This window comes from Brachionichthys hirsutus, chromosome 23, assembly GCF_040956055.1.
Source record: "Brachionichthys hirsutus isolate HB-005 chromosome 23, CSIRO-AGI_Bhir_v1, whole genome shotgun sequence".
NCBI classification, from domain to species: Eukaryota; Metazoa; Chordata; class Actinopteri; order Lophiiformes; family Brachionichthyidae; genus Brachionichthys; species Brachionichthys hirsutus.
The window spans coordinates 3,819,820-3,958,716 of NC_090919.1; the positions used below are offsets into that span (position 1 = coordinate 3,819,820).

General features: G+C 44.9%; 10 protein-coding genes across 10 annotated transcripts in view; 5 read left to right on the forward strand and 5 right to left on the reverse strand.

The window, feature by feature from the left end:
* The first annotated feature begins 14,000 nt into the window (after positions 1-14,000).
* On the forward strand, positions 14,001-42,875 carry col4a6 (collagen, type IV, alpha 6). The gene is made up of 45 exons (XM_068756116.1): positions 14,001-14,021; positions 16,946-17,023; positions 25,548-25,682; positions 25,852-25,896; positions 26,028-26,150; positions 26,246-26,308; positions 26,839-26,901; positions 27,170-27,205; positions 27,311-27,352; positions 28,085-28,180; positions 28,309-28,362; positions 28,509-28,571; positions 28,747-28,791; positions 28,890-28,943; positions 29,284-29,353; positions 29,461-29,559; positions 29,661-29,807; positions 31,246-31,341; positions 31,595-31,749; positions 31,861-32,043; positions 32,121-32,304; positions 33,455-33,499; positions 34,980-35,051; positions 35,371-35,478; positions 35,586-35,804; positions 35,914-36,072; positions 37,571-37,741; positions 37,816-37,959; positions 38,060-38,182; positions 38,284-38,465; positions 38,548-38,611; positions 38,719-38,793; positions 38,870-38,977; positions 39,097-39,204; positions 39,282-39,353; positions 39,676-39,795; positions 39,883-39,999; positions 40,087-40,248; positions 40,336-40,434; positions 40,543-40,695; positions 40,777-40,893; positions 40,962-41,153; positions 41,242-41,413; positions 41,485-41,599; positions 42,161-42,875. Exons 1-45 carry the CDS (start codon positions 14,001-14,003, stop codon positions 42,419-42,421), a joined length of 5,010 nt encoding a protein of 1,669 aa, XP_068612217.1. The 3' UTR covers positions 42,422-42,875.
* A 2,764-nt stretch (positions 42,876-45,639) lies between these two features.
* On the forward strand, positions 45,640-47,509 carry ankrd46b (ankyrin repeat domain 46b). Its single transcript, XM_068755910.1, has 3 exons — positions 45,640-45,950; positions 46,119-46,277; positions 46,470-47,509. Exons 1-3 carry the CDS (start codon positions 45,640-45,642, stop codon positions 46,684-46,686), a joined length of 687 nt encoding a protein of 228 aa, XP_068612011.1. The 3' UTR covers positions 46,687-47,509.
* Positions 47,510-47,992: 483 nt separating this feature from the next.
* Positions 47,993-52,183, forward strand: tmem185 (transmembrane protein 185). The gene is made up of 7 exons (XM_068755666.1): positions 47,993-48,095; positions 48,680-48,856; positions 48,953-49,160; positions 49,241-49,324; positions 50,384-50,560; positions 50,687-50,810; positions 50,902-52,183. The coding sequence occupies exons 1-7, from the start codon at positions 48,058-48,060 to the stop codon at positions 51,150-51,152; spliced, it is 1,059 nt and encodes a 352-aa protein (XP_068611767.1). The 5' UTR covers positions 47,993-48,057; the 3' UTR covers positions 51,153-52,183.
* Positions 52,184-52,301: 118 nt separating this feature from the next.
* mus81 (MUS81 structure-specific endonuclease subunit) lies at positions 52,302-56,710 on the reverse strand. Its single transcript, XM_068755664.1, has 17 exons — positions 56,663-56,710; positions 56,251-56,393; positions 55,863-55,992; positions 55,574-55,659; positions 55,339-55,467; positions 55,163-55,243; positions 55,003-55,091; positions 54,714-54,887; positions 54,498-54,638; positions 54,289-54,416; positions 54,067-54,179; positions 53,869-53,988; positions 53,544-53,639; positions 53,201-53,317; positions 53,016-53,119; positions 52,857-52,940; positions 52,302-52,780 (listed from the first exon to the last, which is right to left on the reverse strand). Exons 2-17 carry the CDS (start codon positions 56,389-56,391, stop codon positions 52,714-52,716), a joined length of 1,800 nt encoding a protein of 599 aa, XP_068611765.1. The 5' UTR covers positions 56,392-56,393; positions 56,663-56,710; the 3' UTR covers positions 52,302-52,713.
* A 2,824-nt stretch (positions 56,711-59,534) lies between these two features.
* Positions 59,535-67,530, reverse strand: ovol1a (ovo-like zinc finger 1a). Its single transcript, XM_068755952.1, has 5 exons — positions 67,400-67,530; positions 61,436-61,674; positions 61,120-61,314; positions 60,241-60,385; positions 59,535-60,146 (listed from the first exon to the last, which is right to left on the reverse strand). The coding sequence occupies exons 1-5, from the start codon at positions 67,497-67,499 to the stop codon at positions 59,812-59,814; spliced, it is 1,014 nt and encodes a 337-aa protein (XP_068612053.1). The 5' UTR covers positions 67,500-67,530; the 3' UTR covers positions 59,535-59,811.
* Positions 67,531-72,481: 4,951 nt separating this feature from the next.
* cmasa (cytidine monophosphate N-acetylneuraminic acid synthetase a) lies at positions 72,482-76,537 on the forward strand. The gene is made up of 8 exons (XM_068755817.1): positions 72,482-72,720; positions 73,050-73,192; positions 73,291-73,446; positions 73,906-74,042; positions 74,176-74,270; positions 74,453-74,624; positions 74,723-74,888; positions 75,444-76,537. The coding sequence occupies exons 1-8, from the start codon at positions 72,494-72,496 to the stop codon at positions 75,644-75,646; spliced, it is 1,299 nt and encodes a 432-aa protein (XP_068611918.1). The 5' UTR covers positions 72,482-72,493; the 3' UTR covers positions 75,647-76,537.
* A 712-nt stretch (positions 76,538-77,249) lies between these two features.
* LOC137911320 (E3 ubiquitin-protein ligase TRIM68) lies at positions 77,250-83,053 on the reverse strand. Its single transcript, XM_068755678.1, has 14 exons — positions 82,913-83,053; positions 81,834-82,080; positions 81,464-81,699; positions 81,225-81,329; positions 80,573-80,668; positions 80,166-80,399; positions 79,940-80,087; positions 79,696-79,743; positions 79,533-79,559; positions 79,375-79,439; positions 79,174-79,284; positions 78,968-79,086; positions 78,244-78,340; positions 77,250-78,175 (listed from the first exon to the last, which is right to left on the reverse strand). Exons 1-14 carry the CDS (start codon positions 83,051-83,053, stop codon positions 78,023-78,025), a joined length of 1,827 nt encoding a protein of 608 aa, XP_068611779.1. The 3' UTR covers positions 77,250-78,022.
* Positions 83,054-86,345: 3,292 nt separating this feature from the next.
* Positions 86,346-92,296, reverse strand: si:dkey-9k7.3 (circularly permutated Ras protein 1). Its single transcript, XM_068755679.1, has 18 exons — positions 92,245-92,296; positions 91,779-91,811; positions 90,653-90,760; positions 90,479-90,565; positions 90,298-90,377; positions 89,936-90,157; positions 89,793-89,837; positions 89,638-89,727; positions 88,930-89,081; positions 88,723-88,804; positions 88,490-88,614; positions 88,285-88,369; positions 87,944-88,050; positions 87,625-87,737; positions 87,289-87,400; positions 87,024-87,164; positions 86,724-86,817; positions 86,346-86,564 (listed from the first exon to the last, which is right to left on the reverse strand). Exons 1-18 carry the CDS (start codon positions 92,294-92,296, stop codon positions 86,451-86,453), a joined length of 1,842 nt encoding a protein of 613 aa, XP_068611780.1. The 3' UTR covers positions 86,346-86,450.
* A 1,339-nt stretch (positions 92,297-93,635) lies between these two features.
* Positions 93,636-97,978, reverse strand: tkfc (triokinase/FMN cyclase). The gene is made up of 17 exons (XM_068755592.1): positions 97,925-97,978; positions 97,472-97,661; positions 97,283-97,387; positions 96,936-97,123; positions 96,713-96,791; positions 96,533-96,622; positions 96,418-96,452; positions 96,260-96,344; positions 96,070-96,159; positions 95,810-95,926; positions 95,347-95,466; positions 95,118-95,255; positions 94,832-94,938; positions 94,637-94,743; positions 94,304-94,337; positions 94,105-94,197; positions 93,636-94,012 (listed from the first exon to the last, which is right to left on the reverse strand). Exons 1-17 carry the CDS (start codon positions 97,928-97,930, stop codon positions 93,854-93,856), a joined length of 1,743 nt encoding a protein of 580 aa, XP_068611693.1. The 5' UTR covers positions 97,931-97,978; the 3' UTR covers positions 93,636-93,853.
* A 496-nt stretch (positions 97,979-98,474) lies between these two features.
* exoc6b (exocyst complex component 6B) overlaps positions 98,475-138,897 on the forward strand; it is a 58,279-nt gene continuing 17,856 nt past the window's right edge. Inside the window, exons 1-20 of the mRNA XM_068755591.1 lie at positions 98,475-98,563; positions 101,903-102,068; positions 102,157-102,204; positions 102,403-102,493; positions 102,608-102,653; positions 103,638-103,842; positions 110,864-111,052; positions 112,542-112,610; positions 115,940-116,023; positions 116,338-116,384; positions 118,312-118,432; positions 118,520-118,591; positions 119,223-119,320; positions 120,075-120,180; positions 120,382-120,491; positions 126,116-126,227; positions 126,793-126,927; positions 127,045-127,233; positions 133,390-133,531; positions 136,864-136,937. Of these exons, the coding sequence (XP_068611692.1) occupies positions 98,475-98,563; positions 101,903-102,068; positions 102,157-102,204; positions 102,403-102,493; positions 102,608-102,653; positions 103,638-103,842; positions 110,864-111,052; positions 112,542-112,610; positions 115,940-116,023; positions 116,338-116,384; positions 118,312-118,432; positions 118,520-118,591; positions 119,223-119,320; positions 120,075-120,180; positions 120,382-120,491; positions 126,116-126,227; positions 126,793-126,927; positions 127,045-127,233; positions 133,390-133,531; positions 136,864-136,937 (2,193 nt within the window). The remainder of the gene's footprint in view (positions 98,564-101,902; positions 102,069-102,156; positions 102,205-102,402; positions 102,494-102,607; positions 102,654-103,637; positions 103,843-110,863; positions 111,053-112,541; positions 112,611-115,939; positions 116,024-116,337; positions 116,385-118,311; positions 118,433-118,519; positions 118,592-119,222; positions 119,321-120,074; positions 120,181-120,381; positions 120,492-126,115; positions 126,228-126,792; positions 126,928-127,044; positions 127,234-133,389; positions 133,532-136,863; positions 136,938-138,897) is intronic.

The following is a 138,897-nucleotide window of genomic DNA, read 5'->3' on the forward strand; positions in this document are numbered from 1 at the left end:
GATTTTGCCTCATTTTGCTAATTGTGCGATTTGAGCATTGATCTGCACCTCCTCATATAGTCATTCATCCTCTGCGCCGCGCTAACACACACAGTTTATGACGACGCCCATCGCGAGCGCGTAAACACAGACGTGCATCGGTCATCGGCAGCCGGCTGATGTTGGTGGTCCCGTCTCCGGTGCGTGTCTTTTAGTCTCTTAATGTCGCCGCCGAGGAGCTTTGCAGGCAAACATCTGCCACGATGGCAGATTTAAAGAGCGAGGCGAGCGTGGAGGGGAGGCTGAGGGGTTTGAAGGAGTTTGTATAAACTGCAAGTCTACCTGAGGTTCTGCTCTCGTGTCCGTGGAATGCCATAAAGTACACGGCGACAGACTGCTGTGTAAACAGCGGTAAACAAATAAAGTTGGATTGAAGCCAGTCGGAGGGGCGAGTCTTCAAAAGCAACATGAAATTCATTTTTCGGCACGGTTCCTTGAGAATATAAAGCAAAGAAATTTGGACTTTTATCCTCATTTCTCCCCCCCCCCCCCCCTTCTATTTTTTATTTAACCCATTTCATTGTCTTGTCTTTGCATCTTGTCCTTTTCCTTTTGTCCGTCTGCGTCCCTCATTTCACGTCCCGCGAAATTAAGGCCCGACTTTGTCAGAGCAGCGTGACGCTGGGCAGCGGTGGAGGATGAGGAGGAGCTGGAGGAGGAGAAGTAGATGGGAGGTGTTGCTGCTTTCTGCCCTGCTCCGCCTTGGGCCGCCGTCCACCTGACAGCCGTGCCTGGGTCGTGATGGGGAGGAATGTGAGGAGGACAAAAGGAAAATGAGAGAGAGAGAGAGAGAGAGAGCCTTAGAAAGGGCCTACATGCGGGCCGGGGTACGGGTGGAGAAGCGAAGTAAACGTTCACAGCATTCTTCCTATACCCTATTCCTATATTTTCTTGCGCATTATTAATCGTTTTCCCCTCCTTCTTTTTTCTTTCTGTCCTCTTCTGTCAATCTTTTTACTCTTCCTCATCCCTCCATCCTTTGCAGCTTGTTCATTTGTGTGGATTGACGTGCCCTAGTGACTACAAACACACTGGACACATTCCTCAGCTTTGAGCACGCACGCACACACACACACACACACGCACACACACACGCACACAGGCTCCTCCATGTCCTAACCTGGCGTTTGTCAGTAGACGTTCCCTCGAGCGTGGCCATACCTTTTTTTTTTACCGATTAATGAATTTCACCCCTTCGTTTCGGTGGTAAACACCCGGCTTTTACAGTTCCTTGTAGCTGCACGCCACGGCGGCAAACGATCCGAGACAGGCATTCCTCGGGAGAAGCATCGTCAGGAGGAGGAGGAAGGGTGACGAAGAAGGGCAAAGGGTAAATGAAGAGAAATAGGATCTGAAGACTGGCGAGGAGGGAAGGAAGAGGAAGAGCTGAGGATAGATGTAGAAATGGAGGATCATAATTTAGCCTCTCTCTGCTCACCCGTCACCGCTACTTTGACCTTTGACCCCTGTCTGATTTTAGACCTCCTTTGTTGACACACACACACATTCATGTGGCTGGAGCACACTTCCCCGAGTGTTTGGTAATAACGAGCCCCCCCACAGGGAGAGGGGGGTCTTCCTGGCTGCGACCCCGACTCATGAAACCATATTTTGATCATCTCGTCATGCAGGAGCTCGTGCAGAACGCCCGTCTCACGACTCTGCTGCACTTTAAAGAAGCAAACCTCTATTTCTCAAGGTGCATCATTCAGAGTTGAAATACAACACGTTTCTGTCTGAAAACCCGAGGCCCCCTTCCTCCACGCTGCGTGCCCGGATGACTCAGACAGAGAATCCGACACTCCTCTGTCCCCCCCGGGGGGGTGGGGGGGGTGCAACCATCGCTCCATCTCAGAGTTATTTTAAACCAAGTGCAATGAGCGCAGGGTCGTCACCGCCGTTAAAATAGTGCTTCTTGACTCTGTGCGTGTGTTTATCGGATTTATCTCATCTGCCCCCCCCCCCCTCGCCACCCTGCATGGTAAGATAGCAGCATGGCGTTAAACTGCAAAGACCTGTGTTTTAGATTTTGGTCTAAGTTATGAGGCTAAAATGATCCACTTTCATCTTTGAAAGCAGCCAATGAGATCGCAGCGTCAAAGAAGGGTGGATTGAACAGTCGGATCCATGATCGGATGCGAGGCTACAGATGGTTTAAAGCTAAGAGATGCTAATGCTTTGTGCAGAATGCATTTTGTTGTGCAACAGCAACAGGAAATCCAAAAAAACATTGAGATTCCATTTGATTAAAAACGCTTTTTAAAGACACGGAAACGAGTTCCATAACTCTCGTCTCCGTTTGATGGAGGTCTTGCTTGACCGTTGCTTCCGCCCACGTTGCTCAGCGATTGGCTGCGAGGCGGCGATGATCCGAGGCTTCACAAAGTCTTTAGCGAGGTAATTAAGAAGAAGAAAATATCCCTTTTGGTGACACATAACTCAAATATCACAAATCTGATTAAAGGTGGTAATTATTGTCATGGTGATCAGATACGATTGATTAAGAATCCATTCCTGAATAACTAGTGAAATTAGGAAATGCTACACAGCAGGATTTTAAAGCGTTGCCTGCTCAGAACTTGCTGGTGGGCTCTGAATCAACAGATGGGTCTGGGGCGGGGGGGGGGGGGGTTGCTGACGGGACACAGCTTGGACTTTTTTATGTTGTGCGCTCTTTGATGCCGTTCCTCCCGTAATGTCAAATAAAGCAAACTAAGCCAAGCTGTGGGTGGCGACGCTGAACGTAAACACGGAGGATTTGGTTGACTTTAAATGGAAAAGAAGTGGCGGGGGGGGGGGGAATAAAGACCTCTCAGGTTCAACGTCTTCAAAGCGGCGCAATGATTACATTTTGCATCCACATGCAGGGGTTGAGGTCAGTCGTTGCTTTCTTGACCTGCCTGCCACGCTTGACATGCAACCAACAAGAACAAAAAATCCACAGACAGTATCTGCTTGTATGCGCATGTGTGTAAACATCTTCCCCGTGCGTCTCTGTGCGTGTGTTTGTGTCTCAGCTCGTCTCCCTCGGCCAGCTGTGCAGATTACATTTTGTGTGTTTGGGGAAAAGCACTGGAGGGGATTGTGCGGTTCACATGCCTGACAAACGAAGGAGGAGAAGGCCTCACGTTGCCTTCGGTTTGGGCTGAAGTTGCTCCCCTGTTTTCTCTAGAATGGACAGATAAGACGGCGTCAACCTGCTTTCGCCTGCATCAGTTTGGATTTTGTATCCGGTGACCTTGAGCTGAGATGACAAGGCAATGAGTTTCATTTGGAAAACGGTGTGATTGAATTAAAGAGAACTAAAATTTTGCTATGAAATCCCCCAAAAATTGAGAAAATGAAGTTGCTGTTTCTTCCCAAGGCTATGTAAGTTCAGAGTATTTTTTTTTCATTTCTTTTTTAATCAATTTGATAAATCTTGTGCTAAATGTGCTAATTTAAGCAACTCACATTTAGCATTTGAGAGGAGTTTGGTCCATCGGTAAGATTATGCTAGAAACAACTGAATGACTGTTGCTGTTTTACCACAGTTGATGCCAGAGTAGTGATTCTTCTCTCTCGTATGGGTGACGTTTTGATAAAACACTTATTGGCCTTGGGTCCTTTAACAAGTCCGCCCACACTGCCTGAAGAAAACCGGATCCTCAGTACCGTGTGAATTTACTGCATGAACTACGGCAACTACAGAGGGTCAGATTTGACAGAATTAAACTCCTCATCTATTGCTCATAATTCTTACATCCATGCAGTGAATTCACCTTTTCTCCATTTCTTATCTGTTTCTCCTCTGTCTTCCCTTTGCTCCGATGTTCTTTTTTTCCAGCCTCCTCACCCTGATTACGTTCCCAAACGGAAACCCAAACTTGTGACGATAAGCCGCTCCGGCTTCTTCTCTGATAAGGTTTTAAGCCTCCAGATTCACAAGGACCAATCAAAATGTAATTTCTTTTACATCCCATAACCAACACTTTGGACATGTGAAGCCCAAAACAAACAAACGTGTAGATTTTCCATACATCTCACTCAGCAGAGCCCCCATGTACTGCCTACCACAGGTTTATACAAGCCCAACATCATTGCAGCAAAGGAAACGAGACATTTATCTCCTTTTTTTCCTCCTTTTTTTTAACTTATTCTTCACATCCAGTTATTTTGTCATGCATTATTACCACGAGCATGTCTTTGACCATAAAAGCTTCCAAGGATGTATTACTACCAGACTCCCCAGACATGCAGCAGAGCTTCCTTACACAAAGAGAGAGACGTAGGAATGGGTGAGATATTAAATCAGCGTGCTGCAGCAGGTCGGCCTCGGTGTGATTCCCCCCCCCCCCCCCCCCCAACCTTACATTCAATCAATTACGTGTCCTCTTTAATTCAGGGTTATCACTATTTTTTATTTTTTTAGACTCCCCCTTGAAAACGCTTTGTACACTCTGTGCACCACCACCGCACGCTTTGTGTGTGAACATGTTCTGGTATGCTTTGAGGGGAAGCACCGGGTCTTGTTGCGTCTCGTCATGCCAGACCTCGACCTTTTCTGATAGGCATTGATGCCGCAGTTTTGCACATAGAAATGCAGTTTGCTTGCCTTCAGAATTTACTTTTATTGTGGCTGGTTCTGCATAAATCTCCTTGCCAATTGGTTGGATTTCTTGTCAGCAGGAGGAAAACCACTTACCAGAGCCCACTTCGGACATTTTTAAATCCTATTGCAACTTAGTGAAGATATGAAACGGAGAAACTCTTCATCTGAAAAAGCTAATAACTCTCCCAAAAACGTGTAACTCTGATTTCTAGGCTTGATGCATGTTCACGCCTTTCTGAGACAGTTAGTCCCGCCGCTCCAGCCGTCTTGGAGTCTAAAGTCTGGATTGTTAGGAATAAAAGCATCACAGCCACAGGCGGCGTTTATCATTCTGTTCAGTAGTTTTGTTGTTGTTGTTGTTCCTCTTGATTAACTTGAAGATTCCAGGTAGAATTTCCTATAGGAAGACATCCTCTTTATTCCTGGGTGACCCCTGCCCATTCCCTATCCAGCCCGGAAGCTTTAGCACGCAGGCGTATTCCCATCGATGCGTCCGCTCAAGCAACCGACTTCATCCCTGTGAACGTTCAGGCACGCTCAGCCACAACCAAATGCACGGGCATCAGTCAATGCCCAAACAGAAATAATACTCTGTGCCCTAGTTTGAGTTGTTTTTAAACAATTAATTTCAGTTTGCTGTTACTTCTTGACCTTCAGATGAAATAAAATGTGCTCTTGCCTTTGTACTGAACAGGAATGTGACCCCGATGACCCGGTTAGTCTGCTGCATGAAAATCTTCTTTTTGAAATGTTCTCACAGAGCTCTTTGACTGGAGACTAGATTAAAACAAGTCAGGATTTAAAGTAACTTGACACCTACAAGGTCATAGATAGCACACTTCCTCTTCTTCTTCTATTGACGTTCCACTGCATTCACTCGACCCCGTCTTGTCTGTACGTCGGGTATCAGATAACACAACTGTACGACTTCCCCCAGTGTCGGTTGTCAGTATTATCTTTAAAAAACAAACAAACATGGACGAAAGAAGGAGTCGTGTTCTCGATCTCCAGCCTCCAGCAAATCTCTCGACCGACAAATTGGATCAGGTTGGAACTCTTCCCCAGGGACCCCTTAAGCCCCTCATGTGGAGCAAAGTGGTGTCTGGGGACTGTTCTGTTTGAAACCTCAACGAGCTACACAAGACAATGTGTGTGTGTGTGTGTGTGTGGCCTGCACCAGGTTACAATCCATCTCACTTTGTTTGCGTCGACATGCCACTGCTCCTTCAGCGAGAAACCCATCTGTCCTTTTTGTGAATGCTCATGACCCCCCCCATGGAGAGGGCTGTGGGTAAGGAAGATGAGCGGGACATTGTGATGTTGGTGTTTTACCGCAGCTAAGGAGAGAAAGGCATTACCATTCCAAAGGCCTTCTGCCACGGTTGGGTGGGGGGGGGGGTTAACGGGGCTTAACAGGTTCTCTGCTCCTGCGCCGTGAGCTGATTTTTAGACAGCGATTTTACAGCGCATGATGCCATTAAGTTGAAAAAATTTGCATTGCGAAATCAGAGGAAAGTTATTGCCTTCGTCCCCGAGGTAACAAAAGAAGCTAAAGTGACACGAGTCAGACTCGGCAAAGGATCGGCAAGCGGGAAGAAACCAGGAAAGGAAACAGACTGAAAGGATGAGCTGTTGTGGCTGCTGAAACACAAAAGATATAAAGTGGAGGTCGTATATTTGCCGGCGTTGTGCCAGTGTCTTTATATGGAAAGGTCATGGACTGACGCACACACACACACACACTGAACTTAAAGTGCTGAAAAACTTCTTCAAATTGAAGTCAAAACTGTTACGTCTGAGTTTCCATATAAAGACGCAACGCAGGCAGACCCTCACTCACTTTTCACCAACTTCCATCCATCCAGATGGAGAGCTGGGGTACACCCTGGACGCGTCGCCAGCGCATCGCGGGGGGGGGGGGGGGGGGGGGGGTGACGAGCACTAGGAATCAAATCAGTCTGATAAAATAAAGCATTCACTCAATGAATACACAAGTTTGGATGCGCCTCACGCAGAACTGTCAGTGGAGCGATGTGAAGGTGATGGAGTACACACACACAGAGTACACAGAGTACACACAGCTAACCAGCTGCTCGGCCCGATGGGGGCATGCCCATGCAGCGCTCCCTCTGTGATGATTAGCGATCAGGTACAGCGATTTTCAAATATTGACTGGCGTTTGTTTTAACCTGTCTGGGGTTCCAGGTAGTCGCGGTGCCGAGTGCCAGCTGGGTCGTCAATCACACACTTTGAGGTGACTTGTCTTTGGCTGCGGATTGCTTTCTGGTTCTCCTTGACTCAAGGCACCCAGACAAATACCAGGGGGTGTGCTCATATGCAACAAAAGGTGCACCTACACACGTTATAGGGCTCATGCAGACAGGAAATTTTGAAGGCATTCCTGCTTTGATGCATAAAAAAAAAACGCAATACGTGCAGACAGGAAATTTACTGTGTGTTTTCAAACTCTACTTTTACAAAGTTCAGAGCTAAACAAACATTCAGGTGTTCCTGCATGAAGACGGAGAAGTCGGCATGCATCGGGGGGGGGTTGAACCCTTTAGTGTCCAGTTTGTCCGCCAGTCGGCCGTTCAATCAGCCGGTTGGTTGGCCGTCATGGGTCAGGTTGTTGATCGATTGGTCAGTCGGTCAATTGATTAGTTGGGCGGGCGGTTGGTTGGCTGGTTAGTCTATCTCTTTACTGGTCAGTTGATTGGTGAAGGAGGGAGTCCTCATACATCTCCATTTCATCTCTATGGAAAGAAGCAACAGGGAGCTGCTCACCGAAGACATGAAGTCCTCCTTATAAACAAATAACCCTTTTCAAAACGCCTCCTCCCAGGAATCCTCAGATCTTCTGAGCTCTCATCAGATAAGCAAACTTCAAACAGTCCTCCTACTATCCAATAAAATTCCTCAAATTCCCACATTTGGAAATACTGAGTCGCTATATGAGGATGTTCCAGACCATTAAGCCCAGTGATTCCGACCCCATGCAGCCAACAACACGACATTCCTGCCCTCCTCGGTCCAGTCTGATGGACTCCACGTAGACCCGCTACCTCTCCACTTTCATTCCTCCTCCCCTTTCTCCATCCTCCTGTCCTCCAGAGGTCCAGCCTTCGTTTTAGGTCAGGGATTTGGAGGGAAGTGGAAGCAGTTGGAGGGAGCATTGTGGAACAAGACTGGAATATTTGGTCACTGGATTTTCAATTTTCACATATCATCACACTTTTTTTTTTTTTTTTACTAACCTTTAGAAGGGCTGGGGATTTGTTCAAAGCATGAACGATAAGATAAGAAGCAATAAAAGCAAACAAAATGTTTAAAAAATGCTCAAACAAGTAGCAAAAAAATCTTAATGATTTTAGAGTTGCCAAAAAGTTTTTACTCCTGAATTCCTTTGGCTTTCTCCCACCACCTGATTTATTATTCTCATTTTATTCACACAACGCTCAGATTTTTTTTACCGCAGTGACCTCTGGATTGATAGTTGGTACACGGGCCAGGAAAGAACTAATTGAATCTTGTACATTTTTTGAAGTTGAAGTTGAAAGAGCGTCACCAGCATTACGCAAAAACGTTAAAAAAAGGCTATTTGAAAGTTTCTTTGCAAAATCTAAGGCAGAATTAATTCAGCTTTCAGTAAATGCAGTTAACTTTGCTCCTCTCAGCCTTCAATGAGCTTAAATCAAATGTGTGACAGCCCGAGAATGTCCCAAAAGGACGTGTTTCAGCACCAAAAGAGACCGCCCATTCATGCACTCGTTCCCTGTCAAGTCGGACATGTTTCCTTTGGATGGTTGCCGGGGCAACGTGTCTTGTTCCCGTGTTTGTTTGGGAAACCGTATCCCGCTGTTCTTCTTGCGTTCCACATTCTAAAATGATGGTAAATGAACCATCTATTTTATTTATGGAACATGGATTTCCATGACCAGCTTGTAATGGGAGTGGAATAATAATATCCATGAGGGTTTTATCGCTGTATCAACTGCTGCCCAGTTTAGGCCACTTCCGTGATATCATTTAATTAAGTTACGTTTTCTCCGTCGATTCATACAGTTCAATGCTAAATATCGGTGAAAACATCTTTAAAAAAGAAAAAAATCATAATACAGTAACGACATTCAAATATCTGAACAACAGCGGCGTAAAAAATAGAGGTAATTATTTCTACCTAGAAGATTGTATTTATTTTTAAAGCAGCTAGTAAAAAAAAAAAAGTCCTCTTTGGGCATAGAAAACGTTATTTTAAAATCTTTATCCCTCAGCGTTGACTCGCAGGAATAAGGCTAGAATCCCCCCCCCCCCTCACATTGCGTGCAAAGGATTTCTTTGTTTTTGTCTGTCTTTACGATTCAATAATGTCAAAACCTCATTTTTGCTTCAACATGCCAAAACTCCAAAACCTTTCCGAGATGAAAAAGCAGCCCCATAAGTCCAAACGCTGCTGCGAGTCCCATTATAGCGAGCATCACTGCAGGCGAGCCGTTGGTATCCAGATTGATGTGTTTTTTTTTAATAACAGAAGTATGCCAACACAGCCTGCAGCTATTGCAGGTATTTGTTCCTCTCCTATCTCCTGTCTGCACCAGGCTGCTGGGGTTTCTCCGGCTCTGTTGCAGCATGCTAAGATATGCGCTCAGACTGTGGTCTACATTGTATGTATTTCCCGGTTTTGCATCACTTTGATTGCCGAATTTTATTTTAATATTTTTGCTGTTGTTTGAACTCCTCCAGCAGACAAGACAGAAATGTGAACCACGACCACAAGCAGTTGCTCTAATAAGAAAGGAGCCATTCATCCTCTCCTGCTTGGGAATTAAGCTTTTTATGCTGATGGTGCAAAAAAATATATATATATAGTTTCTCGCCTTCCTTTAATTCCGAAGCTAAAAGAAAATGTGCTAATAAAATGCAATGCAAAATTTGCGAAACACATTTCCCTTAAGCAACGAGCAGAATCGCATGCAGAACGTCCAGGATTCTTCAAGAGGTTTCTTTTCAGAATTAGGTCAGACAGATGGCCGTCAACATGAGTAGCCGGTGGGGGATCAATAATGGTATTCGTTGCATTTAAGAGGGGTCATTAATTCAATATATTCCCATCGCCGCTGCACTATGCGATGATGCTTGAGAGAGACTGATTTTGGGTGTGAGAGGTATTGCGTTGTGACACTGGATTTTGGTTCATGGGTTAATGTGGCTGCCAGTTGGGATGTGTGTTTCTCGTTCACTCGATTCATGTCACTGTGTGGTAAGAAATAGTGATGTTGAGATGAAGCGTCATGAGCAGGGGTCCCCTAACTACGGCCCGCCTTTGGTTATTATTTATTTCCTGACCTTTTTTTTTTGTGACAAAAGGGTTATTTGGTTATGTGTGGCTGTCTGGAAAATAATAAATGTTCAGGCACCCCTGCGATCGTCACAGGAAAAAGAGTTTGGGGACCCCTGCTCTTGTGGGTCAAGTTGGGTTCTGTCTTTCCCTGCTACTCCTGTAAAGAGTGTTGAGATGATGAAGAGAACTTTGATGATGATGAATATATTTATTAGATAGAATGTTGGAGTACAAGTACAGTCACACAGTAGCATGTATTACAGTACAAATACAGTCAAACATCCTGTCTAAGAGGAGCATTTCAAAAAAGCCCTTGCGGTCATGTTTCCGTTGAAAGTCCTTAGTACATAAATCATCGACATTTAACAATAAAAATAAAACCAATATTAAATTACTCAATTGATGCAAAATAACAATAAAATAAAAAGAATTACACCACAGATGCAAAATAACAATAAATTGTGATTTGTCGCTATAGAAATAAAATTGAATTAGATGCCTTTATTAGAACAATTCATCTTCAAAATAAGACGAGCGTCCCCCAACCATCCGCCTCAACTTGCCTTTTTCATGGAGCCATGAATCCGTGATGACAAATGTTCAGACACAAACAGTCCTGTGATTATTTTACATAACTTCCTGTCCCATTGTGGGCCCCGCCACCTTAAAGCGAATGTCTGTCAGTCGGCCACAGGAAATGGTTTGCATCAATTAAACACCCAGTGTCGGTTTAACTTTCATCATTGTTAACCGCAGCAGCGGCTTCATCCCAGATTCGTGTGGAGTAGCCGATGCCCCGCCTGAGGACCCCCAGCATTATGAAAAGCCCTTCATACGACGCCTCGCTTGTTATTTCCGCTGTGCTCGCGCGTGCCCGTGTCTCCGCTCTGGGTGGGCTGTCTCTGACAGCTTTACGATTTCGTAGAGACCTTCAAGGTGGACGTAGAAAGCTCGTCTCCAGCTCCCCCCTCTGGAGCGTCTGACCTGCAAGCGGATCTCCCACTGCCGCCCCGTCTGTCTTAGGTCGACCCGCCAGCATATCCGATTTCTCTCATTTTTCATTTTCTTCTGAGCTCCAGCCTGAGGATAAACTTCATAGTATATCTGCAAATGCATGAGGGGGGGGGGGTCGTAAAGAAAAAAAGTTTACCACATGACGCAGATTTGTCTCTCTCCAGTTGTATGAACAGGGATCGCAGAAGTCGGATGATGATGATGATGATTGCCTGGATGCTTGGGAAAAAAAGAAATCACGTTTATTAAAATTAAGTTCTTTCTGTAGCGTCTCGCTTAATAAACTTCCATCATGGTGTCGGTTCTTCCTCGTATAACAGCTCCCTCTCTTTTTTTTCCGCTTGCCCTTGAGCGTTATCCTCCTTTCTGCTTCTCCCATTCACAGCTTCAGGCTGTATTTTTTACTGGTTCCCATCAAAGTCTAATGGTCTGTATGTAACTCTGTTTGTTCTCTGGCCTTTCTCTCTGCCCCCCCCCCCCCTTGCATTCACATTCACATTCACACCGCCTGGGAGGAAGAAAGAGGTGGCCGGATCACTTCACAAACAGAAGTGTCATGGCGATATTTTAACCTCGCCGTGCTGCTTTAAGAGCTGATTGACTGGAGCGGGCGAGGTCAGGGCATCTCTGCTTTAGTATACCTGGAGTATAAATACTGCCTGCAGGCGCGTGCATGCAGACATGCTGAAGCAGCCGAGCTACGCGGCGCCTCATTGGCTCATTCACAGCCCGCGAAGGCGCAGAAAAAACTATTTCAAAGTAGCTTCAAGTGCATCGCGTGAGTGGCGGCTTTCTAGCAATGATCTGGTAACAGCCAGGCCTCGGTTTTATTTATTTAAAAAGAAGAAATAAAAATTCCCACTGTCATTGCTCAAAATAATAAATGCTGCTACCAAAGAAAAAAAAAAGAATCATTGGAGTAAAAAAATAAAATAAAGAGGTTTCCTTGAAAGTGCTGGACAAGTAGCAGCTGCGCTCATTTTGTTTTTGGGAGCCCTCACCATTTATGGGCTTTGCTGCGTGGTCGGATACTGTTTTAAAGTAGGTAATCTGTTTTATACAATTTTTTTCGAAAAAGTTAAGAGACTTCAGCTTCCGGAACACTGCGTGTGTCTTTGCCATTTTAGGGCATCGGGCTGTCTTCCCAGCCTGCGTCAACATTACAAGGTCATTACAAGGTCATCGTGTCGGAGGATTCTCTGGATCCAGCAGCCGGAGTTTGGAAGACAGAAGTCCAAATGTGTAGAAATGTGTGGGAAAGGGAAAAAGAAAAAGGATTTGGCCAGAAATGGAAAATATTTTGTGTTTATGTGGAAAGAAATTTATTTTATGTGTTTAACGGATTTAAAAAAGGTGACAATGAAGAAGGATTCCGCCCCCTGTGGTCGTAAAAAGGGGAACTGAAAGGTGCTGGTCATCCAAGAGAGATAAAGGCACGCCCCCCCCCCAGCGATGAGTCACAGCTCCGTATTTAAATCAGTGTTCAGTCCTTAACCACAACCAAAGGTTAATCACGCTTCTAATTTGTGCTTTTTTCTTTCTTTTTTTCAAGCAGTAACCAAAAATTTAATATTTATAGTTTAGCTGAAATATTTGTTTCAATTTTCATCACCAAACATTTAATAGAGGATTTTGTTGTGAAATTTACCAAGAAAATCTATTTGAAATTGAACTATTTCTTCAAATAATTTCTTTTTGGCCTAAACACAGTCTGAAACACTTTGAAAGAAAAAAGCGACAGACTGACAGAACGTGTGTGTGTGCCCCCCCCCCCCCCCACACACACACACACGGGACTAGCCCTACACTGCAGAAGTCTCGTCCATGACACCTGATTTGCGTCAGGCTTTTTAAGTACAGTAGATACACACACACACACACACACACACACACACACACTTCCAGATGACACGTGTGTGTGTCCAGATTACCGCTGCTGCTCTATTCACACCACCTCGACAAGGGGAAAGAAGCAGAGGAGTGCTGTGGGACCGCTTGTCAGTGGGCCTTCTGGTTGGTGCTAAAAATAGGTCCCTGTTGGCAGCAGTGGCTGGCAGTGCAAGGCGTTGTTTGGAGCGGCGGCGGGATACGGCGAGGTAACCTGAGGTGCGTGCCGGCTCAGCGATCCCGCAGCTTGTTTGGATCCCTTAGATAACCTGGAAATATAACGGCAGCCGCCTTTCAGCTGGTCTGGAACTAGTGGAGAGAGAAATCTGCTTTATTTTATTATTATTATTTGAATCTGTACTCTATTTGTTAGAGTTTAGTGAAACCCTTTCTTTAAACCAATCTGATAAATGTCAGGGCAGATTTTTGGGAGCATAAAAAAATAGTCCCAACCCAGAAAGTCCCGTCCTTACAGGGGTGAAAGCAAGAACGTAATCTTTACCACGCTATCATCCGGGTTCAATGCCTGAACTTACAGCCACACGCACACACGCACACGCACACACACACACACGCACACACACACGGCAGTGTTAGAGGAAGTTGATCTTTTCCTGCTCGACTGCAGGGACCGCACCGATCGGTTTACACCTTGGTGAAACCTCAAACCTTCGGCGCTGAAAGCAGGATGGAACCGTGTGACAAGTTTCTTTTGCTCCTCGAGGGTGCATATTCGGCTTGTGACGTTCAGACAAACACTCGAGCGCACACATTTGTGCAGATCCCCCTCGCCCCAAGGAACAGTTCGAGTAATTTAAGTAACTCTGCCATCCCTCTTCAAACGTCGGCGTCCTGTTTTTTTTTTAATCACTTGGAGCGTCACTAATTTCCGCTGTCTCTGCTAAGCTATAGATGAGCTACCTCCAGCGGACGGAAACACTTGCGAGCTTGTGTACAAGTATACACAAAAGCATGTACAGGCTGTTGTTGTGTTGGAGCACACACACCAAAGAGCGTGGAATAAACAGACGCAAACTGGAGCGCCGGAGACCCAAACACAGCTGGCGAGTCTCCTGCGGTGCGCTCAGGGTCACGGATGGACCAGAGGGGAGAAGGTGATGAGGGAGAGATATGGGGAATGGGATAGCAATGGTGAGGAAGAAAAGGGAGGATGACTAGAAGACCAAACAAGGCTGTTAGATAAAGTAAACTCTTATCTCCCGCTCCTCTTGTTTCTCCCCTTGAACCCGTTCCTCAAGGTCAGCTTCAGGTGAAGGTGAAATGTAATTCCCTTCTCCTCACGCAAACTCCGTAGACCACTTTGGGTTTGGGCAAATTATTTATGGATCTTTCCAGGCGAACTTTGGCTGCGTTTTAACTGGAGGTTCATTGAAGTTCTTTTATTAGCTTGTGATTGGTGGAATAACTCTTTTCCTGTAACGGTAGTTTAACTTTTAGATTCTAGGTTTGATCCGGAATTTGGCTCTTGCCTGGAAAAACATCTCTGAAACTGGCTTTGGTCATAAGAATCTCTTAAAGAAAGATCTTTATTTCCAACATATTCAGCAATAACTTTGAATAACTTGTAGTTTCAAGTTAATTAAAACATCGAATCCAGTCATTTATTTGTGTTCCGACACATTCACATTCATGTTCGTTACCCGGCAACGACCCGGCAACCCCATCACGCTAAATGTGAGGAATTCCACAACAAGCGAAGCGTTTAAAGCTTTATCGCACTTCTTCTTTGAAAACAAACCAGCCAACGAGTCACATCACGCTGTCGGGCTATAATTACGCAAAAAATATGTATCGTACTTTAGGTTGCTTTTAGACCCAACCTTCATCCGGATAACATCGGGAGGCCGTTTAGGAATGAGCAGGCAAGTCCAGACGCCGCCGCCGTGAGCTGCCGATCCGATGAAGAGCAAAGGGGGGGGGGAGGGGGTTTAAACAGACAGGTATTACAGATGGTGCGTACAGGAAAGTGTTTGGACAGTCAAGTGTGAGCAAACAGAAGAGTGAAGGATTTGGGAACGTTCGCTCTGGGCAACGCCGGGATGTCAGGGCGGGACACGGCGTGAAAACAGCATTGGATTCGGGAATGTGCCTGTTCCGTCACGTCGTGTCGGCTAATGATGCAAATTACGAGCGTCGTGCTGTTGTGTGTTTTTTCTCTTCTTCTCCGGTGTAGCCGTATCTGAAAGCGACACATGCCTAATCCTGTAGCGGGCTTTACATTCCTTTAACCTAATCCGGGCCTGGCCTGAACTTAAAAAGGGTCAGTTCAGCCAAATTACAAAGTGTCAGGCGGTCGCATCTTAAAGCAATGTGGCGATTTGGATGAAAAGCAGGCGTCTGTTCATGAGACACAGCCCTCTAGTGGCCAGAATGATGAGGTAACCAGGTAACACCTTATTATCCACGATGCAGTCATTTGTTGAAGCACTTATTGATCTTTACCTGATATTAAAAGGTCGATCGACTCGAATTTGCTTCGATTTTTATCTTCTTCTTCAGCCTCTTTGCCAACTTTCACTTGAGCTCCTCTCTCGCTCCTTTCTTTCCCATCCTCTTCCTGCCTTCTCTTTTCCCTCCATTAGCCCAAATGTTGCCTCTCTCTCTCTCTCTCTCGCTTGCCCTCCTTCTGTCATTGTGATAAGAGGAGTTGAGGAGATCAGAGGGAAGAAAGTTGGGACCAGCACCACTGACCTTTACCCTCCTCTCTCTCTCTCTCTCTCTCTCGTCTGTGCCAAGCACAATCTCTCCTCTTTCTCTTTTCCTTCTGCACCACATTCTCTCTGTCCGTTGCTCGCCGATCCTGCCTTCTCCTCAAACCGGCGGAAGATGGAGATACATTCAGTCCCTTCCTTATTTCCTCGGTCTGTCAAGCACACGAGGTTACGTTTTTACACGTCACACACTGATGGGTTGACCTTGACTCGTTTCCCCCCCAAACCGTGGACTCACATGGGACGGTTGCTCCCGTGTTCATGGAGGTGATAATTAGCTTGTTTATGCTAAACTCTGAGAAATGGAGAGATGAATAGCAAGACACTGCGTGATGACCGTCACCCCCCACCTAGACACCGAAGAAGTGGATAGACACCATGTCGTGTTTTGAAACTTTGAGTCACTCAAATGCCGGCTTATTAAAAGCTCCCCCTCTGCCTTTGACTCTAAAAGCACGGCGTGATGCTTGTTAGAGATCTTAGGAATGCCACCCGGCGCTCCCAAAGGGTTAATCTGGAGTTCACTCTGAGTTTATGAGCAACCAAATGTGCAACGATGCTGCGTTTGCGTTCGCCGAGCCCTCGGACAGGTTTCAATAGATACGAAATATAAACGTCGGGTTATTCTGAACATTTCTGAGTGTTGAACTAAATATATCACGTTAATATCGATGGCTCCCCTGGTGCCTTAATGTATTTCTGTACCCTCATTTTTCCTTATAAGGAGTCTGGAGCCTCTCACTGATGGTTGTCCTGGCAAAAAAAACAGGTTGTGAGTTACAGAACTTACTTTTTTTTTTTTGTCAGGGATTTCTGAAAAGGCCCTTTGGTTGAAAAGGTTTATCGCCACCGTCTGCTGCTGCAGTCGGCCCCACGGGGGTTAGATCCTGTAACTAAATAACAAGCTGAGGAAAGGAGACAGGTGTGAACGGTGGCGCAGGCACAAACTCACCTGTCCCCCCCCCCCCCCCCCCCCAAAACCACGGAAAAGAAGAGACTTTGAACATGTCGGATCAGCACAAACGGGACCAGGGTTCATTACCTACCGACCACGAGAGGACATGTTGTTGTTGTTTTTGTTGTAGATGCTGATCTTCAATCAACACCGAGAATCAGCTCTGATTCTCCTGTTCTAATTATTGATATTCTTTTTACTCATGAAGGGTTTCCGCTTTGAACCAAAGACACTCTTTGACGATTATTCTTTAGACTCGCCGACTACAGGCAAAATGGGACTGCAAATTCCAAAAAAATGTCTGCTCTGGGACATCAGCTCATATGTGACCTCTTACATGTCAAGAACGTCGTTGGTAATCTAGTGCTTTGTTTTTTTTTATTCTGCAGGGCACCGATCCTAATCAGCCGTGTGCAGGGCGGGACTGCAGCAGAGGATGCAAGTGCAACCCGGAGAAAGGCAGCAGGGTGAGTCGTGTCCCGTCAGCATGACGCCATCGGGATCGATTCTGTCCCTGCGTCGAACATGAAAGCAGCTTTAAGCACAGCTTGAGTTTTAAAAATTATTTCTTTTGATCACACGGATATGATCTCTATTCGACATGTGGCGTTTCAGACGTGCTTCAGCAGCCCCGTGTGTATAGATTGCTTAGTGATTCCTTCAGGGAGTGAATAAAGGCACGCACAAAAAAAGAAAAGAGAAACGGCGTCTTTAGGCGAGGAACTAATTTTCTTGTCAGCGCACCTAAAGAATTTAACATCATCCGTCATTTCTTACCGATGATTAAATAGTGTTGACAGGCTTGGAGATGATTTGCTTGTCAAAGAGGGATTGTATTGTAAATTGGGGGGCATCATTTGGTTTATGAATATTTTTATGAGCATTCGCTCAGACACCAACCAAGTTAAAAGTCTTAACTTCAAAATCTTACTGACGTACCGTACATAGCAAGTGGAGATAATTAGCTTCATTTACCAACAGGATCAAAAGATGAATTACTGCTGATGTTGTCTGGATGACTATTATTATGATTATATTTAGGTTTGTTTTAGAGCTGTATTCCATAATTGGCTCTAACCACAACAATTACAGCGCAAACGTGGTTATCAATTTTACTTTGTGGGATCAAAATGCGCAAAATTAATATTATCGTGTCTCGAAGGAGTCTTGAGTCCACCTGTTGAGGTAATAAATTATAACTTAGTTGGCTCATTTTCTCATAAACTTAATCTGACAGACTGTATTTCTTTTCGCCCCCTGCTGGTCTCCAGATAAACCGCAGGTTGGAGGCACGTTTAAGGTTCTCTTTCTTCTGTAGATTTGAGACTTGGTGATGTCTTGGTCTCATCATACATATAGTAGTAGTAGTAGTAGTATTAGTAATCGTTTTAAATGATAATACTCCTTCATACATGCTTTCTTCCTGTCGGCTGGCCATGATTTAGAGCTGACGGATGGGGGCTGTCCCGTTCTCTGATTTATCACTTAAAGGGATGGTTTAGTGGAAAGTTTCGAGGTGCTTCATATGTCAGTGTATACCCGCAGCATTCATAAACATTCCTACATTTAACTAGCACCCATAAATGCTTCATCTTCATCAGGATCAGAGCCGTTGAGGCTGTAAATAATAGTTTTTTTTTTATCTACTTTTTTTTTAAATAAAATGACAGCCTTTATGTGAAAGCGTCTTCAGGTGGAGACCTTTGTGTGTTCACCTCTGGCTAAAACCAGACGACCAGCAGCTCGGTCTCTTTCAGCCGGTAAGCCAACCCACAATTACTGTCTGACACAAGAAGCCTACACTTACATGCCTGCACAGTGACGACCGCCACATTACACCTGTGTGTACCTGAGGGTAAAATGATATAGCTCGGGTAATGTCCCGACCTCAGCAACCTCAATCTATAGGTAGATCACCTCCTTTACCTGTTTCTGTTGAGAGATATTTAAATATTTACTTATTTGTCTATTTTCAGTTTTAGTTTTGTACTCACGGGGTCGGAGACGGGTGAGGTACATTCATGGAAAAATGTATCTTAGTTTCAGAGCAGGAGGGACAATTATTTGTCGTGCTCTTTATATTTTAGCTTCTACATAAAATTTATAATTCATCGTCTCAGAAGGAGAAATTACTCTGAGATGCTCTGAAAACAAGAAACCGCTTCCATGGCAACCAATGGTCTTATTTGTAATAATAATTCTCTACATCCAATATTAAAAATTAAAGATATATTTAGATGATTCCAAACTCTATTCTTTCTGAATTCAGTGAAAGTTTCGGCCATCTTGCTCCTGCAAGAACTGCTGTAGCGTGTAATTTGCAGTCACAAACAGACCCCATAACGCCCGACATCAGATAAAGACCAGATGAGGCAACCCTTCACGGAGATAAAATATTCTCCTTTAATTCTTCCTCCAGGTGGTTTTGTTTGCTTTGGACCAGAATCAATCACCTCGCTCAGTTTCTCCTGTGCAATCCAAGAATATGGACAGAAATGACTTTTCACGCATGCCTTTTGGAATCTTTTGCGTAAAAAAAAAAAAAGATAACGAGCTGAATCAGACGCAGCATGTTACACAGAATGTCAGTTTAAAGGCGGCCTTATATGATTTTGGCAATGCTTTGTTGACGCCTGGGGGGGGTAAACCTTTTTTATTCTGCCAGTGCTTGTCGGGATAGGATAGGGTTGATCAAAAGTTTATCTCGTAAACGGATCAATCAGGGGCAATGATATCCACAGATAGAGATGGAGCGATTTGTTTCTGTTCAGATGTTTTATTCACGGAGGAAAACTGCAAGTAGTCAAGTTTGTAGAACAAAAAGTCGCATATTTACAGTTACAGAAAATTACAGATTCTTGTAAAAGTCTCGTCGAGACGATCGATACCAGACTGGAAACAGCTATTCTGGCTGTAAACTGTTCGAAAGCATCAGCGGGCGTAATAAAAAGAAAAGAAAGACGTGTGTCTTTCATTATTAATAGCCCAAGGGCTTCAGATTTTCAGCCCACGTGTTTTCACTTTCCTGACTTTATTATCTGTGTCATATTGGACCCATTAAGCCCAATAACATCCGCTCAACAAGGTAGCCCCCCCTCCCCGGGGTCAAAGGCCAGCTTTTCAAGTTAAAAACCGGTCAGGATGGACGTGTCTCATTCAATTTGACCCGATCTGTGTCAATCAGAGACAGAGAGCAGAGGCGGGGCTGCCTAATTCAAGGCTTATATTGTTATGTATAATAAAGAGACCAATCAGTATCATTAGTTGTTTTAGTTTAAACGCTGTTTAATCATGACGCTTCCGTATCTTAACATGTCATAAATAGTTTTCTTTTTTTTACTTTCGCATGCAATTAAGGAATTTAGATCATATTTCTGCGAATCCGAGAGATTCTTCCACCAGTATTTATAAAAACATTTATAAAAAAATACAAATAACAGATGAGAATGAGGCGCTCTCTCTCTCTCTCTCTCTTGCTTACTCCCAGACAACAAAGGAGGGGCAGAAATAAAGGATGAATAGAGAGAGAAAGAGAGACAGTGCGGCAGCCGGCCCTTTTAAAATACGATGGGGGGGTAATGTGATAGTGGTTGCGTGTCCCAGTGGGATGAGAAGATAAGGAAACGGAGATGAATCCCCTCGGAGGGGCCTCCTGATGAAAGACTGCATCTCTCTGAATGCCATTACTTTAATCCTGAGGCAGGTAGAGAGAGAGAGAGAGAGAGAGAGAGAGAGAGAGAGAGATTGGCAGAGTGCCTTTATGTCAAAACAGAAGAGGGAGAACGACAAAGACGAGCGAGATCGTGCAGAGCGAGCAAAGTTATTACTGCAGAAACTTCAGTCATCCGAAACGCGATTCAGTTTCTGCACACTACTGCCCTCACATGGCGAGTTGTGGAACCGTTATCAAGTTGTTCTTCACTGTCGTGCCAAAATAAAAGCACATTAATGCTGCATTAATGTGTAAAAATATATATATATATATATATATTTGTAATCAGCTGTAAAGGTAACGTTTTTTTCTTTTAGCAGAGCAGTTGAAAAGTTTACAAAATAAATAATGATAGTTCTTATGATTACTTTATATCAGTTTGTAATAAAATAATGTAATATGAAATTTTAGATACTTTCATTTTGAATATAAAGCTGAATTTTACTGGATATTTTATAGGCGTCAGCTCTCTGCAGGAATCAGTTCTCTTCTGGGTGATCTCATCGCTCGCGCTCTCTCTCACACACTCACACACACACACACACACACACTTAAACTGCAGGAATGCACATAACTGGTTATTATGATATTATAGGCTCTCATTATTTGATGCTATGATGTCGGCACAGTTATTTATGGCATTTCCCTGACACACACACACACACACACACACACACACACACACACACACACACCCATCGCTGAGACTAATACACACACTATAATTTATTGCTTTTTTCCCTTTGTCTGCTCATAATAGAAACTCTGTTATGAACTGTTAAACGTGCAGATGCTCAGCACCTTTAGGTCAAGCATTCTTTGGGATTAGCAATTATTTCTGTCTTTGTGTGTGTGTGTGTGTGTGGTGGGGGGGGGGGTATAATTCTTCCACACATACACCCCATATGTGCATTTTGTTTAAAGATAAATACACCTGAATGTGTGAATTGACAACTTGGAGATGAGACTCAACAACCAGTTATCTTTCTCCATCACTACTTGGGGGGGGGGGGGGAAGTCATCACATATGAGACGTCACTCACGCCTTTGATGTAGGCCCTCATTACACAGCCGGTGGGGGCCTCGACCTGCAGGTTGGGTGGGCGTCAGATCGTATCGGGAGGGAGTACAGCTTCCTGTGAGGGAAGAAAACCCGCTGTGTGTGCGGACTTTTGTTTTGAAGGACCAGAGGGAATGGAGGAGAGGAGTCCCACACTGCTGATGCAGACTCACACACTGATAGCGAAAGCAAGCACATCAGTAGATCAGGAATCTGAATCCCGGCTAACTAAACACAGCTGGGTCCAGCTTGTCTTCCACTCGGGTTGGTTTTTTTGGGGGGGCGTCTCGTCCTGTGTTGAAACAGAGAGAGGTGACTCTGACTCCAGATATTTGAGGTCGCTAATAAATGCAACTCACTTTTTGTAAACAAGACTTGCTGGTGGAAACACGGTGAGTCAGGATTAGTGCGTGAAGCCACAAACCCATCAAATGATGATGATGATGATGACCCATTAACCCATTAAAGCTCAAAATGTTTCACATTCAAATGACCAAACAAAAAAAAAAGCCAAAAAAGTTAACCGTTGCTCTTTTGAGTTTCTCCAGCTGTCCTACAGCTGATAAAACGCTGCAGCTTTATGACATCATCACCGTGGGACGGCGCGGCTAATGGGGCTTTTTTTTTATTGCAGGGGGGGGGGGGGGGGGGGGCTGGATGAAAGGAGAGAGCGGGCTGTGTAACAGCGGCCATCAAAGCAGAGAGGAGGGCTGGGAATCAGGACTTGTGTCTTCAGTTTTCTGAAGACACAAGTCCTGAGCTTCAGGCAGGTGAAAGGCATCAGCGTCAGAAGCCATTTTTTTTTTTTGTATCCATGGATGTGATTTATCCGAACGTTCCTGAGAAAGTCCACCTTGACATGCCTGCATGTGTTTCCGTCTCCTTCCGCCCCTCGCCTTCGATTGCGCTCCGAGATAAACGAAGGTGTTTGGGTTTGCGGTCTGACCGCTGGAGGAAATAGGAGGGGGGGGGGGGGATAAAGGCCAAACATTCCCATCTAGAGCGGCCGTTGCTCTGGTCCGTCTGTGTTGATGCTGGTGGAGCTGCAGGATCTCTGCTTAGTGTTTTCACTCATTTCATCTCGTTTCATCATCTTATTCTTTGATACCCTTTTATGTCGGGGGGGGGGGGCTTTGTGATCTGCCGAGTCAAATGTGTGTCTCCACGTGGATTGAGCTGTAATTGGGTTATCACACTGCCCCGCTGATTAAACTTGCACCCAAAGACCTAACAGTTGCACCCCCCCCCCCCCCCCACTCCTTCATCAGAGTCGTCCACTGAGTATGTGGTGTGACAGCTAAAATCTTCCCCCCTCGCATACTAGTTACTCAAAACAATACAGCCCGATAAATCCCCAGAGTGTGTGTGTGTGTGTGTGTTCGTGTTTGCTTGCAGATCAGACACACACACACACACACACACTGGTTTTCACGTGTCGCTAGAATCTGTCTGTCCAAGCACTCTCCACTGTCAGGAAGTGCGGTAGGCCGATGGGCGCAGAGAGTCCAGGGAGCTTAGCGTCCCAGAATAGGCCCCCATTGTGCCCTTTGTGCTGGGGGGGATTTGGGCCTACAATCTGACCAGTCTGCTGGAAGGTGATGAGGACGGAAGGTCTGGAGGACCCGACAGGCAGGCGTGCAAACACAGAGAGATGCCAACTGGCGAGGATGTCGGGCGACCCTGGTAGAGGAATAGTTTGATCGCTGACGGCTGCCCAACGACATAAATTTGCAGAATGTGACTATAAACCCTCCTCGGGAACCTCAGCGCTCACAGACAAAACCATAAATGAATTAAGCATATATTTTTTTTAGCAGAGTCATTTCGGACGGGCTTTCACGGCTACAGTTCCGATTTGAGATTTAAAAAGGGAGGGGATAAGTGCCTTCTCAGATCGGTTTGGGTTCTCTGGGATACCTGGATGATTCCACATGAACTGTATCTGGAGACACGTCTGTTCTGCTCATCGCCAATGAGAATATAAATGACTGATTTATACAAGAAGGGCTTTTTTTGAAAGACCTTTCGGGATTTGGCGAATTTTAACATCAAGTGCTTTTCAACAATTGTTATTTATTTTTTAAAGGCACTTGTGGTAAAATCACCAATTTATGTTGCAACAAAAATCATTTTATTCTTGGTGTCTTTAAACATTGCACTGATGACTTGTAAATTAGTCTTCTTGATAAACCTGTATAGACACTCAGGTCCACGAAGGCTGCTGACCTGCGTGTGGATCGCCACCTAGTGGGCATTTTGCAAATAGTCTCTTGTCCCAGTAAAACCTTGCTATTTCTTTTTTGACTTTATTCCTATTTCCACCATTTCATTCCTTTTCTTTTATCTCCACTCAGCTCTCTGATCTTCTCTGCAATTCCATGCCGTATTATCTAGGTGTCAAACCTGTCCGGTGGAGGGCCGAGACACTCCGGGTTTTCTTTCCAACCATCTCTCCAGCAGCTGATCTTACTAATGAGTTCCTTCTCTCAAATTGGAGCAGGTGTTGATAATTAAAATCACCTGCTTTAGTAACCGGCTGGAAGGAAAACCTGCAGCGTCTCGGCCCTCCACCGGACAGGTTCGACACTTTTAAAGCTTCAAAAACTCCCTTATCGTCTTCAAATACTCAAACATTAGTCGCTGAAGGCCGTTGCACTTAGTTGGTGTGAAGATGTGAAAAGAGAAACGTTTGAAAAGAGAGAGGGGAAGACCCCGCCGCCCCCTCAGGTGAAACCAGGTGTGAGCGAGCCAGACAGCTCCGGCAGGCGGCCTCTGCCTTGTTATCATCGCCCGCCTCGAGGCCACATGTGTGCTGGGAGCGGAGCTGAAGCCTGCAGGGAGACGGGTGGGGTCAAGGTCAATCCAGGATCCTTGTCCTGGTAAAGAAACGGGAACCACATGCATGTCTCAGTAACATTAGTCATTCCAAGTCACGGCTGATTTAAGATTAGTAGGATTATTATTAAACTGGGGTCAGAATGCAGGAGTTGTAAAATCCGTACATGTCATGCATTTGTTTAAATGTGTCCGATTTTCAACCCCCCCTCTCTGGTCCCAAATGTCCACATGCTATAAGAAAATAATGCTATAATCCCACATTATATATATTATTATATTAACCCTAACCCAGAATGCTCCATTTGATGCCCCCCCCCCCCCCCCGAAACACCTGTTAAACATTGTCTTTAACTGGTGTTTAAAGCCTTCTCACCCACGTGCCCCGATTCTAAATCAGTTGCTTTACAAGCTGAATGGGTTTGTGTCTGCAGGCAGAACCTCTATAGATGAATAGGTCCAGGTGTGAAGGGGAAAAGTACCTTTCTTTTTGTGTGTGTGTGTGTGTGTGTGTGCAACTAATAGAGGGGTTTGGAAACCTTTGCCTTGAGTGTAATGAAGGGTGTGCAACCTCTCTGTATATACATGTGTGTGCGCGTGTGTGTGTGTGTGCGTGTGTGTGTGCGTGTGCGTGTGTGTGTGTGTGCCATATAGTCTGCCACCTGTGAATGGGATCATGTTTGCAAACTCCTTGGGAAGTTTGCATTGTTTAAGGACAAAGTTAAGGGGATAGTTTAAGGTAAGGATGTTACGTGCAGGCATTTATATCTATAAGCACATCCATAAACACCTTTTATAAGTGTTGTGCAGCACCGGTTTACTCGTTATTTTCTGTGTCTGATGGTGTTTATGAGCTTGTGGGATAATGAAACAATATTTCTTACTATTTAAATTTGAGCAAAAGCAAAGAAATCAGGCTATTCAGTCCAACCTCGGCGAATCTAAAACCTCAAAATCTGACTTTCCTTTGCCACAAATGTCGACATCGGTCTGTGTCTCCTCCCCGCCGTCTGTATCTTCTCTCCCTACCCTGTGATGTTGCTTCAGGTACAAGTTAATGGAAGGTTTTCAGCAGTCGAATCATTCAATGCGAATGTGTGGTTTTCTTCACCTGCAGCTGTAAACCAGAGCAAACACATCTGCTGCTGTCATGTGGTTGAAAATAGTAGTGCATTTGTAATATTTAGAATAAAGACAGATTGGCTTCCAAAGGACTCTTGAATGACCTAATCTATATTTCGTTCTTCCGAGACTCGATTCAATCCATGGAGATCAGAGATGATCACTTTGATTTCGTTTGGAAAGTCCTCGCAGTGGGCGGCACGCTGTATCCTCGTCTGTCCTGCTTTGAAAAGTCACCGCTGTCTCTTGCCTCCACGCTCAGGGCCGTCCGGGGCCTCTCGGCGAAGTTGGTAGGGGTGGAGCGGAGGGGCAACGTGGGGTCCTGGGACACGCAGGCCCGAAGGGAGAGAAGGGCCACCTTGGACTGAAAGGACCGTCTGGCCCCAAAGGAGACAAGGTGGGGCTTTACGGATCCGAACGGATGCTCGGATCCTTCGAATACGTCAATACTAACTTGAAATGTGTCTCATGCTAAGCTAAAAAGCTCAAATTTGAGTCCATTCCCTGTAAACTGATCCAAGACCAGCTGTTTAAGATGAACGCTATGGGTTGTCTGTTTTACACAGGGACCTATGGGAGTCCCAGGGTTCCAAGGAAATGATGGCGTACCTGTAAGTGCAACCCCACCCCCCCCCCACCCCCCACACACACACACACACTCACACACACACAATGTGTGTATTTTTGGTGTTTTGAAGCTATTACATTAAAAGTCATCACCCTCCTCGCCTCCTCTTTGCAGGGTCACCCCGGTCTCGATGGTGGCAGAGGACCGCCAGGACTGGACGGTTGTAACGGGACCAGAGGAGATCCTGGACCGCCTGGATACGGCACATCAGGCTTACCCGGAGTACCCGGACCTCCTGTAAGCACTAACTCGTCAGTCGAGCGGTTCGAACCCCATCAATTAGAGAAAGCAGACGGATAGAAAGGTCCTGATTGTGTCGTTTCCCTCGACAGGGACCATTCGGGCCAAAAGGTCAGAAAGGAGATCCGCGATACATCTTTGAAGGCGGCACCACGGTGAGGCGTCGCACGAAGGGAGTCGGTGCATTTTACAAGGCCTGCTTCCCTCCTCTCGCAGTTTGAAGAACTGGCTGCAGTTTCCGCTTCTCATATTAGAAGACAAAAGAATTTTTATTCCAAGTTCTTGAATAATGTCCACAATGATTGTACAAAAGTGAGTCAGTGACATCACCAGAACATCCAGTACCCATCAGAGTCCGATCTGGATCCAGCTTGTAGTTCCTGGTTCTGATTCTGTTTGGTAATATTTGGCCAGCAGGTGGAGATGCAGTTAATTCAATGGCTCTTTTTTTATTTTAAATGTTGTGCATCAGTCTGTTTTTCTTCTTCTTCTTTGTTTATTCAGAGTTCACCAGGATTCCCAGGACCTGACGGTTACCCTGTAAGCTTTTCACTTTTTTCACCTTCAGATTTACCAACTTTGTGACAAATTAACTTTAAAGATTATGAACTGCATGCCCCCCCCCCCCCAATAATTACACTTGTGTGTAAATAACAGCATCGGTGGTTTTCCTTTTCCTCTGCAGGGCATCAGAGGTCCTGATGGTCCACCGGGTTCTGCAGGGCCGACAGGCCCCGAAGGATTTCCAGTATGTAAACCAGTTTATCCGTTTCTCTTCCGGTGACTGCAGCTTGTTATTTAATAGATGAGCGATGCTGTAAAAGCTTACGTTCGCAAATCAGCAAATAATATTGATTTTTTTTTGGATTTTTTTTTCTCAGTTTTAACAAACTGTAAAAATAGTCAATAGAGACAAATTCTGATGACAGATTATGATTAATTCAAAAGACTTTTATCTGTTTTGCTGTTTCCGACTTATCTCTGAAATTCATTCTGACTTTGTGATCTACGTTTAGGGCCAGCCCGGTCCTCCCGGTCCACCGGGGCAAATGGTAAGTATAGCAATATTTATTTAACCCTATTACGAGACAATAAATTGTGGTCGTGCAAGTTTATGCAGAAGCTTCACAATCTCTCACCCTGAGCGTTGTTTTCAGGGGAGTCGCAGCGATGGCTATCGAGGAGAACGAGGAGACAAGGTACGCCGTGCGGTTCTCATTTGTCTCATCTTGCACGAGAATTCTAGTCTGGCTCGTATCTGATGTCCCGCGGGCCATTGAGTCCCACCTGATAAACAACATGCAGTCAGATGCGATGGAACATGCAGAAGGAGAAGAAGATGTGTCTCTGTGTCAGATTGCCCCTGAGCGAGACGGCGGCTATTAAATATTTGTGTTTTTTTTTTTATCTCGGGCGCTGATTTGAGAGGAGCTCAGATACTTTGTGAAATCCCCAACAACAAGCCTCAAAGGATGAAACCAAACATGCGATGGTGTGAAATGTGTTTTAGTGTAGCATAACACAAAATTCAAATTGTGGAATCTGTTGACAGTTTTTAAAATTTTGTCTCCTGAGATTAAAATTTCTGCAGGATTGGCTGTTGGGTGTCTGATTTTGCAGAATCGTGAGTTTAAAACCGAAGAAAACGGATCCCTGAGCTCTCTCTTCTCCTTTTCTCCATCGCTTTGTAAAAAACTTCTTTACTCAGGCTGACTTTTCCGTTTCGGTAGTTTTTTTTTTTTTTTTTTATCATCATCCTCTTTCATCTCAGTTACTTCTTTTACCATCACCCCCATTACGAAGCTCAAAGGTCACCTTCAGGTTTGAGTGTAGGCCGATGAAACCGGATTCTTTACCTCTCTCTTCCTTCCTCTTTCTACCCCCCCCCCCACCCACCCCCCACGGTGTGTTATATGTCTTTCAAACTCCAGGGCGACGTCGGTCTTCCCGGACCAAGTGGTACTCCGGCTCCGGGCGACGGGTCACTGACCAGTGAACAAACCCTCACCATCTACAAAGGAGATAAGGTAACACCACACAACACACACACGGTGGTGGTTGTGATGGGGCTTCGGTATAAGAAGTCAAGGTCATCCAAAATCATCTGTGTTTCCTAAACAGAATGATGCGTCTCACCTTTTCTTCTTTCCCAAAGGGTGATTATGGACCAAAGGGGCTCAGAGGATTCCCTGGCATTGCTGGACGGCCTGTAGGATTCTATTTTGTGTTCCAGAGCATTACATTTTCAATAACATTTTTTGCACAATAGCGTCTTATTATTTGTTATGCAAGGTCATTCTACTACTCTTAAACCCAAAACTCAAGGTTTTTTTTTTTTTTTTTTTTTATGTCCAGGGACCTTTTGGCTTTCCTGGTGAATATGGAGAGAAAGGAATTCTTGGATATCCGGGGGCAAGAGTAAGAGCTGACAGATGGCTGTATTATTATAATTTAATGAAGCAAAGAGGAGGCAGGAAGGAGAGATGATGTCGATGGTGTTTTATTTCCTGTCTTCCTCTTTGGTCAAACATGTCACTCGTTTTTTTTTTTCTGTTCTTCTTCTGTGGCTATTGTCTCTGAATTCACCAATCAGGGTGCGCCTGGTTTTAATGGGCCTCCCGGATCTCCGGGGCAACAGGTACACTGACTAGATACATTTGATTTACTGTGAGCGTCCAGACTTTAGTCGTGATACCACAATGTAAAAATACATTATCCCTGGTTTTTATTGCACAGGGATACAGAGGCAACCCAGGATTCCCCGGCCAACCTGGATACATTGGACCCAAGGTAAGATTCAGATAATGCTAAATATGAAGGTGTCATTAGCTTAGCCTGTTCTTGGAAACTACATTAAAAACAATAATTAACTCAGTTAACTCAGTTTGGGAATTTACAATCTCTGAAAAAAACAAAACGTGTTCACAAAATCAGCTGTAGGTGACTTTTTATTTTTTAAACCTTTGGACATTACCTCTCTGTTTCCTGTCTTTATGATAAGCTAACAATATGCTAAGCATAACCTGGCCCTACCTTTTATTTACATGCAGCCATGAGACGTTGCATCACGGCCTCAGTAGTTTCACTGCTTTTTCTTTCTTATGTAATATTTTGTCCTGGGTCCTCACAGGGAGACCAGGGCGATTCAGGACCACCAGGACCTCCGACATTCGTGAGTGACTTGGGCACTACTGTTCAAGGTAATTCCGACAGAATCCAACCCTATAATTCAATTAATGGACGAATCACATGCTGGACTGGATTTAGTGTGGAGAAGGTATGAGTGTCTTTTCTGATTGGCTTGCAGGACCACCAGGTGAGCCAGGTTACAACGGCTTGCCTGGTGCCCGCGGCGACCAGGGACCTCCGGGATTCCCAGGAGTGCCAGGCCAACCAGGAATTGGTGGTTATGGTACAGGTAATATACACCGACAGAAGATGTGTGTGTGTTTTCTATGCAAATGCTTGATAATCCTATAATCTTCTCTGCTCTTCTGTCACATGCAGGTCCCGGATCCAATGGTTTTCCTGGGACCCCTGGCCCAAAAGGAGAGAAGGGTAATGCAGGCATTCCGGGCTTCGGCTCTGAGGGACTCCCCGGTTCCCCTGGATTACCTGGACCCTCTGGCCTTACTGGTCCTCCCGGCCCTTCTAGTACGTTCACACTGTATGTCTGACTAGCACCTTATCCCTGACAGGCAGTCATGAAGGCTGATGAGGCTTATTTAAGGTCTTGATAGTTGATAAATTTAACTGTGTGTGTTTGCCAGTTAGTTGAATTTGGCAAAGCACTTTGGGTTCCTTGTACAAATATACAAACCTCCCAAAAAAAATGAAATGTTAAAATTCTAAACCTCTTGGTGCAGCGTCTTCATCGACTCGACACGAGCGGTTTGAATGAGAGAATTTGCAAATTCGGAAAAATAATATCATGTATTATTTATCAGTTTTAAAAGTCGCTTAAAAATAGCAAGAAATCTTTAAAACATTCTTTCGTCATTCATCATTTAACTGTCCTCCAAGGCTTTGTCGAAGGCCCCTGCGTCATCCATCCCGAGTGGGTCTCCGTTCCCAAAGGCAGGTATACTGAAGGTGGCCATATTGCTATGAGCGCCATGGCAATATTCAGCCTACCAAAAAGAAATTCAAAGCAACAAACACAACTTTCAGCAGGCAGTGTCTACTCGCCCAAATGCTTTATGTACGCTATATCCTGTGGCGGGTGTGCTGAGAAGAGCGGAGGCTAATAGAGGCTTCAGACTTGGATGGGACCGTCTCCCTACTCCAAGCTGCTTTTCTCCTCTTTGGCCACAAGGTGTCGCCTGCTGTTCAACGCGATTCAACGATTTTACTTTGACGTAATGCATGGCAGCAGTGGATTATTATTTCTTTTTGTTTTGTTTTTTAGTTCTATTCAGTTGGCTCAGAGGCATTTAATGAAGCAGAAGTGTGGGAAGAAAACAATTGCAATGAGACTGATAATAATCATAAAACATTTGACATTCTTTCAATTTGCCAGTTACCTGTGTAAAAGATTTAATCGTGGCATGTTTGAAGTTGTTTAGACTTCAACATAAAATACAAAGTGTCTGCCGATGAACTCAAGGGTTGACTGACTTTATGCTTAAACTAAAGCAGAGGTTATTATTATTATTATTATATAATATATGAAAAATAACAGATCTATCTTCACTTCTGTTATGAATCGGCTGTAAATTGACCTTTGACCTTGGATTTGCCACATCAGTCATATCCAGGCAACATCCATTCGCAGATGATGCGTTTGCATCCCCCCCCTGGATACAAAATGTGTATTATTAGCAGTCTGCTTCCATGTTTGTGTCGAGGCCAAACGGCCCCCCCACGTGCTGCTTGTAGCTCTCAGCCATTACTGATGATGTAAAATCTCTGAATCGGTTCGCGCTAGGCCTCGTTCTGGTTTATGATTTTCATTTGAGGCAAACCCCGTTGCAGGTGAGCCTCTGTCGTCTTGCAACAGCATCTGGAACGCTTTTACTCATATTACTTTTAATTATAATTTTACTCTATCCGATCTAACTTTATGTTTGTTTGTTTGTTTGCATGCTTACAGGTTCGAGCACAGATGGTGCATCTCGCATACCTGGGACGCCGGGGGCAACTGGACCGAGAGGTCGGCCGGGCAACGCAGGATACAAGGGCTACAGAGGTACACACACACACACACACACACACACACATTCATCGGTTATCAGTATATTCACTAATTATTTTGACGTTTGTTAGACAAACGGGACATTGAATGATCAAAACGCTCCTTCGCCAATGGTTATGAATTTTTCACTTTTACCAAGATTCAAGGTTGCTTTTACTTTGCGTCCCTTCTCTTTGCATTACGCTCTTTCATTCATCACTTTCTTTAATCCCCCCCCCCCACACACACACACACACACACACTGCAGGCGATCCTGGCGACTGTGCCTGTGCAGGAGGATCCCCAAGTGGGCCTGGCCTGCCTGGAATCCCTGGTCGTGACGGCAACCCCGGCTTCCCTGGACGAAAGGGAGAGGGCGGCGACCACGGCTCGCCCGGCTTCAACGGCGTTCCGGGAGCTCCCGTCAGTAGAATTGGTTCTGCTGCGCTGACATTTAGACGTCTGGCCGTTTTAACGAACCAAATGTTGCAGAATTATTTCATGGCGTTTCACAGAGGTCTTCCTATCCTGCAGGGTCGTGCTGGTGAAAGGGGATTTTTTGGCCGCAAAGGCGAGAAAGGGGCATCCTACTACCCCTCCTATGGTGTCGGGGTCAAAGGAGAGCTCGGAGCTCCTGGACCCAGAGGACCGACGGGTGACACTGGAAAACCCGGCAGAGACGGACAGCCTGGCTTCCCCGGATCCCCTGGACCTCCGGCGAGTGTTCAGACACGGTATTCGTGTTGGGAAGACGCGGAAGACGGATTTAAAATCAACCTTTGTTTCCTCTCTAGGCTGACGGCGGCTTTGTGTCGTACGCAGAGAAAGGATTCTCAGGATTCCCGGGGTCAAAGGGTCGACCCGGCGGCCCCGGTGAGCCCGGCGCCGGCTACATCGGAACGCCCGGCTTTCGAGGAGAGCCCGGCGATCCTGGTATATCTGGGCTCCCAGGAACACCAGGTTTGCCCGGACCAAGAGGTAAGTGAAGCTGCAGGGGGAACAACAGCTGAGGTAAAAAAAAAGAAGCGTGAAGGAACGCTGGCGACGGCCAGAGAGAATAAGTGAGTCGGAGGGTGTGTGTGTGTGTGTTTGAACGACACGCTCTATTCCCCCCCCCTCACAGAGTGAAACTCCCGATCATACATCCAATCCCATCCGATCACCGTCCGTCCTCGTTTGTGATTCACTTCACCCAAACAGCTTCCTGCTTCCTCATTCCTCGGCTGCAGCAGCAAAGCCGTTAACGACATGATTAATGGTCTCCATTAATGTGCTTACACTCTTCTCCTGCAGACGACGATCGTCGACCGGCGGCTTTGTTCCCCGATCGATCGGCGCGCCATGACGCCGATGCTAATAGCTGCTGTGCTTGTTTTGTCTCAGAGGATTCGATGCGTTTGAAAAGGACCACCATGCCCTGTTTAAGGCATCGTTTATATCTCGTCCTCCTCTAATTTTAGAATCTCAATGAATTATTCGGGCAAAGGAAAATACAAAATGAGGCAAATTTCGGTCAAATTGCTCATCTTGACTTGAAATTGGGCCAAAACAGCTCAACATTGAATTATATTTGCTGACCGATAATCGGAATAACAGCATTATTCACCTTTTACAATCACTAATCTGTATGATCTGTAGCACAAGACTACAAATGAAAGAGATTAAAGCGTTTCAACGAGCTGCCATTCTTCTTCACTGAGACTAAATGGCACAGAGTCTTCCTCAGCAGCAGCAGCAGCAGCAGCTGGCCACTCATCTTCAGTATGCGTGCCGCGGCGCTAACGCTGAGCCTCTGATCCACTTTGCTCTTAATATGAAGGTTATTGTCGCTCACACGAGCTGAGAGGTTGGACTCCTGCAACGCTTCTCCTCTCCTTGAGTGAAATTACCTGTTTTTCAGGCGCTTTTACACTGAAGCGAGGATATTTTTATATGCTTTTTTTTTTTTTGTATGTAACAGATTTTCTGATTTTCTGATATCTGTTCCAAATGAAAATACATTTAATTGCTTAACTGGCGCATGCAAAATGACTGGCTTTGTATTCTGCCTCTCTCTCTCTTCTCTCTCTCCATCCGTCATCCATCCATCCATCTCTCTAACTTTCCCTGTGCATGTGTATCTGTCCAGGTGAAAACGGCTGTGAAGGGGTTAATGACGCCGCAGAGGGAACGGGTGGGTAACTGACTTTTTAATCCGCCAGCCAGAGTAAACGAGGCTGGGAAAGAATCGTTCGCACCTTTTTTACTTTTCAATTGGCCCAGCAACTGGTGGATTCAGGGAGCATCTCTCCTTTCTAGCAACGAGTAGGGCAGGAAACAATCCGAGCAGAGCAGCGGGTGAAAGTAAACTGGGCGGATCGCAACGCTTTCGAGAGGAAGCTGAAGTCAGAGATGATTTTAAAAGATGACATTTCTACTGTGTGATTCCAGTAAATGTTCTTCCAGTGACTCTTGGAGCCGCTGTTTAGTCCTCTCAGGAAAGAAAGACTGGTAGGGGGGCAGCTCGGGTGGAATCTAATAATGACCTAATAATGAATCACTAGTAACTCTAGGAATCGGAGACACGCCCCCCCCCCCCCCCCCTTTTTTTTTTTAAACGTCCAATCAAAGGACGGCCTCGGTCAGCCGCACATGTCCTCTTCCTCCAATCAAAGCTGCTGAATCCTGGCGCATGTTTTCCGGCCCTCTCGCCTCTGCTAAGCGCTTTTAACCAAGGGAGGGATGGTGCTGGAGGGGAAGCAATAAAAGAACTGATACCCCAAACACAAAGTATAGTTGTCGTAATATTCTTAATCGCCCTCCTCATTGTGATGAATTTGCTACTAACAATCGAGCTTGCGAGTAAATTCTCACGATTAAACTCCCAAATGAAGGTTTAATTTGAGAGGAGTCCCGGCATGAATGGAGGCGACAGTCAATATGGTGTAAGACACTTTACAAGGCCGATTGTTTGAAAAGGGTTAATTAAAAGTGTTACTACTGACATATAACTTGTATCGAGTGTTATTGTATTAGTTCTCGGTGGCCTAGAAGAGCTCAGACGTAGTTTTCTTCTGTTGTTTTTTTATTTACTGTGACCCAGACCTGGTTCAGATATTCATTTTCAGACATGTGATTGGTCGCCTTTGTATCAATGGGTGCAATTCAACTAAGAAAAAAAAAAAACTTATTGTAGAAAAATTACAATTCACTGATTGGGGTTTTCTTTTGAACTTTTTAAGATAATCTTGCTTCGAAAGGAATCATATTAATTCAGTTCAGTCTGAATCACGATTATTTGTCATCTCACGGGACTGAATTCTGTGCAAATCCTTCAGATTTAAACTTTTACAGGATGACAAATGGATCCCCAGATCTGGAATATCACTTGGATCCAGATCAGACCCTGATCTGTGTGTGTGTGTGTGTGTGTGTGTGTCAAATCTAATGGTGATGTGCACTTTAGACATTTACCAGGAAATCAAATGCGAATAATGAAATTGTAATGGTCCCAAATCCTCAGTGATTAAGTGTTTTAAAGGTTTGAAAGTTTATTTGGATCAGGTTTGGTAGACCTGTGTAAGAACTTAGACAGTACAGAGCGAGTTAGACCTAAGACCTGTCTGTTAAACCTGAGTAAAGTGTGATGCTAACTTGTATGTGACTGCTACCAGGACAAGTGCTACCTTGCACCATTCCTGGTGAGCTTGGAAACCCCGGTGTTCCCGGCATACCTGGATTAACAGGTAATTTATTCATTTTTTATATAAAATTGGGTGCTTCTTACATGTGTTTTTCCTTTAAAAGCTGCATCATTGTCAATTGAGATTCTTTTTCTGCTAATGTGCGATTCAGGTGTATTTATTTTTCTGAATTGAAGCAGGTTATTTTTGTAGCAGGACTAGAAAAGAGATGACGAAGTATTACATACAGTTCCTATTATATTTGTTGTTTTAAAAACAAAAGCATCACAAGAAACAAATTCACTGGAGGAGCCTTTAAGGATTTTATGCACTAGAGCCCACTTCTCATACAACTGAAGTAGTGCCTGTTTGTGCTTGTTAGGGCCTAAAGGTCAGCCAGGCTTCCCAGGAGGCGCTGGTCGTCCAGGGTTAGATGGAAGGCCAGGAGAGAAAGGAGACCCCGGGTTCGGAGGCCAGCCCGGACCCCAAGGTGAACCAGCATGCTGCTTTCTTTCTGTACTGTTTCATTTATTTATTTATTTTAACAGAATACAATAAGTGGCTGTAGAGTTAAAGGCCTGTTTGATCCATGCGCAGGTTTCCCTGGACCCAGAGGGGACTCTGGAATTCCAGGTGCTCCAGGATATGGATTTGATGGAGGCAGGGGGAAGGATGGGGCTCCAGGGCGGCCTGGAGCCAAAGGTCAGCCCGGAGAGGTACTAGGAGCCACGCCTGGATCTCCGGGGCAGAACGGTTTACCCGGAGCCCCCGGAGACAAGGGTCAGCCCGGGACACCGGGAGGGCCTGCCGGGCCAGGTGGGTTTTCCGACAGACAAAAGCCATTTCATATAATGGATAGATGCTCCTAATAAAGCGTGAATAAAGATCTATGTAGGAACCGCTGTAACGGACATTTTTCTTCCAGGCGAGGATGGACGTATCGGCGTTCCCGGAACAAAAGGAGCGCGTGGACTTGATGGCCTTCCTGGTTTTCCTGGCTCACCTGGGCTTCCAGGGGAACCAACCGGTGGCATTCCGGGTCCACGTGGCGCTCCTGGCAACCGAGGACTGAGCGGATCACCAGGTGAGAGGAGATCCTGCTACCCTGCCCAGACTTCTGTCTGATCGTGTAGGAATTAGAGATTCCACTCTGCATATTTGGGAGAGCTCTTGTGTTCCTCGTAGCTTTACAGTAAAATTATTTTTATTTTTTTTACACTTCTCATCCCATCACTCTTTGTTCCGTTGCTGTTCCCATCACAATCCTGCATTTGTAAATCGGACAGCACAGTTTTGTTCTTGTTGTTTATTTAAACTCTGCACCCAAAAGAATGTCTTCTTCTCCTCCTTGTTTTCTATCTCTCTTTTGTCTTTCCTCCTTTCCTCCCTTCTTCATACGTGCCTCCACCATTATCTCTCTCCATTCTCTCATCCCTCCAACCTTTTCTTGGTGTTGGGTCATTCGCTATAGGCTGCCCAGGTGAGACACTCTCCCCATCCATCCATCCTTTCATTGCTTCCACACCTCCGCCCTCCTGCAATTCATGCATTAATCCAAAAGCTTTAGCCGCAGTCTTCCGTGAAGTGTCTGCTCTCCTTTTCTCACTTTCACAGCAATAAAATGTCTGTCCGGTGTTTTTTTTAACTCTTTATATATTTAATCTTGTACGTGTGGAGCCGGGAACTCCAACGGATGACCGAAGTAAACTAACAAGCTCATTGGTGGTCAGAGAGAGGGTTCGGACGGACATTTTAGCTGTGAAAAATTCAAAAGCTGACAGTTCTCTCAATGAATATGTCTGACGATGATTGGTTTTATCTGCAATAACCCTCAAAGCTCAACTACGTTACAAAGAGTAAGCCGTCACGATTGCAGTAGCTTTGTTTTTAAGTACGACTGTAGATGCAATTTCCGTGCTTAAAAAGGAAAAAGAAATTCCAGCTCATTCCTGAATTCTTCAATGCAAGTTCTAAAAAAAAAAAGAAAAAGTGATTTTTGCTGCAGGGATGAGTTGAAAATGTGTTTTCTTTTTAAGGATTAAAAAAACTCTAGCAGTAGTCTGCTGTAACCTCGCTAATGCCTTCTTGGAATTGCACTTAAAGGGCTATTACAACACGATTAATAATTGAAAATAGCCTCGCAAATGTTTGCACATTGAAAATGTCTGCACGCGTATTTGTCGATTCGACACACGCCCCTATCAAAGTGCAATTGCAGCCTTAACAAAGCGATAAAACAATGTAACGAAACACGGGTGTTTCCATTGTTTTTACCTTTTTGCTACGTTGTGTGTGTGTGTGTGTGTGTGCGTGCTGACGTGTGTATTCAGAACACAAATAATTCATAAACTGATTTTATGCATGAAGGTGAGTTCAGTGAATTTCAAGGAAGGTAAGTTTATTTTGCTTGTTAAACTACGAGTTACTCAAATATCATGCTGCTGCGTAATTGTATTTTTTTTCTATTTGTGAAGTTTAGATTTGTTTTCCGTTTGTGAAAGTGAAATCTGCAGCAAGACCAGTTCCACTGAATGACTCTCCGTCTTTCTGTCCCATCATCATCATCATCCGTCCACCACCAGGTTTCCCTGGTCGCAAGGGAGATAGAGGAGACCCAGGTTTCCAAGGGCCCGCAGGAATGAAGGGAACACCGGGGTTAGCTGGCACTCCTGGAACACCTGGTTCAAGGGGACCACCTGGACCTGCAGGACCAGGAACTAGAGAGGGAATACCAGGAGTGCCGGGAAGGAAGGGTAGGTTGGACCTCGCCTTTATGTCTAACATCTTACCAAGACGCCCACATTTAATTGTAATTCTCTTTCTGCAGGTGAGAGGGGTTTCCCAGGAGTGATGGGTTTCCCTGGACGACCAGGTCGACCTGGAAGTCCAGGATTTCCTGGAGGGAAAGGAGAGGCTGGAGGGCCAGGAAGAAATGGACTCCCCGGCGGTCCCGGATACTCCGGACAGAAGGGTAGGTTGTCATTCTAAAACACGGCGCGTTCAGAGGTGATGCCGAAGATATATCGGACGCAAGAGTCTCACGAACTTCCCTGCGATTTTCACTTCTGCAGGTGAGAGAGGCTTCCCGGGCCCCCCCGGCCTGCCCTCTCCTCCCCTCCGTTATGAGTTGGTGGAAAAGGGCGAGCCGGGGACGCCAGGGAGCAACGGCTTTCCTGGTTTCACTGGGCCCAGAGGTAACAGTGCTTCCTGTTTGTTATATCGCCTGCTGAGAGTGAACTACTGCTGGAGGAAGCGTTGTGCTCATTTAGCCGAGCGGCTCTGTCTCTGGTTTCAGGGGACAAGGGTCTACCAGGTCTCCCTGGACGCCAGGGTTTGCCTGGACTTCCCGGTTTCGCTGAGCAGAGCAGAGGACTGCCAGGACAGCCTGGATTCCCGGGGCGCCCTGGAGGCCCGGGGTTCCCCGGGCCGAAGGGAGAATCTGGAATCAATGGATTCCCCGGCTCATCTGGACCACGGGTAAGACACACGCAGTTGCCTACGAACTGAAGTTTGCTGCAAGTTCAACTCACAAGATTCAAGTCCGGATGTCTCGCTTCAGGGTGACGATGGCGTGCCCGGATTACCTGGAAACCCTGGTGAATTTGGTCGGCCTGGTACCAAAGGTTAGCGTGAATATACGGCCGCACACCATAAAGATGTCTTTCAGTCTGCCTGTAGTTAAAAATGCAACTCTTAAATCTATTTATTGAGTCAAATGTTTGCTCCTCAGGTCTACCTGGAGAATCATACGGTTATCCTGGAGGCCCGGGAGCTAAAGGCCAGCCCGGAGAGCCAGGCTTCCCCGGTAAGACTCAGCAAGCTCGGAGTTGTCTTGTTTTTAACTCCCCAGTCTTTTCTAAATGCGGTTCTCCTTTCCTCAGGTGGCCGTAGCAACGACGGCCCGCCCGGTGACAACGGCTTTCCCGGAAGCCCAGGTTTTCCCGGAGCGAAGGGAGCTCCTGGTGAAGCGGGACGTCCTGGAATAATGGGTGAGAGAAATCTGTGACGAACAAAACCTCATGTCCAGTTTTGGTGTCGTCTTCAAGACACCACAGAGGCTCAACCGAGGAAGCCACAGCAAGATTGAGAACTCTTATCCTTTCTGCAGGTTCCCCCGGTTTCCCGGGGCCGAAAGGCCAGTCCAACGTCCCAGGAAGGAGAGGACCAGACGGGCCTCCTGGTCGGCCCGGAGGTCCTGGAGTTCCTGGAGCCAAAGGTGAGACAAATCTATTTTACTTTGATTTGAGTCGAAATTTTAAAATAACACTAACTTCTCTTTAAACTTTTTTGCAGGTTTGCCTGGATCCCCTGGTTTGGATGGACTTAATGGCCTTGGTGGAGCTAAAGGCCTCCCCGGAACCCCAGGCACGGATAGATCTGCTAATGCTCTTATTTTTACAGATAGCTTTTCTCCATATTCTGAAGCGAGTTGATCAATTTAAAACAATTTAAAAGCTTCTTTCTAGAGTAACCAGGATGTGGAGGATGGACTGGTTCAAGGACGCACAACGGTGGACTAAAAAAACAATGTTAGACCGGACTTGAAGACATTTAATGTTTTAACAAATGTAAATAATACTTTAGAAAAATGTGACCATCAACACCAATCCTAAAAAAAAATAAAGGATGATGTAAAATATTGATGAAATGCTCATATGTACTTACACTAACTTGTGTTTGTATCCAGGGGTGAATTCAGGAGGCCGTCCGGGGGCTCCTGGTATTCCAGGATTAAAGGGCGACCGAGGCGTCTCTTACCCAGGAGTTCCAGGCTTCCCCGGTGCAAAGGGAGAGAGAGGCGACTCGGGTGAGATTGAAAATATGTTGAATGAATGTAAATGAAGTGTAATGATTTTAAAATTATACCTGCTGGTCTGTTGTTGTTTTTTGTCAGGGGGTCCTGGACTCCCGGGGTTCCCAGGTAGGCCTGGACCCCCTGGAGAGACTGTTGGGTCAAATATCCCTGGCCCTCTAGGAGACCCTGGCCTCCCAGGACTTGATGGAGAGTATGGTAAATGCATTTCCTTCCTTTCTCTGTTTCCTATAATGTTTCTCCTTCTTATTTTTCTCCTCTCCTTGTAACCCATTTCCTTCGCAGGTTTCCAAGGACCTCCAGGTCCTCCGGGGCCTCCTGGTCCAGGCACATCCCAGGGAGACAGAGGTGATGCTGGGCTTCCAGGCTTCCCTGGCTCTCCCGGCAGGAAAGGAGAAGCAGCGGGCCCTGGGGGCCCAGGAGTCCCCGGCAGCTCCGGTTTCAAAGGTGAAATTACCTTCCGTAAAAAAAAAAACATTCCTGTTTCTTTGATAAATTAAAGGACAAGTGAAACACGGGATTCCTGCTTTTCAGGAGCACGAGGAGAGACTGGCTTCAGTGGAGGTCCTGGTCTGAAAGGTTTTCCAGGCGACCCTGGTTACTATGGCAGCAAAGGACCCAAGGGACTTCGAGGTAGGGGGACCTTTTTGTTTCCACACCCTAGGCTTTCATTAGTGACTGGGATGACGTTGCTGCCACGCCTCCTTCCCGTATGCCCCACCCATCCGTCCTCTCTTCCAGGACCTACCGGTCGTCAGGGTATCCCTGGACGCATGCTGACTTTGCCACCACAAGAGTTGCCGAGATCTTTTGGGGACCTGGGCTTTCCTGGGGAAAACGGAGGCTCTGGTTTCCCGGGAGACCCTGGTCAGCCTGGGATGCCTGGAACTCCAGGTGAGCGTCGAAGCCCTTTACCGGTCTGAACCAGGCGAGCTGCGGCTTCATAATATCACCTCTCCTAACCCTCTCATGCAGGTTCTAAGGGTCGTCCCGGCCCTGTGGGCAAACTCGGAAGGACTGGATCTGTTGGTTCGCCCGGACTTGTTGGTGACACCGGGCCACCGGGCTTCCCTGGAGCCACTGGAGAACCAGGTCAGTATTCTCCTTGTCAGGTTGCACCATAGCACCACAAAAGATTTCATTTTCACCCCGCCCATCAGGCCTCCCCGGTAATGCCGGTCGCCCCGGTCAACCTGGCAGCGTGGGCCGCAGCCACGGCATCGGCTACACGCTGGTGAAGCACAGCCAGGACTCCAAGGTCCCCATGTGTCCTCAGGGCATGGCCAAGCTATGGGACGGATACAGCCTGCTGTATGTGGAGGGACAGGAGAAGGCGCACAACCAGGACCTCGGTGAGCTGTGGCTGCGGAGGAACGACGGGATCGTCCGCCTGACAAATATCCGCATTTCCCCCGCTCTCTTCTCCTTTTATCCTTCCAGGCCAGGCCGGATCGTGCCTCCCCCGGTTCAACACCATCCCCTTCCTCTACTGCTCCCCCAACGAGATCTGCTACTACGCCAGCCGCAATGACAAATCCTACTGGCTGTCGACCACTGCGTCCATACCCATGATGCCCGTCGGCGAGACGCAGATACAGCCGTACATCAGCAGGTAGGGGGCGCCGCGATGGCCTTGCGATGCAACAGATGAACCTCACACGTGACGAGGCCTCCTTCCTCCAGGTGCTCCGTGTGTGAAGCTCCGTCTCTGGCCGTGGCCGTCCACAGTCAGGACGTAACCATCCCCACCTGTCCGCCTGGCTGGAGGAGTCTGTGGATAGGATACTCGTTCCTCATGGTAAGCTAAAGGATTCTCACGAGCAAGGGTTAATAATGAAAATGTATCTAGAATATTGCAATGCCCAAAAAAGAAATGCCCGTTTTAATTAGATGAGTGACCGAAAAGTGTTTTTTAGGCAAGTCGAGTGGTGAAGTTGGGATTTAAAGATCTGCTCTTGTAGTAATTATAGTAGCTACAGAAAACCAATTTGCTCCATTTGACAAAAACGGTCAACAAAAGATTTAAAAAAAAATAAGTTTTGTGTAAATCAATGACTTCATCTGGAATAATTTTGATTCAGTTCTCTCGGTTTGACCTTTACTTTTCATGCAGTCGTCTCCAAACTGGATCAATAAAATTCTTAATATGCGTAGAAATAAGTTTCATAATAACAAATTAAAACCAAATGATTATTACATTATTGATTTGACTGACATGACCAATGGATTGAGCTGCTTGGTGCAGAAACGATTGAATGCATTAAAAAGATTTCACGGGACAGGAAGCGATGCATGTCACTTCCCCGCTGCTGTAAAAGCTGAATTAAAAACTGAACCCCTGTGAATCTTTCCTCTGCAGCACACAGCAGCCGGTGCCGAGGGCGGCGGCCAGTCCCTGGTCTCTCCCGGCTCCTGCCTGGAGGATTTCCGTTCGACGCCGTTCATCGAATGCAACGGGGCCAAGGGCACCTGCCACTACTTCGCCAACAAGTACAGCTTCTGGCTCACCACAGTGGATCCCAACCAGCAGTTCCTCTATTCGCCAGCTCAGGAAACCCTGAAGGGGGGCCAGGAGCGCTCCAAAGTCAGCCGCTGCCAAGTCTGCAGCAAGCTCTTGTAGTAGGAGGCGAATGGAGGTGGGGTGGCCTTTGTTAATACCTCAATGCAAAAAGAGAGAGAGAGAGAGTGAGAGAGGTGTTGATAAAAGAAGATTCTGTGATATAATAAGAAATCTATAAAACGAGAGCACAGGACTGACTAAAGATGAGGCCCTCTCCTGTTTCAGAATCGAGTCGAACCACTTTTTTTGAATTTTTCATCCGCTTTCGGAATGAATGGCTTCTTAAGAAAGAGATGGAGGGAGGAAAGAGAAGTGTGTTTGCTCTTCTCTACATTATCACTGACAATGGTGCTGTTGTTTATGTTCTTTGTATGTATTTTTGTCTGTCTTCAGTTTTGGCGAGAGTCATTCTCGGCTACCTCGGAGAGTGCCCACTCCGCTTTTAGGATAGCGCCGCGCGGCTTTACACACCGAGGCTGGACGTCTGCTTCAGATGAGTCAGTTCAGACAGTAAAGAGATGTTTAAAAATTGGCTGAATGTAAATGTTTTATTTTCTGAACAGATTCAACTACGATCTGTTCTTCTGGCTCAATTTCATTTTTTATATTTTGCTGTCGACTACGACCACTTTACTTCCAATTTAGAGAAAATGATCAAGGGTAAAATATGCAGGTTTTTGTAAAGGAAACCTGCAAAATCTGTAAATATTGGGACATTAAATAAATAAATGCAACATAACACACAATCTGAAAAGTTTATTTTATTTCAACAGCAACGTATTTATCTCAAAAAAATATCTGAATTTTTGCATTTTCTTTTTTGACGTCTACGTTTTTATAGTCTTTCGGCATAAAATATATAACAATTCCAGGTGTCAAACCTCAAAAAGTTGATCAAGCAGACAGCAGATAACATCTCCGACCACAAAAGCAACCAAAAGTTAATTTTGATGAATTCTTAAAACTTTTTAATTTAATTGTGCGCATATTTCTTTTAAAACCACTGTCCACTGTCCTGCTTGGAATTTTGAAAAAATAATCTAAAGTTCATCTGGCCGTAAAGCTACAATATGATAAAAGATAAAGTTATTGTAAAAAAAACAAAAAGTAACCCTTGCAGTACTTTAAATCTTCTATGCAATTTGTATGTTTCATATGTCTCCTGATGCAGTATTTCACAATATAACTCAATGGTGCTAATAAACAATTTTTTTGGTACGTTTTAAACTTACATGCAATTAATAAATCGACCGAGCAGCCCTTCTTTAAAAGCAGAATCCCAGAAATGATTCATTTTAGTTATTCATATATCAATAAAATATTGCACTGATGGGTTAGAACGGTAAACAATTTAAAAAAAGAGCTGCATTTCCTCCACACCTCCACCTTTGCATGCTTTCTTTTTGTGTTATGACCAAAATGGGGTGTAAACCCCAACATTTACAACAGGAAACCACACACAAAGAACTACGATCTATATTTGAATTATTGCTGTACATAGTGCGTACTGTGTTTCCAAGCAAAGTACTTTAAAGAAAAAGTCTATAATGCTGTCCGCTCTTTATTTTCAGTTTTTTTACTCTGTGTTTTTTTTCTTTGTCATTGGATAATGATGAAATAAAACGTTTTTTTTGGGGGGGGCATGTAAATTACAAGTCTGGGTTAATTATGCCTGGTTAATATCAGGCAGCTGTCCTCTTTAGTGTTATCCACAATCAGTGAAAGCTATTGTAACCACTATGACATTGTGTTGAGCACATAACTCTGTCTCTTTGCTGGTAGCCCTGATTTCATTACTATATCACATTTTACTTTGCTCTTTATTGCCACTCTTTGTTTTGTTGTTGTAATCTAGATTGTAATTATTTTACTTAAGTCATCACGCTTTATTTACTGAAATGGGAGGGAATGGGAAGAGAACGATATGTACATTAAATATTTTGAGAAAGCCATTAGGATTATATTTTTTGTATGGAAAATATATTCACCACTGATGTTTTAACAGATGGGACAACTGTTTTATCTGTCTGGTCTTTACCCCACCTTCCAAACCAGTGATGATTCATGGAGCAACATACTGTATAAGTGCCTGGAGTGACAGATGGGAAAAAAATGCAGTTTTCCTCAAAGAGGATCCATAAAAAGAAATGGTGTTAAACATGGATGTTACTGTAATGTGTATTTCTGTGCTCACACACTATGAAATAAAGTCTGTAAAGTAACTGATTATTACTGGTGCAGATTTATTATTCATAAAAGAAAGAATGTGTCATATGGGCATAAATTATATATTTTTTATACATAAAAGCATATAAAGGTGTAGTTTGAAAGTTTATACATCGTTTTATTTTATTCTTTTATCCTCCGGGAAAATGCCTACTATGGTAACGCCCCGAATTTGTGGTGTTCAAACTAGACTAGAGTGCATTCAATTGATCCTTTAAAAAAATACGGTTATTTGTTTATAATTAAGACACGTTCAGGGCGCTAGATGGCGACAAAGGCCTCAGTATTGATGAAACCAAACAGGAAACAGGAAGCACAATCATAACAACACTATATTGCTAGCAACCTTAGCGCGCAGAAAAGGAACGATTTTTTTCTTCTTCTGATTTGGGAAATATTAACAGGTGAGTCGAACATCTGAAGCTTTTAAATTAAGGTTATGTCTGTTTATGAATCGCACAGCAAGCCTGTTTTAATTATGTGTATTACGGTAATATGTTAGCTACCATTAGCTCGGTTAGCGTCTTGGAAAGCAGGGGTATTTATATGCCAGGATTATTCTGTTACAGTTCGGGAAGTCGAATAACCGCCTGCAATAAATGCTCGATCAAGTGAAGATAAATAGTTTGTTATTTTATGTCGCTATTATATTTATAATTACAGGCAGGCTAATACTACAGCTAGCATATATCACTACAGTTAGCTGAGCTTCTTGGGACATCAAATCCATAACGTTAGCCTAAAAATGGTGTATGGAAATTCTTTAATACTTTAGCTACTTGTTGAAAGTTGTTTTATATTGTTGTTTACTCGTTTATTGTGTGTGGATTTTACACCTGCAAAAATATATATAGCTAATATCTAATTTAATTTACAGGATTGCATTTTTCTAGACACGAAACAACTGATTATGACGCATAATATTGAACACGAATTTGTCAAATCAGACATTGTAAATTGTAAAACATTTACTCAAACTGAGATGAATAATTTAACTTTTTCTTTTTATCCCGAATACAGGTACGCTGGAATTTTCTGATACCCACTCGGACATGTCCTATGTCTTCATCAACGATTCTTCGCAGACCAACGTGCCTCTGCTGCAGGCCTGCATTGATGGAGACCTCCCTTTCGCCAAGCGACTCCTCGAGACCGGATGCGACCCCAACATCCGTGACAATCGGGGCCGCACCGGCCTCCACCTCGCCGCCGCGCGAGGGAATGTAGACATATGCCGCCTGCTGCACAAGTTCGGGGCTGACCTGCTGGCCACCGATTATCACGGAAACACAGCGCTGCATCTGTGCGGGCACGTGGACACCATACAATTCCTGGTATCCAACGGACTCAAGATTGATATCTGGTAAGAAATGTGATGCTTTCAATTCATGAAAGGCATTCACGCAAGTTAATGCTTCGTTAAAAACTGGAGATTGATGCCATAAAGTTTTTTGGGGGGAATTAACTGCGGTATCTTTGGCACACTTTTTTTTTTTTTACCACCCCCCCCGCTGTCGTTTGCCCGTGACAGTAACCACAACGGTTCGACGCCGCTGGTGCTGGCGAAGCGACGCGGCGTCAATAAAGACGCCATCCGTCTGCTGGAAGGACTGGAGGAGCAGGAAGTCAAAGGCTTCAACAGAGGGCCCCACTCCAAACTGGAGACGATGCAGATGGCAGACAATGAGAGGTGAGTCTGGGTGGGAGGGCCGGATTTTAATTTTTATTATTATTATTTTTTCAAATACTGTGAGATTATTCTTTTATTACCCCTTATTTTAAAGATGTGTAGTTTTTAACGTGTGTATCAGGATTGTGTTTCTATTGATTCATTATTGGTGGATGCCTCTGACGGGGGTTAGTGTGTCTGTCTGTCTGTCAGTGCCATGGAGAGCCACTCTTTACTCAACCCCAACCTGCAGAGCAGCGAGGGCGTCCTGTCCAGCTTCAGGACCACTTGGCAGGAATTTGTGGAGGATCTGGGGTTCTGGCGGGTCCTGCTGCTGCTCGTCGTCATCGCCCTCCTCTCTCTCGGGATCGCCTACTACGTCAGCGGGGTCCTGCCTTTCTCCACCAGCCAGCTGGAGCTGGTGCACTGAGAGGAGAGGAGGAGGAGGAGGAGGAGGAGAAGCAGCAGCAGCATGTGGGGTGGTAAAAGTGAAGTTCCGCTCTACGGCTTCATTTCCACCAGATTTGTGTTCGTTTTCAGCCGCCGGTCTCGTCTTGGTTGTTTCGACGGACTTATCAAATAGTGTTATTATTAATAATGTGTTGCGAAAAAGAAGTGGCCTAAATGAACAAAATTCACTTTCACAACTAGAAAGATACTTTAAAGGTTACTTGCAAGCTTAAGATGATTAACCAGAGGAAGCCCCCCCCCAGGCATTATCTTCTGTTGATTCAGTGGAACATGCTTCCTTTAAAATGAGATCACATATTTAACTTCCTTGTTTAGTCAATGCCGTATAACAAACTCTAATTTCCTTCATTACCTGCTGTATATTGCTATGGTTTTTATATATTGTCTTCTTATATTTTGACCTTCCAGTTGTGTTATTTATCAAATATCTCCTGTATTCATTTTGCTACTTACACCTTATGATTTATTGAAATCCTGCAGCCCGGCTGTCTTTAACAAAAAACTGCTGTCATGATACCAATGTTTGATTCGGACTGGAAGCAGTTAAGTTACAAACTTACTATGTCCTGTCTGCTTAAAGACACCGTGACTGTGTGCCTATTGGGGGTTGGAAACATCATATGGGCCCTCAGAATCTGTAGGATTATTACTTTTTGTTGTTGTGTATTATATAAACTATGTAGATTTCATGTGTTGTTAGTTTTCCACTATTGTTTTTCAATGTAATATAACTGTTTTGAAGTAAGACCTTATTTAATGTGAAATAAAACGTGTATCACTCTAATCAACAAGAGCCCCCCCCGCCCCCGTATCGTCAGATTTCTCGGCATCACTTCACCAGGTACTACAAGTTTTGTTTTTCCCCTCTACTACGAGTTTAAAGGGATGGGTCGTCCAAAAAGGAAAATCCGTCATCAGGAAAGTTCCTTAGTTGACAAAAAAAACGTTTTCGGAAGCTTTTCCTTCATCTAGTCACATACATTTTTGTGTTTCAATATTTACTAATTTTACATACTTCCACTCATTCAGATATTTAAAAAAACAACAACTTTATTTAACACACGCCATAACAATCACCGTTCTCTCATGCTGTTAGGTGACGTCATGGGATTGTCGGAAACAGTACTGTAGCTTTAGCGGTCACGTGATTTATAATGGCGAAAAAAAAAAAAAAAGGATCCCAAACAACACACGGGCTAGCTAAAGGCTGTGTTGGAACAGGCGAAGTTGCCCCGGATTTATGATGTGTGGCAGACATATTACGCGGTTAATTAGCTACCGACACGGTCTGCTTTTGTTTGTTAGCTAAAAACAAAGTCCTTTTTGCACCATGAATTTAAGAGGACTTTTTCAGGACTTCAATCCCAGGTAACGTTAGCGGCGACCAAGCGCATTTAGCTAGCTGTGTAGCTAGCTGCTAGCTGGCTGATTGGTCGGGGTGGTGTCTGTTGTAAGAAAAAAACGTAATCGGTGTTGTGTTTGTGCACGTAGAATTGTGTACGCCTTTATCTGAAAGCTGGTTAAACCGTGTTCTATGCTCGTCAGAGGTGATTATAGTATTTGTAGTGATAAGATGCTTGTGCAAGGCCTGGTTAGCGCGTTAGCTAAGATAACGCATGAGATGTGTTTGGAAAAGTTGGCCAGTATATACAAAACGAGCAGCGTTTGAAGACATTTATTTACGAAACCTTTGAACTATGCTTCAGAAATCAACCTGCTTTAAAAAAAAAAAAAAAAAAGACTAATTATTCTGTAGGTGGAGAAAATGCGTCTTAAAAATAATTCGGCAAGCGCATAAATATGCGGAATGTCGAGCAAATAGCCCAAAAAATAAAAACTCAAAATTCCTGCTTCTTGTAGTTGATAAAATTGGAGTGTGACCCAAAAATAAATGAAATCTAATTTAAAAAAAAAAACCCACATTAAACGTTTCTCTGTGTGCTCTCTCGCAGTAAATTCCTCATCTACTCCTGCCTGCTGCTGTTCTCTGTGCTGCTGTCCTTGAGGCTGGATGGCGTCATCCATTGGAGCTACTGGGCCGTGTTCACTCCAATATGGCTCTGGAAGCTGCTGGTCATTATCGGGGCCTCCGTGGGCACCGGAGTGTGGGCACACAACCCCCAGTACAGGTATAGCCCCGCGGGCCGAGCGAACGCCGTGAAACGTCGCCGAGGCCTGCCGTCGGTGGCCGGTTTAACCATTTGTTCTCTCGCTTCCTCCGTCAGAGCTGAAGGGGAGACGTGTGTGGAGTTCAAAGCCATGCTGATCGCGGTGGGGCTCCACGTGCTGCTGCTGATGTTTGAGGTGTTGGCGTGCGACCGCGTGGAGAGAGGAATCTACTTCTGGCTGCTCGTCTTCATGCCTCTCTTCTTTGTGTCGCCTGTTTCTGTAGCGGCTTGCGTCTGGGGCTTCAGGCACGACCGCTCCCTCGAGGTGAGGGGTCTGTAAAAGTACGGGCCGTTTCTCTGTCTGTCCGCCGCTGACCCTTTGTCTCGACCGTCCCCTCTTCTCAGCTGGAGGTGCTGTGTTCAGTCAACATTCTTCAGTTCATCTTCATCGCGCTCAGGCTGGACGGGATCATCAGCTGGCCTTGGCTGGTGAGAATCACGGCGAAACCGTTTCATGATGATGAATATATTTATTAGGTAGAATGTTAGAGTACAAGTACAGTCAAACAGTAGCATGTATTGCAGTACAAGTACAGTCAAACAGTAGCATGTATTACAGTACAAGTACAGTCAAACAGTAGCATGTATTGCAGTACAAGCACAGTCAAACAGTAGCATGTATTACAGTACAAGTACAGTCAAACAGTAGCATGTATTACAGTACAAGTACAGTCAAACAGTAGCATGTATTGCAGTACAAGTACAGTCAAACAGTAGCATGTATTACAGTACAAGTACAGTCAAACAGTAGCATGTATTGCAGTACAAGCACAGTCACAGTAGCGTGTATTGCAGTACAAGCACAGTCAAACAGTAGCGTGTATTGCAGTACAAGCACAGTCAAACAGTAGCATGTATTACAGTACAAGTACAGTCAAACAGTAGCGTGTATTACAGTACAAGTACAGTCAAACAGTAGCGTGTATTACAGTACAAGTACAGTCAAACAGTAGCATGTATTGCAGTACAAGTACAGTCAAACAGTAGCATGTATTACAGTACAAATACAGTCAAACAGTAGCATGTATTGCAGAAGTACAGTCAAACAGTAGCATGTATTGCAGAACTAGTACAGTCAAACATCCTGTCTAAGGAGCATTTCAAAAATGTCTTGTTTCCGTTGAAAGTCCTTCGTACGTAAATCATCGACATTTAACAATACTGTACCAATAAAATAAAAATACATTTCTCCATTGATGCAAAATAACAGTAAATTAAAAAGATACATAATATGTACAATATAGGTGGACAAAAAAAAGGGAGGGGGGGGGATTGATCCGGAGAGAGTCGTGATGACGATCTCCGTTTCTGCCCCCCTGAAAGGTGTATTTTTAGGGCCGTTTTGAAGGAGGCCAAAGAGGTGCATGTTTTGAGGGCAGGAGTCAAACAGTTCCACCCTTAGGGGGCAGTATTGTATTCTATGTGCTGCGCTGTCTGTTCAGACGAACTCTTGATAAGTTTGACCCCCCCCCCCCCCCCCCCCCCCAGGTGGTGTGCGTCCCCCTGTGGATCCTGATGTCCTTCCTGTGCCTTGTCGTCCTCTACTACATCATCTGGTCGGTCCTCTTCCTTCGCTCCATCGACATCATTGCGGAGCAGCGGCGAACTCACATCACCATGGCGATCAGCTGGATGACGATTGTCGTTCCCCTCCTCACCTTCGAGGTGAGTTTCGAGCATTGACGTTTTTTCTCCTATGTATGTCCTTGCATCCATAAAACAAAACGGTAAGACGTTGAATTCCAATCGCCAGACTCGTCCTCCGAGCTTTCCTTTTTTGCCTCCATTCAGATCCTCCTGGTGCACAAGCTGGACGGCCACAACGGCCTGAGCTACGTCTGCGTGTTCGTCCCTCTCTGGCTCTCGCTGCTCACCCTCATGGCCACGACGTTCGGGCAGAAGGGCGGAAACCATTGTGAGTAATTTGTTACAACCGTCTCCACGTTGGATCGGTGAGCAGGCTATCAATGAAGCGTTCATGACGATCCTTCCCGACGTTTTCGCAGGGTGGTTCGGCATCCGCAAGGACTTCTGCCACTTCCTGCTGGAGCTCCTCCCCTTCCTGCGGGAGTATGGTAACGTTTCCTATGACCTTCAACGCAGCGAGGACCCCGAGGCGGTCGAGGATCTGCCCGTTCCCGAGCCGCCGCCAAAGATTGCCCCCATGTTCCACAAGAAGACCGGCGTGGTGATCACGCAGAGTCCCGGGAAATACTTTGTCCCGCCGCCGAAACTTTGCATCGATATGCCTGACTAGAAGTCTTCTGAGAGGCTGCCGCGCTGAGTCATGAGGACGACTAAAGGATCTGTTCCCCTCAGCACGCGAGACTCGACACCACGATGCCGATTTGTGGATCCAGAATCCCCATCACCAAATCACCAAACTCAAATCAGGACTGATTTGGTTTTTCACCTGTAGGTGAAGTTTCACCCCCCCCCCCTGTCTAATTGTATCCATTTGATGGACGTCTTTGATGGAATCTGGACACGGGAGCCTCTCGTATGAGACGGAAGAGCCGGATCTGCATTGACTTCTTGGAACGGCCGTAGATCTTTGTGCTTCAGCGCGTGTCTGAATGGAATAACGCTTGCCTTGCTTTGCGATGGGGACCGTTAGAAAGACGATCAGGCTTGATGCTGGGATCAGCGTATCCGTTTTGCTCCTTTGACCTTTCAGACGGCTTCAGAGGGATTCAGCTCTTTCCCTAACCTAATTTCAGTTTAAGACTCATTTGAGACTAAGAAGCTGAAACCAGCAAATTTCAGATTGGAAAAATTATATATATAAAAGAAAGTTCAACCTGGATTAATTTAATTGATCAATCGTAGTCTATTTTCTTATTTAAAAATTCTAACAGTTGCTTCAGTAGTGGGCAATCATCATGAAATCCATTCATTCCTATGGGAACCCCTGTGTTCCTTTGATGTTTACCAAACTCCAACTTCTGTCACGACCTGGAAGAAATCAGCTGCGAACGCCACCTGAGCGAGAGCCGTTTTCTCTTTCGTCAGCGACTCGTGCAACGAACGTAAGCCGAGAGTATTGTTTAAGGCAGACATAGAAAAAAAAAAAAAACATGTTTCCCTTATAAAAAGAACAACAGAAATGGCACTTTGTTAACCTGTGTTTTTATTATTTTTCCTGTTTCGTTGTAAATAAGATTTTGGGGACCAGAGCGGCAGCGACAGGGCAGATTGGAGGCAGACCCAGCGGTCTTATCTACGCTGTTATTAAAGTCCAGGCTGTGTTTGATGTGTGGAAACCAATAAATAAGACTCTTAGTTGACTTTTTTGGGTTTGTCCTACCATTTATAATCTTACATGATGGTGGCAAAGACAGACTGTTGCCAGTTCAAACACATTTGTGCAGTCCCGGTGAGACCTGGTCCACGTCCTGACTTTACCAGGTATAACCCGTCTCGCCGTGTCTCGCTGTGCAGCCGACGTCTCGCTTACAACGTAGGAGTGCAGGATAATTACTAGTTTCAGCTTCGCAAAAGTAAGTCGGTTTGCAGGAAGCGTTCAGCGAAAGAAGGTTTCTCAACAGCTTTGTGGATAAAAAGCCTGTAAGTGATCAAACGGCGTTGCCGTGATTCTCCTGAATGACTACGGACGGACAATAGATACTATTCAAAATAAACTTTATTGATGCCGCATCAGGACACAATTGTGAAATTATTTTTACTCGCAGAAATACACTCATCAGGACGTCCGCGTAAATCACCATCCCCGATTCAAGTGGGAACATTAATGCTTCCATTTCCTCGCATGAATGAACACATGATTATTGCGGCTGCGGGACAGAATGACCGAGCGTCTACGACAGCGGTCCAGGGGTGCAGTACAGCTGATAAACGGTTCTGCTGAGAGCTGGACCCAGGTTTCTGAAGATCAAAGGGAACCATAAAGAATCAATCGATCTGGCGTGTGGCCGATTTCCTCCGGAGACGCTGTACTGACCTTTTGAGCTTCCCGAATCGGATGGAGGAGATGAGCTTCTCCTTCTCCGCTTCGCTTGCGCACCGTTCGTAGGCTGCCAGGAGACTGGGAAAACAGACGCAGGTGTAAGAAGTAGCCGCGTAGCTTTCTCAGTAAAGCTGACAGGTAAACACAGTTTACCTGTTCGGAGTGCTGTAACGGTCCAGAATCGCCGCTGCCTTGTCTCCGGACAGACCGCTGATCTGCATGAGCTGCCTGGCAAACGCTTCCTTTACCGTCTGACACTGGAGAGGGAGAAAGACAGGAAGGTCTGATGGCTTTCATCATACTGGGATCAAAGCAGGAATGCACACACGCACACACACCTTGTTTTTGACAGCGCCGTGATTAAACTCTGCGAAAGAGATGAGCGAGCAAGCCGGGGTGGCGCTCCCATCGCCATCGCCCTCGAGTTCTCTGGAGCGACAGATCAGAGTGCGGCCCTGAAGATGAGGAGGAGGAGGAGCTCTTCAGCTTAAAAGACATAAAGAGGGCCGCTATTCTCAATTTGTTTGTTGACACATACAAAACAAACAAACAAACACCGACTGCTAGTTAAGATATATTCCTTTATCTCATTTAAAGGGGCACCGGTAACCCCCCCCCACTCTGAGCCATGCTTCCTTCGTGTTTGGGTTTTGTGTGCGTTTAAATGTGCGTATCTTGAACCTGGTACAGCTTCGTCAGGTATCGCGTCATGATGGTGAGGTAAGCCGCCGACTCGCTCACGTTCTGGACTCTCTTCACGAAGAAGCCATCGACGACCTGAAAACACAAAAAGTGATCAATATTTGATTCTCAAAACGTTCGACTAAAGAAAAAGTTTAAAAAAAACAAAAAAATATCAGCCAATAGAAAATGGGGTAAATAATATGAGAATAATATAACAACAAATACACTGAAGAAAAAAAAAATGGGCTAAAATATATCCATATAGTAATTAGATTTATTTCCTATTCCAGATAATCCAGGATAATCCCGGGTCGTACTCCACCTGCGTGTTGATGATGGCCTGCTGCAGAGTACTCTCAGGTAAACTCAGGTGGGACGCGGCCGACCCGCACTCCTCCACGAGATAGATGGGTTTACGGAGGCCACAGCGCTTCAGCCGAAACTGCAGAGAGAGAAGACGGATCAATAACAGATAACAGGTTTAGGTTGGGGGAGGGGGGGGGGGGCGGCGCAAACCAACCTTCTGTTCCCTGAAGCGGCCATCGATGATGCTGCCGCACAGGTCGTCCATCCTCTTCCTCTCAACGATGTAGTCGAGGACGAGCTCCCTGGCTGCGGGAGCGTGCAGCCGACCTGCAGGACGGTCGCAGAGGTAATAGATCACAGGGGGAGGAAAGCAGGACGCTTTCGTCCTCGCACTTTTACCTCACTCGTCGTCTAAACGCATCGCTTCACCCGTTACCTGGGACCGGTGCGACCTTCTCCCGCGCCACCCACAGGAAGTCCCCGACGTTCAGCTTGCGGACGTCGAAGGCGACCCCGTTCCTCCGGAGCACTTTGACCAGCTCCTGCTTCCGCTGCTGGTTGCCGCTGCGCGCAGAGACAGGCGGGAAATGAGACCGGAGCTCCCGGGAACGAGGACGCGCCGGCGTGCAGTTCGGTCCAGTTTACCCCGTGGTCTCGATGAAGTCGATGCAGAGCAGGATCTCGTACGTCCCGGGGAGAAGGCGCCCGGCGTTGCGCCCCCTGCTGGCCGCCTGCAGATTCCGGGGTTCCGTCGAAGGACTCGCCCCTCCGGCCTCGCTGCGCCGACTGCAAAGAGGAGAAACAGTTTATCGCGCTCCCAGATCAGAAGATGAAGAGGACTCTTATTTAAAGTACTCTTACCGCATTTCCTCTTCGTCATCATCGTCACTAGCAGTAAGATCCACAACCCCGGGACTTCCTTCCTCCTCCTCCTCCTTCTCCTCTGCTTCCTTTCTAACCTCCGCTCCTGTGGTCGCCCGTTCCACCGACTCCAGTCGTTCCGCTAAAGCCAGACCTTCTTCCGTCAGCGAGTACCTGAGTGAGGAAGAGGATACGAATAGTTCCATTTTACTTCCCTCCGCCCCCCCCGTATCTAAATATAATCAAACATTAGACCACCTGCCCGTCTGAGTGTGTGTTTTCTGCATACCTCGCAGGGTTGTGCGTCTTTATCAGCAGGTTTTTCTGGATCAGAGTGCTGACTGACGACCAGGCCGTGTATTTGCTGCCCAGATCCGGCTACGAAGTGAAGGAGGGAACGAATCAGATCAACGGTGGCGTCAAAAAGGACAGACATCCGGTTCACTTACAGCGGTGAAGGATTTGTCAGAGAGATGCTGAGCTTCTGTTTGCAGCTCCATCTTAAACATAAAACCTTTACTGGCTGGGATCTAGAGAGAGAGAGAGAGAGAGAGAGAGCGAGAGAGATATGATGATCGTTACTGCCGACACAAGATTTCAACCCGGTGGGATGAAGAAAGGCCACCTGCGACTGTCTGTAAAGGGTGAGCAGGACGGCGTGACCCCCAGACCTCTTCTGGGGCACGTACTCCCTCCTCTTCTTCGTCTTCTTCCCCACTCCTCCTCCATCCTCGTCCTTCCCTCCATCCCCAGCCTTCCGAAACAATAGACGGTCGCTCTTTTCTTTCTCCTGATTCTACAATTCTTCTTTTAAATAAATTAGAAACTCAACGTCTCTAAATTGTGCGGCGGTTTCGTACCTTCTTGCGGGGGGGCATGCTGTTGTTGTCCCTTATGTCGGGGAGGCGCACGCCTTCAGGGAGAGAGTGAGTAGGAGCGCTTACACCTGGAGTCGAGGCGAAAGAAAACGTCAAAGACGGCGACAGAAGGAGCTGGTTTTATTTTACACTGTCTCACGAGCACCTTACAGGTAGATTAGATTTCTTTCCTTCATGCTGAACACATTTTTAAACCACTACCCACCCCCAGTCATATTTACAGTCTATTCCCATCTCTATGGAGTCCAGCAGGCCGCCGTCCGTGTCCTACCGTTCGCTCGATGGTGCCGTTGCAGTTTTTCATCCAGGATTTTACAGATGCCGTCTCCAAAGTTCTGGAGGATCTTAGCCTCTTTGGCGTTTTTAAGCGGTAAAGGATATTTATTCAAAGAGTTGATGGCCTGGGGGGGGTCAAATAAAAAAATAAAAAAATAAAAAAAAGTGTGCGCCGAGCTGACTGAAGATCTGATCCGTTTTCCACTGATTTATAATTTCCTCTTTTCACACATTAAATGTGATTAAAGTTTCCATCTATTCAGTATGAAACAATGAAATATAACTCATACTTAACAATCTCATTTTAGATTATTAATTTATGATGAAAAGGGAACCAAACCGTTCCTGTAAAGTCGGATCTCGGCGTCGAACACCCCCGGTACCTTCTGGTACGTGTACTGGGTCTTCAGTCCTTTCTCTTTCGCCTCGTCCCGGAGCTCCGTGAGCCACTTGAGGAACAGCGGGTTCGGGCAGGATGGCAGGTTACGTTTCCGACCCATCCGGACCGGCTCCGAATTTGGCATCCCTTCGGATGGCAGAAAAGAAACGAGAAGAAGGAAATAACGTGGTTTTCCGTTTTCCACCACCACACGTCGTTGAAATTATATAAAGATGACGGCGACGTTCCTCGCAGCTCGCTAGAACAAGCTAATGTTAGCTAACTCCTATTAGCAAATTAAAAGGTTTGAGCAAAAAAATAAAAGGACAGTGCGTAAAAAAAACAGAAAACAACGTTAATAGAACAATTTAGCACGGAAACAGTGGAAAAAAGTTGGACCCGGACACACGACTCACCTTTAACTTGGACATGTAACCATTTTCTGGCGTCCTGTTTTCAAATATAGAGCGCAGTTCCTTGTTGACAGCAGTCACGTGACCGGAAGTAGAAGACTGGACATTTATTAATAACACTGACACCTAGCGGCAATTTCAGTAATTAAAAAAACAAACAAATATGACGAATGAGCCGGATAAATGTTGGTTTAGTGCGTTTTCTTTTCATTACATGATGACCTATATAGAGTCGATATGATGTTAAACCAGGCATGGGCAAACCTCGGACTTTATAATCCGGCCCGCCGAACTTGTCCAAATTATATCATGAAATTAAATTGTATTATAATTAAAACTCATTCATTTTACCTTTCCCCTGTAATGCTGCCTGTAAAAGGCCAAATCCTTTCATGTAATGGTTTTACATGTTATTTATATTAGTTCACACGAACACTCCATGCATCCGTTCCTGGTTCGGTCCCTCTGTCAAATTTTAGAGCCCATTGTGGGCCCACGAGTAAAAAAAAAAAAAACGTTTGTCCAAGTCACATATAAGGTTTGAAGTCAATTATATTTATTTATTTAGTCAACATTATGATATTTATCATCACCATATTTATAACATTATAATTTTTCATTATCGCCATATTTATAATTTTTATCATAATCATTTATCAATATTCATAACAGTATGGTTTATTGTCATAATCATACTATATGATATGATACCGCAATGACACGTAGCGTAGTAAACATGGTAAATAAACATGAATGAATGTATTTTGGAACATTAATCTTCTTTTATTTTACAAACAATACCTCAGTTCACGAGACAAGAACAGACAGTCACAATCTTGTCACTGCTTGAAAAGTCCAAACCAGCTGCCTCATCACTTGCAGGACTTCACTGAATTGATCGGACGAGTTCCCTGTAGAATAGCATGCCTATTCTTGACTAAACCAATGATCCTCTTTGTGTTTATTCTCACTGACGCAGTATTTCTTGAACTTCTTTAGCAGAAAGTTGTTTCTTCCCCTTTGAAAAACCTGGAATGACGAGATGAGCTCCAAACCTGAGTGTGAACCATCGATTTGCTAAGATGTGGTCTTCTGGTCGATGCCGGGATCAAGAGATGTAGGTCTACAAGGGGGGGGGGGTTGGAAGACAGAATTTGTCGCTCTCTTTCCTTTGGGAAAACGTGGAAAGATATATTCTTGTCTTGCATGTTATGATTTGAACAACCAATGGCGACGACACACAATTTAGGCAGCTTCTCAGTGTGTTGAATAAATTAGCATTAAAAAAAGATGGTCATCACTCATGAGGATAATTCACAACATAATAAATAATAATATAATATAATAATAAAAGAACAATCCAACAAATGGTAGAACTTAGGACATCTATTCTTCTCCATCTTAAGAGTTGAAGCTTTGCTTTGAAATGATCCGATAGTGGTTTCTCTCAGTGTCAGTTAACTCTGAAGACCGTTATTTGTTTGTTCCCTGAATCTACTTCCACCCATGTCCTCGGGCTGAAGGGAGTCTGTTGGAATCCTCCAACAAGACCTGACAAGAGACCAAGAATCCAACCTCACCCTCCTAAACCACCGCTCTGTCTGCAACTCAGACAGCAGCAGAGAGAAGTTGCATAGGAAAATCCCGGTCTCCATGCAAGTCGAACGCAAATGTATTTTTTTTTTGCATTGTAATGAAACTGAGGCACAAAAAAAAGAGATACACCAAATGCACCAACAAGTCGCCGGATACTCAAGTTTCACCCATTTGTCGTTTTTTTTTTAAGTTAAAGTTAAAGTTGTCCTCAAAATATACCAAGAATTCCCATCGTCCCTTAATTGATATTTTGTTTTATTTAATCTGAGATTAATTACACAATTATATAATAATGCATTATTTAACTGATTTCATTTTAAAAACGTGAAATATAAAACTGGTTAAAGGAAGTCAGTCTCAGACAGTGTTGATTTGATGAAGTTGGTTAGCTTGCCATTATATATCAGTGACAGACTAAACGTATCTCAACTTACCTCGCATATGGATTTTAGTTTAGCCCATTTTTTTATAAGCCAATGCAAATAAATGGGTAAAAATAAATAAAAAGAAACGGAATTTACCATCGGAAAGATGGTGTCTTTTTTTACGCACATAGCCTACACACATTTAATTAGTTAGTGTGGACTTTTACACAGCTGCCTCATCTGTGACAAATATGCCAGAACAAGTCGAGCCAGAACTCATGACAGTCAGAGAACAATTACAGTCGTCTCAACTTGTGCAAAAAGGCAGAGACATTGAGAGAGAGAGAGAGAGAGAGAGAGAGGCCAGATGGGCTTTGGTTTCTCAAATTTACTTTTGGCATCACTAAACCAACACCAAGACACAAAGTCATCTCCATTTTCAATTAAGTTCGAAAAAAGATTTTTGTCCGTGGAACACAACCCCCCCCCCCAAAAAAAAAAAAATGACAATAAGATTTCTTGGTCAGATGATGCTGACAAGGCCTGAATATAGTGTGACAAATATACAGATCTGCAAAGTGTCATTATCCCACTAATTTCATGCAAACATGCTTCGTTTTGTTGGCTTTAGAGATGCTGAAAGGGTTATGTTATGTTGGAATAAGGTCAGACTGGCTGGTTCCTCCGCTTTCCAGGCTTTATACACAGCAAACCAGCGACTACAGATTAAAACCTGATCAAATTAACCAACTACCGGTACTCTATTCATAGCTCAGCTATCGGCTTTTAAACTTTAGACACTGAAATATGAAGCGAAATAGACCTTTTGAAACACATTTATCTGCAGAGTGAAAGTCAAATAAATAATGTTGATGAAAAAAATAACAGTTCTCGTGTCATATATTACTCCCTTTAATGAATACACTGCATCTTTTTTCACAGAAAGGCCCACAGGTATAACACATGCAATAGAAATATAAATATCGGCACTGACAGACATGATAATGTGCTTATCCACATTTCGATCCCTAAAAACCATATATTAATGACATTTATATACAGATTCCCAAATCCACACTCACTCACACACACACACACACACAATGCATATATATACATTAAGTCTGCCTGCTCCGCCATCATTCCAGACACTCATCAGTCGCCGTTCATCCTCCCTGCGGCGCATTTCTCCTACTTCTCCTCTGACTCGTTGGTGTCGTCGCTATCAGGTCCTTGAGGAGAATTTGGCATCGACGCTCCACTTGACCCTCCTCCTCCTCCTCCCACTCTCTTCGCAGCTTTCCCCTTCAACAGGTGGCTGTCGGGGTGGAGCGAGTGGAGGTGTTTCAGCAGCTCCTCCTGGTTTCCCGACGTGTGGCCGCACTCCTCGCAGACGTACAGCTTGTTGCGCCGCTCCTTGTAGGCGTACTTCTGGGTGACGCTGTGGATCTTCTTCATGTGGGACTCCAGGGAGCAGCGCTGGGTGAAGGCCTTCTCGCAGAGGCTGCACTTGTAAGGACGGACCCCTGCGGGAAAGCCCGGAAACGTGTCACATGCTTCCGTCGTGTCCCCCCCCCTCCCGTGTGCTTAAGCAGGTGCATGTGAACGCGAATTAGCTACCTGTGTGTGTGCGTACGTGTCTCTTGAGGTCAAAGGTGTCGTTGAAGCCTTTGCCGCAGAAGCTGCACAGGTGCCGCTTGGTCTCGCTGTGACATTTGACGTGTCTGTTTAGCATCCGCTGGTGATGGAAGGTCTTCTGGCAAATCTAAATGGGCCGACAAGACACACACACACACACACACACACTGTCATCACATACATCCAGATATCATAGGGATACACACGTGGACAAAATTGTTGGTTGCCCTTAATGAAAAGAAAATCAGACATTGACGTTCAAAAGAATAAAAAAAAAAACATTAATGAAACAAGCCTGGACAAAAAAAAAAAGGTGGTCCACTCCTCATAAGCAAACTGCGCCAGTTGTCTGAGGGGCTTGAAGGATGAAGGATGCCTCTTTCCAGACGGTACGTTTCCACCGATGCTTTTTAGCTGTGTGTTTTGGGTGGTTATCCTGTTTGAAGACCCGTGACCATTTTCCTGCCCAGAATGCATTGATAAGTCTTGAGATTTCGCTGTGCCTTGCACGGGTTCGAGACACCCTGTGCCAGATGCAGCACAGCAGCAGCCCCAGAACGTAAACCGACCCTCCTCCACGTTTCACGCTCAGGACAGTGTTCTTTTCTCGGTATGACTCATTTTTTTGCATCTGTGAACACAGAGCTGATGTACTTTGCCAAAATGTGTTTCAATCTTTTCTAAAGGGCGCCATAATTATTTTTGTCCAGGCCTGTTTCATTAGTTTTTTTTTTTTTTTTTAAATCTAAATCTGGAGGCTCCATATTTTTATTTGGACCCCCCCCCCCCCTAATATCTATGTATTATTCCAGAATATGAAAAGAAAGTGTCTAAATTTCGATTTGAACCAAGATCTGGTACCTGGCAAACTAATGTCCCAGCCGTCGCAGTGGATGAACTCTGACTTTGACCAGTTGATCTGGTTACCATGGCAACCGCCTCCACAGACACTGCCGTCAGGGCGAGCGGCTTCACGGAGGCGGGAGGCGTCGAGGAGCGCGTGGTGGGATTGGCCGGCAGAGGAGAAGCAGCAGGAAGTAACTCACCTGTAGTTACCTGTGGAGGGCGGAGTGGAAAAAAATAAAAAATATTGTTTAATTCTATTCTGGAATTAAGACGGCGTTTATCTCAGATGCAGAACAAACAGCCCAAGGCAGGAGAGTGTTTACTTCTGCACCTTCATTTTGGATCGGTAGTACTTGGGGCTAGCCTGAGACCTCCTCCTGACGTCAGATTTCTCCTCCGCCGAGGGAAGTGAGGGAGGCGGGCTCGGCGGCCGACCCAGCGTCGTGCTGGAGGGCAGCTCCGGGTGGGTCAGCGTCTCGGACACAGACTGTTTGGTGAGGCAGAGCGGAGTCGGCTCGGCGGGGCCGGCTTCAGCTCCCATCATCAGGACGGATGGAGGGAAGACGGAGACTGGAAGGAGAAATATACAGTATATGTTTATGTTGTTATCATATCCCAAGCATTCCTTAATAGCAGGTCGCATTAAAGTTCAACACGCTGGATAACCGGAAAATGCAGGCTCTAGTTCGGCATCGTCTGCTTTTTGTTTGTTTTTGCTTTGTTTGTCTTTTTATTCTCCTCAGCCTCACAACGGAGTGGAATCCAAATAGCCGGACTGCTCCTTTAAATCCACTTCAATCACATAGTTGATCACTCTACTCTGCGTGCATGGTCCACTGGTCCGTGCAAGACGCACACGGCGCCTCTCGGTGTACGGCGCGTGTCCGATTTGCGCGTGTTGCAGCGAACGAGATGGAGGACGAGAGCATCGGGAGATAAAGCCGCTCAATAGGCTGCCAGGCTGAAACAGCGCCATGTTTGCACAATCTCTCAATTAGCAAACAGGCGTGGGCGTGTACATGTTTGGCCTATTGTTTAGTATGACTCCTTTTTCACGCACACACACACACACACCGACGGGTAGCACACTGCCATTGCAGTCAGACTTGTCTGACCAGACAGTCTTGAAGCTCCGGCTCTGTACCTTCCTCAAACAATCCGCCTCCACAAGGAGTGGACGCCTGTCTTTGTGTGTCTCTCTGTGTCTGTGTGTGTGTTTGTGTGTGTGTGTACGAACAGGCCCACGGAGACACGCAAGCCTCCAACATGCAGGTGTGCTTCTGTGTTGCACGGCAAGGCAGTCCAAAGACAGGTGTGAGCAAGCTGGGAGAGGACTATACGACTCGTTTGCCTCCAGCGAGCCTCCATCAGATAAAACACAAATGTAAAATGCAAATGAAGCCCCCCCCCCCCCCCTGCAGTGAGCTGGAAGAAAAAAAGGTAGAAGGAGCGATCGGCAGCAGGAGAGTTAACGGTACGACATTCGAATCCTTGCGTCCTCCGAGGCCTCAGCAGCCGCCGTACCAAGGAGGCCAGGCTTTCACCGGTCGGCTCTTTGTTAGCAGGATTACCACAAGAAAAAGAAAAAGGAAACTGCAAACAGGTGAAACGGGGAAAAGAACTCATCACAATCGGGATCCAGGAATTCTTTCCTCCACTTTCTTTAACTGTCAGCTTTCTCAACGTTTCCTCTTATTACAAAAAAAAAACACGATTTCCACAAATGAAAATAAACTCGCGTGCGATCATTTGAAAGACTCCCTCAAAAGAGATTTCATATAATTCATAAAAGGTATAAAGGCTCGATTGAATACAAATAAATCAATAACAACAACAACAACAAGCTTGTGCTTGATCTTACTATGAAGATCAACGACTGATCGATGATCCATGATGCACAAATCCTTGATGTCATCCTGCTGACTGTCTCCTCCTCCTCCTCCTCCTCTTCCTCCATGCTAACTGAAGGACCGAGTCTTTGCCGTCGTCTCACCAATACCGCGACGCCGACACGTGTAACCCAGTTAGCATCTTTAGCTGTGGGACGTTTCAAACTGGTGCTGTGGGAGCATTCCACTAGTCTCGAGTCGCTCCCTGTCCAGGCTTGTTTATTCCCGCTGTCAAAGCGAAGACTTAATAAAGTCCCACAGACTTTTAATAAATTTGTGAAGATGCGGATAAAAGAGGCGGATCCGGCCTCTTTGGCCTTCTCGAACGAAAAGAAGATTTCCCAACATTTCACGTTAATCCAATGAACTGATTGCCAGAAGACTTTGCGGTTGGAGTTAGGGAGGATCGGGGCAAGCTAGACAAAGAGTGTTCATCGGCGGACATTCTGGTTTCAGCTTCTGCTCCAGACTATTTCCTGCTGAAGTGGAGACTAAACGGTCCAACGAATACGACCCGTGCGAAGGACTTAGAGACGTCGTGCATCCGTTAATGATCCTTTTAAAACTTTTTTTTTTAGCCAGTTCAGATTTCAGACCAGTGACAGCATCAAAACGATGCTCAGTCAATGAAACCGAATTTGTGTTTTCTGATTGATTTAATGGCTTTAAATCGTCATCAGTTATTCCTTTTACCGATGCCCCGACTCGTGGTGGTGGTGGTTTCCGTGGTGACGGCTGCTCGCTGGTCATTTAATCTCATCTTGCATTGTTTGTTCTCACCCCTCCTTCGCCCTCACCAATGAATGAAGAATGTGTGCTTGGTTGTGGGTTGGGGGGGGAGATGGGGGGAGATGGGGGGGGGTTAACATACTGGTTGTGTTGTTCTAAATTCATCTCTGTTCTCTTTCATATTTCCTTCCTATCCATTTGCACGCCGCTCAGCTTTGTGACAGAGTCAACAATCGGGACTGTAGATAACTTTCTCAAACACTGGGTGTGAGACTGCGTGTGTTTGCTAAAGGCGTTAAGGTCTGCAGCAGTAGGCTGTCAGTCGGGTCCGTTACATTTCCTCCATCCAATACACATTAACTTTGCAGAGAGCCTTAGAATAAACGCCAAGCAAAAGAAAAAACTTCAGTATGCGTCACTGACATAATGAGATCATTACAAGGAAATAATCTGGTTTATGAGGCGGGCTGACTTTAATCCTGGAATAGTTTGATTCTGGCTTTATTGGTCAGATGAGAAATTGACACCCGTCCCATGTTTGTGTGGTAAATATGATGCGAGACAGTCAGCGGCTCCTTCAGTTGAACAGCTCAGCAGAAAGCCTTGCAGGAAGGGAGATCCGTCTCCAGGCAGCCTCGGGGTAAATTACGTTTTTCAAAGTCTTGCTTTTTTTTTTTTTTTTTTTTTTTACAGCTAAAACTGGAACGAGACTAAAGCATAAACCTCAAGAGACAAACAGCTTGACAATCCTAAAAATGTCTGTTTATTTTGCATGGTCTGTTCTCCACCTTCACTGGCTTTTTTTTTTTAACCAAGAAAAAAGGGGGACAAATGAACAATAAAATAGAAAATTAATCTGGAAGAAAAAAAAGAAAAGAAAATCCAAAACTATCCCTCCTCCAATTTTGTAATTTTTACATATATTTTTTCCCCCCAAGAAAGAAATATGGGGGGGGGGGGGACAGACAGAATAATGTAATAATGTAAATGTAGAAAGATATTTTCAATGCAATCTATTATCCCTGCGAGGACATAATAGTACACATATAGTACACATAATTGGGCTCCATTGCTGTATCTGAATCTACACTAAAATTTCAAGAAGGTCTTTCCTGGCCCAGGAATGATCATCCCATCAGGTGGAAACCTATCCAGCTGTTGTAGCCAAATCCCTCCAAGAAACAAAACGAGCCAACAGACAAAATGACACAACTGGAAACATAATCTACAAACATGATATAACCTTTTCACCAGTTCGGGCAGAGCCAGTCTCTCCTGTTTCCAGTGAGCTATATAACCGCCTCTGAGCCTCCCGTTTAACACACAGAACGAGACGTCATCTGCCGATTCTCTCATCTGACAGGGCGAGTTTAGATTTCCCAAAAGTGCTGAACTATTCCTGTTAAAAAAACAACAACTCAGTTTGGAGGTTCGACATGTCTTTTAGCCGTATTCCTAAAACTTTATGAAGATACAATAAAGATCCATCTTAAAATGCAGTGTTGGTGATGCATTGAGTAAAATATATTTGGAAAGTTAAGAATTTAATAGCACTTTCTCAAGTTTTAGGATTTATAGATGGAAAAGGCAACCTTTTTTTTATGTATATCTAATTTTTATACAAATATAATGTCACATATTCTTTCATACCATGATAAATAATAAATATCATGATACATAATAAATAAAACACTATTATTCTCTTTAATGAGGGGTCAAGCTGTTTAATCAGATTTGTTTATGGCCATATTAATTTGATTATGCTCCAATATCTTTCTTTCCTTCCTTCCTTTATTCCACTGACATGACACGCTCATTCAAAAGGGCAATCTACAAATCTAGACCTCTCCGCATCAATAAAGCGGTTTAATAATTAAAATCTATGTCTTTTCTTTTCTTTTCCTTGAAACGTGTGCTCTTATTGCATTCATATAAGAAACATTCGGATTCAAATGTCACAAACCGGTGAGCGATAAACTCGAAAGAGACATCGAGATGCATGGATGATGGACGAGAAACAGGCCCAGGCACATGTTTGTGGATTTGGAATAAACTTCGACACACACGCACACAAACACACACACACACCTAGGCTGACACTCACGCAGTCACAAGACACAGTCGAAACTAGCGCCTATTATTTCAAGTAACTGGCTGTGGGGCAATTACCAGTCCTCCCCCGTGGGCGTGTGTGTGTGTGTGTGTGTGTGCGTGTTCCTCCTCACACACTGTGACACACGTCAGGCAGGTACGTCAAGTAACGGCACATACCTTAAAACTGTTGCTGAGACCGTTGCAGGGTTTGGAGAGGAGTGTTGACTCTGCGTAATTACGCACTCCCGTACAGCCCCCCCCCCCCCCAAAAAAAAAACAATCTTCCGACAAACGTTTCGTGGACAAATGAGACATTAATTAATCGACATGTGATTCTCGTGTTATTTGGGACACAACGGCGACACATTGACTCCAGACAAAATCTCATCGAGGTTCTTTTTAAAACGTTCCGCGTCTGCTAAAGACAAACCCACAAATTACGCGCGTGCTCCGTTCATTGTTATTAATTATACGGCTGCTTAAAAGTCCCTTAAATTAAAAGGGAGGTGTTTTTTGTTTTTTTTTCATTCAAAAAGGATCCGGTTCGCAGAGTCAATAATTAAAAGTTAACGGTGATGAGATTTGGAGGAAAAGAGAATCGAGGAGGGGGAGGGCGTGTGGAGGGGGGGGGGGGGGGGGGGGTTAGGGTGTAGTCCGTTACTCGTTATCTGATACTGAAGTGGTCTTACAATAAAAACTCTGCCGATGGCAACAAAGGGGATTGTTCTCACGAAGAGGAGGAGGAGGAGGAGTAGACGGGGAAGAGGCGCACTGCTTTAAATGTAAAGAAATGCTAAAGCGCAAAATAACCCGCAGAAATTTTTTTGGGGGGGGGGGGAATGTCAGGTCTTGTTGAAGCATGCATGTGATTGAAAAAAGAATTAATGTCCCGTATTTAATGTGAACGAGGGACATCCTGCAGCAGAATTAGAAGTTATAATCTTTGAGTATTTCTTGAAGAAACGAGACATGGAATTTAAGGAGAGGGGGGGGGGAATGCCTAATCCATATTATAGCAAATAATCCCTCGAATAATTTGAGATAATCTAATAATGGTTCGATTTAAAAGGATCCAAACCACAACGGCGAGGCCGAACAACAGGCCTCTCCGGTGAAGAGCGCAGCAATCCGGGGTCGAAGGTCGTCGAATGGGAAGCAGCGAGAACAAATATATATAAAATAAACTAAATAGAGCGCTTTGGAATGTCACGCAAGCTGCGTTAAATAAATGTCGAGCCGGTCCGGAACACGCAAACAAATGCGCAACTTCATCCTGCTATGCGGGAACTGCACCGTCTTTGTGTTTCCCGTTATTCGGTGGCCCCCGCGGGAGCCGCCGTCCGTTACAACCTCCCACACCGAGCCGGTGTTTGCGCGCACCCCCCCACCCCCACCACCACCCCCACACACACGGGAGCGGCACGAAACGCGTAACGCGTGCGTAAAAAATAAATAAATAAAAAGCACCCAAAAAGCACCGCGTAAAGTTTGCTCCGGTCTTTTGTTTAAAAAAACAAAAAAAAAACAGCCACACGAACGAGGAGCGCGACGTCGTTACGCAGCGTGGAGGAGCCGGGGCTCACCTGGGATGTAAACGTCCCCTCGTTTGTGATCGGGGAGTTCGCTCCAGTTCCGCTTCCCCGGCGAAACGTTCGCCTTCTTCACCAGAAAGGCCCTCGGCATGTTCAATTGATCCCCGGTCCTTAATCAGGGGGGGTCGGCAAAGATCGCGTCTCACGACGTGAGTCCAGCTCCCGACGCAGGAACACCGGAGGACGAAAAAAAAAAAAAATGGAAGGTGTCCGTCCCCTCGTCTCCTCTTCCTCTCCGCACCTTCTTCGTTCTCCTCGCACGCCTTTTTTCACTTCCAGCTCTGGAGCGAGAAAGAAAGAGAGAGGCCAGCTGAACTCTCCGGGGGTTGGGGTGGGGGGACAGGTGAGTCCGATCAGGTGTGCGTAAACCCGGGGACAGGTAAACGTCGACTTGTCCTCCTCCGGCAGCCTGAAATAACGGGAGCGTGTGAGAGAGAGAGATAGAGGAAGAGCGAGAGAGAGAGGGAGAGAGAGCGGGCTGAGCGGAGAAAAGGCAGATTGTATCCTGATCGCTTTGTCGACAGAGGTGGGTCCAAAAAAAAAAAAAAAGCAGCAGCGCAGGTACTCCTGTTTGAAAAGCAGGAAACCAGCTGCAGCGCGCATGCGCGCCAGAAATAACGGTGACAACAAGCTGGGAGAGCCCGGGCGAGGCCTCCGGTATACCTGCCGGACCGGTTTACCCCTCCTCTCTCTCTCTCTCTCTCTCTCTCTCTCTGCTCCCTCTTTCTCCACCTCCATTCCGCTTTAAGGTGCGAATGGCAAGAGGAAGAGTTGTGTTGTGCAGTTGTACAACACTGACACACGCATTGTGCGTTATTTTAACCCCCCCCCCCCCCCCCCCCCAAATAAAGTAAAGTATAGACAACACTCCTGCGCCTTCTTCATGTTTACGTGATAGTTTAACCCTCCCGGTCCAAAACAGGAGTATTAAGAGAATACCAGCCAAACTAGTTGATCTCTGAGCCACGTAATTTAATCTACCAGGTGAATTTATCGTGAATTAATCTGCAGCCCATGAATCTAATTCATGATAAATTACCTTGGAGATCAGAGATCAACTAGTCTGGTTGGTATTCTCTTAATACTCCTGTTTCTTTCTTTTCTTTTTTTAGACTTTCTTTATGGTTCGGTTGTCTATAATGTCGTTTCTTCATTGTTTGACTCCTTTCAGTGGAGCTCACAGGATAAAATGGGTTTCTGTGCAGGTCTGTGCAGGTCATTTACACTCTTTATGACATTGAAGGCCTGTAAATATGCAGAAACCCGAAGGAGAACTTCACGATGAAGACTACAAATAATCACTTTACTGACCACAGTGGCCATTTTTCCAGTCGTGACTCATTTCCCAGCGTGAAAACCAAACAGGAAGTTTGTTCTTTGGATTGTTTTAATTGTATTTATGATTATTTGGAAATCTTATTGCTGCCATAAAAATCCTGCGTGGAAAGTGTAGCACAAAATCTACAAAAGGGAAAGCAGCTGATTACATTTTTATTCTAAAATATGGGTGGTGTGTAAAAGTAGTGCAAGTATATCTGAAACACGTTGAATTTCATCATGAAGGAGACTGAATGTTAAGACAAATGATGGATAACGATCCTGAAACCATTTTTCTGGAGAAAATGATGGAATTTACTGATTAAGAAAATAGTCCAATCTGTTTTCCACAAAAACTCCGATGTTTTTCAGAATCAAACTCGCATATATCTGTGATTATTTAAATCATTTAATTAAGTTGTGGTTAAACATTTATGGGATCGACTTAGAGGTCAGATTTTAACGTAAATGCTTAAATATCAAAGAATTAAGGTGACAGATTTTAGGTCTTGGGCTTCTGTTCAAAAACGTTCCCTGCAGGCCTCCGTAGTTTGTTGGAGCCAGACTGACAGACAGCCAGACTGACAGACTGACTGTCTGCGAATCTCAAGTTTGTTTCCTCTCTTTTTAATCCCCTTTAGGATCGGCGACAGTTTGTTTCACAGTAGTGAATCAGTATTCTGAATTTGTCGTACTCAAACACATCGTCCAGTTCCGTTCACAACTTTTTTTCTTTTTTTTTTAATTTTATTTCTTTAGACAGCTTCTCAATTATTACACAGAAACTACTGAAGCCGTGTCTGTGAAACGTTGTGAAAGCACAAATTCGTCCTGATGACCCACCCCAGATCCAAACCGGAGTTCGGCGGTGCCTCGATCGATGCTCACAGCACAGAAAGTCCTGAATCCGCCCCTGGATCTGGACCCATTAGAGTTATACAGACTGGGAGTTTTGGCTTTAAGTGCATCGACGTATGTTTCGGTTTGCATCCACGTGATCTTTGCACCTCGCTTCAACGTGCCAGTCTTTGTTCACAGCCTGCGATATTTATGACGCTTCAGGCACCAATAGCATCTGGTCAAGGAAAGAGGAATGGACTTTGACATCAAACACTTTTGCCGTCGCCACCTCGACTGGAAAATGTCCTCTTTAAATCTTTCAAATGTCTTTTTTGGCATAAAAGTGTTCGCCGCGGCCGGCGTTTCGAAGACGCAGATGCGTAAAAAAAAAAACATCCATATTGTGACGGACGCCTTATCTTGAGGGTAGAAGAGTTTACCTATGATAATGCTGCGTTCAAGTAGCGCAGGAATATGCTGATGTTCGGTAAACACGTCTGAACCGTGTTGCAGTGATTCACAGCCACGGCTGTTCATCCTCCTGTTTGTTTCGCCTGCTCCCTCGTGACCTCCCTCTCTAAGCTCCTCTGCTCCTTGATTTGCAAATTTTTTTTTTCCATTTGCATGTGCAGACAAACAAATTATGGCCTCTCGAATACACACACACAAACACCAGCAGCGGACGGCGATGTAGGGCAGGTAAGAAGGGAAGTTTGCGTGATGAGAGGAGTGGTGCGGGATGAATGAGTGAATGAATGAATGAATGGTATGCTGCCCGGGCTGTTGGAGGAGTTCAGACAGAGCAGCCACCCTCTTTTCTTTTGTCACAGATCATGTAAAGCTTATTTTTAACTGCCAGTGATCCAGTTAGTCTCCATGTCACGTCGGATTTAAGGCTCTTTGTTCCAGCTGAAACTGGTGCAGCGGTGAAAAGGAACTAAGTTCATTTACTCGGATACAATTTTGACATTTTTGTATTTTATTCAAACTTCTAATTTTTTTAAAAATCTATTTCAGTAATGAAAACACCGAATCACTTAAATGCACACATTAAAGGACCGTAATGTTTTATTCTTGAATCATTTCAACGAGATGAACCCGTTTGATATTTTAGAGTCTTTAACGTGTGTCCCTAACTAAACAACTAGTCTGACGGCGAAACCGTTTTCAGCTGCAATCTGATCTCAGTTCAGTTGGTATAGCTTGATTCGATTTCTCGCATTTGCGAGCCCTCTAAGTTCAAACGTGGCACCAGATCCACGATGTCTCCTCTCTGACAATGTGGAAAGAAAAAATGCACCAGAACCAGCTCTGCTCTCGCCCAATGTGAACTCATCCCCAGAAGTTTCTATTTTTAGCACGACGAATCGCAGATTCCCATCAGCCTTGTTTGATTCGTGACATCTGGCAGAGAAGAGGGAGAGGTGACATTTTTGATTTAAAAGATTATAGAAATTTAAGACGTTTATTGTCCGTGCAGCAACCAGAGAGTTTGCGGCGATGAGGTGAGATCCTCGCAAATCTCAAATCTCTTTCCTCAGCCTTCACTTAGACTTCAGTTAAAGTCGAGATGAAAATGTGTGACAGCAGGAATCAGGAGAGCAGACTGAACTCCACACCAGTCGAACCTGATCAACAACCTAGTTTTCACTTCATTCTCCTTATCCTTACTGTTATTTTTTATTTTTATTACCTTTTCTGCCTGTCAAAGGCCTCTTGATGTCACATTTAAGTTATCAGCTATTTGTCAGTTTAAAAAGAAATGCCTAAAGATGGTCTCATTCAAAAGCAAATGTCAACAGGTTCAAAGCAGAACCAGTCTGTCTGGTGCTTCGGTGTGTGTGTGTGTGTGTGTGTGTGTGTTGTGCGGGGGGGCACTTTTCAAGATTTGACACACTTAATTGTCAGTTTGCCTCCTGAGCACTGCTGGCGTGCCCTTGAGCAAGAGACTGTACTACAGACTGCTCTCGGGGCGTCCACATGCCTGCCCAATACATCATCTTTTCTCCATATTGCATGCCTACAGACCCTTTGTGTGTGTGTGTGTGTGTGTGTGTGTGTGTGTGTATTTCTGGCCTACATGTGTTTTGAATAATTTGAGTGAGCAAAGAATTTCCCCGTTTTCATAAATTAATAACGTTTTGTAAAGCTGCACTGAATATATTTGGCCACTAGGGGGAAACAGAAACATTTGAAAACAGCGACATTAGTTTGTCAAAATCATTGTAAAACAGTTTTACATTTAGTTATCCAGGAAATGCGTTACGTTTGTAGACATTATAATAATATTAGCCGTGTTTGTCTTCTCCCGAGGCCTAAATATCTGACTCATTAACCACTAAATCTTTTGCAATGTCCCTTACAGTGATTAACTTCAGCTGTGGTTGCAGAGGAATTTGTTTTACTCTGAAAACAGCTCACACCCAGTCTTGCTGGAAATAAAGAATGATGGTAGAGCATTTTTAATTTGATATATAAACAAACAAACAAAATCAAAACAATAAGCTTAAGGATGCTAACGACGGGAACTGCAGATTTCACTATTGCTCTAATTAAATCTGAATATTTTACCTTTATTTTATATATAAAATACAACCAATGACTACTTAAAGTAGCCATGCATGTCCCGCTGACAGACAGCAGGTGGCGGTAACGAGCGTCAATCCTAAACGTAACGCCCAGATTTACAGCGCAGAAGAAGAAGAAGCAGAAGAAATATCCGCTATCCTGTCCCGTCCGGTCAGTTCAGGGCATCTTTTTGCGCAGAGAATAAAAACCTTCATTTTTGAGGCTATATTAAAGTCATATTTCCTCCGTTCGCTTTTAGCAAACCGCAGAACTGATCAAGTCCGTCATGGCTTCCAGGAAAAGAAGTCTCCCCGGTGCTCCGTTCGCTTTTAGCAAACCGCAGAACTGATCAAGTCCGTCATGGCTTCCAGGAAAAGAAGTCTCCCCGGTGCTAACGGGCAGCGGGGCGGACCTCTGCCCGACTCGAAGCAGGTCAAGGCGGGCAGGAAAAAGAGACACGTCGCTGCCCTGATTCTGGCCAGAGGAGGAAGCAAAGGGATTCCTCTGAAAAACGTCAAAATGCTCGCCGGAGTTCCTCTCCTGGGATGGGCGCTGCGGGCCGCGACGGACTCCGACGCCTTCGACAGGTAGACGGATAATAAGCGCCGTTAACGGAGAGAGTAAAAAGCCTGAGATATCGTGACGTCATCGCGCCACATCTGCTGTATTTACGTAAAAAATAAGCAATAAATCCGTGCGTGGGCGAAGGGAAACACATTTATTATATATATATATATATTTTAAACTTCTAACACGGTAAACACAGTGTTGATATATATATATTTTAAATAAATGAAGAAAAATAACTAAATATGGTCTTAAAACACATTTTATTGCCATCGCGCACAAACAAAACGGCTCAAATAAATGCTTTTTAAGTGTAAATAAAAACGACAGCGCTCTCCTGCTTCCCCAGCGTGTGGGTATCGACAGATCACGACGAAATCGAGAGGGTGGCAAAAAGCTGGGGTGCCAAAGTTCACCGCAGGAGCCCCGAAGTCTCTAAAGACTCGTCTACGTCACTGGAAACCATCCAAGAGTTCGTCCGGTCCAACCCAGGTTCGCCCGGACGCACCTTCCGGATACCCGTTTTGTCCTGATTGAGCTGAAGCCGCATCGGTTGCTGTTGTTTTTTTTTTTGTTTTTTTTTTTTGTAGAGGTGGAGGTGGTGTGCAACATCCAGGCCACGGCGCCCTGCCTCCATCCGTTCCACGTGAGGGAGGCTCTGGAGATGATCACGCTGCAGGGCTTCGATTCGGTCTTCTCCGTGGTCAGGAGGCACCAGTTCCGCTGGCAGGAGGTCAAGGCGGGATGTGAGTCTGTTCCTTTTAGCATTTGCACGGCTTCGTCAGTCTCTTATTGACCCTTTTTCGGTCGTAGCCACACCCTGGACCTTTGGCACGCACTTTATGGATCGCCATAAAATCTGGTCCTGGTTTATTACTCGTTACCTGCAGAACGAATTCCCATCAGCCTCAGCTCAGCCCGGCAGGAAGTGCCGGCGTGCTAACGCGCTAAATATGAGCATGCTGGCATTGCCTTTGCAAACAGGTTAGCATTTAGCTTTAGACAGGTGCTAGCTGGATCGTGCTTTCCGCTTTATAGCACAGCAATCTTTTTTTTTTTTTTTATAGCGCTGTCCTAAATGACCTTAGCGTTGACCTTTCGCTGCCATTTGAAGCAGTTGGTTTATGTTTCGTTCAGCACGGCCTCGACAAAACGCTGTTTATTGGAGGCGTTCCGTGCTTTTCCCCCCCCCTTCGTCCTCCTAGCCGGCGGGCTGACCAAGCCGTTCAATCTGGACCCAACCAAGCGGCCGCGGCGCCAGGACTGGGACGGAGAGCTGTGCGAGAACGGCTCGCTTTACTTCACCACCAGAGAGCTGATCATGAGTGAGGGACTCCTGCAGGTAAACGAGAAGCGAGTCTGCGTCACTTTTTTATTTTTATTTTATTTTTTTGGTCGCCGCTGAAATGCGGCTCGAGTGCGTTTCCGGATTGCGTAATGGTCGTTGTGACCGTTTCACCTGCTGCCGTTTCCAGGGCGGTAAGGTGGCGTACTATGAGATGCTGCCGGAGTACAGCGTGGACATAGACGTGGACATCGACTGGCCTGTGGCGGAACAGAGGGTTCTCAGGTGAGGAAGAAGGGGGGGGGGGATTCTACCTCAGGGTCTGTCTATGCTTAGTCTCTCCTAAGAAAACCAGCAAGCCGAGTTCAGCGCACTTTGCTGATTTGTTAGTCTAAATCTTTTGATTTGCATGTTTTTTTTTTTTTTTTATATCTTTGCATGAAGGTGTCGCATTTCTTCCTCCCCAGGTACGGCTACTTCGGTCGGGCGACGCCGGAGGTGGTTCGCTTACTGTTCTGTAAAGTTTCCGGATGTTTAACGGAAGGCCGGATCTTCCTGTCGGCGTCTGGGGGGGAGATGCTGTCCATCAACACCAGAGACACCACAGGCATCCGCATGCTGCGGAGAGAAGACGTGGAGGTGTGGTGGGGGGGGCGGAGCTTGGAACGCGGCGGCGGCGAATTAGCTCGTAAGGTCACGGCTGCGCACGCTGACCTCTCCGTGTGTTGCTCTGACAGGTCGTCCTGGTAACCTCCAGCGAGGACCCGGTGGCCCAGTCGCTGGCTGAAAAACTGGGCAAAAGGACGGGCTGCCAGGTGGTCCAGGTGGGAGAGGAGCCGCTGGAAGTTCTGGACTCGATGGTGACGGAGAAGCATCTGCGATGGAAGGATGTGGCGTACATGGGTTAAGTATCTCTATAGGGATGGGATCAATAGTTCCGATCAGCAGTATTGTGTCGATGCGTCCATTTTAACACCCAGTTCTTTCTACGGTATCGTTTAAATTCAATCTACTGCCACCTAGAGGTGTGGAGTGTAAAAAAAAAAAGAAAAAAAGGAGGCCCAGTGGTTGCCGTTGACCCCGCCCACCATGGTTTCATTGGTTGATTAAGGCAGGGTTAAACCTTGACCATGTTTAACTTCAAATTTAGCCTACGACTGAATATAGTAAAGAAATGTTTTTGTTGGAAATAAGGAACTCCCTCTAGATTAGGGGTTCAAGCTATTCTCCGTAGTCAAAGGACAGATTAAGATGTAAAATGTATTTCTAATAGCCTGTAGTCAGATCAATTCTCACAGCAAGCAGCCAATCACATTCACTCAAACCTCAGGGGGCGGGCGTCAAAGATGAATCCTCATCCCATTCTGCAGGCTTTGTTTATTGTTTATTTATTGTCTTTCCTCTCTTTTCCTCCTACGTCTCTCTCCCACTCTCTCTCTCTCTCTCTCTCTCTCTCAGGTAACGACGAACCCGATGTGAAATGCCTGAACGTGGCGGGCCTGAGCGCGGTGCCCGGAGACGCTCCGGTGGTGGCCATTAACGCTGCAAAGTACACCTGCCACAGCGTCGGGGGACGGGGGGCCACGAGGGAGTTTGCCGAACATATTCTCCTGCAAAAGCAGAAAGCAAAGTCTCAGATGACGCAGGGTGGCGGCGTCTAACCTGGATTCAGCGCTGGTTCAGTTTACACACACAAATAATAAGAAAAGGATTCAAATGTGCTTTTAAAAGTCCGACAATATTAGCTGGTAGCATAATTATAATCTCACAGAATCAAGGTAAACTATCAAAAATATGAGATGGATCAAGTCAGAATGAAATGCTGCGAAAACTACAACAGAATCTTAAGTGAACTCGGGACACTTCTGACGTTTGAAAGTCAGCGACCAGTCGGGTTGTTTTTTTGTCAACAGATGAGAAACTGGAAAATTAATCGTCGTTGTTTTTAATAGATGAACTTTCATGTCCTTTTATAAAAGCTAACCCTAAACCCAGACAGAAAACGAGCACTGGAGTCGTTATCTGAGTAATGATACCTTTTAAATGTTTCAACTGCCTTAATATTTTATTTAAAGACGAAGCAATTCAAACCAAAGTGGAGGCTTTTCTATGTTTTAGTCGTTTGTACTCCTGCCTGTAACAAAAGACAGAAAAAAAAGTCATGGCTTTAAAGAAATAGTTGGATGGAATAGAGGTGCAGCCGGTGTTTCCACGACAACGACAGTATTAAGAGAGCTTTGTGATTGTCCCATTGCTGCACCAGAGCTATGTGGGAGTGTTGATGAGTATTAGCCTGTAGCTGCTGCTTGCTATGAGGTTGACAGGTTATCCAATTGACCCGGTCGTTGGGAGTTCCAGTCACTTTAATCTGCTCTTATTTATTGATTATACACGTTTGGCAATAAGTGATTTTGTGTGATGCTAATTACACTTTGACTGATCGCTTTGTTTTAATGTTAAATGTGACATCAGTGTGATTTTATGTTGCTTTAATTGTATTTTATAATTTTGTGCCACCAGAGATTTTCGTGTGTGAATGATTCCAAATGAAGCTGGAGTTTCTTGAAAGGTCTGGTCTTGCGTGTTATTGTGCGTCAGCGGTGCACCGGCACAAAGTTTAAACCAACCTGCAGCTATAATAACAGAGATCACCACATCGATAACGATAATGATTAGTAATAATGATGATTACTGATAATAATAACTCGTAGTTCAGTAACCTTGGAGACAAGAAACAGATCGGGGAAGGAGAATGCTGGCGGACTTAAATTAAAAGATATATTCAGATTGTCTTAAACCAATTTATTTATTTTCTTAAAGGCAATTTCGGAATACTTTATTGATCCCGATCATGATCATTTATTGATTTGGCAGGAGGCCAACGTGATGCCATCCATCGTAGTTTGAACACGAGTGTGATTCTGAGATATTTTGTTTCAGTATTTTCAGAATCAAGTAGCAGAAAACTGCAGTTCATCCAGGTTTATTTTAGCCATGTCTGGAGTAGATGAAGCAAATGTATTGATTGAGGTTTAAATGGTTGGTAGGACGAAGCAAGCATCAAGAATGTGTTCCAGATTTTTTAATCTAAATGTGGGGGGAGATTCTGACCGTTCCTCTCAGTGTTTGCTTCGTGACCACAGTCGGTTCAAGAATAAAAACGCAGACGTGTCATAAAATGTTTTAATAAAAGGATTAAATTATTTACAATGTAAATGTCTCGCGTGCGAAACGTCTGGAAAAAGAACGTTTCATGAAGCCGCGATGAATATTTACATGGACACAATGAGGAGGAATTCTTTCGCCAAGATTTTCCTTTTTTAACAGAGCTTATAGTTAATCAATACAATAATCAATATGCTGTCATAGGCCAACACTGGTGGCGTAACCTCCTATGGCACGCTGAGCTCCTCGCTCTCCATCTGGTTATTCATTTTATAAATATATGTCAGTAATCCCTCTCTCTCCCCTGTAGTCTTGTGCTCTCTCTCCCTCTGTTTGTCCCTCTTTCTGTCTCAGTCTGCAGGTCCTTCTGTCCGCGGCGCTGCAGAACCTGGGCCTGTGACTGTCAACTCTGTCCCCACCGCTAGCGTTAGCATTTATAGTTCTATATAGCACCTCCTTAGTCAGTGGCTTGCTCAGCAGCCTATATCTTACATTATGTTTTTGTCTGCTCCTGTTCTCTGTCTCTCTATCACTCTCTCTCGCCCTCTCTTTGTTTTTGACTCTCCTACCTGTCCTTGACTCTCTTTCTCTCCCTCTCCTTCTCAACCCAACCTGTCAAGACAGACGGCTGCCCACTATGAGCCTTAGGTTCTGTCCAAGGTTTCTACCTGTTAAAGGGAAGTTTTTCCTTGCCTCCGTCTCCAAAGTGCTTGCTCTTGCGGGTCAAGTCGGGTTCTGTCTTTCTCTGCTACTCCTGTAAAGCGCCTTGAGATGACTTTCTGTTATGATCTGGCGCTTTAGAAATAAAATTTCATCTCAGTGCACGAGTGAGTAAAATAAGAAGAGAAGAAGCAACAAACAACAACTGTTTGTCAGTCTGACATGTTTACTGCCGTGAGTATCAGCGGCCCGTCGTTCTTCCCAGATTTATTAGTGCAGGGGCTGAAGAACGGGTAGATGCATTCACCGAAAGGGTTGTTGAAAGTGTAGATGTGGAGTTTGGCATCAACGTTGTAGAAAGATACCTGCCAAATAAACAGAACTCAGTCAAATGAGAAGTCAAGCTATTTAAACTCCATTTCTGACAATGCACCTGTCCATTCTCGAAGTCCACAAATATCCCGATCTTATGTGGCCGGAGGTCCAGTTGGACGTCTGTGGAGGGATCAGAGCGAAAGGCGTATTTGTTCCTGATGGTAGGAGAAGAGGAGAAATATTCAAAGAATGGAAAATTACAATTCACAATTTCTTATTCTTATTATCCTGGAAATGAATTATGGAAATTGCTGAAATGATTCAAGTTTACTTTCGGCCACTTGGTGGCGGCAGAGAGCGCTGTGAACGATTTGCGCTTGTTTCTTATACAAAGACTAATATGTCCTCTGGTGTAGTTGATATGATATGAAAGCAGACATACATCATATAAATAAACATAAATATGCATTTATGAGTCCTCACGAGAAATGTATATTAACTACGCACTAAGTGAGGCAATGTTTTATTATTGTTTGTTTTATAGATTATTGCAAAGTGGCTGCTTGACCCTGATTAATAAAGTCAGAGTAGATCTAGACTGAATAATTAACTTTGATGTCATGAGAAAACTGTGTCTTTTGTTAGAATGTTGGAAAAAGAATCCTCATCTCCACAGTTGGCCTGATTAGAGTGAATTCCTCTAAAAAAAAAAGCATCGCATTTTATACTAATTTATTTTATTTTATTTTAAATAAACTTTTCACAGCAAATCAACAAACACCCAAAAACCGTCGAGATTGAAATGAAACTATCTATCCAGTTTAAATAAACTGATTACTCACTTGTCTCTTAAACTAAGGAACCAGTAGCCATTGCTTGGATTAATGTCAATCTTCCCCTTCCTGTTTATTGACTGTTTGGCCACGCCCAGATCCCAGTCTGTCTTCCCGCCCACTTCCACCTGTAACAGGAAGTGTTGAAACAATAACACGTTAATGATCATGCTCTGTACAATAATCCACACAGGGACAGGGAGCGCTCCTCCTACCTCCCAGTAATGCCTCCCAGAGGAGATCATCTGCTTCCCCAGGACGCACACGACTCGGTCAAACCTCTCCACGTTGTCCGGAAGCAGCTGGTGGCGCTCGCCGCACCACACCTGCAACAGGAAAACCGCCCGTTAGATTTATGAAAACACATTATCAGACAGAATTATCATCCAATCCCCCGCCCCAATCAGGCATCTCACACTCTTCATGTCTTCTGAGATAATCAGCCTGGGGTGGGCCGTGTTGGAGTCAAGCCTCACATCCACTGTGAAGAAGGGAACATAGGGGGGGCTCAGTGGAGCCCATGCAGCATCTCCTCACGTGTCTGTCTCGAAATGATAATGGAGTTTTCACACACCTGCATAATCCTGCACTCTCTTCATCCCTGCAGAGAAACAAAGCATCGTGCTTGTTAAGGCTGCAGTGGAAGAATTCCTGACATTAAGGCGGAATGGTCACGAATATGAACGGCCTTCGCTGACTTCTGTTTCGCATCGATCTTTATTCTGGTGGACACTCACTGGGCTGCGTTCGAACTGGAGTCGGTTCCACTGCAGGGGCGGGAAAACCTGGAGGGGGGGGGAAAAAAACAGACGTGTTGAGCGCTGAAGTTTTAACGAATTAAATTCATACGCGATGTGGGAAAGTCAAGACTAAGACGCTTCGTTGACGGTTTATAGTAAAATGGCGGCATTTTAATCCTTCATGTGTCGGGGACTTAAAGGAACATTTCACCCAAATCTGAGAATTGATTTGACTTCTGACCTGTTTCTGCGATATTTTTCAGCTCTTCGCGGAACCTTTCCACCTGAGCTGCCAGGGAGATGTAGATGGTCCCCGTGCCCAGGTCCGAGTTCACCATCACCCCGGTCCAGTCTTTGATGGGTGGTGGGCTGCAGATGTTGGGGAACGTCTGGAAGGCGTGTGGGAATAAGTAACCCAACCGACAGCACATATATTCACACGACACGCGCCTCCGCCTCCGCCTGACCTTGACGCAGTGCATGTGGTCGTCTGATTTGGCGAGCTCCTCCAGAGCGCTTTCTCTCCTGCGCAGTTCCTTCACGTCCAGCTCCAGCTGTCGTATCATGGCGTCAGCTTGGTGTTCGGCCGCCTTGTGCGTCATCGCCATCATCTCCATCAAGTCGACTTGGGAGCGCTCAACAGCAGACATCAGGGCAGAGAAGAGAGAAACGCTGCCCGCTGTCTCTCGCTCCACCGCCAACTGGGGGGGGGGGGGGGTTTGAGTAGAATGTTAAGACTTTAGAGACGCCGGTTCATTTTTGTTGTTGAGAGCACGCTTCCTCATTCAAAGCTGATGAATGAATGGCAAGTGAACTTACCGGTTTGGCCACACCAGCTCTGGTATTTACAGGTTTGTTCATGCATGCGTCCTACCTCGAGTTCAACAAAGGACGATCTGATCTCCTCCATCTTCTTAATTCTTTCTCTGATCATGTCCTGGATCGCCTGTTCCGCCTCACCTAGCTGGGCCTGCACAGAAACATATATAAAAAAACAAACCACTTCTGAATTATTGTTGGTTTTAATGCTTGGGAGCAATGCATGAATTGAATTTGTCTTATTGACAATAACTTTGTGGCTGGGTGTTAGATCTCATGCCTGATGGAAAAAGAAAATACAGGCGTTAATCAGACGCTGGTGAATCTCCTTTGTTGAGTAAAGAAGACTCAACATTTCTGGGCCCCCCCTTTCACTCTTATTGTCTGTAGGTTATCCTTGCCGTCTGCACTGCAAGCTCCACGCAGGTTTCAACATTTGACGCACTCATCATCGTAACACATGCCATCCGCTGTTGCTGTTATGCTGATGACACCCCGACCTATCTCACCAATTAGAATAATCAGAACCTGAGAATCTTCTAACGGTGTCAAACACGCTGCTCTTCCTCTTAGAACATTAGTGGAGAAAAACGCCCTCAAGCGGTCCTCACATAACGATACACTCGTTTAACCATGACTCGGAGTTATGACGGGCTGTCGGGGATTTAAAAGCATATCTCTATTTCCCCCCCGTCCTGTTTTCCTACCTTTTTCTCCATCCATTCATCTTTGATTGTCACTGTGTCGTGATGCTGGTGGTTCTCTGTCTCGCAATCAGGACAGATGCATGCTTGGTCAGTCCTACAGTATATCTGAAATCAGTGAGGGACAGTGGTTGCAGTGTAAAACCCTCATCTGTGAATAGAAATACTTTATGACAAAAGCATTAAACTGACATTCATTAAAAAAAAAAAAAAAAAAGAGGCTGCAGGTTAAAGTAAAGTACCACTATTCCTCTCCGGTGGATGTCACAGATCGGGAGGCTTTTGCTGCTTCCGGCGCCGCTCACAGTGAACCTTCTCCGTCCGCCCGGTGGCGGGGAAAAAGACGGCGGGGGTAAAGGAAGTCTCGAGTTGTCTTTCAGAGAATGAATTGGACTTCCATCTGGTACAGAAGACGCGAGAGGTGCCGTGATTCTTGAAATCGATGTCGGTATCGGCACACCTCCGGATTCCGAAGATGCTTGAGATGACAGAGAAATCAAGGAAGCTGATAGTATTTCCAGCAAGCAGTTGTTCTCAAGATATGAATCATCTCATCAACCAGCTGGTGGTCTACCATGCTCTTCTTAAGGTTGCACCTTAATTTCACTTTACCTTGAGCCTCGCCGGGGACCCTCACCGGCATCTTTGAAGTTCGAGGGAGCTTCTTTTTCAATTCATCAAATAGATTTTCCGGTAGGACTCCCTCTCCTCCGACTCCTCTTCCACATTTCTTGTCCTTCGCCTGTCCTCCACTCCCTCTCATTGTTCTGAACTGGTCGGTGATCTCTCGAAGCGTCCTGTTGATCTGGAGGTCTGGTCGTTTCTGGAAAGTCTTCTTGCACAGAGGACACTGGCAAGTCTGAGAGAGGCACGATGGCAGGAGAAGAAGGGAGGTCGTAAAAAAAAACAAAGAAACAAAAGGAATCCTTTCCCGTGATTGAGACTTGTAATCTACGAAAAGTGATCACACATCACGCCAATCAATGCAGACACTTTGCGCTAACAAAGAAGTGCCGATAACGCAGTGCATGATTTGAATTTTTCAATTGCTATGCAGTGTGATTTACAGTGCTAGCCCCCCCCCCCCCCCCCCCTCCTTGAGTCGCTCTAGTCTGCTCTGTGGATGTTTTGTAGGCAAATTGCAGGACGTCACCGCCTCTACCTGAGTGGCTCCAGCTGAAGGGGGCGTGGCCCACTTCTTCAGCCCTGCCAGCCTATACCGATGGGTGTGGTCCAGCCTGTATCCACCAATCACAGCGACCCAGCGGGAGCCAGCACTATAAAGCTCCTCGGGCGTGGCGGCCGAAGTAAAGTCACAGCTTGCCGGTGTGCTTTTTGTTGTTGTGTGGCCGTCTCAGTTCTGAAGCGTGTGTTAAGAGACTGGGGTGTAGCTTTAGTTTCACTGATTAGGGTAATCAGTTTCCCTTAGTCTGTTTTCTGTTTAGATACGCCGGGTGTAGGGCTCCCCCCTTGTGTGTATTACTTCATTTAGAGCATTGTCTTTGGTTGGAGTCGCCTTTTTTGTGTTGATAATTTCTTTGATTTGAGAGGATTCTGAATATAAAGTTAACTTTAAATTAAACCTTTTGTGGCCATAAGGAAAAAAAAAATATATAGAAACAACACATAAGGAGGAAACAAAGTTTGACAAAGATAAAGGCAAAAAAAAAAAAGAAGCCCAAGTTGCAGACCTTCGATCCGTCCCAGTATTTGCTGATGCAGGCCATGCAGAAGCTGTGGCCGCATGGAGTGGACGAGGGGTTGGTGAACATATCGAGGCATATCGAGCAGAGGAACTGCTCGTCTGACAGAAAACTCCCGTACAAGGACATCCTGTGGAAGGAAAGAGGTTCTAATTAAATTAACCCGGATTGTTCTTTAAACGGCCCCTTTTGAAAGACAAGCCTGTGACATGTTTAATGCGTATTATGATATTCTAGAAATGACTAAACATTTTTTACTCCTTCCCCTTATGTAACGTTGTCTAGGTGGGATTATAGTCGAGCTGTTTAGTGTACAGACACACATTTTGTTCCCATGACAGATATGCATTTCCTTAATTATATAGTACGGTTGGTTAGAATGTCGTATCTCAAGTCGAAGTCGTTAACGGTCGCAGTCCTCGGATCAATCATTTTCGACAAAAGAGCCCATCACTTCCTGCTAAGGCTTATAGGTAGAGCAGGTCGTCACCTTTCCTCGGCCCAACGGTTTCATCAATCAGACAACTGTTTGACCTTTTAGGTCAGGGGTGTCCGAACTGTTCCACGAAGGGCCGAGACGCTGCAGGTTTTCCTTCCAGCCAGGTGATTTTAATTATCAACGCCTCCTTCAATTTGAGAGAAGGCTCTCATTAGTGAGATCAGCTGCTGGAGAGATGGTTGGAAAGGGAAACCTGAAGTGTCTCGGCCCTCCGTGGAACAGTTTGGACGCCTCTGTTTTAGGTGAAACCTCAGATTTGCATGAAGGTCATTTAAATTGAGGTAAGGATGGACAATGCAGCGATGCTGTGTTTGGCAGACAAAGGCAGTCACGCATAGCCTTAATGGACAGAAGTACATAACCCCCCCCCCGCGTCGCCAGACACCTGATTAGATCGGCCAAAGAATTCAGGAATGCAGTGGGGCAGGATTCTGTCCGGCATTCACACAAACAGGCTGAAGTAGCAATGGCCGAGGTTTGTCGGATTTGAGAGTCGGACAGTCTGAAGTAGTTTGATCGACTCCATCCCATGCGCTTCCTGCTCCTCTTTACCGGATCTCATTCGGTGGAGGTGGGGGCCGTGGCGTTTTGAAATCTGCATCACATCAGCACTGTGACACGAGTCTGTTCGTTCCTCTGGGAGAACCGTCATTGTTTATAATCAATAAGGAAACGTTCAACTCATTTTTCATTAGTCTGCTCCATATTCTGATGCTCAAGTAGCAAGAGTTCAAATCTTAGCTCTAGAAATGTGCATTGTCTTCTTTTAAGTAATTCATTCATTGTTGTTTTAAAAAAAAAAAATCTAATCTACTAATTCCGCAACTGTTTATTTTAAGATTTCTTGATGCACTAAATTATTTTTCTTCATGGCCAGATAATAATAATTTTCTTTACAAACAATGTTTGATTATATTGTATTTGTACCAGATCATGTCACTGGTCAATGCAACCAACTTTGCTCAATTTTGAGTAAGATTATGAATTGGAATTAATTTACAACGGCTCAGAATTCTGAGATTATTTAGACATTTTTTTTAACCTGATTAATGATTTGATTGGGGGTTTTTTTTCAAAAACTTCTTTGAGGCAAATATATTTTTTCAAATCTAAATCAAACTTCTTTCTTTTAAAATCTTCACATAAAGGCATTCGACCAACCGTACCTTTCCTGTTGATTTGGATTTTGGTGTTGAACTTGATAGATCCAGTCTCAGAGAGGTACAAAAAAAAGCATCTGGATATTTCTCAATGTTTAGAGACAAATGCTGTGTCGCTCGGGCTCCTCTTGTGTTGGACGTCTTTTCAGGCTCTGGAATATAAAGGTGTGTGTGCCTGTGTGTTCCTGATTTCTTTCCCCACCACGCCCATTTACCTGCCTTTCAAGTGATTGGCAGGTGAATCTGGCAGGACTGGTTGAGGTGGTAGTGCGATGCATGCAGAGTACAGTCAAAGGATCCTAATCTCTATACCCACAGTGGATTTTTCTTCCTTGTTTTGAGCTTCACTTCTATAACGGTGTTATAAACAATCTGCGCTTTCTTGCCACAAACAAATGGCAATGAATCAAGCAAAGAGGATTAGTAAAAAAATTATATTATTGAAGTGATTGATAAGATATGACAACAAGATGTAATACAATGATGCCTTTCTGGCCAAAAAAAAAAAAAGGATTCACATCCAGTTGTAGATCTAAATCGTTGTGGTCATTTTCTTTAATGACAAAAAAAAAATCTTAATTTTATTTTTCATATTTTTCTGTCTTTATTCCATAATTGTTTGTTATCCTGTATATTTCTTTTGAATCTTTTCCCATGATACATGATAACCCAACTTTGTGATGTGTCCGTTTTTGGCTCCAGTGGCCTCATGATATATTCAAATTATTTATGCTTTTACTTGTTTTACCAGCTAGTACTAGTAAAATGAAATACGTACACAGATGATGATAAAGCATGCAACCGTAGAAGTGAAGGCCGTTTTTGGTCTTTCCTGGGTACAATACAGCCTCGGAGGAGGGAGTTGCTGTCTTCAGGCTTAATGTACGTTATATATATTTTATATATTTTTTGTAATGTATTTGTATTTCCAAAGAAATCTCTCATCTCAGTGTCTCTAATCTTGATTTTACCGACAACAACCTCACCACGGTCTTAGCACCTTGTGCAACTATGTGGCCAAACTACAGAAATGATCTCCTCTTATCATCTCCTTTGTCTGTGCCGTCGATACATTAGGGTTGTGGGAACTGTGCTTTCTGCCACCTGCATGCCTCCTTGTGTGATCTTTTTTAACAGATCACTGCTAACCCATCAGCGCTGGCATTTGTGTGCTTTTGTTTTTCTTGCTTCGTGTGTGCAGGACCAGTTGCATCACATCATTTTTCAAATTTGTCACCCCCTTTGGCCGAAAGATAATAGCGATAGGCAAAGAAATGCCAGACAATGTGCTAACTCCCATCGAAGACGTAGCTTTACGAAAACTTTTTTGAATTCTTAATTTGTGCAAAAAAGATTTAAAACAGCCGCTAGCGAAATAAAATTCTTGGTGCTAACCTAATTTTCAAACGGTGGTTTAGGAGCCATCGTTAGCATTCACCCTTCTTGCACGTGACAAAAAGCCATTTACTTCATAGAGGCTGCAGCGATGCACAACATAAGCCAAAAATAATTCTTTTCTCGGCCACTGCTACAGGCCAAATTCCACCAAAAGAAGAACCCTTCAAATCGCTGGTTATTTTTGAAATTCATCAGCAAACGATTCAGCGTCGAATGACTGGCTCTAAACACGATTCGAATATTTCAAATAATTTTAAAATGAGAAATTGTTTTGACATGGAAAAAAAAAAAGTATTACAGTAATCGAAAAATAAAGACAATACAAATGCAATACATTCATTTCGATGGACATTTAGGGGTGGGGGGGGGGGGTGTTACTATATATATGGAGGCGTTATGACATATCGGTTATTTGCTGTCCAGTATTTTACACATTACACATTTTACATGAATTACATGATATCGTATTTTAGCCAATATGGCCATTCGTCTTTTTCTGGATCCCAGGCGTGCCGTTTTTCCTGATGACGCTGCTCGCTCTCTTCAGCTGGAACATCACCTTAGCTGCCTCATCAGAAAGACTCTACACAGACGATAAATCAGTGACCAGGGGAGGTTCAAATGAGACAAAACGACATGCATTTAAATAGATTCAAACTCGACTGTCTTTAGTTCCAGAAGTAAAGAACCCCAACCTATACGTAGAGCAATAATCTCATTGATTCATTAATTGTATAGTTACGAGGGATTCTGCGGAGATGTCTTCATAGATTGTTGCCATCGTGTCCATCCAGTTGCTGTAGATACTCTCCTGTGATTGGACTGGACGCTGCTTGCTATAGGGCGGAAGGGGGGGGGGGGGGTGTTTCAAGCAAGGGCCGCGCCGTGAACACACGTACACGTACGAGGTGCACAAACAGTCACCAGGTGCCTATAATTAGACTAATATTGCATTTAAAAGATGATAAAAGCCATTAAATCTTCTACAGAGAACAAAGTAGAGTCAGAAGAGCGAGAGAGAGAAAGAGAGAGAGACTCGTACCTGATTTGGTCGAGCAGGACTTGCTGTGCTCTCAATTGCCGCTGCGCTTCCTGCACTCGGCCCTCGATGGTTAAGCTGGCGCAGAGGTGAGCGGCGTGAACTCCAAGGACTGCCACGTCGAAGCTGCAGGCCCAAACGCGACTTCAGACAGAGGAGAGAGCAGAATGAGAAATCTCCGAGACGCACAACGACTCGCCCGCTGTCAGATTTGGATTTGACACAATCGGGTCAACATTGCAAAAGTCCGAGGAGACGGTCTGTCTACCTGCTGGTAGTTACCGGGCGCCGCTCAGTGATGACGCGGGTGACTTTTTGTTGGTCTTTGGTCTTGAAGCTTAGCTGGAGTTGGAATGGAAGCGTTCGCCTGTGGAGAAACACTTTGACACACATCCCACAAGCGTCATATGGTGCGTAACGTTTGGGCGGGTCTTTAGCCGATCTGTAAAATACTTATCGGGACAATTATTGTGGTACATTTCCTCTGCTCAGTTCTATATACTCTATACTGCCAGGTTAGGGTCCCCAGAATATGGACTAAACCACATAATTGGATATACAGCATCAAAGTTGTTTTTTTTAAGGACAGAGACACGTCTCTCACCCTCCACAAACTCTGGACTAACAGCAAACTGGACAGTTATCTCCACCTCCTCGGTCACATTCCCGATTTCTTTCACGAGCGTGTGACTGCTTCCAGCCTCGAATGGGAAATAACTACGGAGAAAGAGAGGGCAGGATTCCAAACGGCTTTAAATGAAACTAGGGTTTCTGCGTAGAGCGAAGGAAGGAAAAATGAGAACAGTGAATGCTTTAAAGACATTACGCCTGTGGGGATTTCTGGACATTAGTCAATTTGGTTGATTATATATATATATAGATTTACATACAAAACGGTGTCGGCTATAATGTCTTACACTTACACTCCTTCGGGAGCAACCAGGGTTGCCTTGACTGCTGTTGCAAGGACATTGTCCATGGAGGCTAACTGGATCTCTGCTGCAACAGTCCCGGCATGCACAGTATTCACCTACGCAGGAGGTGAAAAGGAGTTTCAATTCATCAGATATGCGTTTCCTTTCCTCTCTCGAGTTTCTCTCAGCCTCCTCAAACGAACCCGATCGAGCTGCGTCACTTTAACCGCAAGACTCGAAAATGGAGGCACGCCCGCCAGTGGTACTCCCCTCTCTCTCTCTCTCTCTCAGAAGTTCGTATACATCAAAGTGTGTTTTTCAGATGCGATGAGAATTTAGTTCCAGCTCACCCTTCCTCTCGTCACGTCTGCAAGTCTCCCAACATTAGCCAGGCAGCAATCACTCCCCTCAAAGGTCAGCACTGATATAATGACTCTGGGAGCCGAAAGAAAGAAAGAAATAATGTCATTAAAAAAAAAAGTTTCCATTTATTAGATAAATAAAACTAAATGGGCTTTGAACATGTGGCGTCTGTGTTTTTCTGTCCATCCTCACCCGCTCTGCGAGGCCTGTTGAGCCAGTTGCTGGTAAAAATAGGTGATAGAAGAGGAGGGCAGAGACGGGGTCTCCTCCATCTTACCCAGTCCGATGTTTGCTTTGCCATCGGTGCACAAAATGACCTGCGGAGACGACCAGGAATCATCAAACACATCTTGGCGAAATGGCAAATAAGTGAATTTGCAAAACTGCTGCACAATATTTTATGGTGCTTTTTTTGAATCGCTCACCCTTGATCCGGGGTATCTTGATGCAAGGGCAACTGATGCTAACGCTGCAGGACCGAGACTCGTAGCTCCGCTATCGCTGAGGCTGAGTATGCAGAATATAGAACATGTACAGATTAAATCTCTGAGCCGCACGGATGGAATCTTTAATATGAGGAAAATCAACCTGCTGCCTTTGTCATACAGGAAGTAGAACAAAAACACACTTACTCTCTGACCCTCTGCAGCAGGCTGTTGTAAGTCTCAGCAATACAGTGTGGGACTCTATAGGCGACGGCCTGTTTCCATATATAGTCATAGTCCATCAATGCCCATTCCCTGAGTGTGAGAGGTGTACAAGTACCATCACCATATATTGCAACCTGGTGACACAAGAGGACGAGGAAATGGTTAGAACCTTCCCCCCCCCCCTTTGTGCCATCTATTTTTTTTTATTTTATCTGATGCAAATAATTTTTATTCAACATAAAAGAGATCATATAAGACCAACATGCAGAAGGAAAAGCACAAACGGTAATGACATTTAAGTTTTTTTTTTTGCCATTGTTTTAAACAGCTTGATTAAATAAATGACAGTTTTTTCATTGCTTAATTATAACATAAACTCTTATCAGGCTCACCATCTTGTCAAAACTAATGCTATTTATTTACTGCTTTTTATAAAGACTTTTTTTTCTTCCTCTACAATGTTTTCTGTTTTTCATGTGGCCCCATGGAAACAGCAACAACATCCGGAAGAGATCGATCAACAGCCGAACTTATTCAAGTAAATAATATTAAATAATAAAGAGAGAAAACACAAGTTCTGACATTAACTTTGCTTGAAACTCTTCTGTCGCAGTTGAGAGGGGGCAGAACTGCAGCGCAACCAAGTAGATGCACAACCTCATTCTAAAATGAGGACAAAGATTCCTCTACCTCATTGTTGAACGTGACCAGTGCCACTCTCCTGTGGGGGGACTGCTGCAGTAGAGATGATAGCGCCCCCTGGAGGGCATCCTGGATACTCTGTGTGAAAAATGAAGATCCCGTCATGTACATGATGGGGGCCCCTCAGCAAACAAACATCTCACCTCCAGTCTGGATATGTACGTCTGGGGTCCACTGTTTGATGCAACCTAAGGGCGAACAAGGAGGACGTCTTTACATGAAAAGCAACTCCTCTCTCTCTCTCTCTCTCTCTCTCTCTCTCTCTCTCACACACACACACACAGACCTCGGTGGTGACGCTCATGCTTCCAGAAATGTCCACACAGAACACCACCAACGTGCTCTCCAGGTTCTGGTAGTCATCGTCGCTCTGACTCTGCAGGTAAATGTCGTCGCTGTGAACGCCTGAACGCTGTCCAACGCACGCTCTGTCCACGCCGTCGTCCACGCCGTCGTCCACGCCGTCGTCCACGCTGTTCTCACGGCCACAGAACTCGCATACCCACACCTAAACAAGGGAGAGCGGATGCATTTTAGTGTTTTCATTTTAATTTACAGCTCATTTGTTCCACTGACAAAAAAAGGGGGAAGGGACACCGGAGTGAAACAAGAACTGGCAAGAAAATGTGGAATGAAAGGGCCGCTCACGTTTCTCTGCATCGTACTCAAACATGAAAAGGCAGCGCTGCATTTCCCACAAGTCACTTGGCTCTGAAAACGATCCAGGCCTGAGGCTATTCAGAGAAGGATAATGAATGACACGAAGAACAATAAAACAAGCGTGCGTGTGCGTGTGTGCGCACGTGTGTGTGTGTGTGTGTTATCTAACCTTGGCTGATGTCTACCAATTTTCCAATACAGAGGGAAACCACATTGATGTTGGCGGCGGGTCGGCTTCCTCCTTCCTTTTTGTCAACTGATGAATACCCTGCAGAGGAATGAGAAAACAAATGGTGAATAATTGAACCAGAGAGAGGAGGAAGAAGGAGGAGGCATAACTCACCTCTGGGTGGAACAGGTGGAGGAATGATGGGAGGCTCAAGTGGGGGGGTAGAGGTGTAGGCCCGAGGCTTTTTGAGATGACGAGGAGGCACCGGTGGGGGAGCCACATCTGGAGGCACATTGTGAAGCAAAAGGACACGTGGCTTCATATTAGAACGCGATGAAATCCCCGATCGTCTAAACACGGCATAAACACGTGTTAAGGAAGGAACAGCAGCAGTAAAATATAAAGTTCTTTAAACACTTAATGTTTCTTGCGCCTTGCAGAAATCAATCAATAAAGACAGGACCTTAAAAGGCCCGTTTTTTGAACGTGTTCTGGGACGCATTGGAAAGCCTGCAGTGAAATGTGTTGCACTTGTGTTTTTTTTTTGCCGGTGTGTCGTACTTCAACATGCCTATCTTTGCAGTTTCATCACCGCCTACGTCTTATCATCCGCCCAGCCAGCGGTCCTCGTTCTGCTGGTCGAATGCAGCAACTAGAAAAGCACCCAGAGCGCCGGCCTCCGCCGAGCAGCTCATTCGCTTCATAATTAGATTCACTCCGTCCACATGGTGATCTGAATAATCGTAAAAAAGGTTACAAATTGTTCTTGACATCTTGGCACACCAGCCATGAAAAGCAAAAGTGAATCGGAGTTGATGTGTATTTTTAACTGATTTTTTAAATCCGTAAATTGAGTTTTCAATGTGAAGATGATAATACTTTTTCCTAACGTCATTCTGGATCCGAATTCGGCGACTAAGATAGAGATCTCCACCCTTACCCGACTGTGTCAAAATGTCATAAACATCAAGTCAATAATCAACTATATTGAGGAACAGATTTTGAAGCTCCGCTGACTGAATCTGAATCTGCGCTCACAGTTCAAATGAGAATTTGAAATGAAGTTCTGCTTCATTCACGCATAATTAGTTTGCTCTGACATCCTTTCCAGTGTGTGGACTTCCCCTTTTTGAGCTGCTGTCTGTGCTGTGCCCACACACACACACACACACACCCACACACACACACAGTACGCTTTCCTGTTATTTCACTGCAATACTCATGAGAATGAAAAGAGAAAAACATCAGTTGGGGTACATTAAACATCATGGATGTCTGCAGGTGTAGGACTTACCAGTACCTTCTTGTTGTTTGACGGTCACACCTGTGCATTCTGGGAAAAGTAGTTGATTAAGTCAGACTTGTGGCGCTAGCAAATAGAGAGTAAATTAATGAAAGATTAGATTAAATAATAAAATTAAACAGATATTTTTTGATGTTATTGTTAGTTAGACCAGAACTAGTATACTAGTAATTCATTTCAGTATAAGAGCAGAAAGCAGAGTTACAAAATAAAAGCATCAAATGTCAAGCAGGCAGCGTCATCAAAAGACACAAGCAACAAAAAAATAGGCAAAACAAATGTTTAAAAAGCAAGTGCAGATTCATTATAATAATACTTTTTTTTTATATATATAAACATCTAAGACAGATTTAATACTGTACTAATAATTTTACACGCACTAAACTGCATCCTGCGTGAAGCAAAGAAACACCCGTACATGTAAAAACCTACTGGCCGTTGAATCTGATTCTGAGGCGCTCACCTGTTCCGTCGGGCCTCCAACCACAAACAACATGGCTGCAGGCAAACTCCATCAGGGACGCTGCAAAAGGCACAAAAACCTAAGAAGCACTTCTTCTCAACTTGGACACACGGTTTGGGCTGCGAGAACGAATCGACTGAATGCAGCAACAGGCCGACCAGCAGTGAGCCAATAGCATCCTGACAATGTGGATTTACTTCATTCGTGTTGACTGAGTCATCAGCTTTGTTATTTCTTTTTTATTGAACAGGTGGGTGAGTGAAAGCATGAACGCAGTCATTTCCTGTTTGAGTAACTGTGAGGGAAAGCAGAGTGTGGAAAATAATGGCCTGGTAAGAGTGAAGCGTCAGCATGGCAGGCAGACTGGATGTGTGTAAAAGTATTTTATCAATGATCAGTGTAATTATATATATATTTTTTTATTGATTATTAAAGCAGTATTTTAAAGTGAGCGACAGCAGCGGCCTTTCATCCTGAGGTCGCAGTATATTACTCAGGATAAATCAGTAGCTTTTTCTGTTTGCACTTAAGACATTTAAACAATTATCAGTAGATTTAGAAGAAATATCGTGGATGGATGGGCTGGAAGACTGGAATAATATCCTTTTTTTAAAAATATATGGAGTCAAACTTGATGGAAAAACCACATCTTTGCAGCATCTGAGCTTCCTATTAAAAAACTTCACCCTTTACTATAGGAAATATTTCTATTCCTCTATGAGGATTATTACTTTTTTTGATATAATGAATAATGAACTCAAGCCATAAAACTACATTCTGGTAAAATCTTCCAAACCGAAGGTGTTTTGTTCGTACAGTCGGTTAACGCTTCAGCTTGAACTGTTTAGACTCCATTCAACTCTTCGCTAATTAATTTAGGTATTAGACTGTTTGTCTATTTTGTCAATGAGCCTTTAACTCAGCATAGCAGTTAGGATACCAGATACACAGATGTACAACAAGCTCAAATTACCTCTGCCGTGGTCTGCGTGCTTACAGCTTTAGAATACGTGTGGCTGTGTGAGCGCAGCCTGCACAAACAGGGCTGTGGTCCTCCGTCAGGAAGTTAGCAGATGGTTTGCATTCAAGAGAAATGAAAGTTCAAAGGAGGATCGTTGAAAGAAGAGAAATTGTTTTTCAAATGTTTTAGTAATGGCCAGATTACATTTAGGAAATGTATGCACATCCACTTAATGAGCTTTTATATTATAATGTGTGCTGAAAATGTTAGATACAATGCAAGTCATTTTTATTAGGAGGAATTATTACAATCGAGAATGTGTATTGAAGGTGTGTACTTTTATACAATACAATTTAAATGTATTACTACAGTATATGAATGTGGTAGCTAAATAATGTAATTGAAAAACACGGTTTATTTATTGCTTTCAACCATGTTTAATTAGCGTTCACAAGAAATGTTCAATACATAAATATGGTAAATCCTGGTACAATTAAATAACAATATTAGAATATTCTGATTACATGCACCAATTTATAAAATCCTATCTTGACTCTGACAGTATTTCTGAGCTTTTCTTTGTCGTTTCAATGATCATACCAGTGATATATTTTCTGGCAGCATTAGTCTGAGAATAGTAATAATCTGCTACTTCTCGCCCTCTAGTGACTCCAACACTGCTCTAAAGATGAATGCTACAGCCACGGCGCCAGGGTCAGGGAGGGTGACGCGCTCAGCCGCGATGTAGCTCGCACGCCCCGCCCTCGCTCTGAGGTCACGGGTTGACTCCGCCCCCAAGGCTGCTCTCTATAAAGAGAGAGGGGAGAAAGGAGGGCAGGTCAGGGGGAAAAAAGAACGCACACTGTAGGCAAATTTACAGTGAAAGAAGGTTAATCCACCTGCACAACAGTCTGTAGTACAGCCATCCATCCACCAGGTGGTGCTGTGGTCAGCTTCATCAGCTCATCCACAGCAGGACACAAAGCATCCAACTGGTGACGGATTAAAATAAGACAAACACGTAAATAAATTATACACAATGTGTGTTGATCAAAAAATACTTCAAATAAGGATAAATGAGAAAGATAATTATTCTACCATTGTTCTGTCTCCGATGCCTGCACCGCCGTATCTGGAAGATGATGAGTTATTTAATGTTCATGACCCGGTTCAGTCATCAGAAGTTTTCATCCATTGTTTGAATATTAAAAAGAGAAGATTTCACTCAACTGAAAAATGATGGCAAATCAAAAGCCCTTGAAACAACTAGTTAGAGCCAGTTTAAATTCATTTGAACAAACTTTTAAAATATTTGTTTTTGTGAATTATTCATTTACATTATTAACTATAAAACACCACAAACACACACACAAATAGCATACCAGAATATATAGACAAATAAAAGCATTATATGTAAACGCAGCCCCTCACCGCCTCATGGCTTGTGTCCCAGCATGCATTGCATTCGCCCAGGATGCAGCATTGCTCCGCCCCTCACTCATCTGACCAGCCGCCGCGGTCAGGAACAGACTGTACAGCTGGAAGACATAAAATAAGACCGTTTACGGGGGGGGGGGGGCAAACAACAGACATTTAACGCTTGATAGCAAAACACAGGACACCAACCGCTCCCGAGGACCCGCCCATCTTCTCCTGGACCAATCCAGCAAGGGCTGACAGCAGGTCCCCGGGACAACCCGGGACCATGTGATCCCGGAGCCACTCACGAATAGCTGAAAGTGCAATTTTGAACAGTCTGTGTAGGAGACGAGTCATCAAATGCTCCTTGAGTCTGTCCATCCTCTTTGCCTGTTATTATTGACGTGTTATTATTGACGTGTTATTATTGACGTGTTATTATTGACGTGTTATTATTGACGTGTTATTATTGATAGCGCGCCGCGCGCCGTACCTCGAGCAGCCTGAGCGTGAGTGTTCCCACAGTCTCCATCTCCCGCTGCGCGATCCAGGGAGTTGAGTTCGTCCTGCTTTTCCAACAACGTGGAGCAGACCCTCTCCAACGCTTTACGCATCACGGGGCTCAGCGGCCCTGGCGGGAGGATGAGGGTCTAGATCAATTCCTCTATTGGCCACAAGGTGATGGCACTGATCTTTTTTTTTTTAAATGTTAGATCCTTCACCTTCAGAGTGTGCGTCGTCCTGTGGCTGCGCGATCAGAGCTCGGGGGTCTGTGACGTAGCTGCGCCCAGTTGAAGGAGCACTGCTGAGGTTTGGCCAGGCGATGGCGCTGGTCTTTGCATCTGCACGGATAGAGGATGTTTGTTAAATGCATTTGTTTACGTGCGTTTCAAACGTATGTGTGCGTTTTTTGTCGTTGAAGATTCAGTCCTGAGCTTTAGGCAAACAAAAAATAAAAATAAATCAAGTGCAGATATCGACTGTAGCAAATTTTAATTTTGTTTATATGTTAAACAAAAAGAAATGCGTTCATTAATTAGCTTTAGCGGTATTGTAGTGGTGATTTTGCACAGAGGCGTGTCTTCTCCAACTGTTGGAAGTCTTTATGCTATGCTAAGCTAATCACTACGGGTCCTAACAGAACAGAGATATATTACTGATATTGTGTTGTGTGATCAGGCCCACCAAACAGCCTCAGTGTTTCCTGGTCGCTCCTCATCAGGGTCAGGGACATTCCTGCCATCTCCAGCGACGTCATGAACGACCCGGACATCACCCTGGCAACCGCCACGCCGCGACCCTCTGACACCACGGGGAACAGAATGTTTCGTATTTAAGCATCGCGTTTTTAAGAGCATCCTCAGAGAGAGGTCAAAAAGGTCAAAAGGACTTCACTTAGATGCTCGTTAGTACACGGAAACAGAAGAATCAATGAATCCATCTACCCAGCAACGCGATGGCCGCTCTGGTGACGACCGCCATCTCCAGACCAGACAGAGCGCCGAGGTTGTTAACGCACACGACCACGGCGTCGCCTGCGTAGGGGAGGAAGGACGCTTTGGTTCAGAGCCACGATGTCTGCTACGCATCAACACTCGACAGAAAGGGAGATCGGATGCGTCACGTTCAGGAGACCTGATTCAAGGGGCAGATGCGATTGGCTGTCAGCGTTGGTCATGTGATCGATCATCGACTCCACCGCCTCGTCTGCAGACGTCACCTGATCGACAGGATGGATTAATAAGAAAATACAAATGAGAAAGCACATTTAGTGGTCCATATCAATGATTCACCTTTGACCTTTTGATTCCAGGTTCACCGTGGATCCCTGGAAACCACCGGACAGTATTTTAAAAACAGCGACCGTTTACTCGCTACACAGACGGCGACTTCTTCACCGTCCCTCACCCAGTCCCAGCTCCATGTCCCCTGGCGGCAGGTCAAACGACGGCAGGCAGCCCGGGACGCTGCACGGGGACAAACTCACCCCCAGCGTACCTGCAGCGCACGGCGAAAAGCGTCTCAGAGTCCCTGCCGAGATTTTTTTTATTTTATTTTTTTTTAGTCGAGGTGTAAAAAGAGACTCACCGATCTCCTTCAATACCGCCGTCACCTTGGCGACGATCTGAGCCAATGGGCAGCCTTCTTCTGCTAAGGCACCTGCCAGCTGACGCAGCGTGATCAGAAAGTTTGAGCGGCAGGTATCACAGGATGTGTGTGTGTGTGTGTGTGTGTGTGTCCCCCCCCCCCGTCTCTATATAAAACTCCCCAACAACAAAAGTTTTCAATGTTCGAATTAAAATGATGACACCTTGTGTATCAGGATCGTGCCACACAAGCCTCTCCTCCCGGCCTTGCCGGGGCGATCAAAGGCACAATCCTCAGCGACTATCACCGTTTCTACGGCGACGCCGCGATTGCGGGCCTGCTCTGCAGCCAGGCCGAAGTTGAGGCGGTCGCCGGTGTAGTTCGTCACGACGAGGCAGACTCCCGAGGCCCCTGTGGAAGGAAGGACGGGGGGGAGGGGGGGGGGGGATTTATTCTTTCTTTCATCCACTGTCTCGCAGCCGAGGAGGTTTTGTGCAGATCCCAATAAAAAAAGAGGGGGGGGGGGGGGGGGGGTCAAAAAAAGGGAACATTTCCCAGGTGTACGTTCACCTGCACTGTGCACGGAGAGAATGGCAGCCAGGATGCTGGCGGGAGGCGGCGATGCAAATACGTCGCCCGCTACAGCTGCTGACAGCATGCCCACGCCAACGTACGCTGGGGACACGGGACAGGGGGGGGGGGGGCACGATGAGACAGGAGGTGCTCTCTGGGACTGGGGGGCATTTTAAGACGTCCTACCCGCATGTGCCGGCTCGTGTCCAGACCCCCCTCCTGACACCAGGGCCACTTTGCCCCTCAGGTTGTCCAGGTCGGATCGGAGCACCACTCGGTGGCCCCTGAGCAGAGAGAGGCCCCCGCTGGCCCGCACCAGCCCGCAGAGAGCCTCGTCCACGCAGCCGTCAGATGAGTTGATCAACTTCTTTTTGGGCTGACAGACAACCGACACAAAGATGAGACACCGACTGGATGATGCGTACTTCTCACATATATGCGAACTCTTCTATTTATTTATTTTACTTTAACTTTCTCCGCGTCACAGAACAAGGTTCGGTCACTGTGATCCTGATGTGTTGGAAGCTATGCTAACTGGAACAGGCTAACGCCATCGCTCCTCCTGAGAGTAAAAACGGAGAAACTCGCCATTCCGTCCACCTTTTCGATCATGTTCGATTAAATCTTTAACCGTTTTACCTCCATTCGAACTTTCTCTTGCCTCTTTTCCTTTCTGACAACAGGTAGAAGGGGGAGGAGTCAAACCAGAAAGATGTTTACAATATCAATACCGGATACACCGTCAAGGTACCTTCAAAATAAAGGTCACATTTTTAAAACGACAAATGAACGTGACGGCGTTGTCAAGCAGCAATAGTTTGACCCCGCTAATAGTAATTAATTAGAAATGTAATCAGTTCGGTATCATTAATGGGGTTTGATAGTTATTAATGAAAATAATAAAATGAGAAATGCAAATGAGTAAGCAAACAAATGCGGCTGAGTTAATAATATTAATAATAATAATAATTGAGAAATTCTGTTTTTGGAAAATGGCTGAAACAATGACGATTTCTGTGTTCTGTGAAAACATAAAATAAAATAAAAACAAATAAATAAAAAAACTTGGAACGAGAACTCCGCTCACTCGGGCTGCTTCGTAACTACATCGAACCAACCCTCCAGTGTCTCCGACGTGACGCACGGAGCCCCGGCAGCCAGTCCGTTCTGCTCCAGAGCAATATGTAGGATGGCGAGTGTGGAGACAGCCGCCGAGCACGAGCGTATCCTGCGGGAAATAGAGAGCACAGACACCAACTGTATCGGACCGACCCTCCGGTAAGTCCTCTGCCACTGGCCCGGTTATAGCGCAAAGCAGCCGAACCCTCTTCGTCATCCGGTTGAGGCTAGAGCGGCTAGCTGAGATTAGCACCAAAGTTAGCAGCTCCTCCCAGACGCCGGGAGCGTGCTAAAACTTTACAGCCATGTGCCCATTATCGGACAGCTAGCCGGCTAACTTTAGCAAATATAAATATTGTGAAATCTATACTGTACTTGTCGCACTGGTGTATGAACCGTCACATTTCTGACTTTCTTGGGGGGGGGGGGGGGGGGGTCATGGCGTTAAATTGTTCTTGCACGTTCATCGTCAAAATTAGTCCATTTAATCTGGAGCTATTTTAGCAACCTACGCTAACAGCAGCTAACCGAGCTAAGTAATTTAAATTCCGCTCACTGATGTCAGAGCCCACCGTTGGGACTCGAGCTTGTTTGATTTTTTCCTCTCATGACTCTTGGGCTCGTCACTCATTTAAAGATGGGCGCCTTTCGGTGGGGAAGTTTGGGTTCAGCTAAGCTAAGCTAAGTCGTTAGCAGCAGACCAAAAATACATAAAGGAGTGTCAAAAGTGTGGCAGCTTCATCAAATCCATGTCATGCTAACGCTAATGAATTATCCCTGTAGCTCAACTATCCCAAGAGTAATTAGGAAAGATAACGCTAAAGAGCAGATATTTATATGCTTATGCATTTTTAGACTCTATAATGCCATAATGACTTGTCTTGTTCCCTTTGGGGTCTGTGCCAGGGTTTAGAACTCTGCTCAGAGAGCATCTCGTTTACATGCACGACAAAGAGCATCCCCCCATCTGTTGTTGTACATTTTTTTTTTTTTTAGAACTTTGTCATCACTGATGTTAATTTCTATCCGTGAAACGGAGCCGATCCTCCGAACAGGAACCGTGTGACGACCGGACGGGGAGACGCTGCGTAGAGGAAACTGAATTGCCTTTGATAACGTGTGTTCCCGTCTGTCCGAGTCGACTGTTTGCTCCACGCGGTCGGTCGGACGTGTTTAGGTCACTCTCTTGAGATCCGAACCGAGTTGGAGGGGCTTCCTGCGACACCTCTGGCTGTGACGTGCCTCTGAGTGTTCCGTTCGGTGACATCAGTCGCTCACGAAGGCCAAGCAGCACACCGAAAGGATAATAAACGCTGCTGTTTGATGTCTCGTCATCTCTCTGACTGTGATTCACTGTCGGCATGTCTTCTTCAGCCACGTCTTAAACTGAAATAATACTCAGCGGAGAGCGTACTTGACCTAATCTGTGATAAATCTGGTGGATTTGCATATATATATATATTTTTGCATTATTCCTTGACAATTGAAAGTAGTTGTTGATAAATTCCCCATCTTGCAAATCCTGAATCTGCCTCTCAGTTTAATGAAGGTTCTTTTGCACCAAGAATCATCCACCATAGTTTATTTGAAATCTCTTTCATAGTATTCATAGTTGTTATTATTAGATTTATAATTGAATATTGACTATGAGAGATTCAGCATTTGGAGCTTTGATCCGAGCGCCTTAAATGTGAACGTTTTTTTCTGAGCTCTTGGATTATTTATTATTGAACGCTCACCTGGATGCACCTTGTCTCACTCCCCCAGACGGAGTGAGACATCTATGCTGTACCACCAAGAGACATGAGTTTGAACCCATAGCATCTTTTCCTTCCAGGAACGTTGTGCGCCACCTTGTGTTTAACTGTGTGCAACGGGGTCTCAATCAAACACCTTTCCGGTGTTTGATGGCGGGTAAATCGTGGAGGTTATCCCTCGCACTGGCAGGTAAAGGTTTCTACCAACAATGTCTGGTAAAATACATCAAAAGCTCGCTGACCTTCGACCCCCCGCTCAGTCTTATGCTCTTACTGGTTTTGATCTCGTCTGTGACCGCCGGTTGGGCTTGAGCAGCTGCGAAGGAATGAACTGCTGCGAGGCAAGGAGGGAGTAACTTGCTACACACACACACGCACACACACACCCTGCTGAGTCATCAGCATGCTCCTGGGAAGACACACAGGCGCACACACACACACACACACACACACACACACTCACACACACACACACGGCTGATGTCGTAACTCGGAGTATATTTGCTGAACCTCTTCGTGCCAGGGCTTCATGTTACACCAGACCGGCCTTCTTTTCTTCATCGCTCTCCTGCCTCTTCTGCCTCTCTAACAGCCTCTTTTTGAGACTCCGTGTCCCTCCAACTGGTTTCCTCCCCTCGTTCTTCGCCTTCCATGTTCTACCATATGATCCTGGAAGGGAGGAGGGGGGGGGGGGGGTCAGGTATTCAGAGAAACAGAGGGAGGGGTTCTCTGGGATTGAGTCGCCCTAATGTTTACTCTACCTCTTCAGATTTCTGACTGTATTTCAGAGCGTATGCGTGTGTGCCTTTTAACTCTTTAGCGTCCTGCCTCTTTTATCTTATCTTATCTTTTCATTTCATCTCATGTCGGAATTGCACCTTGGGAATGGCTACGTAGAATTTCGTTCCTTTTGGTGTCTAAAGGAAGCACACCGTGGCGTCTGATCTGCTTGCCTATTGTACAAAGTCTGGCATTTCCTTGTCAACGGGGGGGGGGGGGGGGGTCATTCATGTGTGTCTTTTTGTGTGCACACGTGTGCCTGTGTGTGCTGTTTTAGGACAGGGAAACGACACAGGAAGAGCTGCAAAGAAAGAAGTCTTGTACACCGCGTGTTATTGTAGTACATCTGTGTACCCGTGAGATCAGTTGAATTACTGGCTTTGACCGAGACATATTGTGGGCGAATCCTTTGAAATGCAGTCCTTTGATATATTTTCAAAAGTTTAACGAAGCGTTATTTTGCGACTTCTTTCTTTTGGGAACCTGAACGTGCTTCAACTATTCGTTTTCATTTTCTATTCTGCGTAATGATATGCTCGGCCACGGAGGTACGAGCGCCGCTGAGTGCCACCCGAGTTCAAAGTGCTTTTAGTAAAGTGAAGGCAGCATTCTCGTCTGCCGGTAGACGGGAAACGGACCGATGAAGCATCTCGCTAATGAGGCTGCAATCTTGAGCCAAGTTCACATCCGAATAGTTGCTCATTCGAATTTCTAGGAAAGAGCTGCGAGTTTTGGTGGCGTGGCGGTGGTGCAGCGGGTAGTGCTGATGCCGCACAGCAAAGAAGGTCAACCTGGGGCTTCTCCTGTGTGGATTTTGTACGTTCTTCCCACGTCTGCGTTCTCTGGCTTCTTCCCACCTCCAGAATACGACCCTCGAAAAACCAAATTCAAATGTTTCTTCTAAAGTGATTGTCTTCAGAGGTCGCGAAGAGTTTAACAATCTCGCGGTTCCTCCCTCCAGGTCGGTGTACGACGGTCAGGAACATGGCCTCTTCATGGAGAAGCTGGACGTGCGGATCAAGAACCACGACAGGGAGATCGAGAAGATGTGCAACCATCACTTCCAGGGGTTTGTGGACTCCATCACTGAGCTGCTCAAAGTACGCGGGGAGGCGCAGAAGCTGAAGGTACAGACGAGACGGGAGGCTTTGACGGTACGGTGGAATCGGTTCTCTCAATCTTTCCCCTCCTCTGTTTGTCGTTCTCGCCTCCCAGAGTCAGGTGATCGACACAAACCGACACCTCCAGGACGACGGCAAAGAGGTAAGGTGATGTTTTCCTAAAACAAAGATCGACGCCGCAAAAAAATAAACGTTACGGTTTCTGCCGCGGCTTCCGTATTCGTTCGATGAAACCCCTCGGAGGACGGCTCCAGAGATTTTAGATCGTCGTGCTCCTCATTCCCCGAATATAACGAACACTCGGGAGGTTTCTCTACGTTTCTCTTCCTCCTCCTTCCAGCTCACCAGCTCTATGGAGGAGCTGCAGCAGTGTCGGGTGCAGCAGAGAAACATCGCCACCACCGTAGACAAACTGACTCACTGCCTACCAGGTAACCCGACCGGGAAAGGGCGAGGGCGTTCCGATTCGCGCTTGGCTGTCTGTGCGAGTCTTTATCCATGGCCGTGGTCTTCATCAATCCGTGTCTTCCTCTGCTTTTCCCCAGTCCTGGAGATGTACGGCAGACTTCAGGAGCAGATGCAGGCCAAGAGGTATTTCTGCTTTTGGGTATCCTGATACCATTTCCTGCGGAGGAACTTCTGAAAAAAGTTCAGTGTCGACATCAAAGCCGAAAGTGGGTTTTACTGTCATTTAGGAGAAATGTAAATGTTTTAATTTGCATTGCTCTGGGAGCTTCATGCAGTAACCCCACCCCGCCTTATGGAGTAGAAGAGAGGTAACTGTGAAATAAGTGATCTTGTTGTTTTTTTATACATTTCATGATCCAGATAAACTTTATTTGTCTTGTGGTTATTCCTGCCTTATTTTTCCGGTACTTGATTTCCACTGATATGAAGTCGAGTTTCGCCCGTCACAACCGTGAGGTGAATGTAGGATTTATTGCTGTCGTCCTGCACAATAAAGTTTAACAGGTTTTCCTCGTCCTTCTGTTAAGAAGCTTCGTATTAATCACTTTCCTGAGCGGTAAGCCTGAACCATTCTGAGTTGTTTCTCAATTTGTTGCCACTAGGTGGCACAAGAGTGCTTGGAATTGCTCCACTTTTTTTTGTCAGTGGCTTCACTCTGTCCTCCCCCCCCCCCCTCCCTGCCCTTGGCCTGACCTGCAGACAGAAGTCTGGTTGGTCATAAATTTGTCGTTTGTTTGTGTTTTTCTACTTTTCTCTGTTCTGCGGCTGCTGGGCTCTCAGAGAGCAGCGAGAGGTCAGCCAACAGTGACTGCTGCTCGACAGAGAACGTGTGTGTGTGCGTGTGTGTGTGTGTGAGTGTGTGTGAGATGCCGTGGAGTGAAGTGTTTGGGGGATATTGTATTGCCGAAGATTCCTCAGGCATATCTGAGTATATTTATTCCGCTCTGTGTGTTAATCTTTGTGACTTTCTGCTTGCTTTTTCTTAATCTGGAGTTTTCAGTATCTTAGATCAAATCCCTAAATGAACACAGAAGTGAACTATGTTGTCCTTTTTTAAAATAATTTGTTTCCCTGTGTGTGTGTGTGTGTGTGTGTGTGTGTCTTAAGGTACTACCCGGCACTGCGGACCCTTGAGCAACTGGAGCAAACGTGTCTTCCAAAAGCCGGTCAGTACCGGTTCTGCTCCATCATGGCAGAGAACATCCCCAAACTGAGGATACAGATTCGGGACACTGCCATGATGCAGCTGAGGGACTTCCTGGAGAGCATTCGCAAACACTCGGACAAAATAGGAGAGACCGCCATCAAGCAGGTACGCGGATCCACCATCAGCGTTGATAGACGTGGATTAAAGTACGCTACCTAATTAGCATTGCATTTTAATGACGGCCTTAAAAAAAAGAACAGTAGATAGTAAAGGTAATTAAACACTGGAAAAGTATTTAAACTCTTTGATTATTGCAAGCAGCTGCTAATTAGCATGCTTTTCCTGCCGAACCAAACATTACATGCGGCGTTGAAAATGTTTCCTTCCAGCCGCCGTATTAGAGAAAACAGCTCCGCGTTTATTTCGGCATCTTGTCCCGGTCTCTGTCCGGTAATCAGAAGCAGCCTCCGCGTCGCTCTGCGGTTCCGCCTGCCAGTAAACAAACACGTGGGCCGCTGCAGGAGACGCCACGGCTCGGCGGCGAACGTGCACGCCCGCGCTCGCGCGCGCGTAGCGGAAAGATCTGGCATCTCAGCACTTTGCCTAATTTGCCCTTTTCAGCTTTCTGAAGCAAAGGAAAGTTATACATGTGCAGAAAAGCGTCTCGTTTGCGTGTTCTGTGCTCTCTCGTGGCATTTTCTGCTCAAAGTGAGGCTTCCTTGTTTGTTTTTGTGCCTCTCATTATTCGGGGGGGGGGGTGTTGTTCCGTGGGATTGCAGGATGGGGAATGAGGACGGGAGCGGCGGACGATGGGGGGGGGGGCGCGTGGATGGAAACTCCGAGAAGTGGTTGAACACGCAGTAAATTTTAATCAAGACTTCCTCTGCTAATAATTGCCAAGTTGGTAGCATGTCATCAGGAATATCTACATACTGCTGAAAGCAAAAACCCGGAGAATGGAATTTACGATCCCACCAGTTAACAGCTTGTATTAAATTATGTTTACAGCTCGAACTGTTGGCCTCTGGAACGGAACGGCTTCGGTCGAGTCTCCTCTGGAGTGAACTCTTTTTGTCGCGATGTTATGGAGAAAAGTAGATTATTATTATTCTCCTCTAGATGTCACCAGAGCGTCGATTCTTTCTCCCGTTTTCGAAGCGATAAAGGACCTGGTGTGAGCAACAGGCACGGCCATTCGTTTGATTTAGTGAAACATAACATGAGCGCAGATGCTTCCCTGCAGGCCAGGAAAAGAGTCCCTAAATGGGATTTATGGGCACCAGAGCTGATCCCTGCTGCACACCTGAGAGGATTTGAGATGACCGGATCCTCCTCCAACATCGTTTAAATCCTCGATGAGGGGTTGTGAAACAATTTTGTCTGTCAAGGACTTCTTATTTCCCGGTTTGTTCAACCAGAAAAAAAAACCCCTTCAGCTTTCATTCATTTGAGGGTCATTGTTATGTAAACCACAAACAAAAAAAGCTCGTTCCTTGGCGGTACGTTTGGGTGGTTTGGTACTTGTATAAAGTGAAGTGATGACGGCGCCGTGCCGGCCTCTTTTTGGTTATAGTCATAGGATTTGTGAGGAATTCCGAGGTGATGTAAGTAACGACAAGAGTTTGGCATCCGCCGTGTTTTGTGACTTTCCTAAGGTGATCAATATCAGGTTCCAGTCCCAAGATGCCTTGCAATTAAAGGTGGAGTCATTTCAGAAGGAAGTCGTCACGGTGCCAGAGTTTCAATCTTGACGAATACTTTTTTTCTTCTTCGTTACACAGCAGTACCGTCATGGAAACTGTCAAAGAAATGAAAAGAGGAGGATTTTCCTTTTTGGACAAACCCTTTGTTCCGATGTCCGAAAAAACTGTGTCCTGATAGACGTGAAGTGAGGTCTGAAGCTCAAAGATTTGTTTCGTAGCGAGACTAATAAATTAAAAGAGATAACTTTGTGCCAGATTAAGTACGAGATAAAGAACCACCTTTAGAGCTAAATTGGGGACATTTTCCTGCAGTGGCTTGAGAATTGTGACATTTTGCAGCGTCATGAAAACGTCTTTCTGCGGACAATCCAGTCGTTCTCGACCACCTTACAGTATTTATTTCATCTTCCACATGTTGCTTAAAACATTTGTTTTTACCCCAAAAAACAGAGGTAATTGTGATTTTAAAATCTTCACTCTGACGACCAAATCCTTCTGTGAAGTACGTTTGGGAAGCGCTCTTACATAGCACAAGGAGACCCCCCATGCATCACCCCTCAGCGACCCTTAGGTGGGTGGGGGGGCCCTGGGACCGCAGTTTGACAATCACTGGCGTAGAAAATCCACTTGCAGTCACTGAAGAAGCAAACCGCTAACTCCGCTAACCACTAATTACAAGGGGGATTATGGAAACCCCAGCGGTCCTGCAGTCCTGATAACCGATACTCGGATTATGTTGTATCAAATGTTTGGCTCAGGTCACTCACACTCCATCAGAAGTCTCCTAAGTGTGCGTCGCACGGATGATCAAATGAGTTGCTTTCCTTTTTTTTCTTTTCTTATCCCGCTTCTTTTCTCCGCTCTCTCCATCTCTCTCTGGTTTGCTCTGTTCCAAATTAGCCCCGACTGTCTTTTACCCGGCCGCCGTTACAGCTGGGTAAAGCTGACCCGGGGGGATGTGAAAATAAATAGATCTGGAGAAAGAGGAGAGGAGATGGAGGAGAAAACGGGGCTCACAATGGAGCTATTGTCTGCTGCCACGTGCTCGTAGAAGAGGAGGAGGAATGAAACGGAGAGATAGAAGGGAAGAAGATGGGTGGGGACGAAGAAGAGGGTGCTGAGGAGGTAGCGTTGGAGGAGGAAGAAAGCAAAAAAAAAAGGTGTTTCTCCGTCCTCCCTCAATATTCTTCATCTTCAGAGAATGTGATTGACGCAGAGGATGGAGGACGGAAGGAAAGAGATGGAATGTTGGGGGGGGGGGGAGGCTACAAACATGAGGATGGGTCGCAAAGAGGCGAGGGAGAAAGGTGATGGTTGGGATGGAAGCGGGGTGGAAGGGATGGAGAACAAGGAGGAAAGGTCAAAGATTAAGAGAGGGATGAAATAATGGAGAAGACAAGAGGAACCATTTTATAATCACTTCTGTCATTCGTTATTTTCCCCTCTTTCATGATTGTCTGTCTTTGTCCCCCACTCTTATTCTTTCCATCTAGCCCCCACCCCCCCCACCCCCCTCTTGTATTCCCTTTCAGCAAACGGAGGAGTTCCGAGCTGCTGCTGTGTATTATTCACTAGTTTTGCACACGCACGCTAATGGGAAACAGATTGTTGGGCCTATGAAGTGGAGTAAGATTGATTACCTGTATCTAGTTACTGAGCACACACACACACACACACACACGCACACACACGTAGCAGGGCCTGTGGAGGGCACGCGTCGAGTCGGCGCAGGCAGAAGGAAAATCCGCCGTTAGGTCAGTCAATCTGCGTGTGTGTGTGTGTGTGTGTGTGTGTGTCGTCGGCCCAATTATGCACCAGGTTCTGTCTGTCCAAAGGCAATCCCTTCATGGCGACGTCCTCGATCCGGATCAGAGGAGTCTTTTTAGGATGAAATATTTAGCCGCGGAGAACGGCAGCTCCGTATTTTCATAATACAGCTGTGCTGTCGGCACGAGGTCGCCAGGATACCAAGAATTTCAACTTCAATATACCATAAATGATTTTTTTTTTCTTTTTCTATACTATCATCCAGAATATGAATATTTATTTTTTTCTTGAGATATACAACACCAACTCTTTATCCACGGCCTTTTTGCATATTCGGTACATTTGCTATGGCCAAATACTAAAACTGTGTTTTAAACGTGTGGTATGGAAAGAGATTTGATATGTTATACTTAGAACTAAATGAAGACTGTCTGAACACAAAGCATATGCACATGGCCGACTGAGCAAACATCAGAGCATCCAAAACTGGCTCTTTTGTCTGATATTATGAGGAAAATGTCTGTTCAAATAATAGTTTAAATCCGAGCCATCTTTCAACACCAACGTGCGATGCTTGACGGTTTGCAAAAGTCAAATAGAAGTGAAGCGCCATCCGTACTCTGTTATCCTCCAGCAGTATCGACAACAATGTACTCATTCCCAGATACTTCCAGAACTTGATTTGTCTATTTGGAAAGTGCTTTTTGTGTGAATTAAATGAATGAGATGCAACACGTTAATAGGAAACTATATTTGCCGATCTTGCGACTTGGAACTAAATCCTAGCTTACGTCATGTTATAATTCGATATTTTTCACGAGATCGATATGACATTGGCATCAATCTGTCTCGGAAAGATTTGAGGCGCCGTTAGTGCACAACCCGAAGGTATATATGATTGGTCTAGTTCTTTTTAAACGATTCAATGTGCATCAAATGTCACAAATCTCAGCGGAGTTTGGCGCGTTGTAATCTTCATGGTTTCATAACGTGCAACTTTAGAGTTTTGTTGTTCGGATAAATAGACACAAGCTGTTAGAAATCTTTTTGGTTTATTCGACTCTTGTCATTAAGTTTTTTTTTTTTTTTTTCTCGAGCTGCTTTTTCAATTTGGCGACGAGTTGTTTTGGAAAACTGCCGGGAGTGATTGCTTTTGTTCAGCCTCCCAAAAGAAGAGCTCTTTAAAAAAAGAAAAATTACAAATAACCTCCACTTTCTACTCTCTTGCTTTCAGAGAGAACGGCCTGTTTTTCGCAAAAAGGTTGCAACTTTCCCACAATAAACAGAAAGTTTAAACCACTAGTCAACAAGGCCATCTCTGCAACTTTGCTCTTTCACTTACAATTTTTTGTCTGTTTCTGTTCTCAGCCCACAAAATGCACACAGAAGACTGTGAAGGTTTTTAAACCGAGCCATGCGGCACACATTTATCTCATGGCTGCCTTGCGGTGTTGCCGCAGGGTAATACAAGATCGTCTATAAGATACTTGGAGCCCTTTTGCACTAAAGGGTTTCAGAGAGTCTTGGACAATATGGCCCCTTTTTCACCTTCTTCTTTTCTCCCCCCCCCCCCCCCCCCCTCCTATTTCTCACTCTTTTCTCATTCTACTTGCGGTGATACTCTCGTGTTGTCTTCCACCACTCTCCCCTTTTCCTCCTGGACCTTTGCGCAAGAGATGACGCACGTTCCTAGACTCGAGCTTCAACTGCCAGACCGAATGACTGGCCTGAAAGGAAACGCGACAAAAGACGAGGTGAAAAGGTTCCGGTTAACAACAGCGCTCTGCATTGTGCGACGAGTACCAATGAATGGTAGGGAGCGTGTGTATAAAGCATACCAGAGGATGCCTCGAGACCGTTGCACCTGTTAAAGGATGCTAAATAGACTAATTCAAACCGAGAAGTGCGGTTTACTGACGTGGGCACTGACGTCTGGAACTGAAGAGTTGGATACAGTAGGAAAGATGCTTTCCTGTGTCCATTGACCTTTCGCTGCTGTCTTTTGAGGTCGAGCTAAGTTAATTTGGGAGACGAGAAAGAAATAAAGGAGTTTGCTGGTTTAGAAAGGAATGTTAAAGACAGAGAAAAGTACTTCTGACAAAACAAGACACTTGACTTTGTGTTTTTGAGGTCTGACATTGTGTATTAGTGAGAAGAGTTGAGATCAACTGTTCCCCTTTCCTTAAGGAAGAAAAAGGCTTTGTTCTGGTTTTTGTTTGCTTTATTTGGGGCTTATTGTGTTATATGAGTCATCGGTCCTCTAGGTGTGTGGGCATCAGATCAAAGATGGCATTGTGTTCTCCCAACATCGCTTATATTGTGTTTTTCCGGGTTTGTACACATCCACCCTCCCTTCGAACACCAGTTTTTCTCATTACTGTTGTCACTAATGGCGCAAATTGACTCTGACGTGCTTATCGACACATTTCAGCTCAAGGGGTAGGCAACATGCTGGCGCCGCCGAGGTGGGGGATGCATTCCCGTTTGGTTTGGGCGGATCTGGGTGTGGGTGGAAAGATGCACTCAGGTCTGTTAGGGTTTCCTTCAATAACAAGACTTGCCCGGAAAAAAATTTGGCGACCATACGGCAAAGGAGTCTCCGAAATTTGCTAAACGAGTTCAGACCAATCAAAAAACCCTTAATCTCATTTACCTGCAAGAGACAGGAAGTAATGCTTTCCTTCCAAGGCAGCTTGCGCATCGCTTTTTTTCTTTTTTCTTCATCTTGAATACATACAAAACTTCCCGTTTGATTCTTTTTATTTTTAGGATTCCTGGCCCAACTCGAACGCGGAGGGACAAAACGCGTCATTTCCCACAACACCTTTTCGCCCATAGACAGGATATGACTTCCATTTGGGCTGTATTTCCCAGATCCTGGTCTTCTTTTTTTTTTTTTTTTTACCTCATGCCTTGTTATTAATTAATTAAAAAAATATATAAATACTTTCATAGGTTGTTTGATGAATTACCACATTATTGGCTAGGTAAAAATAACTTGTATTACCTGTACGTGCACCACAATATTCACATACTCGTGTTTCATTATGTTTTATTAACTATTTATTAATTAGGAAAGATTTAGGAAAGTAACAATTATCTATAATAACCACATCCTTCCACCACGTTTAATTTAAGATTGGCTCTCTCTATCCTTCCTGTTCTTCCCTTCCTGTCTTCCTATTTTCTTCTGGCGCGTCGGTAAATGACGTTTACAGTTCATGCCCATGGGTACTTTCACGAGAAGAGGAGTGGGAGGGGTCGACCATGATCGTGACCTCTTAACACCATCTGCAATGTCTGATGCAGCTTTTCCCTAAACCGTCTTGGGGAACGCCTGGACGAATGACAGTCATCGTCTGAGAGGAGTAACACGTCGTTCTGAGTCGAGTTCCTTTGTGAATGTATTTCTCTCCAGCGTCCTTTTGAAGTGGAGGCGCAGCACATATCTGGACAGCTTCAGTGGCGTTTGATTGCAGATGGCGTGTCACCGTCTGTAAGCGTCTGGTTTGGCTGTCGAGCTCAAATAGAGCACAAGGCTCTGAAGTTGCGCCAGAAGCTAAAAGCATCACCCTGTATTCTGGGGACAAATTAACAAGCGTATGCAAGCAAAATAAATAAATATTGATCAGAACGAAGGTAACGCCGGAACACGAGCTGCGTCGTCGTTTGAGCTGCTACTCGGCCTTCTGATGTGCGTTTTCTGTGTTCCTCAGGCCCAACTGCAGCGCTCGTTGGACAGCTCCGTCGCCCCTCAGCCCAGGGCCCTGATTGGCCGGCGAAGCAGAAAGGATGCGGCAGTCGGGTCGGGGACGGACAGCGGCGGACAGGGTGGCAGTCCCCTGTCGGAACAGGACTCGGGCATCCTGGACGTAGAGGACGAAGAAGAAGAAGAGGACGATGAAGTGGGTAAAATTACAATCACATCAGAGTAGTGTGAAGGCTTTCTGAATCTCATTTTGAGAAATTCAAATTTAACCGACCTGGTTACGGATCTTTCCGTCGCTGAGCTCTACGAGTCGTCCCTTGCGTGTCCTTCTTGCAGCCGTTGTTGTTTCTCTCACAAGGAAAGCGAAATACAATGAAGTTGTGAGAGAATAGCGCTGAACTCGTCACCCCAGTGTTGCCATTCTGCTTTAAGGTCCCCGTTGTCGGCTTATTTACGTCCTGTAAACTTGATTCAACCCTTTTCACGGGAAGAACCTTGACTCCGAACAAAAGGCCTGACCCGACGGCCGCCGGGGTTACGGCCATGTTGGCGCCGATGGTTGGCATCGCCAATGCCATGTCTTTCTCTTTCCTCCCCTTCCCTGCTTGTACATTTCCCCCCTAGTGGCTTTTATTTTTGTCATTTTCTGTTCTTGGCTCTTTCTTACCTGCACTACTGTTTCCCCCCTTTTTTTTTTCTGCATATATAACTCCATCTTTCCTCCTTCCATCTCGTCCGCTTGTTCGGCCCGAGTGCCTAACTGGCGTAATTATTTTGTCTTATTTTCTTATCCATACTCATTAAACATGTGCTCCTTTCTTCTCCACTCTTTAACCTTTAAATGGCATCTACCTCCTATTGTTTCGGGAGTGCGGTTTCTTCAAAGTTCACATTGTGCTGCTTCTCAAATGATTTTTACAGAAAGCAAGCTTTCCAGAGGGCAGGAGGGCACATATTGTTTCCTTTGTGTGTGTGTGTTAAAATGGGTAAGTTGCCACTGCGTTGTTCCCTGAAAGACGGAGGATGTGGGAAGAGTGGAAGGAATGGAATGTGAAATGGTTAGATGGAGTAATAGGTGGAAACAAAAAGAGGAATGAGGGGCTGGTGACACTGTCGGAGACGAAATAATAAAAAAAAAGCTTTATTCCTGGTTGCTGATGAAAAAACGTTTGAACTGTATCATCTAGGTGACTCTACATGTTGCCACGGCAATATTCAACAGAAACGTCTGCAACCATCAGAGATTTGTCTGCAATGTTTCTGTGTCAATTCAATTCCCTTTTCAATGACATCAAAAGTTTTCAGTCAGTCATTTCTCCACATTTTGCTGCCTCTGTTCGGTTTAAATTTAAGTTTCAAACTTCTGTTTTCATAATTTTCATAATTTTAAAGTACCATAAAAAAATCAAATCAATAACAATAATGATACACACCATGTTGAAGCTGCAACTATTCGTCTCGTAATTGATGAGTTGATCCAAAAAGAAAATGCCACGAATTATTTTTATTATCGAGAATTCTTTTAAGCCAAACATTTGCTTCTTAACCTGAAGAGTTTGTGACTTTTCTTCAATCAATCAATACTTCTTGTCTTGATGTTTGGGAACCATCAGTTGCTGGCTCCCTAAGCGTGCGCAAGGAAAGGTTTCATTCAGCCTGAATGTGTGCTCCTTGTTTCTCTGTAGGTCCCAGGAGCTCAGGATTTGGTTGACTTCTCTCCAGTTTACCGCTGCCTGCATATCTACACCGTGCTGGTGAGTTTGTCCCCGTGTTTGTTGTCCTCTTACCTTTAGCTCCATCAATACATGGATGAATACATACATCAGAGCTGAAAAGGTGAGGTCTCTTAAAGGTTTTTTTTACATGGAGGAACGTGATGTTGTAAGACAAGGCCTCTGACTGAAGCCGTGTGTGTGTGTGTGTGTGTTTCATCATGGTTGGAGTGAAAGTGACATGGATGGAGGTGTTGATAGGGCTGTGGCTGGGTTTAGTTGCACATTTGGTGTGTGTGAGTGTGTTTCTGGGGGGGTGGGGGATTGCTCTGGCAGGGGGACAGGAAGTGCATGAACTTTAACAGGAAGGAGAAAATCAACAGGGAAAAAAAAAAAGAATGATGGAAAGGGGCAGCAAAAAGGGAGAGTGAGGTTAGTGAAAGGGTAAAAGGGGGTGAGATGATGACAGAAGCGAAGGAGCGGGAGAGCTGAAAACATTTATTTTAGGGGGGGGGGGGGGGGGGGCGAGGAAGGGAGAATGTGGTTGGACTGGCGAGGGAAGAGAGGTCAGAAAAATTGAAAGGGCTGCGAAACTATCGTGGTGGAGAGGAAATATATCGTTAATTAAATGTAATAAATTTTTGCCTTTCCAAATTTAGCATTTGTAATTAAAAATGTTTTATCCTCATAATGTTTTTCGTTTTTAAAATCTAACATCTTCGTAAAACTGATGCAAAAACATCTCGATGGAAACGGCGCACTCATCAGAGTTGCTCAAAGATGATTTCACCGATCATCTTCTCATTTCCGACCTGCACTAATCATTTTGGGGGTTGGGCGCACGTGACAGTGATCAGGGGAGGGGCCCACAGGGAGAGGAGAGGAGGGGAGGGTGAAGGTCGTTGAAGGTGCGACGGCGGCGTTTACAGGAAGACGAGGGGAGAGAGTGATTCGGCTGCAGGGCGATAAGGAGTAAAGGGGAGGGGAAGGAGGGGCGGTCACGGGGAGGTTAAGGGGGCAAAAACAGGAAGACGAGGGTGAAACGCAGCGCAGAGGGAGAAAGATTAGAAACAGAGGGGGGGCAACTTCAGGGGTGGGAGGGACGAGCCGAGAAGGAGGAAGAAAGAAAATGGGGAAAAAAGGTCGATGGGAAAGAGAGGATGAAGAATGAGAAGGGAAAGGAGTGTGTTCTGTCTCGGAGAAGGTGTTGAAAGGCCTGACCTCTTCACCTCTGAGGTCAGCCAGTGCTCACTCTTTCTCTCTTCCTACCTCGCTCGCTCTCTCTCTGCCTCACACACACGCTGTAATTACTGTTTTATTTTATTTGTTCTTAATGTTGTTTAGAGCACTTAAAGTGTCACAACTTTAAAAATCGTGTGAATAGGTCTTTTTGGTTTTGCTATTTTCTATTAAAAAACACACTGAAGCCGTTTCCTCTGCGGCGGCTGTTTGATTGATAGGCCATTGGGCACAGACATGGATTCATTATTAGGGAAGGAAACCAGAGTGCCCAGCACAGTTTGCCGTACTGGGCAAGAGGGATGGACTGGAAAATCATTGACACACACACTGTTTGATTGTTAAACGACAACGACTCGTACTCACCCAGACACGCGCGTGTATCGGTTTCATTTATTTTTCTAGTAGACCTCGATGTGGAATCCCATTTGCAATCAAGACCACTTTCTACATGTTTTTTTTTTTTTTCTTCCTCCCCTCCGTCCATTCTCTCTTTTCTGTTTTCACATCCCCTTTTTTTTCCACGTTGGAAGTCCACCGTTTTCCAGCTGAGGGCTGGCGGGCGGCGTCGGGGGCCCTAACAATCGTCCTTTTTTTACCCCTCACACACACACACACACGCAGTGCTTGTTGAGGCGTGATCAACGCAAACAGATTTAATATGATTATATATTTCTGTGAAATGTTGGAATGAGAAAACAGCCTCCATCGATTAATCCACAGTCGCTCTACTTTTATTACCCAAATCTTTCCCTCTCATCATAGTGACACCAGAGAGTCCAGCGATCTGCTGGTGGTCTCGTCCGTACGTAATGGGGGGGGGCACGACTTGTTATCTGTCCAGTCCTGAGCTCTTATCTCTGACCTCACTGAGGACTGTGGGGGTCCTGGTCTCAGCCCTAGATAGACTCAAGAAACACAGACAGATAAGAGACGGCTTCTGTGCAGTGGAAAGAAAAGATACGAGGCGGTCAAGTTTAGAACGACGATTGCACGGTTTGTGTGTGTGTGTGTGTGTGTGTGTGTGCGTGTGCCGCTTTTTGTTTTGATGTCTGACCAGTGACGCCAACCAGAACTGAACAGCTACCAGCATTAGTCACCAAAGACACATGCTCTATGTCTCACTTTGCTAACGCTCTGACATGACCTTATCTCCCCTTTCCCATCATTCAGTGGTTCTTAGCCTTTGGTTTTATACCTCATTAGAGCTAGCCGCCCCCCCCCCCCCCACAAAAAAAAAACAAGAAGGCCCTCAAACATTTGGCTGCATCTCTCGCTACTTTGAGAGATGAACTGCAGCTCCACAGTTTGGGCCACACATTGTGTTTTCCATTTAAGTATAAAAGCATAAAATGGGTAATCCTGATACCTGAAATATGCGCATAATAATATAGTAAAAAAAATTTAAGTTCTTCAAATGTCTTGCAAAGTCATGAAATACATATGCCTTGATCACTTCTTTTTTTTGACGTGATAAAGATGAAGGATTTCCAGCAGGGGGCAGCGTAGCGTAAGCTGTTAAATCATTTTCTCGCTAGTGCTAGCGACAAATTAGCCACTCTTAGTAGTGACTTTAATTCTAGCTACCCAACGTGCGAAGAGCTAGCTTACTTACACTTTTTCTGTTTGCATAAATTTCACTTCAATTCACGGAAATTCTAAACTGTTCACGCTGGCAGGTGGTCGTTATAGCAACGCCACTTGTAAATGTTATACAAATACAGGATAATTCACTTTTGCCACTGTTTTTTCTTCTCCCCCCCCCCCCCCCCCCTCGATTCAAAGCTGTAGCTGCCAGGGCTAATGTTTCCCGTTGGATTTTAAACAAGGAGCTTTATGGCTGCATTGGATCGTGTTTAACCGGTCAGAGTGCACATGTGGTAAATAATTTGTAGCTAGAGCGGTGTAATAAAACAGCCACACAAAACAAGACCATAAAACAAATGGGCCGAAAGAGAACTTTAATTCCTCTGTAGACTATTATTCTCTATTTACATTATTAGATGTTTCCCATCGCGTAAGTTAATTTCCTTCTTACTTAACAAGAGGACACTTCAAAGTCCCTTCATGCATCCATCCCTTCATCCATCCCTCCATCCATCCCTCCATCCACCCTGTAATTTGTGTTTTAGGGCTTGCGTGACGTGTTTGAGAACTACTACAGAAAGCAGAGGAGGAAACAGGCTCGCCTTGTGCTGCAGCCTCACTCTAACATGGTATGACCCTGCACCTCCACCCCCCCCCGTGTTTTTATATGCACTGTCATGTCCACACCCCTCTAACTTCACCCCCCCACACACACACACTCCTTAATACAGGACTAGTGTTAGCTGCTGCGATTATCATTTCTACATCAAAATATTCAACAAAATGGATTTATCGTCAATGTGTAGCAAAATAATGGAACTTAACTTCACATTTGTTTTATGCTGAATGTCCTCGATAATCTTAGCATCATTTGACGCTTATTTCCCCTTTGCCACTGCACTTTTTTATCCCTCCGTTTCTCCGCTTGTTTCTGTATTTCTAGCATGAAACTCTGGAGGGATACCGGCGATACTTCAACCAGATTGTCGGGTGAGTCTTTGTCCTCATCTGTAGTTTCTTCGGCTGTTTTCTGAGTGAAAGTTGTTTTTTTGCTCATTTTGGAGCCATCTCCATTTCTGCATTCACCTGGAAGTACTCTAGTTACTTGTTTTGTGTACATGTACTTGCTCACAACACAGAATAAGACTAAATATTCAAAAATGCACATTGATTAAAACCGCTGGAACGTTCTGTTGACCTGTTAACGCGGGCTGCAGGATCCAGGATTAGATCATGATGGGACAGTTCTGTGTATCCATGGCGACCCAGGGTTCCTCAGGATGTTGTCTCGCGCCCATAAACATGGACCCCGTCCATGAAGCCCCATGTAAACCCACAACTTGTGGTGTTTGTAACTTGTCATTATCTAAATAGGCCGGTGAAGTGAGAATCTCCCTCTTTGCTATGATTGCCGATCCGATTTCTGGATGCTTTGTGGATCCGCCTCGGCGTCGCTTTACTTCCTGACTTTCAAGCCATCTATTTATTGTCTGTCATCCGTCCCTTTCTTTGTCCGTCCGTCACCCGTTGCCTTTCTCTCCCCAGACATCCGTCCATTGAATCCACAGATCGAGCCATCCACATCCTCCCCTCTCTCCACTTCTCCATCTGTCATCCACCTCTCCATCCATCCACCCATTCTAAGTCTTCTGTGTAACTTGGCAGAGGGCGGAGTAGAGATCCAGAAACCGAGGGAATGCAAACATTCGACATTTAGTGACACCTCATTTCATTTCATTGAAATGACTTAAGGCCGTTTGACATCTACTCGCCTCCGCCTTCCTTCTCACTCTTATTTTAGCATCTTTTTCCATCCCTCTCTTCCCCCACTTGTTCTTCCCGTTTTACTCTTGTCGTCCGTCACTCCGTCCGATTCTTTGTCACAAGCAGACACAAGTGTTGATGATTGATACAGTGTGTGTGTGACGGCTTATTGCTGTTATTCCTTCTGTCTGTCTGACTGGAGCAGACTTCTATAAACACCGCCAGGGCTGGACGCGCACGCACACGCACACACACACACACGCACACACACACACACACACCCTCTGCCAAGTCTGCTATTCCCATTTGAAGTTATGAAGGTGCCATCCCATTCCTGTTTCTCTTCACCACCAAACTCTGTCATTGCTTCTTTCTTCTCCTCATTTCCCATCCCACCAATCATCTTTTCATCTCTAACACTCCTGTAGTAATTTCATCCGTCGTTTATTCATGGCAGCAACTGGGAAGTGTGCTAAATGTGATTTAATATTTATTTATTAGCACAGAGCAGATGAACCAGGGCATAAAATAATAAAAATATATATAAATATATATATATTAGTCCGGTGTTTCATAAAACAGCATTTTGACGAGGAAGAAATGAGTCGGTGGAATTTATGACAATATATAATGTTAATGTTTCCAGTGGCTGATCTTCAACTAGAAGTTGCTAATCGGCTACATTCTAGGATATTTTAGTAAAAAAAAAAAAAAACCCCAGAGATATGGCGGTTGAAAACATAACCTTTGCAGAGGTAAATATTCTATGTTTAAAAACCTGACTTGCTTCTGACTGTTCCGTCTGCTGGTATCGCGGGCCTTACTCGAGATAAGGAGCTGGTGGTGCAGCACCTAATTCTCCCATCAGAAGAAGACGATGACATCATGAGAATAAAGGACAGCGCCAGTGAAATCTGAATCGTTTGGAAAATGGGCTGCAAAATTTGATGCTCATGTTTTTGTCATTGAGGATTGTCCTGGCCTCATCTTTCTTTTTTTCCCCTTGCAATCCAAAATGTGCATAGAAAACAGGTGGATAGGAAAAGTGTTTTGGACGTTAGCAGTTGCTGCACCTCTGCGGTATTTCTCACTCTTTGTTTTTGGTGCATCATGGATTTTCTCTGTATTTTTTTGTCTCCCATCGTCCATCCAGCTTCTTTGTTGTAGAGGATCACGTCCTTCACACCACACAGGGTTTAGTCAACAGAGCCTACGTGGAGGAGCTTTGGGAGTTGGCACTGTCCAAAATCACCGCCGCCCTGAGAACGCACTCTGTGAGGGACACGCAGCCAAACACCGATCGCATGCATGGACAAACGTGTGATGGAATGACATCTGTGACTGTCCCCTGTCTTTTCTAGTCCTACTGTGACAACCCTGATCTGGTGCTGGATCTAAAGAACCTTATTGTCCTGTTTGCTGATACATTGCAGGTATGTGTGTGTGTGTGTGTGTGTGTGTGTGTGACTAATGTAATGCTATGAGGAAAGGAAAGTTTCCCCATCCCTCCAGCCCTGTTTAACATCATGCTCTATGAGCTTCAGATATTTTCCTTCCATTCTGGCCATCTTTGAATTTTGCATTCTTATATTCAGGTACATGCCAAGTAAAGCGGTTCAACTCCAGGGAACCATGAAACCTGGTCAAAGCCTGTTCTGTACTTGGAGAATGGATGGCTGCCAATGTCTAAAGAAAGGCTTTCTTTCTTAATTCGACCTTCTAAGAAATAGACATTTGTCATCTGATGTCAGTTTTGCTCTCCTTATGGTTATTCTTTGTTGTGTCCTTGAGTGTGATTGATGAGAAGATGAAGGGGAGACACAAGGGGATGTGGGTAAAATACGGTCGGGAGAAACACTTGTAGATGAGTGAGAGAGAGAAGGAGGTAGGGGAAGCGGCTAAAAGCCGTTCATGTGAGGTGATGAGGTGCTACTGGATTCTCTGACATTTAGAAAATGAACTTTTCACTAAAGGCTGGTTTTACTTCAGGATCTAGATGGACATTTTTCGGTGGAGGTGACCGGACGCTGACTGACCGGTCTTTCTGGGTTTCCTCTCCTGCAGGGTTACGGTTTCCCGGTGTCACAGCTGTTCGACATGCTGCTTGAGATCAGGGATCAGTACGGAGAAATCCTGCTCAAGAGATGGAACGTCACCTTCAGGTACCGGCTGCTGGAGACACGGGGCGTGTAGATGGCTATATTGCTTCCCAGGATGCACTGGAGATTGCGTGCCGCACTGACCTTCCTCTTTTCCAGTCATGAAGGCACGGAGAGTTGTGGGACTGCCACACACACACACACACACACACACACACACACACACACACGGACACACACGCACAGACACACACGGTTTGTGGGAAACTTCCTCGTCTTTGGTTTGAAGTTTTTACAACCAGCCAGAGAGAGGAAGTGTTTTAAAGCAAATGTCCGGAGCATTCTTTGCCCTTCAGAATAGCTGCTAGCCTCGTAAGATGGTGGCCTTTTATATCTGTGTGTATGCCATTGTTTCACCGCAGCGTTTGTCCAAAGACACCAGTGGGACTTGGAGCGAGGGCAGATAAACAAACAAGCCCTCCCTCGCGCCTTCCTCTCTCCTTCCTCCCTCTCTCTCACTCACTCACACACACACTCACTCACTCACACGGGCAAGCCTCAGGAATGCTCTGTTGTATTGTTGGAGAAGAATCCCTCTTCGGTTCACGGCATCTCCATGGAACGTTGGAACGTCCGAAGTCTGAAGGGCCAAAAAAGAAGTGGGGGTGGTTGTTAAGAAAACCTCAAGCATTAGTATGACCCCCCCCCCCCCCCCCAATGGGATGATTGTGTACATATGTGAGAGAGAGGGAGGCCGGTGTGGTCTTATACCTCCGCTAAATAATCTACCTGTGATTTCTCTTTTTCGCCTCTCCAGGCATGTGTTGGACCTGGACAACTACAGTCCAATCCCTGTCTCAACAGAGCAGGAGTACAAACAATACTCCTCCCAGTTTCCCCTGCAAGACCCTGAACTGGAAAAGGTACAGAGAGCCGATGCTGCTTTGATCAGGAACAGAGAAGAAGTAATATAGAAAGACCTGTTCCTGTGGTTCGCAGTTCATCAACATAAAGATGTGTGTCATCCGACATTAATGGATGAACCTGTGCGTGGTCGCTTTTATGGTAAATATGAAGCAAACGTTTGAATAAAATCCCCTTTTTTTTGGCTCCATTTTCTTCAGCTTCCTTTCCCAAAGAAGCTTCCCTTCTCTGAGTTTGTGCCAAAAGTCTACGGCCAGATCAAGGAGTTCATCTATGCTTGTCTAAAGTACTCTGAAGATTTGCACCTCAGGTACATGATTTTTTTGGTGACTGACAATCATCGATTAAGCGATCGATCAATGTGCTTTTTGCTTGTAACGTGTCATCCTATAATCCTGTTTCTCTCGTTACTGTGGACAACCTCACATCATAAAAAAGGTCCCTAAAGTACAAGAGTAAATCCTGCAATTGACATAGCTGAATATAAGTGGAACTATCGGCACATGCAGCGAGATCACCTTTAAATCAGAATAAATAGGTAAGAGCTGGTTCCAGATATGTACGCTAAAATAGAAGCTAACTCATTTAAAATGGGAAATTTAGACTCGTATTTCCTAATCCAGATTAGTTTGCATTCAAGGCGTCTCCGCTGATTTGCCAGAGTCAGGAGGAGTTGATAATGAAAGGGATACAGAGATTTGATCCTGCTGAAAATGCTTCCTTTCAGAAGTTTCATGTTTCAGTAATGTTTCTTTCAAACGAGGTGAAGCTCTGCTTCCTTGTGTTTGCCTTGCTGAGCACTAAACATTCAGCATTTCAGTTTGCTTTTGTCTGTATCGAGAAAAACGCTGATCTATTTTCTAGCATATCCGTTTACTGCTTAGGTCAACGTTTAAATGCCACGCCCTGTCATGTCGTTCGTTTTTCCCCTGTTTCTGCTCTGTTGACTTTCTTCACCAACGCGTTGTCTCTGCATGTCGGCGTTTTATTTCTGCAGCAGGCGAGCGCCATGCGGAGGAGTTAGCTTTGTGTTACGGCATTGCCTGTCGGAACAATCGAAAGCAACCTGGCGCCTGTTGACACCGCCAAACAAGTACCGGTACTCCTACGAGCTTAAAACATCGACTAAGGGGAGGCGTATGTTACTCAGGAGAGGCTACGATTGTAGCCGATATCGTAGCGGCCCTCTGTTAGCTCATCTGCTAGATAACCCCCCCCAAAAAATCCCCTCTTTAAGGTTGGCTAAAACACGAGACTTTAAAAAAAAAAAAAAAAAAAAAAATGCTATAGTGTTTCTCCAGATATTCTTCAGCTGCTGTTGATACACCTGGGCAGCCTGCCCAAGTAAAGTCTGTGTGGGAAACACATGCTCTGCGCTAAAGGAGAAACCGTTAGCGCGGGGGGGGGGGGGGGCACACCACTGCTAAAACAGAAAATTAATATGTGGCGACCACAAAAAAAATAAAGGCACGGCGAACCCTGTCGTTACTGTAAGATGTGTATTTAACTGCACGCAGCCTGGGGGGACCTGTATATAAATTAATTACATTAAAGTAAATGTGCTTTTGCGAGGTGTGAGCTGACGTCTGTCTGGAAAAGACAGGTGGATGATAAATCCCGCATTCACACGTGGAGCTGGTGGAATTACACTCGCTGTCATAAGAGGCAACGCGTTGGGTCTCTCTCCCACACTAAACACTAATTCATGCCCCCCCCCCCCCCCCCCTCTCCAAAAACCATTATATCCGTCGCCATAACTTATGTTTGTCCTTTTTTGTTTTCTCACTCTCCTCTGAGCCTGTGTGTTGGTGTGTTTTTATTGGTTCTGGCGGACGGAACAATAAACTAAAACAATGCGGCGCCTTTCCTTCCAGGGAGACGAGCGATCAGGAAAAGACTTCTGCTGTCTAGAAGGATTTCAGCCAGACACACACACACACACACACACACACACACACACACTGATCAACGTACATGAAGAAGCTAAAACACAATTTAAAGCAAAATACACACTGAGAATCTGATCAATGCTTTGCTTATAAAAATGTCAGTTTTTATGTTCATGCATGTATTTGAGCTGTTGATGGTGTGTGCGCGCGTGTGTGTATGTATGTGTGTGCGCATTGGGGGGCTGGGAACCAGGGAGGTACCGTTGACCCGTGGCCGGCGGAAGAACGGAAGGCTGAGTAGGAGGAGTGATCGGAAATGAAGTCATCTGATCAAAGGGAAGAAAAGGCCAGAATCTGTCTGTGTGAATTAGACTTGCTTTAAGATATTATGTACCGGTAATTATAAAAGGCCAACCCAGGCTGAAACACCCATTTTATTTTATACTTTACTCACCATAATTGTCTCTAATTATATTGACAGTCGAAAATGTAAAACGATTTATTTCTGGGGGATAAAAAAGATAATTCTTCGTTAAACCTTTAACACAAAGCTAAAATGACCAGATGAGCTGCCTGCATAGCAACAGGCTTCTTGGACTCGTACATATGCTGCACATGCTCGCGTAAAACATGACATCGGGCAGCTTGGCTGGCGCTCTGTTTCTGCCAGAGTCATTGTTCCAACATCTCTGGAACCTCTGCCAACCAACAGACCGACGCACGCTGACCCTTGCTGACCAGACGGCCCGAATCGCCCCTCGACGGCGGAGTAATGGCTCCGCTGTTTGACCTGGCCTTGTTTCTATGGGCCTGATATCTGGTTACCTCAGCGGCGCTCCTTCCTGCCCGCTTCAAACAGACGCACAAATCCGGAAGCAGACTGTTTGATGGAGCAGGTCTCTGGTCATTGATCTCCCTGACCTTTGACCTTAGCCTCTGCGTTTCTGATTCAGGCGGAAAGACAGGATGCTGTGTGTGTGTGTGTGTGTATTTAGTCCAAGTGTACTTATTGCCCTTTACTTTTCCACCTCCATGTGTGTCAGCCGTTGCTTTTGGCCCGCGCTGAATTATCTCATTGAGACCAGCTAAGCACAGACATTCACGGTCCCCAGACGATGAATCCTCCCCGCCCCTGATCGGACCTTACCTACAGCACAAGCATGAGTTAAGCGGTTGTTACGATGAGTGGTGGCGTCGCCGTGCCATCTGGTTCAGGATAAATAGCAGCGACTCCTGGGATCTGTTGACTTTTCATGTTGGGATAAATCATTTTTAATTAGTCCAGAAGTTTTGCGATCGGTGTGCGTTCATGGTGTAATCGTGTCCCTAGCGTAACTCGCAATCAGTATTTAACACAAGGTAATACTTATTTCCTATTTACTAAAGAGGATTAAAAAATAAATAAATCTAATCTTAAAGAATTAATAACTCGGTCAGATGAGGGTGGGTTTTGTTTCTGGTGGCGTACTGACGTTTCAGTGATGTGCGGTCTGAAAGGTGGCGCTAAAGAGCCATTAGAGGCTCGAAAAGCTATGAGAGGAGCCGTTTGTCCACACACACTGAGAACATACATCGAGCGCATACACACATGGATCACAACTGTATTTACACGCTCACTTAAATAGTCAGTCATCCAAAATTCAGTACACAGAGTTGTGTTTACTTGCCTGCAAAATTGATGACTGTTGATTTCTATTGCTAGTGGAAACACTGTGTGAGTGTGTGTGTGTGTGTGTGTGTGTGTGTGTGTTTTAAAACACTGTCCAGTGTGTGTGTGTTTTGCGGCTCTGGGTTCTAACCTCTCCCTGCTTTTCCTGTTGTCTTGTCATTTTTTTTTGTTACTTCTTGTGTACGTTTTCAGAAATACCTTCATAACCTCATGAGTTATGATGACCCATACTATGGTGACACCGTGATAACTTTGTTGCCTTGTGCCCAACTTCCAAATTTGTCAAAATGTAAGAAAACCAAACCATAACACATTTAGCAATATATTGTCATGACTGCAAAATGTCAGATCATTCATCCACGTCAATGAGTTGACTTAGTGGAAAAAATGTCAGAATTTTGTTTTGTTTTGGTCATTTTATACAAAGGAGTCTGCAAAATGCAAAGTTCACTAAAGGTCACGTATAAATATATAAATATGGCCTTCTCTGATGTAGCTCGTTCATCTCAGTGCCACTCATGGCAAGGAACAACCACCGCATGAGAATGTCATTGTCATCATGCCAAGCCCGTCGGAGTTGAGGGCAAGTCACGGTCTCACCATAGTAGTTTTATTCAGCGTTCCCCACTCTGCTGTAAACCTGCCTCCACTGAAGGCTCCTCGTTTCCTCTTGACGACGGCGACCACCGTGCATTTATTATGACCAATGGCAGCAGAAGAATATTCTCTCTGTCCAAGTCCTGCAGCATGTCTTGCAGAGTTCACTTGCGTACATTGACTTTTTGCACTCGCTATGAACACACACACACACACGCATATACTATTTGTCCACTCAGCACTTCTGCCGCTCCAGGAAATTCTCCTCTCTGCTCCAAATTGTCAGACCGTTTTTAGGATTCTTCTGCTTTTTTGGAGGCATCGTGTGTTTGGAATTCCAGTTCTTGTCGTCCCTCAGGAGATTTTCTCTGTGTGTGTGTGTGTGTGTGTTTAGATTGAATTCCAGGCACAGATGATTTACTTATTTGGCTGGAAGCATTTTGTTACCCACAGGGTTCTGGAGGACACTAAAACACACACGTCGTCTCTCCGTGATGACGGTCACTTTGGTTTCTGTTGATTATCGGTTTGTCCTCTTCTGTTTCTTTCATTTTATAGTACATAAAATGTCTTTATGGGGTTATCCTGTTGACGTCATGCCCCTCCTGTACTTACCTTCTCCTCTCTTTTGTTTCTTATTCCCTTTTTGTCGCCTCCCGTCTGTGTGTTCAGCTTCGTTTCGCATTCAGACAGGGCCTCATTTCAACTTTTTTTGTGCCGCTTCCAGGAACTCACTTAACAAACAAGAGGCAATGCCATGAAAAGCTTCACTTGACTCTCAAGACTGTGTTCGGAATGGTGTCTGGGTTTCTTCACCAAACATCGCCCACATTTCAAACATAACACAATCGATAGAATGTCAGAGGCTTTCTAAGTGGGTCTGATTAGTACCTTCGAACATTTGTTTTAACAGCAATTCTGAGCTCATTTCAGACTTAACAGCCGGCTGGCTTTCTTTATGCCTTGTTGGCTGAACAGAGGTGGTAATTTTATGACAGCTATTTAAAGGAAACACATTATTAAAAATGCACTTTTCCCATGTTTTTACACTATTATGGTCGTTTTGGGTCATTATCGACCCAAAACCAGAGAAATAAGCCATAAAGTGAATCCTGCGTCATTTTCGTAGTTCTGTAATCACCTTCTGAAACGCGTCTGTCAGAAATCTCTCCGCCGTGTGATGTCACAGAGGGGGAACGTGCACACTCATTGCGGGCACGCCATGAACGTAGTTTCGATTCAGTTTTTAGAGACTTTTCTGACAGAGCTGTTTGAAACAGAAAAGAGGGGACGCTGTTCTGCAGCATCTGTTTGCTATTTTAACCAAAAGGCTGTCACAGATATTTCATATAAGTGCGTGAGAACTGCGTTAACTTGTGGAAAAAAGAGTATAATATGTGATCTTTAAATTCTGCTGAAGACGGGGGTAGTTAAATATATATTTTTGAAAAATCCACAACTGTAAGGACATTTATTTATTTATTTATTATTGTCAGGGCGGTTCCTTTGCCTTACTTGGCCCGTAGTAGTTCTCTTAAATTATTATTCAAACTGCCTTCTTATCAGCAGATTTAAGGCAATGGACCTTCCACCCCGTAACAAGGTAATACACTCATTTGAATTGGCTGGGATTTAGCCTTTTTTCCAAGTGGAGCCTCAGACTGAGAAAAAACCTGTTTGTGCTGGCTTCCAGACGTTGCAGCTCTCCTGGAGAAATGGAAGAAATCTCTTCTGCACAGTCACCGGTTCTCCGTCTTTGTCTTTTGTTTATGTAAATAGTTCCACGGAGATCGACGACATGATCCGTAAATCAACAAATCTGTTGTTGACCAGAACCCTGAGCCACTCTCTGCAGTACGCCATAAAGAAGAAGAATGTCGGGATGGCAGAGGTACTGCAATGCGTGTTGAAATGAAAGAACAAACATCGGCGCTTGTGTTAATCTCCCTCACGAGGCTCGAGATGGTCAATCTCAATCTTTCCAGTATACAGCCATGAAAGCAGACATTTCCTCTTTGTCGTCATAACTGCATAGCTGATATAAATGGGTTTTATTTTCCCGCCGTCACGCGCTGCTTTGTTTCCATGCGTGAAGATTGGCCTGGAGAGCAAAAGTCATTCATTCTTAAGAACAGGATGTAACGATACGAGAGGGCGAATTCAGGAAGTCTGCTTCCTTGATTAAACGGGTTCAATTAATGGTCAGAAGCTGTGCTGGAGTGAAGATAATGAGCAGAAGGTTGAAAGAAATGTCCAAAACTTTGCTTGTGATGCAACAAATACAAGCGTCCGTGGACTGACGGGAACGTAAAACGTATGAGCTGATGTTTAATGTTTATTTGTTTTAAATGCGTGTGGAAATGAATGCAAAAGGCCCCCCCCTCTTGGTTATTTACTCTATTTAATCACAGAGGTTGTAAATCGAGACTTCGCTGAGCCCTTCCTCTGCATTCCAGTTGGTGCAGGTAATCATAAACACCACCCACTTGGAGCAGAGCTGCCACTTCCTGGAGGAGTTCATATCAAACATCACAAATGTCCCGCCTGACACCGTCAACATCACCAAGCTGTACGGGACCTCCACCTTTAAAGTACGCTCCCCCCTGCCAGTTTTGTTTTTTTGTCACTCTTCCTCTATTCTATAGATCTAGAACAACACCAAGCCAATGATTCATTGAAGGAAAGCACATCTTTCCATTGTCTTGCAGGATGCTCGTCACGCTGCCGAGGCAGAAATATACACCAGCCTGAATGCCAAGATTGACCAGTTCCTGCAGCTGGCTGACTATGATTGGATGGCAGCAGTGCAGGGGGGTGGGACTCCGGACACCAGCGACTACCTGGTTGATCTGATTGCTTTTCTGAAGAGCACCTTCAGCGTCTTTACCAACTTACCTGTTAGTGCACACACACACACACAGACATTGATTTACAGCTACTTATCCACCAGCCACGCACTGACAAACATGTAAATCATTCAAAACTGTGGTAATAAAAACTATGATGCCACTCATTAGCTCGAGTAACCGCCATCAAGACTGGCGGTGTGCCAGCTCTTAGTGGGAAGTAAAGATTAAACCGTATTATAGAAATTATTTATTTAAAAAGTAGCTCATTCTAAATCTGGAATATTTTCCTTTTGAAATATAGAAGCAAATGGCTGAAAGTCTAATGCTTGTCTGGGTTTATTTTTTGTGTTATTCATCATAAATACATATATATTTGTGGCCTGTGTGTGTGTGTGTGTGTGTGTGTGTGTGTGTGTTTGTTGGTTTATATGTGCTAAATAAGCTAACTCAGCAGCCTGTCTGCTTGAGACATCACAGGGCAGGACAATCTGCTTTAGCTCGTTATGTGGAGTTTGGGTTTGTTGGGGATTAGATCATTAGACTGAGGCTTGTTAATCTTACTAAAGTGTGAGCTGGTCAGGCCAGCAGCGGCTCAGGCTATCGACTCGACAGCTCTAAGGATATTAAACACTCAGGAACAGTGTAGAGCGTAGATAAATAATAATTAGCTTCCTCCTTACCTATTAGCTCATTATGCTAATACAGTATTCAGGATTATAAATGGCCAAACATGTATTCATTGCAATATTTGAGCCCAACATTGTTGCTATTGCTAACCCTAACGCCCCTTTTCATTTATTGCACACATTTTTACATTACGTTTCTTTCACAAGCACTTCTTGAGCACACAATTATACAAAGAAAAAAAAAAAATCATCCCTAACATGGATTCAAGCTACATACTTAGCCTCTAACCGAACCGTGGAAGCCAAAATGTTAAAATCCATCAATTTCTTTTCCATGAGCGATGAACTAAGGAGCTTCTCCTTACGTTTTGGTTTACAATTTTAGCACGCACAAACACGCAGGTTGTCCTGATGGTTGCACACACAGGTTTGGTTAAAGCAGGTCACAAGGCCACAAGGCTAGACACACAAAGTGTTTCTCAGAACTTCTAAGAAGCTTTTCCTTCAACCCCCCCACAAGACCTGGGCATGACCCCATCACACACACACACACACACAGTGCTAGGCCTCCTAAGTAGATCAGATGCTATGGATCTAAAATGCTGGGTGGTATGACCCTGTGAAATGAGAGGTGATCATATAAAAGAGTCGAGTCACACACACATGAGTAGGATACTGCTGAAATTATTCCTACGCTCATTGTTAATCTCACTTTTTTTCAGTTTTCTACCTCCATTAAAACATTGATTTTCAAAAACAGAAATCTGACCCGACTAGATCAGAGGATAAATAACGACATAAGTATTTAACGATTGTGACACAGCGCCAGTGTGACATGATGTTTAGGTGCGTGTTTCCATTCCTGTTTTCCTGAGGGCCGTGATCGATCAATCGGTTCCGCTACGAAGTTCTCCGTGGTGGTTCAAGCACATTGCGACAGACTCCCAGATAAAGCCAGATTAGCATCAACACAAGATCTTCTTTTATTTCCATGGAGGCGTTAGACCCCTTTAGTTTCCTACAACTTTCCATGTCTCCCAGTAATAAAGCAGGGTTATCTACTCAAGTTCCTGGTTTGTGTTTTTTTTTTTTTAAACCGTAGGGAATGCCGGTTGAACATGCGACCTTGCCGGTGAGTATCTGGCTCGTTGTGGTGACGGAGTGATGTTTACCAGTCCCTTGTTAACTCACCTTGTTAACCCTTCAGCTTTGAACCTAAATCTCCACTTGAGAGTTCACCAAAACGGCATGTGAGATGAAAAGAGGAGTGCTGCACATTTTGCCTGAATCCTGTGGTCCTGTGTCCAGATCTTAGTGACCGGCATCCAGCCGGTTAACGCTGTTAAATCAGAAAGTCTGACCGGTTAAAATGTTATTTAGAGGTCCTATTCCACCCTAAAACTTAAATATGGACTTGAAGAATGTTTCATTATTATTATGTTCACAATTGCTCACAAACTTTGTGCAGAAAGAACGGATTAAGCTGTCTGTTACTTTTTTTTTTGTCACCTTTGACGATGAATTTTGTAATTTGTACAAGTTGCTTGTGTCACGGTTCTATTCAAAGAGAAAAACCTACACTAAGACGTACCTGAAGGTTAAGTTCAGACTTCATTTTTTTACGTGTCAGATACCATAAAGCAGCAGTCTGTGATGTTGCACATGGCTGAACCGTGATCCTCGTGCTTAACAGTGATTTTTGAAGTCTCAAACCCACTTCTCAGTAATTTTCCAAGTCGTGGATTGGAATCAGGAATCTGCCGAAAGTCATTTCTGACATTCTTCCCGCCTGAGGTGTATCGGAGCAGCGCTGAGCTTGGGTGTTGTGCGTCTCTCTGATCCAACCTCTTGACTTTTGGCTGGCCCAAACTGCCGTTGTTTTTGACTGACAGATTTCTGGATGTAGCGAGAGCATATTATATACCGTGTCAAATCCCTTCCAGAAGTTGTGAATCAGTGTGTTATGATATTGTGAAGCAGCGATTTAATGTGCTGCTGTGTTTCTGACTCCACCTGCTCCTGGCATTGTGAGGCTAATGTTGAATTCAGCTGTGTGTGTGTGTGTGTGTGTGTGTGTGTGTGTGTTGGGGGGGGCTTCAAAACAAACTATGCGTGAAAATAGGAGATGCTTTGTGTTGCGGACAAACATAAATCTGCTGCGACACTCGACTCAACAAAAATTGCATTTATTATGTGTTTCTGTTTGATTTAATTCATTGCAAACCTCCGATTTGGACCCCCCCAAAATATGCGTGACCGAATTCTCCCCGTGTTTATTTGACGTGCGTTCAGAGCTTTTGCCACCTCACAACATTTTCAATCGCTTGTCATTGTTGCAGCCAATCAGATGTAGCGCTAACTGAACAGGACAGCTGGAGTTGTGCCTTTTGGCCACACGCAGACGGATTCATTTACCCTGAAAACACAATGTGTTTGAATTTAGGACCGAATGCACATAATACACATTTAACATTATAATAAAGCCAGGATCGGGGTCGAAACTTCATTCAACTTTTTTTTTTAAACCGCACTAATCAATACTCGTCATACCGGCGGTCGATCGGATGAGCTTACGCGTGTCTGGCGTGAAAAGGGTCGCTGTCTGTGTGTCGAAACCGTGGATAAACCTCCCTTCTGTGCGCCAGCGCTTTACGCCGCGGAGCATTTTATCCCCTTTCGGCTTGTTGTTTTGGTTGGCTCCATAAAATTGTAGTTACAAAGTTTCTCATCAAAGGCGAGCGTGCAGAGGAAGGAGAAGATGAAACATTATAGTTCAGTCAAACAGTCTTCAAGAAACGGTACGTTATTATTTGTACATTACAACTTGCAATGATTAAAACGCATGTGAAAAGCACCTTGTTTCACCTTTTCTTTGCCTACCTTCTTGCTTTATACCCCCCCCCCCCCCCCATTGCATCTTCTCATGTTTCCTTTTCTTAATTATTCCTTTCCTTTCCTCACCTTTTTCCACATATGCTTTCCTCACATCCTTTTTTTTTCTTTCCCCCCCCTTCTCCCCCCTTCTCCTTTCCTCTATTCTCCCATCTTCACTCCCTCTCCTCCTTTCCGCCCCCGGCCTAATGGTTCCCAGTTGTCCGCGTTACTGTCGGACAGACCTACCTGTGTGTGTGTTTGTGTGCGTCAGTCCAGCCAGGTTCCAGGACATGTAAATAGAATTAGCCTATTTCACGCTCAATCTCACCCCATGATAGCTGACCCCTGGGGTTGCATTGTGTGTGTGTGTGTGTGTGTGTGTGTGTGTGTGTGTTTCCTCATGGAGCTCAGAGGCCGGCGTCGTATTGGAGGATATCCGGCCAGTCGTAGGTGTGTGTTCTGTGAACATCTGCGCCTACACGTGTGCGCCGTGTGTGTCGAGGTGAGGCCTGCCTCTTGAATGACCTGCACTCGAAACTCTTTCCTGAGGTGGATCTCGGTTTTAGTCGCGATGACAAAGGGATACTTTAGCTGCTGCTGGGTTTGTTATATAAGACGATGTTTATGGATCTCAGAGGAGAACCGGGTTATTACAGTCTGCCTGGAGAACAAAGAGAGGAAATTATATTTAAGTATGCCATTTAGATTAAAAAAAAAATACTTGATTGAATTATTTGTGATGAAATCCAATACTGTCAACTAATGTATCTAATAATGGGGCTTTTAAATTTACAATCTCAGTTCATTTTTTTATTACATTTCCTGGATATGGGTAAGCCAGGAACCAGAGAAACTCAAGAGTCTGGCGGTTTAATTCACTAATTTCTTTCCTTAAGCTTGTGGTTTCTTTCCTCCCACTGTACTGAAAGGATCTTGAAGAAAAACCAGGGTTTAAAAGATGTGATAAGATAGGAATTGAGCGGCGGTTCCTGCTTTTTGTTTCTATGGTGGGCATGCTCTGTCAGCACGCTAAAGACTCCGTGAGTCTTTATCAGCCGCTGAACCCAGAAATTGAGTCTTTAAGAAGACAAAAGTTGATGCAGGCAGAAGATCCTGACACTGTGTGCAGCGGATATTTGCCATTTGGACTTAGGGATGTGAGGCACGGCTGGGATTTATATATATTTTACCATTTTCATCGTCATTATTATAATGTTGTTATTATGTCTTAATCGTCTCCGGATTTGAGCATTTTCTGGATTTTATTATCTTATCAGGGATTGTAGTTGCGACGTCTCCCTGCAACCTTTTCTGACCGTACTTCTATGGACTTGAGTCTGCTGTTCTCAGAATAAGGCCCAGTCCCAAAAAAATATTTTACCAGAACGGTAGCCATCTTTCATTTCAAGTTTAATGTTACCGCTTCCATTGGGAGAGTTATGAAAGGTCATTTCCAGAGAAAGTTCCCCTTCTCTTTAACTGTTAATGTTGATGCTGGAATTTATTTCTGGGGGCTATTTAAACCAAAATGAGAGAATTGACACAATTCAAGCCACTGAACACACAATCACTGTGAGATAATGGCGTTTAAAAACAGCCACACTCAGTAATCAGAGCTGCATAAACACTCAGAGTAGTTATGTGATTATAACAGATTTACACCAACACCTAAAGCTAAACATTAAACACAATCATGCATGTGTGTGTCTGTCTCGCTGTGATTAATGAGGGTACTTAAATGTGCCGGTCTGGTGTGTGTTAATTACCTAAAGATGTGTTTGTGTCGGCCGGACGCATCGAGGTCCCGTCAGCAGAACATGCCCCCTCCGTTCATTCCTCTGCTCCTGATTTCATCGGAGGAGCACAAATCAACGTTGTTCTTTTATTCTTACAAGGACCTTGATTTCGTTTTGTGCTACTTTGTCAATGGATTTCTGGAAAAATGAAACGGAATGAATGTGGAAGTGAAATTGAGATTTTTCTTTCTTTCTTCATGATGAGGAGGAAATGAAAATGATTTTTTTTTTTGTTCTTTGTTTTTTTTTCCTGCACATCTAAGTTGAACTTTAAACAAGATTAACCTCGTTTTTTAGTTTGTTTCCTTTGTCGCCTCTTTGATTCATGCTGTTGGAATGCAGATGTCAAGGGCAAAATGGAGGTCAGGCCTGGCTGCTGAGAACACACACACACACACACACACAGGATTAAAGTGACACAAACACATGTTTTGGTTTTTGTATTAATGTGTTGTCATGTGCTTCCTCATCCGCTGCTTTTATTCTTATTATGGTACTTCATCATTCTGACTGCACCTGAATGCAGCAGTGTGTGTGTGTGTAATGAAATGCACAATAACTCATCTGATTACCATTCTGCATTCATGTCTTGATGTTTGTTGTGTGTGTGTTTCAGTGGTGTGTTGTTAGAGAGGATGAGGGATTTCATTACTTGGTCTTTTTTTTTTTTCTTCATGTTAACTAAATCAAAACTAGAAAAGCACTCAGAGAGCGCAGACCTCCGCCAAGCAGCTCATTCCCCTCCTAATTGGAGGGGGATCCACATGGTGCTCTGGATCATCATCAAAAGGTTCCAAATTGTTGATGCGTAACAGGAAATGAGAGGAACCTGTGCTTTATAGGGATTTCAGTGTGATACAAAATACGCAGACGCCACTTCATCTTTTTCTTCTTCTTCCATCTCTCAGGGTAAAGTTGCCCAGACAGCCTGCATGTCGGCCTGCAAACACATCGCCACCTCCCTGATGCAGCTCCTGCTCGACCCGGAGGTCAGACAGATCGCAATGGGCGCGCTGCATCAGCTCTACACCGATGTAAAGGAATGCGAGCGTGAGTGTCGACAGTAACAGCGATTGGGTTTTCCTCCCCTTCAGTCCCATCAGTGTCTTATTTACTCTTAATTTCACTCGCCCTTCCTGTTTTCTGTTCTCCTTTCCTCCAAACCTTCCTCTCAAGCCTTTACAGCAGCGCGTCGTGTCGGGTGACGCCTCGCCGACATTCGTCAAACACTTTTTCACTTTCTGCGCCAAATAGGCTTCACTCAAAACGACATTACTAACGCGGTGCAGTTTGCATTTGAAAGCACAGGGGGTGCTATGGATCAACCGGTCATTTAGTTCGGGGGGGGGTCTCTTGGGAGCTTCGTTGGTGTTCATCAGTGTGTTCAGTTATTTGTTCAATGGCTCCATGCAAGTTTCTAAAGCCAGTGACTAGCAATTATACTCAATAATAAGCCAAGTGTATTATATTTGAGGCACTTGGTCTTTTAGGATTTTGAGTGCTACATAATAAATGTTGTTTTTCTTTTCAAGATAAATTAATTCTAATAATTAACTAATTCTAATGTTTGGCCTGATGGTGGCGCTAAAAGACAGGTCGCGATCTCATTATCAATAAACAAAAGCAATAAAAAACGTGCTCAACAATTTTCTGTAAATAATTTTCTTGAGGAAACGATTACCGGGGTCAGGTTGACCCCCAAGGATAAAATGTGTTAGTAATATTTGAGAATAATAGGAGGGTTAATTCTTTCCTCCCTTTTCTGTCTCCTGTCTTTTTAAATTCTCCCAACTTCTCCATCTTTTAGTCCCCGCGTTCCTCCTCCCCAGCCTTGTTTTCAAAGACCCTGAGATAAAGAAAGGGGGGTGGGGGCGGGGGGGGCACGTTTAAAAAAAATAGATATATATTCTTGATCAAGGTTCTTAGAGTCACAGCCCAGCCCACACTGCGTGTTATTTAGGCATGTTTGTGCCATGATGAGGGGTGACATGCGTGGACGGGTTAGGGGGGTTAGAGTTGCTTATGCAGAGCAGACGGAGGCTCTCAGAAACACTTGTAGGGATGAGATGGGATACAGTAGATGGATGGATATAACTGGAAAAGGAAAGGAGATGATTATTATAAAGGGGGGGGGGGGTGTGGAGAGAGAAACTAAAAAACAGAGGGATGAGGAACGGATTAGATTAAATGGGAATGGGAAAATGATGAATGAAAGATGGATAGAGTCAGAAATAGAAAGAATATGAGACAACGACAAGGACTGGAATGAAAAGTGCGAATTGCATAGATAGATTAAAAAAAAAAAAGGTCAAACCAGAAATGAAGTTATTCTGTTCTCACCCGATGACGAGCGGAAAGTCGAGTCCTATTTCTATGCATCAAAACATTCCTCAGGCTTTCCGGGAAATGTATGCTGCAGTTTTCAGTTAACTGATAATAACAAATAAAAAAAAAACTTTATTGACAGCCTCTATTAGCGGAATTGTTCACTACAGCCACTAAGCTAAAAGCTTAACCTGTCTGAGTAAGGTGTAGAAGCTCAAACGGTTGTGCCTGCAGTGCCGTCTCAGCATATTTCAGTACACCTATGAAGTTGGACCTTTTGATCCAACATAAACGTGTTCTGAAGCTTCAGCAGGAAAAAAGAAAAAAAATGTCCTAGAGGAATGCTGTAACATTTAGTATGAATCTTTTGTGACTTCCCTTTAAAGGGAACAGATTGAAGGATGGAATGAGGGATTAAAGGACTTGGGGAAATAGTTTCTCAGGTTTTTTTTAGGTCTTGAAGTTGTAAAGAGCCGTCGGTTGAGTTTGTGAAGGGTGAAATGAGAAGCAGAGCGAGAGAGGAGTAAAAGAACAGTGGTTTCACGAACAATGATGTGGGCAAGAATGAAAAATGGATGAAAGGAAAACAGTCGCTGTGAAAGAAGGGATGAATAAAAGAATATCAATCAAGGATGTCATGAAAAAATGACAACATGAAAAATGGTGGATAATAGATGAAGGAGATTAAAAATGATAAAAGAGGAATGTGGATAAAAAAAAACTGCAGGAGTCTGTTTTAAGGAAGTGAATTGAGAGGGGATTAAATCGGGGGGGGGGGGGGGGGATAAGGGAACAAGACTGATGAAAGAGGTTGAAGAGCAAAGGGGGCAGAGGAAATGGGATTAAATGAGAACTTGTGAAATAAAAATAAAACAAATGCAGAGAACAAAATTCATGGATGAGAGGAAGGATTAAACCAAATTTAACGGCGAGTCTGAAAGGAGGAGGAAGTGAAGGAGAATTGGAGATTAAGAAAGAGGGACCATTTCAGGATGATTACAGATTGAAAGAAAGACAGGTGCAGAAGGAAATAAACGTGGTCGCTGGTTAGCAAGCAGGGAAAAGATGCGAGGATGAGGTGAAGAAAGTAAAACTAGAGTTAGAGTTGCAGCCATTATATTCAGTACTTTGTCTAAACATGTCACCAATAATACAAAAGAAGGTTTCGTTCCATTTGAGTGGACGTAAAAAAAAAAACAACTTTAATTTTACCTGCCTTTCTTTCAAATATTAGTTAACCAGAATGATAAAAATGGCAGAGCAGGAAAATAAAGATCTGTGGAGAACTGGTTCAGGTTAAAGAGGTTAACGTTCGCTGGTAGACATCAGAGCTTTGGTTAGCTTAGCTTCAGAGTTCAGCGTCTGTGTGTGTGTGTCTCATGAAGATGGCAGGCATGTAATCAGTGCTGCAGTGTATATTCCTGTGTGTGTGAGAGAGAGAGAGAGAAAGAGAGAGAGTATGTCCCAAGGTAAAGAAAAAAAAAAAAAAGATTAGCGACAGGCTTTCTTTCTTTCTCCTCCCGGCACTCCGCCTTTTCTTTCGTTCCCTCGCTCAGAATACCAGTCGGCTTGTTTACGGGAGCCAACTGATGCCAGGACCCCAGCTCACACTCCGTACGACCCCGACACTCATTCGCAAACACACACGCACACACACACGCATGCACACGCACACAGAGGCATCGCCCTGGGTTCAAAATCCAACAGACCTCAACTGTTCACAAACATGCAGGCGAAGCCCCGAACCAGCAACAAATAAACACGCACACACACACACACACACACACGCCATTGGACGACCAACTGTCACACGCTCTTTCTCTTTTCCAACCAGCCCGCCGACATGACTCTGACACCCTGCCCCCCCATTATCCTTTCTCCTCCCCCCCCCTCCTCCCCAGGCTGTCATTTGTCTGCCAATCTATCCTGATGCATAGCGAATCCGACCAGGTCTTTTATTATTCCGTTTTTCACCCTCTTTTTTCCTGCTCCTCCTCTCTTCCCTCTCTCCGGGGGTGGATTGTGGGGGGGGGGGGCGGGTTTGTATTTTCCCACAGGTTTTGCCAGAGCCGGCCCGGTCGCAGGCTTCCAGGGTGACACGTTGCTTCTGGCCTTCAGTGACTTGAGACAAGTAGGTCTTTGTCTCCGTCGTGGTCCTCTCTCCCTCGTTTTCTGTTTTGTCTCTGCTATCTTTTTTTTCTACCTCCCCCCCCCCCGCCTTTTTTTTTCATCCTTCCTCCCTCACGCCCCCCAGTCGTCATCCTCCTTCAGTGGTGTCTCCGCCTTGTCTTCCTCCTTCATTTGGTTTTCTGATTTTTGTTGTTTTGTGCTTCACCCTTTAACAACAACCCCCCACCCCCCATACTATGTTCTTTTCATCTTTGTTGCCCAACTTCCATCCCTTTGTCTCCCGATATTCCAATATTCCCACAGACTTTCTCCCGTCTACGTTGTATCTGCAGACGAATGCGAGGCCCTTGAGGTTAGGCGACTAATGTCCCTAAACTGTAGAAAAAAAGTAAACGTTTACAAAATATGAATGAAAATATCCATCATTTACACTCATGCAATTATGGAAATGGCTTCCAGACCAAGTCACAAAAAACATGCCACAGATATGTTACACATTTTTTCCATATAAAATAGATTTATTTCCATAGAAGATGATCCAGATTAAAAAAAGATGTACAATTTGAAAAATGCAACCCTAAAATGTTATTACATATTTAGTAATTATGAATATATAAACAAGTTTAATAAAGCATCACTTTCGACTTCAGGCGGGATCTTTTATCTGTGTAGATGATGAAGATCTGCTCCATCAGCTCATTGCGTCTCATTGTGGTTCTTTTCAAACGGCAACTCCAGACACGTATTCCCAGGTAAAGCTAGACAAATGGGGCAGATGTGGCTCAATTGGTAAAGTGGGCAGTAGGTCAGTGGTTCGAATCCCAGCTCTGACTGTCCACATGCCAAAGTGTCCTTGGGCAAGACACTGAAGCCCGCATTACTCCCAGCAGGGCCTTGCATGGCGTCTCGCCGTTTCCCAGAGTCCTGGGAAGAGGGACGGAACTGGACGCCTCCGCTGAGCGATGGAGAATCCGGGAGTGTGTTTGTGGATGCGTCACACTTTGACAAGCTTGTATGTGCTTAAAAAAAGTGCAAACTTGTGTTTGTTGTCGCTGTTGTCGAGTGTGTGTGTGTGTGTTGAGTGTAGTGATTCGGGAGAGACTTTGGTGTCTGTCATCATTGTGAATGTGTGAAACGGGGTGGAAGGAAGTGTGTATGACTTTTTGGCCGCAGTTTGTGTTTGTTGGCCATCTTTGCTGTGAAAGTTAGTAAAAAAAAGTGTGTGTGTGTGTGTGTGTGTGTGTGTCCGCCCGTCCGTCCGTCACAGTGAGTGTGTGAAACAGGGCGGAGATCGAGTCGAGGTTTGTGTGTCTGCCTGCCCATCATTGACGCGCGTGTTTCGTCCTTGTTGTTGAGTGTGTGAAAGTGGTTTGAAAGTGTGTGTGTGTGTGTGTGTGTGTGTGTGTGTGAGAGACAGCAGATGACGGATGGGCCGGCAGGACGAAGCAGGGGACGATGAATGAGGTGACAGACAGAGACGGATAGCCCTTTATCCCTCCATCACAATCCCTCTTTCTCTCTCCCTCTCTTCTCTTTCTCCGCCTGTCGGGATGATGCAGTGCCTCTTGTTCTCTCGCTTGGAGGAGGAGAAGGAACCGGGGGTGGGGGGGGGGAAAGATGGGGAGAAGGAGAAAAGAAGAAAAAAATTGCATTCATGTGGCATTGATGTTTACTTCAGCCCCTCCTCCCACCTTCTTCTCCACCCTTTTCCCTCCTTTGCTCCTGTTTTCTTGCCCCCCCCCCCCCCCCCCCCCCCCTTGTATCACACCTCCTATTGCTGATCAGTTGACTCCATCGCTCCTTTGTGGCGTTATTCAGCTTTCTCTACTCTTTTATTTCATTGTTTTTTTTTGGGGGGCCGTCATTCTTATTTCATCAAAAGAATTCCCGTCTCCCTGATACGACTGACTCTCAAACGTCGTGTCTGAGTTCGCTTCTTTTTTTTTTTTTTTTTTCGCCAT

What these genes read in the sequence shown, in the direction of transcription:
- LOC137911320 (XM_068755678.1), bottom strand. Translation starts at nt 83,053, where the DNA reads ATGTCCTTGTACGGGAGTTTTCTGTCAGACGAGCAGTTCCTCTGCTCG. An exon ending in AATACTGGGACGGATCGAAG is followed by an intron (nt 82,081 to 82,912) that starts GTCTGCAACTTG and finishes TGCCTCTCTCAG; the next exon opens with ACTTGCCAGTGTCCTCTGTG. An exon ending in ACCACATGCACTGCGTCAAG is followed by an intron (nt 80,088 to 80,165) that starts GTCAGGCGGAGG and finishes CACGCCTTCCAG; the next exon opens with ACGTTCCCCAACATCTGCAG.
- ankrd46b (XM_068755910.1), top strand. Translation starts at nt 45,640, where the DNA reads ATGTCCTATGTCTTCATCAACGATTCTTCGCAGACCAACGTGCCTCTG. An exon ending in GGACTCAAGATTGATATCTG is followed by an intron (nt 45,951 to 46,118) that starts GTAAGAAATGTG and finishes TGCCCGTGACAG; the next exon opens with TAACCACAACGGTTCGACGC. An exon ending in CAGATGGCAGACAATGAGAG is followed by an intron (nt 46,278 to 46,469) that starts GTGAGTCTGGGT and finishes TCTGTCTGTCAG; the next exon opens with TGCCATGGAGAGCCACTCTT.
- tkfc (XM_068755592.1), bottom strand. An exon ending in GGACATGGAGCTGGGACTGG is followed by an intron (nt 96,453 to 96,532) that starts GTGAGGGACGGT and finishes GGTGGTTTCCAG; the next exon opens with GGATCCACGGTGAACCTGGA. An exon ending in GGGACACAAGCCATGAGGCG is followed by an intron (nt 94,338 to 94,636) that starts GTGAGGGGCTGC and finishes ATCATCTTCCAG; the next exon opens with ATACGGCGGTGCAGGCATCG.
- tmem185 (XM_068755666.1), top strand. Translation starts at nt 48,058, where the DNA reads ATGAATTTAAGAGGACTTTTTCAGGACTTCAATCCCAG. An exon ending in TTCCCCTCCTCACCTTCGAG is followed by an intron (nt 50,561 to 50,686) that starts GTGAGTTTCGAG and finishes GCCTCCATTCAG; the next exon opens with ATCCTCCTGGTGCACAAGCT. An exon ending in GCAGAAGGGCGGAAACCATT is followed by an intron (nt 50,811 to 50,901) that starts GTGAGTAATTTG and finishes ACGTTTTCGCAG; the next exon opens with GGTGGTTCGGCATCCGCAAG.
- si:dkey-9k7.3 (XM_068755679.1), bottom strand. Translation starts at nt 92,296, where the DNA reads ATGGAGTTTGCCTGCAGCCATGTTGTTTGTGGTTGGAGGCCCGACGGA. An exon ending in CGTACATATCCAGACTGGAG is followed by an intron (nt 89,728 to 89,792) that starts GTGAGATGTTTG and finishes TTTTTCACACAG; the next exon opens with AGTATCCAGGATGCCCTCCA. An exon ending in TGGTCACGTTCAACAATGAG is followed by an intron (nt 89,082 to 89,637) that starts GTAGAGGAATCT and finishes TTGTGTCACCAG; the next exon opens with GTTGCAATATATGGTGATGG.
- ovol1a (XM_068755952.1), bottom strand. Translation starts at nt 67,499, where the DNA reads ATGCCGAGGGCCTTTCTGGTGAAGAAGGCGAACGTTTCGCCGGGGAAG. An exon ending in CTGGGACATTAGTTTGCCAG is followed by an intron (nt 60,386 to 61,119) that starts GTACCAGATCTT and finishes CGGCCCATTTAG; the next exon opens with ATTTGCCAGAAGACCTTCCA. An exon ending in ACACGTACGCACACACACAG is followed by an intron (nt 60,147 to 60,240) that starts GTAGCTAATTCG and finishes GCTTTCCCGCAG; the next exon opens with GGGTCCGTCCTTACAAGTGC.
- cmasa (XM_068755817.1), top strand. Translation starts at nt 72,494, where the DNA reads ATGGCTTCCAGGAAAAGAAGTCTCCCCGGTGCTAACGGGCAGCGGGGC. An exon ending in TGCGGAGAGAAGACGTGGAG is followed by an intron (nt 74,625 to 74,722) that starts GTGTGGTGGGGG and finishes TTGCTCTGACAG; the next exon opens with GTCGTCCTGGTAACCTCCAG. An exon ending in GAAGGATGTGGCGTACATGG is followed by an intron (nt 74,889 to 75,443) that starts GTTAAGTATCTC and finishes TCTCTCTCTCAG; the next exon opens with GTAACGACGAACCCGATGTG.
- mus81 (XM_068755664.1), bottom strand. Translation starts at nt 56,391, where the DNA reads ATGCCAAATTCGGAGCCGGTCCGGATGGGTCGGAAACGTAACCTGCCA. An exon ending in GACTTCATCGAGACCACGGG is followed by an intron (nt 54,417 to 54,497) that starts GTAAACTGGACC and finishes CTCTGCGCGCAG; the next exon opens with CGGCAACCAGCAGCGGAAGC. An exon ending in AGGCCATCATCAACACGCAG is followed by an intron (nt 53,640 to 53,868) that starts GTGGAGTACGAC and finishes TTGTGTTTTCAG; the next exon opens with GTCGTCGATGGCTTCTTCGT.
- col4a6 (XM_068756116.1), top strand. Translation starts at nt 14,001, where the DNA reads ATGGGGAATGGGATAGCAATG. An exon ending in GGCGCACAACCAGGACCTCG is followed by an intron (nt 41,154 to 41,241) that starts GTGAGCTGTGGC and finishes TTATCCTTCCAG; the next exon opens with GCCAGGCCGGATCGTGCCTC. An exon ending in ATACAGCCGTACATCAGCAG is followed by an intron (nt 41,414 to 41,484) that starts GTAGGGGGCGCC and finishes TCCTTCCTCCAG; the next exon opens with GTGCTCCGTGTGTGAAGCTC.